Source organism: Alligator mississippiensis, chromosome 3 (assembly GCF_030867095.1).
Source record: "Alligator mississippiensis isolate rAllMis1 chromosome 3, rAllMis1, whole genome shotgun sequence".
Taxonomy (NCBI): Eukaryota; Metazoa; Chordata; order Crocodylia; family Alligatoridae; genus Alligator; species Alligator mississippiensis.
The window spans coordinates 103,085,568-103,229,746 of NC_081826.1; the positions used below are offsets into that span (position 1 = coordinate 103,085,568).

The 144,179-nt window shown below is 43.3% G+C and overlaps 1 protein-coding gene and 1 long non-coding RNA gene across 2 annotated transcripts; one reads left to right on the forward strand and one right to left on the reverse strand.

The window, feature by feature from the left end:
- Positions 1-27,707: 27,707 nt before the first annotated feature.
- TMX3 (thioredoxin related transmembrane protein 3) lies at positions 27,708-93,572 on the reverse strand. The gene is made up of 17 exons (XM_014606746.3): positions 93,564-93,572; positions 93,246-93,375; positions 93,069-93,123; positions 87,270-87,309; positions 83,494-83,617; positions 75,758-75,803; positions 73,935-74,015; positions 68,226-68,325; positions 66,010-66,087; positions 61,367-61,433; positions 43,429-43,527; positions 41,018-41,075; positions 39,886-39,939; positions 36,495-36,551; positions 34,834-34,963; positions 33,815-33,883; positions 27,708-32,975 (listed from the first exon to the last, which is right to left on the reverse strand). The coding sequence occupies exons 1-17, from the start codon at positions 93,570-93,572 to the stop codon at positions 32,709-32,711; spliced, it is 1,464 nt and encodes a 487-aa protein (XP_014462232.2). The 3' UTR covers positions 27,708-32,708.
- A 35-nt stretch (positions 93,573-93,607) lies between these two features.
- Positions 93,608-119,461, forward strand: LOC132249351 (uncharacterized). The gene is made up of 3 exons (XR_009460782.1): positions 93,608-93,699; positions 102,175-102,218; positions 119,293-119,461. It is a non-coding gene; the product is annotated as an uncharacterized LOC132249351 (long non-coding RNA).
- Positions 119,462-144,179: the final 24,718 nt, after the last annotated feature.

Consider the following 144,179-nt stretch of genomic DNA (forward strand, 5'->3'; position numbering starts at 1 on the left):
GGTCAGCAACCTATGTCACGCATGCCAAAGGTGGCACACAAGACAATTTTAATTGGCACACATGCGCGCATGTGTACCTCCCACCCCCAGGTGGGAAAGTGCTGCCTCCTGGCCCTGGCCCAAATGGGCACAGCACCGGCCCTGGCCCTAGGCTTGGCAGCACCAGCCGCGGCCCCCTCCCCACTCTGGCCCCAGCTCCAGTGGGCACAGTGCTGGCCCCGGCCACCACCCAGGCCCTGACTTCAGCAGATGCAGTGGTGGCCGCAGTTGCCTCCCTGCCCTGGACCCAGTTTCCTCCCCACCCTGGCTGCCAAATATGAGCCAGACATTGGAAAACTCAGCAAGGAAAAGCAAGGGCAAGGATCACACTATACTGGTAAAATCTACATTTTAATTTAATTTTAAATGAAGCTTCTTAAGCATTTTAAAAACTTATTTACTTTACATACAACAATAGTTTACTAACATGCAGTGCATCCTGCTATGTACCCCCCATCCTCATTTTGTTTTTCTGTCATGCTGGCACTCTGGCACCTTTCAAGGTGGACACTGTTTTTTTTGGCACTCTGTCCAAAAAACATTGCCTATCCGGGTCCATACTACTGATTCTCAACCAGTGTTGCAGTATCCTGGGGTGCCACCAGATCCTTTGAAGGATGCTGCAAGGTGTGAGGAGATAATAAGCAGATAAGCTAAGCAGGTAAATGCAAGTTTAGGCTTATCCCTGCCTGACCAATCCCATACCCAGTGGCCATCCCCTCTTCAGAGAGATAAGCACTGTAATATATCAATTATTTTTTTGAAATTGGGTGCCACTCAGTTCACAAGTAATAGAGGGGTGCCTCAAGCCCAAAGGGGTTGAGGATCACTAGTCTACAAGGCACAAATCTACCATGCCAAGAAAGGTACATTATCTATGTAACTATTTAAGCACGAGTCGCAGAAAAACACAATTAGTGACTGCTTGGAGGAGGAAAAGGAAAAAAAACACCCATCCCGTCTTTTAGCCTATTTGCCTAGTGCAGTTATTTTCTACCTTGTTAGACTCAAGACACCCCTCCATAACTTCTGTGAATTGAGCAGCACCCTATTTTGAAAAGTATTTAATTATTTTCAGTGCTTATTTCCTTACATAGAAGGCAGGAAGTGGTAGCAGGGAGAGCCTGAGCATACCCCCACACTTCATGCAACATGCTTCAAAAGATATCCTGGCACCTCAGGGTGCCTCAACACCCTGGTTGAGAATCACTGGCCTAGTTACAGAACTTGCCCCAAAAGAGACCCCTTAGGTCTATGCACCCCTCACAGCCAAAGGGGGTTTGAAGCAATACGATTTAAATAACAGCATATGAAATATCATGACATGTTATGCAAGACTAAAATTACAATGTGACAAGATATGATGCAGGTTTTAGCAATGACTTAGAATTTATATCAGTGCTTAGATACAATAAATAGGTAAAGAAGTCACTTAATGCATTGTTTGAATCAGCTGCAATAACCAGAGACTTAAAAGAAAACTTGTTATACTTGATGTGCAAAACTAGGTAATTATAGGCCTATTCCTACTTAGCTGGTTTTAAAGAAGTAATGAACACTTTATAAAAACCTCATACACAGAAAGAGACTCGGTACCTCAAAGGGCATATCTAGTTAACGTTTGTCATTTGATGTTATCAAATTAACCTTGCAAAACAGGTTAGAAAGTTTGGATGAAATTCCACGGTTTTCATGGTGATAACAATGGAGTTTCTCATTTATTTGAGTCAAGGACTATAGGTTTAATTTCCAAGGAAAACCTGAATCTCAGAATTGCAAATCATTATGAAAATACCACTGAAATAATTTTCCTCAGTGTCCAATGTCACATCATGACACAAAGTACAAATTGTGCTTATGTGCAATAGTATAGATGCACATAACATTATTCTGCCATTGACTATATACAGCTATTTGCCATATGCTTATTCATATATGCTTCTGTTCCAAATAATTCTATTCTGGTAAGTTTTTTTTGATGCCTGCTTAACAATTGTTTTCATGGTTTAAAAGATCAGAAGTGTGGATAAAAATAAACTAAATGTGTAAAATTGTTCTAATACTTCTTATCAAATTTTTGTGATAACTTCATGGGACCAAACTGTATGCTTAAATTGAAGTTCCTTATTTTGTTTTTAACACACAACTGCAAAACAGAGTCATCAATCATATTCATTGTTTTGGAGCCATTTATAATCTCTACTGAAAATTAAATAATATCCTCCTGTGTTTTATCACTCATTGATATAAATTTAACCTGCTCATATACCCTCTGATTATCCTCTGAATAACCTCTATTTAATTCTGTATTCACCTGCTGCATTGACCTTTGAAAATATCTCTTGGTGACAGCCCATCAAAAATGGATAAATTATAAATATTTAGATCTTGCTGGGATATTAATCATTCTACTTTTCAAAACACGTAGTTGGAGCTCATTCGAAAACTTCCAGGAATAATGAGAATCATGATGGCTAGCTGGAATATGATGGCACCCCCCTCTCCCTCCCCACCCAAAAAAGCTCTTATCAGACTTTTTCTTTTCACATTAAAAAAAAAAAAAGATACCTAAAACAGACTAAACAATCTAGAATTTAATTGCAATAAGGAATACCACTTCTGATTAATTTCTACAGACATAATTCTCTGATGTTGAAACATCAACCCTTATTTAGCTTTATATTACTTTGGCCCAAATTCTCATTAGTATTAAGGCACAATTACACCACGCAGTGCTCGAGTAACAAAACCATGATGTAAACAATAATCTATCTATTTATATTTAAAAATAGAGAAAGCTGTCAGATATGCCAGTTTTAAAAAAAAAAAGTGTAGAAATAAGTCTTTTGACTTAAAGTGAATATTGCCTCACTGATCTCTTGAATACTCATCACTACTGTGTCTGATTTCTTATGCAGAAACTAACTTCAAAATAATATAGAAGGACAAAACTTGAAATAGTAAGGATAATATTGCAGTGTCCCATCAAAACCTTGATTGAAGCATTAGGGCAAATAATGAAGTAATAAGACTCCTCCACAAGCACAGGTAACAGTAAGGGGAAATTTTAAAAATGGAGAAATTACTGCAGAGATTTTCATGTTATGTGATTACTTTTCTACCACTTCTTATAGAAAACTCATACCCAGCTCATGGCCAGACTGTAAAAGTATCTAACGGTACACTATATAAATATGACACTATTGTATAAAGGATAAGCATTGAAGTGTGATGTCTGAATGGCATTCAACCACCTGAACAGTTTGGATTGCTGACTTCCTTGACATGTGACCTTCTTTTCTTATAATGGCCCTTTAGCTGAAGTCCATCCTCTGAATGATATATGGTTGTACTGATTTCTGTGAAAAGAAAATCCAAGAATAATGCTAGACAAAATAGGGACAAAATATCACAATGCCCCATTTTTCAGAAGAACTACAGCATTAAATAGGTAGATTTAATTGCAACTAAATATTTAATAGAAAGAGAGCGTGTTCAACACAAGTCAAATAAATACTGTGTTTGACAGATTACATGACATGTTTGCTTAAAGTACAAATTTGTTAAGGTAAAAATGCATGTGGTGCTAAACTCTGCTGTAAAACTATAATCACATTAAAACAACAAAAGAGATTTAAGATGCAATTCATTTTGGGCCTTGTTTCATGTTAATTCTGGGCAGCTCCTGGAGCTCTTACCCCTGGATTGTCTGTATCTTAGTTCCTTTAAGTGGCTTAAAGCACTCCTTGTGCAGCTCAAAATTGCACCACTGCAGGGCAGGATTATCTCTTGATCCATATAACACAGCTCCTGTTCCATTAAGGTGTGGCCCTCAACACATGTCCCCCAATACATGTGCCACTCAAGTTGAAGGTGCAACTGCAAACTAGTATGAAGCAGATCAACATTTTGTGGCTCACAGTGCAAGGCTTTTTGTCCATCTCATTCTGTTCTGTATAGAAGCAGCAAGGTTAGGGAGTGCTTCAGTGGGTAAGAACAATACATGTGGGGGGGAGTGCAAAACAAACAGCTGCATGTTTACATAAAGCTGCATGTTTCTCTAAAACCATAGTTAGAAATTCTTGGAAAATATAATTAATGCTGTTCATTCCACGAAAGTGTATGATCTTCTGTATTCTGTTAGCTTCCTAGCAAAACCCTAGGGTGCAGCCAGCAAATCAATAGCCAACAGCAAAGTGGCCAGGAACATACTTTGCTAGAGGAACTTCAGAGTTTGGCCTAGGCCTAGAATTCTCCAAAGATCCATAGGAAACATTTTAGTCCTATCTCCTTCCTGCACACCCTCAAATTAGGTCAACAATCATATAGAAATAGCTGAAATGATTTTAACTGTTATTAGAACCCCACATGTGTGTTTTTGTAGATATGGTCTACATTTTTAGAAGCCAAGATGAAAGGGTATTTACTCATGTCTCTCCATTAAATTCATTTTATAACAAATAATTTAGCTCTTCTGGGCAACTCTGGATTGACAGTCCTGAAGCTCTCCATTTATCTACAAAATAAGCAGTGATAACAGAAGTATATATTTTTTCACAGTGGTCCCAATCCAAAAAAGCAAATGCCAATTCTATTTTTACTACTGACCTAAAGTTAAACAAATATCAAGTGTAAAAACATTAAAAACAATCAATTCTGAGGTACCAGTTCTGAGGAAAAGGTCAATCAGTGTTCAAGATATTCAATCTTGGATTTTCTGCTGAGGCTGCCAGCAAAGTATTGGCTGTAGTGATGAGATTTTCTGTAGATACATATCCAGCATAACCCAACCGAGTACCAAAATGATTTCAGAGAAAATAAACAAAACAAAACAAAAAAAATGCCAATAGAAATGGACAAGAACAGCAAAAATGATGAAAGATGATGCCTAAGATTAGATGTAATATGAAACTAAACCTTACTTGGTTTTGGAAACCCCCCAGGTCTTCAATTAATTGCAACTAAATACTAATTTTCTTTAAGTTATTGGTAAGCTGAACTGATTTTGAACAAGCGAACTAATGGAGAAAGTTTCAATATTTCTAGATGCCAAGGCTTTTCACTCTAAACTGCAGCCATCCAAGAGAAATGAGGGAGAATGATCAAATTTCATATTAATTGGATATTTTTATCACTGCAATCTATATTGGCATGTATGTTGTATGATAATATTATTGCAGATTTCTTAATAGACAACAAAAGAATTGTTGATCTGAAAATACTTTGTAAAAGTAGCTACATAAACTAATTACATCTGAACAAGTGAGTCACAAATATAGGTCCTAATTTTCCTTTAAAATATCTAAATATCTCCTTTTACAACAATATAACACCAAAGTTTTTGATAAAAAAAAATAATGACCCCTGATGTACACCGCTTTTTTTTGTAAGCGGTAAAGATATCTTAGAGTGTTGCCTTTGATCGCACCAAATGCATAGATAGAGTTAGACAAGCTTCTGAATGAAAGACATTCTTTATCAGGTCTCTTTTTTTGCTTCTTGGTATAGGTACTGAGAACCCACCTTTCCTTCACATATATTTGCTCAAAAATAATTTTAAAATCATATGGATTCATTATTTTCAAATTGTAGAAATTCTAAATCTACTTTTTGAATTATGGTGGCCAAATGCAATTGGTCAGACAAGCCAAATAGTGTTACACAATTTCTGTTACTAACCTGTCTAGAGTAGAGCAAGAAAACAGGCCAAGTATAAAACTTGAGGTTCTTTGCTCAATATATTGGAGTTTATGCAAAGACTTCAGCACATAATGTCAATAATACTAGTAGTCCTCTGCTCAAAAGTTTAGGTTGAAAACTTCATTATGTTTTTCGGTCCATTTCATTATTGTCAATGCCCCCAAATTACTGCCCCATTGAGGCCCTTTATTCCAGTCACTACCATTTCCTGAGCTGGCTCAGTCCCCAATTTCCTTCAGTCCTTGAACTCTTCAGAGTCGTGGTGTGCTCTCACATTCCTGAAATCCCTGCCAGTCTTAAGCACAGGGCTCCACACAATCTCAGTTGATTTCAGACTGCTCATGCCTTTCTTTTTACATTTTTTTTGGAAACTGGACTGCATCCTGCTTGATTAGTCAAGGGACTTCAGGTGACAGGAGTCTACTTCCTCAACTTTTATCATTAATCTTGTCTTTGTGTGAGCATTGTAGAAGACACACCATATGCATACAATACCTTCAAATATATTTTGATAGTCTTGTGGAACAATAGAGAATTATACTATGAATTAAATAAAAGAGAACTGCATTGTATTAGGTACATTGTACAAGAAAGAAACCATCTGCAGTATTGCAATTCTTTTTCTGTCAGTAAAATAAATCTACGTTTTCTTTATTTTTTCACTCAGTTGTTGAGTTATATTCATGTATGTGTGTGTGCATTACATATTAGAGAATATTAGTTTATTTCATGGGAGAAAAAGGTCAAATGAAAAACAATTTTGAGACCTTCACAAAGAGGGATACAGACAGTGGATGAACATTTTTCATTTTCTTTTTTTTTTTTCAACTTTCAGCAACTTCGTTTTTATCAGACAATTTAAGGAAAGGGTAGATATAAACCCTTTAAATGAATATTAATAGCTTTTCAGTTTCACACTTTCATGCATCAAAGGCAATATTAAGGAAGCATAGTTAGCACAGCTGTTTAATAACAAATTTATGTTTTTATTCATGTGATCTAGACATAAAATTTCCCATTATTATTATTAAGAAATTATTTTAAAGATTTAGCCCCTGTGTCTCATCAGCCTTCTCAATCATAAACACTGTTTAGTTGATTCTATATTTATACATTTCACATTTCAAAAAACTTAACGCTTCCTTTATGGCTGATGAGTAGTATCTAAAAAAATTAGAACCTAAATAGATTAACTGTCATCAAGGGTTTATTCTTGTAACTTACTTAGTAATAGGGCAATGGTGCTAAGCACTGGCAGTTAACAATGATTTCTTTGGTGAATAGTGAGTGCTTTGCATATCCTAGGAGGCTTTAGCATCTGCAAGGATTGAGACCCAAGAAGAAGTTACCTGCAATCCTGAATTTATTAGATCTCATTTTTATTCTGCAAATACTATTTAAGTTAGCTTGATATTAGAGGCTATTTGGATTTGAACAAGGCTCCCTCGGGGTTAAAGAAAATGCCTCAGTAGATTGTTACATTACTTTTTATTCTCCAAGAACCAGAGTTTAAATATTCAAAATTAACCATAAATTGGCTAAATTGATGAGACAACAGTCTAGGACTGGTTTTGTACATCAAGACTGAGATTTATTGTGGGACCTCTGTGGTAAAGCTTGCACAGGAACTACTCTTTTGGCCAGTTTGAAACAGTTGATCTCATCTCTCTTCCTAACAGACAAGCACCTAGGACACCAAAGCCCTTACCAGAACTGAACATGTCAGTATAAAATGCAAAGCCTGAATAAAACAAAGCCCAAATTACTTTTCTCATTCCTTAATATCTTGGGGGAGTGCCTGCAACGTGAGTGGTGCCTCCAGATGGTGTCCCTCAGGAAGCAGGCAAAAAAGCTACAGGAAAAGGTGGCAAGTCTCCGAAGCATCCTCTGCCATGACGATTTCATTGATTTGATGCTGGAAGAGATCTCTAGGACTGTGGAGGAAGGATTGTCATAGGCAGTGCTAGACATGAAAGAGGATATAGACTCCCAGGAAGGTGGAAACTAGAGGCTTGTGACCTCTGGCAGCAAGCAGAAATCTTCATCTCCACCTGCAGCAGTTTGCCTGGTGAACGGATCTGGAGCCCTAGCAACAAAGGTGGAGGAGCATATTCCTTTGGAGGGGGCAGCCAGGCCAGGCATCCCCAAGGTTGGAAAGATTGAGACTACTGCCACCAAGCAGTGATGGGTGTTTGTAGTTACAAAACTCCTTTCTGCATCCATTTGCCAGATTGACCTGTTGTTTCAGAAGTTCTGCTGCTTGCCTAGAGCCCAGATGTGAGATGTCATGGAAAGATTATCAAGACTCATCCAACCCTGACTACTACCCTATGCTGTTCATCCATGTGAACACTAATGATACTACCAGGGGAGACCCTGAGCAGTTCAAAAGTGACTACAGGGTTCTGGGTGCAAGGGTGAAGAGGACAAAGGCGCAGGTGATATTCTTCTCAATCCTGCCTGTCAAGAAGACGGCCCAGGCAGTGGACACATCCTGCAGATTAATGCATGGTTGTGCAGATGGTGCCACCATCAGGGCTTTAGCTTCTTCGACCAGAGGGTGTTGTTCCAAGAAGAAAGATTGCTAGGACGAGATGAGATCCACCTGACAAAGAAAGGCAAGAGCATCTTTGCAGATAGGCTTGCTAACTTAATCAGGAGGGCTTTAAACTTGGTTTGCCAGGGGATGGACACTAAAACCCTGAGGTAAGTGGGGAAGTGGGTGACTTGGAGGATGTGTAAGCAGGAGCAGGCAACAGGGAAGTTGTTCATTCTTCCTGAATAACCAGGGCAATCAACTAGTTACCTCAGGAGTCTGTACCCAAATGCACAGAGCCTGCAAAACAAACAGGAAGTCCTTGCATAGGCACAGAACTATGATGTGATTGGAACAAAAGAGACTTGGTGTGATAGCTTAAAGGACTGAAGCATTGTCATGGGCGGGTCTAAATTGTTCAGGAAGGAAAGGCAGGGGAGAAGAGAAGGAGAACTTGCACTCTATGTAAAATAGCTGTATGATTGCTCAGAGTTCCAGTATGAAACTGGAGATAGACCTGTTGAAAGTCTAACTGGTTTGGGATCAGAGGGGAGAGTTACAAGGGTGATGTCACGGTAGGTGCCATACACTACAAGACCAGGAATATGAGGTGAATGAGGCTTTCTTCAAACAGCTAGCACAACTTTCCTGATCACAGGACCTGGTTTTCTTGGGAGACTTCAATCACCTTGACATCTGCTGGAAGAGCAATACAGCAGTGCACAGGCAATCTAGAAAGTTTTTCGAGAGTTTGGGGGACAACTTCCTGGTGCAAGTATTGGAGAGGCCAAGTAGGAGCCATGCTTTTCTTAATCTGCTGGTCACAAACAGGAAAGAATTGGTGGGGAATGGAGTCGTGAATGGCAACTTGGGCCACAGTGACCACTTGGTGATTGAGTTTGGGATCCCGAGGGAAGGAAGGAAGGAGAAAAGCCGAGTACAGACCATGGACTTCTGAAAAGCAGACTTTGACTCACAAAGGGAACGGATTGGCAAGATCCCCTGGGAAGCCAGTCTGAGAGGGGAAAGGAGTCCAGGACAGCTGGCAGTCCTTTAAAGAAACCTTACTGAGGGCACAGGAATGAACCATCCCAATGGACAGGAAGACTAGCAAGCATAGCAGAAGACCAGCTTGGCTTAGCAGGAAACTCTTCAGTGAGCTAAAATACAAAAAACAAGCTTACAAGAAGTGGAAAGTTGGAAAAACAAGTAGGAAGGAGTATAAGGGCATTGCTTGGGCATGCAGGGATGAAATCAGGAAGGTCAAAACACAATTGGAGTTGCAGCTAGCAAGGGACATGAAGGGTATCAAGAAGGGTTTCTAGAAGTAGGCCAACAATAAGAGAAAGAACAGGGAAAGTGTGGGTCCTTTACTAAATGGGGGAGGAAACCTAGCGACAGAGGATGCAGAAAAGGCTGAAGTATGCCCAGACTACTGTTTCTGGTAGCATATTTTCAGAAGGAAATGAGCAGCCAACAGTAGAAAGAACAGGCTACGGATTATATAGAAGAGCTGGACAGGTACAGGTCCATGGGGCCAGATGAGATGCATGCAGGAGTGCTGAGGGAGTTGGCTGATGTGACTGCAGGGCCTCTGGCTATCACCTGATTGCCTTCTATGATGAGAGGACTGACTCTGTGGATGTGGAAAGAGCACTTGATGCAATATACCTTGACTTTAGCAAGGCTTTTGATAGTCTCCTACAACATCTTCACAAGTAAACTAAGGAAGTACAAGTTGGATGAATGGTCTGTAAAGCAGATAGAAAACTGGTTGGGTCATAGGGCTTAGAGGGTAGTAGTCAATGGCTCGATATCTAGTTGGCAGCCAGAATCAAGTTGAGTGCCCCAGGGGTCAGCTTGGGGCTGGTTTTGCTAAATATTTTCCTTGATGACTTGGAAGATGGGATGTGGTACACGCTCAGCAAGCTTGCAGATGATAAAGCTTGGGGGGGGGGGGGCAGAGTAGTGGATATGCTGGAGGGTAGGGTTCGGATTCAGAGAGACCTTGACAAATTGGGGGATTGGACCAAAAGAAATCTCATGAGGTTCAATAAAGACAAGTGCAAAGTCCTGCACTTAGGGTGTAACAATCCCACACACTGCTACAGGCTGGGGACTGAGTCACTAAGCAGCAGGTCTGCAGAAAAGGACCCGGGGGTTACAGAGAAAAATAAGCTAGATAAGCTAACAGTGTTACCTTGTTTTGAAGATGGCTAATGGCATACTGGGCTGCATTAGTAGGAGTGTTGCCAGGAGATTGAAGGAAGCAATTTCCCCACTCTATTCAGCACTGGTGAGGTCACATCTAGAGTACTGTGTCCAGTTTTGGGTCCTCCACTACAGAAAGGATGTAGACAAGCTGGATAGAATCCAGCAAGGGGCAACAAAAACGATTTGCGGGCTGGGGCACCTTACTTCTGAGGAGAGGCTGAAGGAAACAGTCTTATTTAGTCTGGCAAAGAGAAGACTGAAGGGGGATTTAATAATAACCTTCAATTATCTGAAGGAGGGGTACCAAAAAGGATGGAGCTAGACTGTTGTCAGTGGTGGCAGATGACAGAACATGGAACAATGGTCTCAAGTTACAGCAAGGGAAGTTTAGGTTAGATATTAGGAAAAACTCTCTCTCTAGGTAGGTGGTAAAGCACTGGAACATGTTACCCAGAGTGGAGGTAGACTCTCCATTCTTGGAGATTTTCAAAACCAAGCCAGAGAAAAACTTAGGTGAGATGATATAGCTGGAGACAGTCCTACTTTGAGCAGGGGGTTGGACTAGATCAGTGGTCACCGAACCAGTGGATCTCAATCCACTGGTAGATTTTGGAGCCTCTTGGAGTTGATCTGAGGCCGTGGTCGGGGGCTGAGTGCCTGTGTACATGCAAGTGTGTGCCCCAGCCCAGCAGGTCAGTCCATGGGGGAGGGAAGGGTGGGGGCTAAATCAAGGCCCCCATGGTGAGGGAACAGTGCCACAGAGGCAGGAGCAGGGGTAAGTTGAGTAGGGCCCCAGCCAGGCAGCGTGCGTCCCCAAATAATTTTTTCTCCCTCTGCCTTGACCTGCTCTCTCCCCCTTCCCTCCCCACAGACTTACCTGCTGGCTGGGGGCGGGGAATAGGCAGCAGTGCACAGTAGATCTTAGGTTGCTTTTAAATGCCAAAGGTGATCTCCTACCTTAAAAAGGAGACTGCTGGACTAGATGATCACCTGAGGTCCTTTCCAACCCTAATTTTCTATGATTCTATGTTGTGTCTCATAAACATGGGCATGCTTGCTGTTCCTGTTCTGTGGACAATACAGACTTTCAAGGTTGCCACAATCAGAAGAAAATTAGGATAGCACCATTCATATGTAGACAATTCACAGCAAGCAGAGCGGAACAAAAGTGTGGTTCTACAACTGAAGTGCTTTGAATAGAATGTATTAAGATACTAACACACTGTCAGTGATGCAGCATAGGTCACTTTTACTTGATTTTATTCTTCACCAGACATGCTGATTTAAGGTTGCTGCTTGTTGACATTACACAAACACTTTTTGCAGTTTAGGTACAAACAAAACATTGCCATTAAACCACAGCATGTGATGTTTTTTATTATGAAAGTTAACCAACTTGCTGATTATTTGAACAGGATTTCTCATATGCTATATATTTTTGTAATTCTATTAACATTAGTTCTCAAAGAATGGTGGGGAAGATTTTAAGTTGACAATTAGACAGCAACACAGCATTCTAGGAGAGCACTGGAAAGTAGTAAGAGGATTCACTGATTGGTTAAGAGGAGTTTGGCCTAGGGAAGGAATAGACAAGCTGCTTGTTGCATGTAACCATTATATTCCTGCACACAGTTGATTCAATCAGTATTCTTTCCCTTGCCATTCCAAAAAAATGACTTATTTCCAGATCTCATTTACACTTGATGTCCTAGATTTGCATTCAAAACTGTAGAAAAGCAAGACTGGGAGTGGGAAGGATCACCCTGAAGAATAAATGCTTTTCTATTCTGAAAAATATAAGCTTTACATTCATGTTCTAATTAACTAGATAGTAACTGCTGATCTAAAGAGTGAATATCTGATCAACATGAGGGTATATGATAAGTGTGTGTGTACAGTATTTTAATCATAGATATTAATAATTAGCGAGAGAGAAAAAAATCTAATTTGCTGGAATGTGTTTATCGTCTAAAGTCAGGACAAAATTAATCAGCAATTGCTTATCTGTATGGTCTGCATTGAAGGGAGGTCTTAATGAAGTCCTCATTAACTGGAGCATATTCTAAAAAGGCAAATTTATCATTCCTCTGTAAACTCAGGTTTTCTAAATGTGGAAGACTAAAATATGACAACCCCCCAGAGCAAAGCTCAAAGAAAAATCATTTCATGTAGTGCATAGAAATATTTGAATACCATAGCAGATCATTTAAGTGACCTTGAATATCCTTTTCCCCTCTTAATAAGAAAGAATCTCATCAGTTTCACTGCAGCTGTCCAAAGTAATAAATACACCTATGTAAGATATAGTTTGGAGGTGTCAGGATATTGGGTCACTAAAAAAACAGCATCATTAACAAATGAAGCCTGACACATACGGCAGACTGCAGCTGGATACAGAAAATTTGGGAATAGATGTTCTTTCATGATAATCATATATTTTCTATATAGTTTAGAACTAAGATGATTACTTCTGATCAACAACAATGCATGTAAACTGACATTGTATCCCTACAATTCATTTTGGTGGACATAGTGTGTTAGAAACTGCCACCCAAGATGGATCCTACTGTCCTAAGGTAGTGAGCACCAGCTACTTCAGAAAAGTGTGCAAAAAACCCATCCCAGATTTTTGGTTTCTACTTATATTACAATTAGGTTCATGGTAAGGTTCAAGTAATAATGGTATAATAATTTATGGTCATATTTGTACTTGAACATTTTTTCACCTTAGAAAAAAAACAACCGAAATTTACAGAAGGAATATGACAATCTGCATGATGACCAGTTTAAAAGTTTATAACCCAACAACTCTTAATTGCCACTTACCTGGGAGTGAATAAACTGTATTAGGTCTCACAGAATGGTCTATTATTCAATTATTTAATTATAGTGGCAGTTGTATTGATATTTCAAGGCATTCTGTTTTGAGACAGCTTCCTTAGAGGGGTTCCCAGATTAGCTATTTGAGAGACATTTTGAAACAGAAGTTTAAAATCTATACTTATGAAATCTTTGGCTTCATCAGGTAGCATCTGATGAAATAAGCTGCTGCTTATGAAAGCTGTCTAATTTAGTCAGTCTATAACCATGGTTCTCAGCCAGGGTGCCATAGCAAGTGTGCTATGGGGTGCCACACAACGTTAGCACCATCCAATGTACAAGCTGATTCACACGATAAACCAAGAGATTTCAAAAAGTGCCAAAAACATTCTGACTTGGACTTTCCAAGTTCTCTGCAACAGAAGAATAGGTCTATTATTTTTGGTAGTTAAAAAAAAAAGTGAAAAGACTGAAGTGACTTGCCTAAAGCCGCACAATAAGCCGCATAAAAGTCAGAAGCAACAAGCTAAAAATAGGAGTCTTGTTAAAGCAAACAATCTGCTTTAACCACTAGTTTCTGTTGCCTTTAGAAGAATATACAAATGGTATTTGATTGACAGCTTTCTGTGTTAAACATGAAGATTCTGCCATCAGACAGAACCTTTGATGTCAGAAGGAGCTATACGTGCCCGAGGACTCATTTTATTCTTTTTAAGAAAGGTGAATAGAAATGTCAGAAAGCACATTTCCCTCATACTGACTGTTGTGTTTTCATTTTAGATATTCCCCAACTGTTTCACAGGTAATGCAAGGAAGAGTTTGTTAGTATTAGACTCGCACATAAATGGATTTCCAAAGAAAAAAATCTATGAAGATGCATGGGAAGAAGTCCCACTTGATTTTCTAGGAAAAGGAATTAGGAGAAAAAGTCCACTACTGAGACAGGATGCGCATTAAATCTATTAGCAAGACAAGGAATATTTATGACCATTCTTTTGGACAATGAGTCAAGGAGACTTACTCAGTTGATTTATAAATGTAACTTCCACATACACTTTGATCTTATTTCTTTACAAGGAATAATATTAACCTGTTAACAAGAAATATAAAAAGCTGGTGCAAAATCTAAAGAACAGAGAAAGAATGATGTGTTAAAGACAATGGAAAGGAGAAAAGCAATATAGAAAAGTGAAAGATGGGAAAAGCAACAAGAACTGTGAAGAACATAGGACTATAAGTAATAAAGATGAGAATCTTAGTTATGGGAAAGGACATCAAGAACTTACGGAAAGACTAAATTTGCAAAACTGCTAAACATCGAAAGGAAGAGAAACAGATTTTCTAGGAAAAGAGTGGAACCAGAATGAGGAGAAAAAAAAAAATGGCTATAGGAGAACTGAATTCTGCTGGAGTGAGCAATGCACTAGAAATCTTTCTTACTGAAAGAGGTAGGAGAGAAAATGAATAAGTAGACTTGCAGATTGCTAAAGAAAGTTTGGTATGAAGACAGAATCTGATTGGGACTGGGACCAGAAAAAATAAAAACAAAAAACCAAAAAGGATTAAATGGCGGTGTGCTAAGATGTGGAAATAAAGGAGACAAAGTTTTATAGAGCATACGGCATAAGGATTTGAGAGGACTGTGGGTAACTAACTAAAAGAAAGAGCAAACATTTGAAACCTAGTTTGGATTTGTATATGGTGTGGGACCAACACATGAGATGAGACTGATGGAACAAAGGCTCCTAAAGAGGAATAAGAAATGCTGTCATGTATTTATCAGATTAGAGAAAGTATTGGCTAGAAACATGCATTACGTTTGTGCCAAAATAAAAACTTTTCTCCTGGCACAAAAAGAGACCGTACAGCCATTTGAAACATTTTTTGTGGAAGGGAGCTAGGTCTTCTGCAAGAAGTTAGATTGGATTCTCACCAGAAAGATCTCCCTCCTCCCAATCTTACTTAAATGACTGAACACTTTTCTCAGGTATGCAGGATACAACGTCCCATAGGTCTCTACTCCCTCCCCAAGAGGGAAGGAGGGAGAGACCATGTGCACTGGCTCCTATAGCCCACCCAGAGGTGAGCCATCTTGGAGCCCTGCAGGGAACCAGCCCTGGAAAATTCCCCATCTCTGGCCAGTCAGTTGAGAATTCTTACAAGTAGAAATTAACACTCATCTGTGGCTATTGGCTAGGTTCCTAGAAGATATACCAGTGCTTGCATCCAAAAGAAATATTGGGGGGAAAAATTGTGAGTACAAGAAACATGTAGAGACCATCATACTAGTCAGAATGCCTAGGGAATGACACAAGAGTTTGACGTCAAGGTTGAGTTCTCTCAAGCTTCTGCACTAAGCTCAGTCCTTTTCATTTTACCAGTAGATGTGCTGAGCAGAGACATGGACAGGCTTAACAGCTACTAGATAATTTAATAGCAGCAGAGATAGTAGACTTGCAGAAAAGAAGAACAGGTAGGTAGAAAGACTTGGAAAAAGATGATCTAAAAATAAATACCAGAAAATCAGAAATAATGGTGAGTTGCAGAAGAAGATGGGAAAGCATGGTGGTGAAGGATCCATAAGTCAGGTAGAGACATTGAAACACCTGGTATTTATATAAAATGAGGAAGGAAACTGAAACAGAAGTAAGAGTAAGGGTTAAAGTGGGAAGGAAGGGGAAATAATTCAAGAATTATATATATTAAAAAGGTGCCAGGGAACTTGAAAGTAAAGAGCTATCTGACAGCAGTATGGCTCTTATGATAGCACCTCTTATCCTTGGAACCTTTTTCCGGATTTGTTTTGCAACAATTGACAACACTCACCATTTGTCCCACATGAAAACATTTTCTCCTCTGGTAGGCTGCAAACAGATGTTGCCCTCATGAAATGGCCACGTAGGTAATGAGGAAGAATGATGAAAGCACACTTAAGAAAACTGTAGCTTCTACAGTGGACATTGGATGTCTTGGAGGGAAATAAACAACTATGTGATAACATAAGGTAATGTTGAACAACAAGGAAGGTGCTCAAGCTGTCAGGCTGAGATGGCTAGGGAATGTCCCACAAAATGGAAGAAGGGAATAGGAGTAAGAAGACTGATGACAATGAAAACAGAAAAAGTAAAACAGGAAGGTCAAGATAAAAATGGAAGGATGCAGGCTGGAATGACCTGAGGATCAGAACAAAAAAATGTCACCAACAAGGAGGCAATCCTCCAGGTGAATGAGCCCAAAAAGGTTGAATAGGACAGGGATGGTATCACTAGTATTAGAGTCCAGTTTATTTATCTGACTTACCTGGTACTCATACAGTTAAGTAATGACATCAGAAGCAGAAAATCTTGAGATGGTGTATGTATTCAAGAAAAGTGCTCCCTTTTTCAAGATCCCACTTTCACTTTTATGTTGCAAACCTTATTCTCAATTAAACCAATGACATATTTACAGGCTGGAGTGGCACTTTATCTTTGAAGACTTGTGAATTTAACTGAGGAGTATATCCTAGCAGTTTACAACCACCAGTCACACAGTTTAAAAAAAAATCTGCGTCTTATTTATTAGAAATATCTTTGTCATGCATAAGTAGTTGTTTAACTGTTACAAAATCTGACTCTTCATAGTACTGGATGCATGTTTGTTTTTTTTCTGTAGAGGATCTACCAATATAATGCCTTGTGCAAAGTTAATAGGGCTCAAACAATATACATGCAAAATTCTCAAATTATGGTCTACTGCACACTGTTTGGCAAGTCAGGGAAAACTCTGGTCCTAATATGCTAGCTCTTTTGCAGCAGCTGTTAAGCTGTATTAAAGCTCAATACTTTTCAAAACTCAATACTTTTCCCACACGTGGAGTCATCATAGTTGTGACTAGGATAGTGTAAATGGAAGACAGGTCAACCAACAGAAAAAAAAAAATCACTGTACTTTATCTCTGTATAATATTCTGTAGATATCTCTGTAATAATGATGAAAAAGTGTCTTGAAGCATGAAGCGAGTATATAGACATCCACCTGCACTGGAGCATCAAATTCCTCCTCATCTTGTGCACCACCTAGAGGTAAACAAACCCAGTTGGATGTAGGTTACTTCTTTGTTTACAAGAATAAAGAAAAAATCATCTCAGGTGAAAAACTAGAAGTCTTGCATGTAGATTACCCTACCATTCACATGTCTGATAACTATTGTGCCAGCAGGTTTATAATCCACTTGATGAGGCTGACACCATTATGGCCCACTGAAAGAATACCATGCTTCTCCATTGTACTTGACTTGGGATGCTCACTGGGAGCTAATACAAAACATGGTTCTGCTCATATGCACTGACAACTTTCCTCTTGATGATCACTTATAAGCATAAGCAGCAGCATGCTTTGAAGTATAAAAATACAAACTTACTATACACAGGGTAAAAATAGATCTACATTTAAGAATATTTTATGATGTACTTGTTATTACTACACCGATGATACCATATTTACTTTAATATAAGACAAGCTTTCCCCCCTCTTCCTCCAATCAGCATGGTGGTGGTGGTGGGGGGGGGTCTCTTGGTTTTACACTCACGTATGAAGGAGTGGGGACCAGGTGGCTGCTACAACTTCCACTCTGGCTCTGAGCCTGAGTCATGGCCACAGTCAGACCCACAGCAGCCTCCTGCCCCTACTCTCTCCTTCCACTTCTGCTCTGCAACTTCTGCCCTGCTTTCTCACCCCTTCCACCTACCCTTTACTGTCAGGTTCAGCTAAGCTCTGGCTGGGGCTGGGGTCTCTTCCAGGCACAAGTCACATGGAAACTCCTTCCTTTGCCTGGCTAAATCAGCAGTGGAGGGGCAGGAAGGCTGCAGGGGGGGGGGGAGGCATGGGAAGTAGCAGCTGTGGAGACAACCTCCAATACTTAGATTCTTAGACTTAGAAAATTATACATGATTTTTCACATATAGAATCTAAGTATTGGGGGGTTGCCTTAAATTCAGCATCAGCTTATATCCAAGTAAATATGAAATTATTTTTTTAAAAGCGCGTATTGACGTGATCTCAGAGGCTGAGCCACTTCACAAGCAGTTCAAAATATAAGAGTTAAAAAGAAGAAACTGTGTCAAATATCAGACCAAAGGGGGCACTCATTTTTGCAATGTTTTGTTCCCGTAAAAAAAAAAACTGAACAGAAAACCTTCAACTTCTCCCTTAGGATCAGCCAAAGGAAAAAAGAAATTACACTGTTCTTGCAATGATATGTGCTACAATCTGTTGTATTTCAAATGCAAATGAATGGTGCATTCTGGTCTCTTTTAAGTGAAATATGGAGTACAAAGGCCACACTGAAGGGAAAAACTTTCTAAGAGATCAAGAATCGTTTTTTTATACACACTACCCTCTGCCATTTGGTCAGGGAAATATACACCATCCTTTTACAGATGGGGAAAAAGTGGGAAGTACTAAGCAGCCTCTGTGCTTGTTGAGGAAGAAGAGGATTTTTCTTTTCTTTCTTTCTTTTTTGAACTAATCAAATGTTTCACCAAATGGAAGAGTTCAGTAGTAATGCAAAGTTACCTTAATTCTGACCAAAGGCTTCTCTTTCCTAACTCCTTCAAAGTCTTTCTGTTGGTTCTTTTGGGACCAATGGATTGCTACCAACATTTTTTAGAAAACACCAGGCACATTTATCATCAAATTGTAAATAGCTGTGGGTGGATGAAGGGGCAGGAGAAAAGTACAAGCTGCAAACCAGCTACCATGGCCCTGAGGAGCACCATGGCAGAACTGTTGCTATAAATCACATACCCAGACTATTCCATGACCTCAACACCTGTCAGCATGCTTCCTGAAGCTCTTCCATCCTATTCAAAGCTTTTACCTGACAGGAATCAGGTGGCAATCAATCCATCATTGCCCAGCTGTGTCCTATATGCTGGCTCCGAGCCCTCACACACTTGTCCGCAGCAGTAATAGGTGTGCAAGCTCAGGACTGAGCACACCCATTCACCCTGTGCTCCCTGATATGTTCCAAAAATGTCGTTTGCCAGTGAAGCCATTCTGGGTTTGTCCCAGAGGGTGCTCTGAGGCATGCTGGAGGGCTGACAACTGGAGACAAGCCCAGAGCAATTCACGGGCTCTTTTTCTGGGTTTGTAGTTTGCCTGCAGATACTCATGGGTGGGACATAGGCAGGGCATTCTCAGTCCTGTCCTTGCTGGGACCTACTGTTGCTGCAGCACAGATGAGCCCTGGAAGGGCAGACCAGCTATTAAACTTGTATTTAGGTTTCTTCAAACTAGTAATCCATTCTATTGCAAAATAAATGCTAAGTGCTCTAGAACTGAATTATTCTGATTTTAATTCACAAGAAATCCGTATGTTGAAAGAAACATTTAGGATGCAGTACTTTTCTTGAACAAGTGGTATGACTATATACAAGTCCCTAAACTATTGCTACCCTAGGAATTAGCAAAACCTTCTTGTATTATTATAGAATGAGCTAAAGAACATTGAATTGGGCTCCTCAAAACATCCCTGCCATAGAAATCCAGAAGGAAGGGCATAATTCAGGCCTTCATTCATTACCCCCTTCCCCACCCCACCCCCCCAATTTAAGTAAACTTGTAGTTCACAATGATTTCTAGTTTAACTTGACACCATTAGTCATACTGGCCACAGAATTTCACTGATAGATTCATAGATGTTAGGGTTGGAAGGGACCTCAATAGATCATTGAGTCCAATCCCCTGCATAGGCAGGAAAGAGTGCTGGGTTTAGATGACCCCAGCTAGATGCCCATCTAACCTCCTCTTGAAGACCCCCGGGGTAGGGGAGATCACCACCTCCCTTGGGAGCCCGTTCCAGACTTTGGCCACTCTAACTGTGAAGAAGTTCTTCCTAATGTCTAGTCTAAATCTGCTGTCTGCTAGCTTATGGCCATTATTTCTTGTAACCCCCAGGGGCGCCTTGGTGAGAAAAGCCTCACCAATTCCCTTCTGTGCCCCCATGATGAACTTATAGGCAGCCACAAGGTCACCTCTCAACCTTCTCTTGTGGAGGCTGAAGAGGTCCAGGTGCCCTAGTCTCTCGTCATAGGGCTTGGCCTGCAAGCCCTTAACCATAGGAGTGGCCCTTCTCTGGACCCTCTCCAGGTTATCCACATCCCTCTTGAAGTGCGGCACCCAAAATTGCACACAGTATTCCAACTGCGGTCTGACCAGTGCCCGATAGAGGGGAAGTATCACCTCCTTGGTGCTGATGCACGATAAAGTGCCATTGGCTTTTCTGATGGCTTCGTCACACTGCAGAATCATGTTCATCTTGGAGTCCACTAGGACTCCGAGATCCCTTTCCGCTTCCGTGCCACCCAGAAGGTCATTTCCTAGGCAGTAGGAAAGCTGAAATTTTTCCTCCCTAGGTGCAGCACTTTGCATTTCTCCTTGTTGAATTGCATTCTGTTGTTTTCTGCCCATATGTCCAACCTGTCCAGGTCTGCTTGTAGTTGTTCCCTGCCCTCCAGTGTGTCCACTTCTCCCCAGTTTTGTGTCATCTGCAAACTTGGACAGAGTACACTTCACTCCCTCATCCAAGTCGCTGATGAAGACATTGAAGAGTATCAGTCCAAGGACCGAGCCCTGCGGGACCCCACTGCCCACACCCTTCCAGGTCGATACCGACCCATCCACTACGACTGTCTGGGTATGACCCTCTAGCCAATTCGCCACCCACCGGACCGTGTAGTCATCCAAGTCACAGCCTCTTAACTTGTTCACCAGTATGGTGTGGGATACAGTATCGAAGGCCTTCCTGAAGTCTAAGTAAACGACGTCAACCCCTACTCCTGCGTCCAGGTTTTCATAGATGTTAGACATTAGGGTCAGAAAGGACCTCAATAGATCAGAGTCCAACCCCCTGCATAGGCAGGAAAGAGTGCTGGGTTTAGATGACCCCAGCTAGATGCCTATCTAACCTCCTCTTGAAGACCCCCAGGGTAGGGGAGAGCACCACCTCCCTTGGGAGCCTGTTCCAGACCTTGGCCACTCGAACTGTGAAGAAGTCCTTCCTAATGTCTTGTCTAAATCTGCTCTCTGCTAGCTTGTGGCCATTGTTTCTTGTAACCCCCGGGGGCGCCTTGGTGAATAAATCCTCACCAATTCCCTTCTGTGCCCCCGTGATGAACTTATAGGCAGCCACAAGGCCGCCTCTCAACCTTCTCTTGCGGAGGCTGAAAAGGTCCAGTTTCTCTAGTCTCTCCTCGTAGGGCTTGGTCTGCAGGCCCTTAACCATACGAGTGGCCCTTTTCTGGACCCTCTCCAGGTTATCCGCATCCCTCTTGAATTGCGACGCCCAGAATTGCATGTAGTACTCCAAATGCAGTCTGACCAGCGCCCGATAAGAGGGGAAGTATCACCTCCTTGGATCTATTCGTCATGCATCTTCTGATGCACGATAAAGTGCCATTGGCTTTTCTGATGGCTTCGTCACACTGCCGACTCATGTTCATCTTGGAGTCCACTAGGACTCCAAGGTCCCTTTCCACTTCCGTGCCACCCAGCAGGTCATTCCCTAGGCTGTAGGTGTGCCGGACATTTTTCCTCCCTAGGTGCAGCACTTTGCATTTCTCCTTGTTGAACTGCATTCTGTTGTTTTCTGCCCACTTGTCCAACCTGTCCAGGTCTGCTTGCAGCTGTTCCCTGCCCTCTGGCGTGTCCACCACTCCCCATAGCTTTGTGTCATCTGCAAACTTGGACAGAGTACATTTCACTCCCTCGACCAAGTCGCCGATGAAGACATTAAAGAGTACTGGACCGAGGACCGAGCCCTGCGGGACCCCACTGCCCACACCCTTCCAGGTCGAAACCGCCCCATCCACCACGACTCTCTGGGTGTGACCCTCTAGCCAATTCGCCACCCACCGGACTGCGTAGTCATCCAAGTCACAGCTTCTTAACTTGTTCACCAGTATGGTGTGGGATACCGTATCGAAGGCCTTCCTGAAGTCTAAGTACACGACATCCACCCCTCCTCCTGTGTCCAGGTGTTTCGTAACCTGGTCATAAAAAGAGACCAGATTAGTCAGGCACGATCTGCCTGCTACGAACCCGTGCTGGTTTCCCCTCAGCATAATTTGACCTACCGGGCTCTCGCAAATGTGAGCCTTGATAATTTTTTCAAAGATTTTGCCGAAGATGGAGGTGAGACTGACTGGCCTATAGTTGCCCGGGTCCTCCTTCCTCCCCTTCTTGAAAATGGGGACCACATTGGCCCTTTTCCAGTCCTCCGGGACTTAGCCCGTGCGCCACGAGCGTTCAAATATTCCCGCCAGTGGCTCTGCGATGATGTCGGCCAGTGCCTTCAGCACCCTCAGATGGAGCTCATCCGGGCCTGCCAACTTAAAGGCATCCAGCTCTTCCAAGTGACTCTGCACCATCTCAGGGTCTACGCATGGTAGTCTGGCGCCTTGCTGCTGCCTCTCTACAACCCCAGTGTGAGATTTGTCGTGCCCCTCGCTTAGGGACACTGAGGCAAAGAACTCGTTGAGGAGTTTAGCCTTGTCCCCCCTGTCCATCACCAATTGTTTCTGCCCATTTAGCAGTGGTCCTATTCCTCCCTGGGCCTTCCTTTTACTCCCTATATATCTAAAAAACAATTTCTTGTTGTCCTTTACTTGGGATGCCATCCTCAGTTCCATGGTAGCTTTGGCCTGTCTAACTGCCTCCCTACAAGCGCGAGCAGAGGAGGTATACTCCTCTTTGGTAATCTCTTCCCGTTTTCACTTTTTATATGCCCCCCTTTTTGCCCTTAGGCTGCTGTGGATTTCTCTGGTCAGCCAAGGAAGCCTCTTGGCCCCTTTCCCCCTTTTTCCCCGCACCGGGCTCATCTCTCTCTGTGCCCGAAGGATCATTTCCTTAATGCACAGCCACCCTTCCTGGGCTCCCATCTCTTCAAAACTCTTACTCTACAGTGCGTCCTTGACTAAATGCCTGAGTTCTTTGAAATCAGCTTTCCTAAAGTCTAGCACTTTCACCCTACTAGTTACCTTACCCACTCGACGTCTTATGATGAATTCTATTATTTGGTGATCACTGTCCTCCAGGTGACCACTGATCTGTAGGTCCCCTACCATGTCATCCCCCGTTGCCAATACCAGATCCAGTAAGGCATTCCCCCTTGTGGGACCACGTACCTCCTGCATCAGATGGAGGTCCTGTACACAGGATAGGAACCTGCGTGAACGGTGGGACTTTGCTATCTGCGTCTCCCAGCAGATGTCTGGGTAGTTTAGGTCCCCCATGACTACCGCCTCCCTAGTTTTTATGGTCTCCGAGAGCTGCCTCAGGAGCCCCAAATCTAGTTCTTCCCCTTGGTGTGGGGGTCTGTAGCAGACCCCTGCCACCAAATCCCCTTCTCCTTGACCTCCATGTAACCTAACCCACAATCCTTCTACTTTCTCCTCCTCCAATTGTTTTGATAAGGGTCGATGTATATCGCTCATTGACATAGAGCGCAACCCCTCCCCCTCTCTATCCTTTCTGTACAGCTTATAATCCTCAATGTGTACCGCCCAGTCGTGGAAAGAATTCCACCAGGTTTCTGTTAGCCCTACTAAGTCATATGTGTTTTCTGCAAGCAGGAATGTTAGTTCATCCTGCTTGCTTCCTATGTTCCTAGCATTAGTGTATAGACACTTGAGCCCTGTGACTGGTGCCTTTGTTGCCCCTGGTTCTGATGCCCAAAAGGCCCCTTATTGCTTACCTGCTTATTGCTTACATGTGGTGTACTGCTGGCCGCCCCATGGATTGCAGGTTCCCGATGTTCTCCTTCTTCAGGCTGGGCTGTCCTTGTGGGTGCCACATGGTTTGGTGGTCCACAGCTTCCCCCACCCTCATCACCCCCTCCCCCCCAACGAGCCTAGTTTAAAGCCTGCCGGAGGAGATCCGCCAACCTAGAACACACGCTTACCTTTGGGGGACAGGTGAAGCCCCTCCCAACTGAGCACGTCTCTCATCGTGATGCGCGGGTCATTGTCAAGGAAGCCGAAGCCTGCCTCGAGACACTACTGCCGAAGCCGCTAGTTGGTCTCTCTAATTCACTTCTCGTGTCATCTTCCACGTCCACTCACTGGTAGGACAGAAGAGAATACCACCTGTGCACCTTTGTCCCTTAGCACGCCGCCCAGAGCACGGTAGTCCGTCATCAGGTGATCGGGGCTTCTCCTGGCCGCATCATTAGTACCCACATGGACTAGGACCATGGGGTAATAATCGGTGGACTGAATCATGGCCTGGATCATTCCCGTCACATCCCGAATCTTTGCTCCGGGCAGGCAGTAGACCTCTCATGTTGAGGGGTCCTGGCAACAAATGAGTCCTTCCGTACCTCTCAGGATGGAGTCGCCTATGACGATAGTGCAGACAGAGGTGCAGTTCCCAGCTGTAACTCAGAATGATTTTTGCAAAGCGCTCCGAGTTACCTTATTTCAGACCAAATAGAAGTTCGCTGTTGCTTCCCGGGGGGAGGGGAATCTAGCTGCTGGCCAGGAGCCTGCAGCCAAGTTTCCATAACAGCCAGGACTCTCTGCCAGTGCTCACTGTTTGGGGGGGGTGGGGGGAAGGCAGCAGAGGGAGCTCATTCTTGGGGCTACCCAGGTGGTGCTGAAGGGTTGGGTGGGTGAATTGGAGCCCCCCCCCCACCTCAGGGTGAGGAGGCCCTCTAATACATTGACCCCACCCTCCAGGGGGGCTGAACCCCCTGCCCTGGCAAGGTTGAACTCCCTCCACTCCCTTCCCCCTCTTGCCATTCTTGAAACAATGACAGGCTGGTTGCTCTACAGACAACTTGTAGAAGATGCTATGTTTGGAAGCATCTTTATTTAATGCCTCATGCAACCATGGGTCAGACTTTCACCCTTTTGGCCATTTTTGAAGCAGTCTGCAGCTGTGCACTTGTATTTACTTACAACTATAAACTGATTTCTGTGGCTAGATCAGGTAAAAAAAAATGTCAATTCTGCCTGCACCCTGAGTGGTTCTTTTAGTCAGCTTGTAACTTTGAGTTGAGCTAGACCACAGGATGGCACCTATAGCCCATGGGCCAGGTTCAGTCCTCTAAGCAATGCTATCTAGCCTGCAGAGCCAGGGATATGAGTGGCAATTCAGCAGTATGTTTGGGAAAGGCAGAGGAAGGGGGACACGTTAACTGGCAGGTTGCAAGCATGTCAGCAGTAGAAAATTGGCAGCAAGGGCAGCCAGGCCTATTGCAGTGGCCCACCTTTTGACAGCCTCTGAGCTAGAGTTTCTCAGAAAGGCAGTGAAAACTTGATACAACTTCAGATGATAGGAAATTCTTGGCATTCATATGTTAATTGTTCCAGTGGTTAAATGGCACAGCTATTGATCTGCTTTAAAGGAAAAAAGTACACATGCTTTTCTGTGCTTCCACCTCCAAAATGATCAAATTTGACTAAATCACTACAGTTGATGAAATTTCATTTTGAAATCAGTCAGGAATAAAATGCTTTAAAAAAATTAGGAAATACTCTTTTGTTCCTTTGGAACTTAAAGTTTTATTTTCATTTGTACATTATTTTGTTTTGGTGTTTAATTTCAAATGCACTGAAATGCAGTATTTCAATCTTCTTCCCCTGAATCTCTAATTTTCTATCAAGTTGGTCAGCTGGGAGAGTGAAAGAATCTCTTCCTAAAGCAAATCACATTCCAGATAAATTTACCAACTCTGTGGAACCCAGTCTTTTGCAAAAAGGAAGATAGCCTTCAGTGTTACTCAAGTCTATAAATTGATCCTTCCAAACCTGGCTGTGACTAGAGCAGAATCTTTTGCTGTTCTTTTTGTACAGTGAAATGTCGTGGTCTGTCTTTGCTCCCTGTAGTTCCTAGTGTGCTATTTTCCTTATATTACACAATGCATAATTAAACTATGAAATTCCTGACAAGATACTATGGAGCAATACTCTATAAGAATGAGAAACATTGCTGTGTCACCCATAAGTAGGCTCCTGTTATGCATGCTGGCATTTGGGTTTTTATCAAACAGAGATTTGATTCAACTTAAACAACAGATTTGTATGAAGAGGTCCTCCAAGGATTATAGCGACTCAACAAGGGAGGTAGTTGCCACTTAACTATTGGAAGGCTGGCATATTCCAAGCCATCACACAGACACAGTTGTGCTCAGGAAAACAGAGACAAATGCGATCATATTTGCATTATGGTAAAGTCTATGAGCAAACATTAAAGACCAGGTTCCCTCTGTGCTTAAATCATTTCTCCTCCTATTCTAGAGCTAAGTGGGGAGCTGCTGGGTTATTTAGATTAAGAAAGTAATGGGGAAAGCCTTGAGGGGACTTCCCAGAATCTGAGAGCAACTTTAGTTCACTGTTCCTCATCTTGGCCATGCCCTTTCTTTGACTCTCCAACAGAGCCAATAGGCTAATTCTGTCAAGTGGGGAGTACTTCTAGGGCTGGGGTTGTCAACTGGGGTTACGTATATTTGGAATGGTCCTAGGGGGTATGCGCAGAAAGGCGGAGACAGAGCACCACTACCCACCACACCACACCACTGCCTCCCAGGAGCAGGGCAGAGGTACCCCTCTGCTGGCTGCACAGGTGCAGCTCGCATGCAGTGGCCACCTCCCCCATTGTCCAGCCACCATCACCAGAAAGAATAGTTTTTAAAAAAGGTTGAAAAGTCCTGTTCTAGGGTATTGACATCTACTTCTTCTGTGCAGTCTGGAATTAGTTGAGAATCTAGAATGGAATCTGCAAAAGATTTGTCCACTAGGTTTGCCATTTGTGTTTATCTCATTTTACTAACAATGACATGAACTGCAGACCACAGAAAACAAATCTGCTCAGAGTCAATGAAAAGTTGGTGAAAAATAGTACTTCTTACAAGTACTGTAGGATGGGAGTATTAATCATTTGGGTAAAAAGGAACCAGGAAGATCTGATAAGAGGAACATTTAAAGAATACAGCATAGGATGGCAGAATATGAATAGAACTGACCACTGGCAGTAAAATGCACTAAATACGATTCTGAGTTACAAGTATATATGTGATAATAGTATTCTGCAAATCAAACATCAGGGAAGCTTTGTTTCAGGAAGTAAGTTATGGAAAGATTTATTTGAAAGCCAGTTCTGCTCCTGAATGGCAAAATACCCATCTCTTTTGATGGCACTGAAATTAAATCAAAATTAAAATGTTTTTTCTTTTTAAATACTGAACTACCTCTAAAGCAATCCTAATTATTATAATTATATTTAATAATTCAATATATTATATTATTGACAATAAATGCAAAAAATCTCATGGGAAAGTATTCAGATTGGTGTCATCCTTCACAACAAAACAAAAAAGTTCCAACTGTAGGTGGTAGGTATTACAAAACCCCAAAGATTCACTTAATAACTGGTTTAATGACTTACTGTAGTATTTTTGCCGAAAATATAATACATATCAGCCACCCTCAGAATTGCATACATTAAAATGTTAACCATGTTGATGAGCACAGTACATAAATGTTTGTTCGCAACAGGTCATAATAAAACTTTACTACCCAAAGAGTCATAAAACGGAAAGGGACCTCCTATAGGACTGTCCAAATGATAGTCCTCTGCTATCAGACACAGCCACATCATGCAAGGTAGGACATTTCTTCCCTAAACTCAATTCCTTTGGAAGCGTGTTTCAAAACCTTTCTGCTGATAGTTATTCCCATTTATGAAATAATTCAGGACACGTTACATTAAAAAAGGAATAATTAATACAGTAATCATTTGAAAAAAAATAAGGATTTCACTCATCCATAAAACAATACAGACAAGCTATCATGCTTTTTGTATACTAGTGTGTAAAGCCAGTATTGTCAAGTGGCATATGAACAGCGTAATTTAAAGATGGGCAATTTACAGGGAGAATGCTACGTACATTTCACCCAGAAATCCACTAGAACAGGTAGCTGAAAAATAGAAACTTTTTTTGGACTCGAGGGTGTTACTTAAATAATCAGGAAAAAAGGTCTTTCAGAGGACACAGGTAAAACCAACAAGCTTTTCTTTGGAATACAGCATGTTAAAAAGATAAGAACTGTGTGCATTACTTAGTATAAAAATGGGTCAATTTTGTGTTTCACATATAGATAGCAGCCCTTTTATTGGTTTCATATTTTTTATGGAGCAAGCATCCCTGTGTGGCTAATGTCTATTATGACATCCTTAAACAAGTATAAGAAATTCTGTATGTATAACCATTATCATTAAAGAAATACAAATAAATACAACGTTTACATTCCTTCACAGTAAAAAAGAAGTTTCACAAGAGGAGATCATAAGAATCACTTCAGTTTCTAGTGATTAAAAAATAAAATAGTTTTGATGAAATGCTTATTTATAGATTGCAGTTCTCATTTCAGAAACTGCATTTGTAAATACAAATCATACTGATGAAGGGAAAAAGGAGCTAGGCAAAGTGTTAAATGATAAATATCTTCAAAATTACGGGGTAAGCTGGGGTCAGACTGGATGAACCCAGCATTTTTGGCAAGTACACTAAATACACATTATAAAGCACATTTTAGGTTTATAATTAGGATTGTTCTAGGAAATGCTGCATCTTTCAAAATATTGTGTCAAACCAATGCAATACAGCATGACTGAAGAATGAAAGCACAAAGGCTGGTCAATGTTTTTATTGTAGAAAAACAAAGGTTTACACTTGACACCAAAAAAGCTGCATTATTTCATGAATTCAAGTTAGCAGGGTTGCTTTCAGAAGCCTTTAGAGAGCACAACCAAGATAAAATAGAAAGCCATCTCCATCTCAGTGTTCTATATTCATCACAATCAAAACTAAATCCTTTGATTTACACCACAAGTCTGTCTGAATTTCCCACGTCTCAATCTATAAGGGAATATTTGGTAAAAGATTACCTGAGCTATTTCTCATCCTGGGCACAAAAAAATACGAGAAACATGTGATGAGAAAAGCAATGCACTTAAAACTTGGATTTTCATAGCTTAGAGGGCTTTTGGTTGACTTGACAATGTCCCTGACAGATGTGTCTTCCTCAGTTCTCAATGGTCAAATGATAAAAAATCTGCCAGTGTACTTCCACAACAGGTGTTCATGAGCCCTGTACCACAGCATACATTTTCAGGCCCACTTCTCTTTAGAAGACTTCGCAACAAGATGTTTGGCTACTCTTTGTAGCTATAGAAACATAATGACAAAATAAAACAATAAAACCTCACATTGAGCAATAGTGGTTAAAACTGAATTCTTTGCAACAATACACTGGGAAGAAAAGGATTTAAAAAAAACAAACAAACTACTGTATTTACCTGAATCCAAGACAAGTCCACCCCATTCAACATGGCGGGGGAGAGGAGGGTGAAGGAAGAGCCCGTCATCTTGGATTTGGGTATATGGCAGTGGGGTGGTGGTGGGGAGAGAAGGGAAGGAAAGAGGGGGCTAGGTTTGGCAACTGCTGTGGCTCCAATTACAGGCCCAAACCTGGGTTGGGGCCAGAGTTGGAGCTGCAGCAGCCACCTGCATTAGTCACCTCTGTCTCCTCCCCACCCTGGCCAGTTAATTTAAGTTGTGTCTTCATCCTTGTTCTAGCCTGGGGCATGGAACACATGGTAGTTCTAGCCCATGCCAAGTCATGCTGCAGCAGTGGTGGGGGCAGCCGCTCTGGTGTCTTGGGGCCACAGGGGCCAGAGATGTAGGTATCATGGGGTGGAGGGGTTGATGGGGAGTAAATCTGGTCGCTTGTCTTCTCTATTAGTTGCTCCCCACTACACTTTCCCTGCTTTAGCAGTGGAGGGGGCAGGGGAGCAAGTTTCAAGATGACCCCTAGTAATTAGATTCTATACATGGAAATTATAGAATATGTATGTTTTCCACGTACATAATCTAATTATTGGGGGTTGTCTTAAATTCAAAGTCACCTTGGATTTAAGTAAGATAGTTAAAAAATGACAGAGCAACTAATGAAGCCCCAGTAGCCATCTTCATTTTAGATCTACAAAACTTCTCAGACTGAGGAACAGCTAGGGAAAAAGGTAGATAAATATATTAAATTAAAAAATCTATCTGTAATTGAAACCTCATAGAAAAAAGGCAGAATTACAGATTATGCAGAAAGTATCCTAACTGCTCAGAGTTTCACATTTTGATTACTGGCACCAAGCTGAGCCAAAAATCAAAGCTACTGTGAGTTTAAAAATCTTGGAAGTAAGTGGAGCATTTTCTAATAACATAACAGCACCTAAGCCATGTTTTAAATAACTTCAAAACAAAATACAAAATAATCTCTACGCATCTTATTCTTCAAATACATGCCAATTAAAATTACATGAATTGGAAATTCTTCTACAATTTAAAACAGTAAAAAAAGTAAAATAAAAAGCAAAGAACCGCCCCTTCCCCCCCCCCCCCCAAATATAAATGACGAGATAATACACTGAGGTGGAGAGGAGAGGGGTGTAAGAAAAAAAGAAAAGGTCATACCATGATACCAGGTATTTGTGCTATTATTCATTCAAACTCCCCTTTTCTACAGGCAGATAACCATTGCAAGCAGAGACAGTATGAGAGTCTTTCCTAATGAAAGTGATAGTGCTAGAGTCTAGATTTGATTCTGAGCTTTCGGAAAACAGTTTTCTAACCTTCATCATGTACTTGGATTCAAACATTTCATTACGAACTCCTTGAAGTCAAACAGCTACTTTGCTGCACTCTGCACTGTAGCTGCTGTAAAACACGGCTAGACTATGTAAGCCGAAGAATCAAAACACCTTTTTTTTTTTAAACAGGGAAGAGGCAATACCTACCTTGAGTCATATATACTGGAAGGTTAATTCCAACAAAAAATCTCTTCTACTTAAGCTTATCCATATTTATAAATCAGGAATATTTCACTTGGTGCTACAGCATGTATATATATTTAGAGTGATTAAGCTGCCTTATATAGAGGACATTAATATCTGTATTACACATCCTTAAAAAGAAAAAAAAATCAAAACTAGAAAGAACTCATGGCTGACTGTACAACTGAATATTGTGCACCCTCAGTATTGAGGAGCATAAGTTTAGTTGCTATGGTAATCTCCATGATATCAATGCAACCAAAGTCTGTTTTGTGGCTTATCCCATGAGATTTCAACTCTGGAGAGAACTTGGTCCATTACACTGTCATGGAGTTTTATGAGAAACAACTTTTATGATTAAATAACTAATGAAAATGTATTACACTGACAAATATCCCTCTTTCTATGAATGTTAACAAAGCTGTACTCCATTAACATCTCCTCAACTATAATGTGTAGTCATAAACTCTCAAATGCAAATACCAATAACATCAACCATCTGATCTAAAACCACATTCAAACAAATTTGTTTTTCATGTTAAGAATATAGCAATATGCACTTAAGATTATTGTGGACAGACTTATATCCTTCAAACATGCTTTTGCAAAGTATTTGGTAAAAGCCTGTTATTAATGGTCTGTGCAAGAATGGCAGATATTTGAAGATGCTTGTATTTATTCTTCCATAAAGGAGCCACATTCAGTTTCTTCTGCAATCAGAAATTTAGATAACAACTTGCTCTAAAAAAGGTAAATGTTTAAGTTGTTAAAAAAGAAATCAGAACTATTTTCCACTTTAAAAAAAGAAAAAAACCCTTTATAATATAGCTTTCAAATAAATTTTAGTTGTTTAAATTTTACTTTTTAAAGACTTACTATTTAACAAAGAACTGTTAAGTTCTGCATTAAATAGAAATTCTGGAGAAAAATGCCAGTAACTGTATTGCACATAATAGAAAGCAATTCTGTAATTCATAACAAATTAGTAGTAAAATAAATGCATTTCTTTAAAACAGTTTAGGTACTGCACACTAAGTGCCTTTAGAGAAAGCTCCAAACCATTCTTGAGTTTGCAGAAATATAAAGCTTGAAGAATTACAGAGTTCATTATAATCTTTCCTGAGAATTTTTACTTCGGTTCATATGAAAAAAAGCCTGCTTCATGTTGGCCACTTCATTAATAGTTCATGATGTGTGCAAGGACCGGAAGATAAGAACATTTTTTTTACCTGATTGCTGTCTGTAAACAAATAGGTTAGAATATTAACCTTCAGAGAAAAAGAGAGAGAGATAGAGTACATGTACATTTCTCCATTTTAACTGCTTTTAGGTAAGATGTAAAAAGATGAAGAGAGATTTCAATCCTGCCCTCTGCCTTGCCCACAATGGGTAAGATTTGAATACATGCAAGTCAAATCTAGCATAATACAGACAAAAGTCCTCTTCTGTGACAATCATCATCAAATGACTAATTTCAATAAATAAGTCTCTATTTGGAAATTCTACAGAATTCTTTAAACTAGGAACATTAGTCTTTTTTCTTATCCAAAACATTTTTCTGTTTCTGCTCTCCATCTGAAAGTTCTGCAGATGTATCTTTGTTTTCCTCCTCTTGCTCTTCCTCACTGCCTTCATCTGTGAGTTCCCTGTCTCCAGTTTCTTTTTTAGTTGCCACAGTCTCCTCTGTCCCTCCATCTGTGTCCGCTGTACAGATTCCATAACACATGATGCTGATGACACCCAGTGGCAAACCAAAGAGAAAGCAGCCCAGAAGTGGTGAACTCTTGAATACAGACTGTTGGTACATAATTTGAAGTCAATAGCAATTCTGTAAAATGCAAGATAATTTATAGCACTTCTCAAATTTCACTTACGATTCATTTAAAAACCCAAGGAGACTTGCTCCTTTCTCATGAAAAGAAAAAAAGTTAGAATCATTAGGCAAATTTTGTTTTAAATGGACAAGTATCTTGAATCTTGAGGTAAAACTGCTTCATTAAGAAGACAAAAATGCATTCGTATTATTCTAGACTTTACAGTTAAATAAAGGATAAATTATTTTTGAAGAATATCAGACAATAAATAAAATTTCCATAAAACTTAAGTGTAAGTTTCTTGTTCAAGAAGTCACAAGTGGTGAAATGAACTTACAAAAGCCTCTTCCAAGGAAAATTCTGATTTGTAACAAAAATGCTGTTTTAATCTTTACCATGTATATAATTCTCCTCCAATTATATCCTTCCTAAAACAATTAAACAGTATCATTTTTCAATGTAGGCCGGCGCAGTAATTCCAGTAAACTCTAGAAGAATCAAACAAAGTTTTCTGAATTCTGTATAACCTCCATTAACTTGACATCATTTTCATTGATGGGGAGAAAGAAAAAAAAAATGTTCGACACTAAAATATTCAACAGAACAGGAGTGATGAAAAAAAAATACTTTTCAAAGCAATTTACAAGGTTCTGTTGTCTGAAGGTATCTCTAAATGGATCCAACAAGCCAGAAATATTATGAAGTTACATATATACTAAGTGAAAAGTGTCTGATTGTCTTGAAAAGGACCATAATGGTTTACACTTGGCAGACAAAGGTACTTACTTTATACTACAATTATACACACTGTTTTACTTACTACTACAGTAGATTTGGCATCATATATTATTCTCTTGATTCGCTGCAGAATCCCATCACCACCTTGTACCTGAAATTTTAAGTAGAAAAAAGGTATTAAAACAGTCAATGCTGTTCAGTTATATAAGTTCACTTTATCTTTCATTCTTCTCTCTAGTTCATAACACCTTAAATCTCCAGAAAGGTTATAACTTGCTTTCTATGCAAAGAGAAAAACTTCAGAGTTGAATATTTATTTCCCTGATGATACCTATTATTTTGAAATTTCTACCAAAAAGATGTTTCAAGCATTTTCTGAAAGAGCTCACGAGGCATTCATCCTTCTCTCATAATATTATTTTGCTTTAATTTATCCGTGTCAACTGCCCTCTGCCATGTATAATTCAAACCCACATTCATATGGGATAACAACAGGGACAGGCTGACTTTAAGAACTGAAAATTTCAAAGCAAGGTTATAAGAATTTCTGATCCCTCAACTCTTTCTAAATTATGTCTACCATCCAAGTTCCCAGAAGAGAAGTACAGAGAAGGGGAGAGAGAATATATCTGTACTGACAACTTTGAGAAGTAGTGGAGGTATGGCAAGGCCTCAGATGACTGAAAAAGTGCAAAGTACCCATCTTTAAAAAAGGTAAGGAGGAGGATCTGAACTACAGATCAGTCAGCCTGTCCTGAATACCTGGAAAGATGATGCAGCAGGGCTTTTGACACTCTCAACATTCTCATTAACAAGATATGGAAATACAGACTAGAAAAAAAACCCTCTAAGGTGGATACATAACTGGTTGGAGCAACATATTCAACATATTCATACATATATTCATACAACATATTCAACAAAAAAATGCTGGTTAGGTTCAAAACAGGCTGACCAGAAATTGCTACACGCTATTCATGTTATAATCACTAAACTGCATTTATTTCTTTGACATTAGATGTCAGTCCAACCATGCTCAGTGGCAGTTCAGGAACACAAACAGCTGTAAAACAATATTTCCAATTCATGCTGAAAACTTACTTCTGCTGTACCATCCAAGATATCATTAATGAACTGGACCATGTCTTCAATGCTCTCAATAGGTCTGTCTGGCAGAAAATACTGTTGGTTGGAAGTGTTCAATACAACAACAGTAGGGATTGTCAATTCACTGAAAATTGAAGTCAAACAGATTAGAAATCTAAAGAAACCATACAAGTTGCAAGATTTTCTATGGCATAGCAGGATGAACAGTATTAGAAGAGGATTCTACTAAAGAACACAGTAAAAACATGGAAAATGAAATGTATATTTTCTATTATTGAAATATGTTATCAGTTAAGGTAATCAGTTAAGGGGAAAATATGGTATCTGTAAAAAATGTTTCGTTGTCTTTAATTAGTTTACTTCTTAGCATCAAGATTTTGATGAAGTCAGTGAAGATCATTCTATTCTCCACAACTTCTCATCGTAACATCCTAGAATTAGTCAGTTAAATAATGACTAGAGCTTTCAAAATGCTGTGTTCAACATGACCTTTTACCCTTGGTACTTGTATCACTTCAAATATTTTGCTATGCTGAGCATAATTATAACAGAAGCTCAATGCATTAATGACCCATAGCCATAGGTCTACCCATAAGATTTAATTGGCTCAGTGAGCAGAAGCAGCATTTAACTACTTAGATCAGGGCTGTCCAACTTCTAAGCCCCGGGGAGCCACAACAGCAAAGGCTGCACGCCATGTGGGTTGCATCAGGTGAGCCACAGACCACTGGGCCTCTTGGATGCTTCCCTAGGAATTCTCAACTGGGACCTTGCCAGGCTAAAGTGTCTCATTAATTATGCTATGTTTTTTTATGCATGTTTCTCCAGTGTGTTTTTACTTAAAGAAAAGTGTCTCCAATCATATTCAGCTTTGTTTTAAACACACTATAATAAATTTGCATTTTTTTTCCAACTGGGGTGCCACAAAATTCAGAAACAGTTATGGGGGAGGGCCTTGTGCTTAAAAGGGTTGAGAAACACTACACTGCCTTTCACTACAGTCTACTTTTATTCTATTCACTTTTTGGCTTTCAGCTGCTGCCATCTGGTGGAAAGCAGATGCTACTAAAAATTAAGCAAAACATGCATAAAACATAGAACATGTTTTAAGTACCAAAGTAGAGACACATTTTGTTATGGAAAAATGTGTGCAGAGACTGGCCTAAGTATTAACCGTAATATTGGTACCTTTTTCAGGGCTATTCACTCTGAACCTTAACTGTGAAAGTGAGGTTCGTGATTAGGAATGACTTATTATTGGAGTTATTAAAAATTTTTGTGGAAGTAACTAGTAGAAGCCGAGACAGAAACCCTAAATCCTAATCTTTAAATATGAATTAAGATGCCTGTTTTTAGTCTGAAATCACTTGCATTTGGGAACTTTATCCCAGCTATATAGTTAGTCTAATGGAAGACATCTCCCTAAGAAATCCTTGCCTCTTGCATAATTTCTGGACCATGGCAGCTACAAAAATCACTTTTATGCTACCACAGAAGAGGAGTCCACATTCAGAGTCAGAAGCTGGTGAGGGGATGGTGGAGAGGAGGGAAATGTCAATTTTTAAGCAGAGCAGATGAGCCATTATTTTCAAACCAGAAGCATAATTAGCGACAAGCTAAGACAAAGGAGAACATTTAAAAAAGAATTTACTTACTCCATTAGTAAACTATTTATGTAGTCATTTCCATCCATATGGCCAAATTGGAAGTCCCTATTAAACATACAGGAAAACAAGTCAACAATGCATACTAAACGAAAACTGAGGATTGTAGGTTGCATTATTCTAAAACAGTGTTTCATAGTAGCTAGGGTCAGGAGGGACCTGAACAGATCATCTAGCCTGACCCCCTGCCACAGGCAGGAATGAATGTTGGCTTCACAAGACCCCAGGCAGGTGATCGTCCAACCTCCTCTTGAATTTGCCCAAGGTAGGGGCGAGGACCACTTCCCTGGGAAGTTAGTTCCAGATTTTGGCCACCCTAACTGTAAAATATTGCCTTCTGATCTCTAACTTAAACCTATTCTCCATCAGCTTATTACCATTGTTCCTCATCACCCCAGGTGGTGCTGGGGAGAAAAGGGCTCTACCTATTTGCTGTTGATCTCCCCTCATGAGTTTGTAGGCAGCCACCAGGACCCCCCTCAGCCTCCTCTTGCTGAGGCTGAACAGGTTAAGGTCTATCAGTCTCTCCTCGTAGGGCTTGTCCTGCTGCCCTCTCACCAAGCGGGTGGCCCTCCTCTGAACCCTCTCCAGGCTGGCCACATCCCTTTTGAAGTGCGGCGCCCAGTACTGGATGCAGTACTCCAACTGCGGCCTGACCAAAGTCGCATAGAGGGGTAGTATCACCTCTCTGGATTGGCTTGAGATGCATCTTTGGATGCATGACAAGGTATGGCTGGCCTTGCTGGCTGTGGTCTGGCACTGAGGGCTCACGTTCATCTTGGAGTCAATAATGACTCCAAGATCCCTTTCTGCTTCTGTGCTTTCAAGAAGGGAACTCCCCAGCCTGTATGTTTCCTGTGGATTCCTTCTCCCAAGGTGCAGCACCCTGCATTTATCTATGTTGAATCCCATCCTATTCTCATCTGCCCACTTTTGTAGTCTGTCTAAATCTAGTTGCAGCCTCTCTCTCCCTTTAAATGTGTCCACCTCGCCCCACATCTTAGTGTCATCAGCAAACTTGGACAGCGTGCTTTCCACCCCTTGGTCCAAGTTGCTGATGAAGATGTTAAACAGTGTGGGCCAGTGTTGTTCCTACAATGTTTCTAGAATAAATATTACAAAAGTTATGGCATTCTGAACCACCTCAGTTCTTGATCGCTTTAGTTTCCAGTCTTTTCTACGAAGTTAACTAAATTCAATACATTCTGGGCTAAATGAATTCAGTACATTCCAAACTTGAAAGCTAAAGCTGTTATACAATTGAATTCATTTGCCCCAACAACTTTAACCCTGAATGTAGAGTTTTGCTACTCTTATAAAGGTACAGGCTTGTGACACTTAGTCATGGCATCTTCTGTTTCTTACCTAAGTGGATCCGCTATGATGGGATGCATCTTGCCACAACGCATCTGTTTACTGGGTGAAACATGTTGACCCTTGTCCCAAACAGACATTGCTAGGGGACTCCTGTCTCTCTCTCTGCCCCATGCCTCCTTGACATGTCCCTTCCTTTGAAGCATGAGTCAGCATAGATCCCAGCATGGAGGTTTGGGCCAGTGCAGAAGCTGATCCCCAGCACCCGGGCCTCTGTGTTGGGAGTCCTGGGTCAGTGTGGGCGCCAGTGCAGAGCACAGGACTGATCTGATCCATTTTTTCAGGTGAAGCACAGGTTGTCACAGGACCCAAGCTCCCACACCTGGGACCATGCTGATCCATGCCTCTGGGTGACACATGGGTTGTTGCAGGACCCCGCGCAGGTCCCAGAATGGAAGCATAGGGTGCTAGCAATTCTCTGGTTTCTGTACTGCCCTGTGCCTTCTGGGGACGTGGCCACAAGCAAAGAACCCTGGGGTTTCCCAGGTTAAAAGAGATGCGTCGGGGAGATCCCAGGGGTGTTTCCAGAAGTAAGAAAACTGCAGCTTTCCCCACTTATTCAGAAGAGCCCTGAAATTTTCTGGAGCACATCTCTAAGTGATGAAAGCCAGAAAGGCTCTCCAGGAGCTTGAGGGGGCTCAATTCTGTCCTGGGTAGATAGGGCTGGGCCCCTCAACCCTCTGGAGCACCTGCCCAGAGAATCTGTTCCAAGAAAACAGACATCTGCCAGAATAAAATGGCACAATCCATTACTAACTTTGTTCCCGCCACAAGATTTTGGGCATTTGACAGACATTTACTGGCTTTGCCTTTGTGCCACCATAACATTTTTTTATGGCAGCATAAAAGGCAAGGAAAAGGCGACGTGTTTCCACCCTTAAACATTGCAATGTAGCAGCTGCTTTGTTGGTCTGGAGCAACAGCTCTCCCTACCCCTGTGAAACTGTTCAAAGTGAACTTTTGTTGATGTCCTGAGATTGTATCTATTCTAAACTACCCTTCCAACAAGACCATCACTGTTCAGTAGCAGGTTACAACCCTTGCTATCCAACCAGGATTGACTTAAACCGCAAAAAAGTATGATGTTATCAGTACGGGTTGCCCTTCCCTTCCAAACTGAGATCATGCAGGTAATCATTACATTTTTTTTTCCACTTTCTTCGAATGCTTACTTGGTAACATCTCTTTATGAAAATGTATGAAAAAGAATTGGGCTAAAAAAGTTACTAGTGAGAAAACTGCAAAGGCAGCAGCCTTCACATCTGTATAATAGCATAGTTTACTCAAAGAGAAGTTAAATTACAAATTTACAAAATAGAGCATTTACCTTTTGGGCCTTTTTTTGTCTGATGTACTTTTTTACATTATTAACCTGGCTTAAAATATTTATAGTTTACCAATAGAAGGGCAGGGGAAACTAAATGCAAGTGAATATGTACATTTTGCATACTAGGGTAAAGCTGACCAGTTGGTAGCATGTAGCAGTTCTGGATACGAAACTTCAGGGAAGTAGTAACAGTAGCAGCAATTAATAACAATTTCAGCTTATTGACAACAGGATGTCACCCAATTTTGGCAAGGATTCATTATGTTAAATGGTCATAATCATTATCAGTTGCAATAATTTTTAATGTTGTATAATTTGAACTCTTGAGATAAGGACAGAGTGGTTAACCACCCATTAACTTAACATTTCCCAACCAGGTGGTGACAAAAAGCAAGCCAAGGGAGTCATGAAATACTGAAAGTTTTATTACAATCTAAAGCTAAAATGATCTTGATCTCCCAGACACTTTAAGATTAAGATTTCTCAATTAACCTCTTGAAATATACCAACAAATGAATTATATATGCTCAATCACTATTCCCATAAATACATGTTTACTTTTACTTTTGTAATAAGTCAAATTTAGGTCAGTACTCTTGATGGATTGAGAAATCCAGCATTAAGAGTTAAGGACACGCAGGGAAAAGAATTAAAGCTCTGCATAATTTCACATATACCCACCTATGAAAATGGTCTCTATATTCTTTAGCAACTTCTTGAATAATGGACTTTAGCCTGTTAAGGAAAACAAAATAATATTTAAAAAAGAGCCCACAAAAAACAACCACTGGCAGTCAACTCTGGATTTCCAAAGTTCAAACAACATTTGGCCTGTTGTATAAATAGCAAATGCTATCTAGTCAGCAGCAAAACAGTGAACTTCCCCTTGTCACTACAGAAACATGCACTTTCATCACAAACTGAACACTGTTGAGGCAACCCCTAACATCAAACCTTGCAAACTATTTCTAATTCTCCAATAACTAGTAAGTACATGGTAAGCCAAGAAGAAGTCCCAACACATGATACTGCAAATTAATAAATAAAGCAGTAATAATTTTATTTATTCACCTATTTAAAAAAAAATGTCAGGACTGCACACAGGACTTTGTGCCCTCAATTATAGTTACAAAATTCTTACCTAGCTAGAAATGGGCTGCAAAAAGTTTGAAGTCAGCATGTGATAGACACAGACAGACACCTCTGACCAGGGATAACTGTGAACTAGTTCTCAATCAATTTGAAACGTCCTTAGAAAAATTAAAATTGTTATATCTGTCCATACACCAGGTATATAAATTAACCCTTTTAAACTGCCTGTGTACATACTTCTATAACTGGAATCATAACTAAAAACAAACAAAACAAACAAACATAGCCCAAGATTACCAGCAAACAAAGTGAAAAAAAACATTCATAATGCAGTTGGAAGTATTTTACATAACATTTCTGCAGCAATATACTATTATCCTTTACTCCCCAACCCCTCTTCTTTTTATTCTAGTTTAGTCTTTTATAGCACTTTCCATTAAAGTCTATGCAATGAGTAATGTAAGGGATAGAGGACCGCTCACTGAATAAAGTCAGAAGGATAAGGACGTCTTAATTTAACAATCTAAGAAAAATACTCACAGATCACTGGTTTTTCATTAACCTCTCACTTTTTTTCTGAACAGTTAAAAAAGCTTCAATAAGAATATAAATGTTCCTTCCAATAAAAAAGTGTAGAATTAAATCCAGCTTTATATTTTATGCTAAGTGCACAGTTTCTCCCCCTCTCCCAAGCACACAATGACTCTCGGTAATACCGTACCTTGTATGTTCAACTGAGGAGTTTTTATCGTCAATAACTGCAATAGCCACAAGTTTTCCTAAAACAAGGAATAATATTTACATTCATCATATCATTTTGTAGGGCAAGAGAAGATCAAACATTACTGTGTTTTGCGGCACATCTTTTAACTCTTAGATCACAGAGCTGGTTTTTTTCCCCCCTTGATAACAAGGCCTAATTTGGGGGCACCAAGAAAAAAAAATGTTCAAGATTTCCGAAAGAAACTATGCTGATAGAAGGGACATTTTTTCTTTTAATCTATTGACAACATATTAAAATAGGGAATAAATTAGTGTGGCTATGTGAAAAAGTAGGGAAATAATGGTTTAAATTTCTTCCAGACTCTCTCTCCTCATACCACCACAAAAAGTTAGTAGACATGGTATCACAATTTACCATCTATTTTAATCATTCAAATGATTGTCGGAATTTATTTACCACTGTTTTGGTTTGATTTGTTTAATTAAAACTTGAGAGTATTATCTTTAAAACTTACATGAAGAAATGTAAGAATTTTATTTGAATTCTTGGCTGTGCCACCAGGTCAGAAAAAATAGCTTCTTAGTTCGCAGTCCATTGTCAGAAGAGCTTCATTTTCAAATAACCCTGTGCACAGATTTATTGAACAATCATGTAGAATATAACTGAGACCAAATATTGGAACATAATGGTCTTGGCTTTTAGCTCGTAGCAGATTTGTGGCACCTTGGGATGGTTTATATTACCCACTGTGCTAGGTAAACTACAGGAAGTCCCCCAAGTCGCTTGCTGATTTGTTCTTCCCTTTGTTAGGAAAGGTAGAATTTTTCCCCACACTGTAACTGGGAAGCTTGGCCAACTGATGTCAAGATGTGCTGCTTTACACCTTCCTGAACCTGTGGCTCTACTTCCCCACCAAATGTGGTTGCAACTCAGCAGGCTGGGAGGAATCATAAGATACCAAAGGCTGATGAGGTCAGTATTTTCAGCAAATATTGCAGGAATACAAGGGGCAGGAAGTAGAAAGTACAACTCTGCCATGCCTCCAACATGCACTTAGAGACAATTTTCTATGTAGGTGGATGAAGAACTAAAATGAGAGAGGCTTTGTCCCAATTCCCTTCAATACTTCCACCTCAGAGGCATTTGTTTTAGTTCTGTCAAGGCTCTAAAGTGTTATGTAATAAAGATGGATTAAGACATTCACACTTCTCTCAACTGCTTTCAATGTTTCCAGAGAAACAAATCTCTTTAAAAGGCCATATACTGAATGAGTAAAGGCACTGGAAACAACTTCTGGTATGGGTTTTTAAATGTATTGGTAAATTACAATATTTTGTTTCAAGTCCACAAAATTAAGAAAATAAACACTGCTATAATAAAAAGACTGCTTATACTGATGATAGACATTTTCCTATAGCTATCTCAGAACTTTTACATATAGGAACCGCAACTCCACAAATTTAGAAATCATGAGAACAAAATTTTTTAAATGTTTATAAAGGCGCAATAGGTCTTTGTTGTAGTGTATAAAGAGGCCTACCTTTTCAGGTCAATATTGACTGAGTGTATAAAATGCAAAAATACTGAAGTTTTCTTTACAGGGAGGTAGGGGAGAGAATCATCAAGAAAGCTTCTTGGGGGAGAGAGAGTGGCGGGGAAAAGAAATCTCTTCCAGGCTTCTTACATTGGGCATCCACACACTACTTGCTCTTGCAAATCTACCCCTTTAGATCCAAACAAAACACATTCCACCTCATAAACTTACATTTGTATCACTCAGATACAGAAAAGATTAAATCTCTGCAACAAACTTTGCTTGCCAATTTTTTTTGACATGCTAATCCCTATCCATTCCGATTTGAAAGCGTCACGTGTATATCCAGTAAATCTCATGCCTCTCAAAAATTTGATAACAATATTTGCATCCATCAAAAACTCAGATCAAGGCTCGCTAAATCCTGTCATAAAAACATACATTTTCACAAAACTCAAGGAATAAATTGTAACAGTAATCTCCAATCCAGAGAAGCTGCTCACTTTCCAGAGCAGATCAATGTAAGGGACACTGTCTGCTGGAGCTATTAGTAGAGGCTTCATCCAAAGCCTACTGAAGTAAATACTGATCTTCCCATCCATTTCTATCAATTTCAGTCCCAAATGTGGGAAGTTTGCTTAAGATAAGGAGCACCAGACCCAAAATTTATTTCAGAAGTAAAAAAGGTACGTAGTTTTACAATAAGAGTATTGAGACCCACACAAGTTTTTCAACAAAAAGGCAGAAGACAGTAAGAAGCCTAAACTCAGAAATTATTTTGGAGATTTAAATGTCTTTTTAGCAGATTTAAATTGTGGCTAATGTTAGAATTCAACTAAATATTGTAAATAGTTCAAAGATGAGAGCTTCTTACCTGTATCTCCAAGTTCATATAGAGTAAATCCATCTACATTAAGATACCCTTGAAATCTCTCTCTGTTTATCCAAGATGACAGATCACCATCCTCATACTCTACAAAAAAAGTGTAAAGAGTGAAGAAAAATGTTGAATATTAACAACAACAAAACAGTAAGAAAACTGCTAAACATGAAAAAATGGTGTTAGGAGCAGACAGGCAGTGTCTAAATTTATATCTTACCTGTTAATTCCAGAGATGTTGCTTAAAAATCCAAATAAAAATGAGTGTGGCAAATCAATCCATTCCTAAAATAGTCAGGATTAGCATGCCTGGTAGCATTTTCTTCAAAAAACTACAAATGAAGGGTGAAAAAGGAAACAGCATAGAGGGGATGTATGAAGAGGGGAACAGGAGGGCGAGGCACTCTGAAGCAAATTGCTGGTGCCCCCACCCTTTGCCTCACATCCTGCTTGTCATTCCATCATTATGTTACTGATGTTCTAGCTCTGATCCCCACTTATTTATTTTGCTCTTAATTCAAGAGCAATACGCTTTCAGAGTTTATTTACCTGATCAATAAACCAAGACTGCTTCTGGAAATTCCCAAGCTTTTTCTTTGGCCTCTAATCCTGCCTGCAACAAATTTCTTTTTGCTCCAACTAGCAGATTGGTGTCCCAGCAGTAACGTGCTCAAAGTGCAAAGCTCTAATTGGAAAGTCCAACTTCTACTGCTAAGAATTTATTGCTTTTGAATATACCTGTTCAAATATTTGTCATGTGCTTAAATGAGCAGATATCTTGATATATTAAAAACAGTCCATTTTTGAGGTAACTAAGCATTCCTTGCTCATCCACAACATCCAAGAATCTCTTTAAAATGTGAAACATACAGCCTTCCTTCTTTTTCTTTCAGTTTAAAATGCATCTTGAAAAGTTTAACAAAACATTCAATAGCTTAATCATAATTTGATCACAGCAAACCAGAGAAAGTTCACGGCCAAGGGACTAATAGGCATTTGTACATATGCTTGTGCCACAGTGCCAGGCACTTTTAAAAGTGCCCGGCACTGCGTTGCATACAATTGTATAAAAGTAGTGAAACGTGTGCCAGCACTAAGAAAATGTTGGCAGCATGCTTTTGAACTAAAACACATTGAAGGAATTTTAGTTCAAAAGCATGCTGCCGCCATCCTCAGTGTTGACGCATATTTATCGCTTATACAACTGCATGTGATGCACCACCGTGTGCATCAGCTCACGTGTGGAGCAGACTTGATTGAGTCTGCTCCAATGTGCTGGATCTCTAGCGCATCACAGCTCAAAAATGCATGTGTATAAATGCCCTAAGTTCCTAGCTGCTTCTGAGAATGAGCTGCTATCTTTTTCAAGAGAGAGTTTAAAAGGTTATGAACACTAATGACAGTTTAAGAACAACAGGTAAACATTAGCCATTATGTTGTTATCCATTTCCTGAACCTCAAGAAGTGATAACCTAGGAGATCAAATATTGCTACCATCTCCAACAAGTCAATATCAATTTTAAATTTTGGGGGAGTATGCAGTTTCTAGGCTACAATACTCAACTGGGTGTTGAAGGCCTCTGCTTTAGTCCCAGCTGAGTCAGACTTGTTGCATGACTGGCTAACTCACTTTAGTATCTTATAAATATTTCTTACCCACCATTTGTTTGTCACATCCACTTATATTGCAATCAAGTTGCAGAAGAGACAGGATTCGCATTGTTCTCATTAGCTAGGGACATAAGTTAGACAAACCAGTTTACGTGATCAGAAACTGGTTTAAGTCTGTAACAAAACGTAAGCTCAGTGCATATAAACCTGGTTGAATGTAGCATCAGACTCAACTGATTTAGGTCAAAAAGGTTTATGAAACTTCTGACCCAGACCCCTCCCTGGTTCAAGTTAAATCACAGTCCCCCAGCATCCCAGAATGCTCTGCAGCCCTGGGCTGGGCTGTGCTGTCTGCTGGAGCAGAGCAGGGTTGGCCCTGCTCCTCTGCTCTCTAGCCAGAGCAGTGAGGGCTGGCTGACAAGGGGATGGGGGTGGGAAACCTGGCTGGGGACAGTAGCTAGGTCTGCTGGAGAAGGGGCAGCCCCTGTCAGGCTACTCCCTGCTACATGCTGGAGTAGAAGGGGGTGGGAGCAAGGGAAAAACAGCCTGAGAGGGACTACCAGCAGACTTCATCCCCTCCCACCTCTGGCAGAGATGGAGGCAGGCAAGCAGTTGTTAAGGAGAGAGAAGAAGAGGTATAATTCTCCTCAGCTCCCCTAGGCCATGGGGGAGGGGAAGAGGCTGGGGAACTGGTTCTCTGCCACTTGTGAGCACAGGGTCAAATCCTGCAGGACCAGACTGAGAGGGAGGAGGTGTTGGCAAAGACCTGGCAATCATCATGTGTGTGCTGGAGATGGAGCTAAGGGAACAGGAGAGGGTCACAGACAGTTTAGGCTAGTGTGACCAAAGAAAGCAGAGAACTGCATTTACATTATAAAGCAGAACCTGTACAAGGTGGGAGACTGGAATACCTAAGCAGAGACAAAAGACACTGGATGCATGAGAGTCCTACTGTAGCAACCCCCCCAGTTTTTCTTCTTTTTTATTTTATTTTAAAATGCATTCCCTCCCCTTCCCCAACCATTTCTGACTTTTTTCTCCCTCTCTATTCCCTATAGACAAGTATAAGTGAGCTCAAACTTAGGGTAAGCTTTGAACATTTTTATTTTGCTAGCAAGTTTTTGGTTTTGGATATCCACTGTTTTATATTGTATAATTATTAGGTGTGTATTAATTTTTACTGTTGTATATTGTATTATTGTCATTTTCATATTGATTTTTATTGTTTCAAATGGATATTGTATGGTTTAGGCCTGTGTTTTTAAGTGAACCAAAGTCATGTCAAGTTTCCATTTTATATGTCAAGCCTCCATCTTCTGTCCTCTACCTGGGCATCCCATGCTGATTCATTGTACCCCTCCCATGTAAATTGGTTCCCTGATGAATGAGAATGATTGAGAATGATTGAAATACAATGGTAGCAGGCCTCTACTGAATGGCTTGTAACAACTAGGCCATCACCTCGCATTGATTCACCCAGGAATCACGGACCTCACCCAGGAACAGAGACAAGACCAGCATTTGAAAAACAAAAGACCCTACAGAACCAGCAACTCTATCATTGTACCCCACCATTACAGACACCCACAACTGCACATCCCTGCATGGAGCACACATGCTCAGTACATCAGGGGCTGACCCTTGCCTGGGCATGCCTCCTGTCACTAGGGTCTCACACGGTCTGCCCCTGTAAAAAGGGGCAGTGAAGAGACCCAGTGGGAATGCCATTTCCATCCGGACCAGACCAGCTTCACGTCACCTATCCACCCCAGAGGCCCTGCAGGCGACCCCCTCTGGACAACACCGAGCTGAAGTGATGAGTACCCTTGAAACTTTTATATGTTTTTTTATACTTTGGGAACAGCTTTGTATGTTTAGAAAAAGTATTTTATCTAACCAAGGGCATAGAGTAGGTTGTTTAGGCTGGGGGAGATCGCTTGTTGCCTAGTTGCTTAATTGCTGGCCTTGCTAGAAGGAAAGGCCATATCAGCGAGGTCCCTGGTGGAGTTGGAAAGGGGGGTTACTGGCTGAGCTTGCTGAATAACAGGTGCCACATCAACAAATTACACTGTCACGAAGACAAGTTCCAGCTGGCTAGGGAGTGGTCTGTAGCTAGGGTGAAGTGCGCACGGACCAAAAGGGGCAACCTATAGTAACTGCATAGTGTGTAAGGCTAGAAGAGGCTATATAAGGCTAATGCCCACTTGGGTGGGTGTGCTTGCTTTGCGAACGGTTGCCAAGCACCGCTTTCTGCGCAGAAATAAAGATTAAGTTGGATCCTTCACTCCTGTGTGTTTATTGGCACAAGCGCACCGGGCACGAACTCACTGTCCTTTGGGGACAACAATTTCTGGCGACCCAGATGGGACCTAGTTAACTGCTTTGCCCGGTCCACGTCTTCAGCTCTGGCAACAACTGTGGACAGCGCGAGGGCCAGGCGCCACTGACCTTATTCGTCGGAGGTCTGACCGTCTCCTGGGTGCCTGACGGAGTTGTGGAGGGGCACAACGGCGCAGCGCTTGAAGGACCAACTTAATCGGGCGGGGCAAGGGAGGTCTCAATGGACTGGCGAGTACTTCTTTTAATATTTTGATCAGGATTGGGAAAGAGATGGCTTTAAAAGTTCCGACCGTGTAGACGCCCTAGGCGAGTGAGATCGGGTGGTAGTCCCATGAACTCCCTTTAATCAGTTTGGTACCGAGGCTGAGCAGCGGTTGCCGTCTGGTAGTTAGATAATGGGAAGTAACCAGTCTAAGATTCCGCCCTGCAGTCCCCTAGGATGCATTTTGAAAAATTGGCCAAAGTTTGGAAGCAACCCTATGACGAAAAACCAGATGATTCAGTATTGCAATATATGTTGGCCACAGTACCAACTAGTGGATGGCGCAGCCTGGCCGGAGAATGGGTCTTTGGATTATAACACAATCTTGCAGTTGTTTTGTAGGCGCCAAGGGAAGCGGGATGAGATGCTTTATGTAGAGGCGTATATGACTTTGTATGGGGATGGGGCTACGCAGAAGTTGTGTGGGATATTTAGGGGAAGCGGGGCAATGGCTTTACAGGGGGTCACCACGGCATGTCCGGAGGAGCCGGGGGAGGAAGATGTGCAGTTGCTAATTGCTCCCATGGCTCCCCAATCTTATCCTGTGAGCCCTGCATCACCACAAGGGACATCCGCTGCACCTGAAACAGCTCGTCAGGGACTCCAAGCTGGCTCATCCAGTCCGTCGTCCCCCACCTCCCCTGACAGCCCTGGGGTGCCGTCCCCGGCGGATGCGGGTGGTAGCAATCTGGAGGTACAAGGGACTGTAGAAGATGGGGCATTTAGCCCTGTGGCGAGTCGCTTATGATCAGGGGCCCAACCAGTAGTTCAGGCCCCTTTGCACCAAGCAGTGGGTCCTGAGGGTAGACCAGTTTTTGTCCATGTGCCATTCAGCACAGCAGACTTGATAAACTGGAAACAGTCCATGGGCCAGTACCGCCAGAATCCGGAAGCAATGGCACAGTTGCTTTCTACCATTTTCCCCACCCACCAACCAAACTGGATAGATATTCAGGCCTTATTGGCCGCTCTTCTGACTCCAGAAGAAAAGAGGTTGGTCTTAGAGAAAGCGCGTACAATAGCACAGCAGCGTCACCCAGCCGGTGATGTAGATGAACTTTGCCCTAAGGAAAATCAATACTGGGATCCCAACACCCGGGGGGGCCGGCAGGAGTTAGCGCTGTATCGGGAGTTTGTGCTGGCTGCTCTTCGGGAGGCTATCCCCAAGCAGAAAAATTTGTCTAAATTGTACGAAGTGCGGCAGGGTCTGGAGGAGGATCCGTCCAGTTTTTATGGGAGGTTTACCGTCCTGGACCTGAAAGACGCCTTCTTTTGCATCCCACTTGAAAGAGACAGCCAAGAGATTTTTGCATTTGAATGGGAGGACCCGAATACTAGGAGAAAAACCCAATTGTGCTGGACAGTTTTGCCTCAGGGTTTTAAGAACAGTCCCACTATTTTCAGCACTGCCTTAAGTACCGATCTTCAGCAGTGGGACAGAAGAATGTCAGGAACCCTGTTACAGTATGTGGATGATCTGTGGATTGCAGCAAAAACGAAGGGAAGAGTGCCACCTACTGACTGTAAGTTTTTGGAACTTCCTGGGACAAGTGGGATACCAGGTGTCTCGGAAAAAGGCCCAGATAGAGCAAGAGAGAGTGCAGTACCTAGGATTTGACATCTCGCAAGGCCAGAGGATGTTGGGCCCTGAGAGAAAAGAGGCCATCTGCCGGATAGCAGTCCCAAAAACCAAGGGATGGTTGCGAGGCTTTTTGGGGATGGCAGGGTTCTGCCGGATCTGGATCCCCAATTTTGGACTAATAGCCAAAGCTCTTTATGAGACCGCTGCTGGTAGCGAGGGAGATTTGCAATGGACGGCAGAATGCTGAAAGAGCTTTGACACTATGAAACAGGCCATCATGACGGCACCGGCCCTGGGCCTACCCGACCTGAGTAAACCATTTCAGCTTTACGTTCATGAACGCCAAGGAGTAGCGTCAGGAGTGCTGACCCAGTACTTAGGTAGCTGGAAAAGAGCAGTGGCCTACTTCTCCAAACAATTGGATCCTACTAGTTTGGGATGGCCGGCCTGCCTGCGAGCAGTGGCAGCTACAGCTATGCTGGTAAAGGAATCTAAGAAACTTACTTTAGGACAGCCAATGACTGTGTATACCCCACATTCAGTGCTGGCAGTGATGGATGCAAAAGGGGGAACCTGGCTTTCCCCTGGACGAATGGCTAAATACCAGGCGGCTCTCCTGGATCAAGGAGACATCCAGTTGCAGACCTCTAGTACACTGAACCCAGCTACACTAATGCCACTGGAACAGGACGAAGGATTACAGCATGATTGCATCAAAACCATTGAGAGTGTGTATGCTAGCCGGCCAGACCTTAGGGATGTTATAATCCCTAATGCAGACCTTGAGTTCTATACAGACGGAAGCAACTTCATGGACAATGGAACCTGAAAGGCGGGATACGCCGTGGTTACATCATGGGATACCATGGAAGCAAAAGCCTTGCCTCCAAATACCTCTGCAAAGAGAGCTGAGCTTATTGCGCTGACCCGAGCTCTCCATTTGGCAAAAGGAAAGACAGCCACTATATACACGGATTCGAAGTACGCTTTTGGAGTCCTACACGCCCACGGAGCTATATGGAAAGAGAGAGGACTCTTAACGGCAAGCAAAAGCCCAGTAAAGCATGGAACAGAAATCCTGAAACTACTTGAAGCCGTGATGGAACCAGCAGAGGTAGCTGTGGTGCACTGTAAGGCCCACCAAAAGGGAGATGGTGATGTTATAAGAGGAAATCGATGAGCAGATGCTGTGGCAAAGAAGGCAGCTAGAGAACAAGTTCAGGAGGCTCAAATGTTGGCATTGATGCCTCAGGTAGTGTTGCCTGAGGAACCTCCCAAATATACTGAAAAAGAAAACCAACTAGCAGAGAAATTGGGAAGTAAGGAACAACAAGATGGATGGTGGGTCTTGCCTGAAGGACAGGTCCTGATGCCGAAATTGATTCTTAGCAAAATGCCCCAAGAGTACCACCAGAGTACCCACATGGGAGCTGACGCCATGACCCAAGGTCTCCAAAGAATTGTAGTGGGACCTAAGATGAGGAAAACAGCAGAACAAATAGTGCGAAGATGCCCTGTCTGTTGTGCCAACAATCCTAAGATTTCCCCCAAACCTCCACCAGGAGCAGGAAGGCAAGGACTATTAGCAGGAGAATGTTGGCAGATAGATTTCTCTGAAGTTCCCAGGAAGGGACACTACAAATACCTGTTAGTGCTCGTGGACACATTGACTGGATGGACTGTGGCCTTCCCATGCCGAACCAACAAAGCAAAAGAAGTGGTCCGAGTGATGTTAAAAGAAATGATTCCACGATTCGGAATCCAGGAGGGATTAGCCTCGGACCGAGGGCCACACTTTGTGTCAGAAGTAATCCAGGCAGTTTCCCGGGCTCTGGGGATACAATGGGACCTTCACACAGCATGGAGACCGCAGTCAAGTGGACAGGTGGAACGAATGAATCAGACTCTGAAAAGACAGCTGGCTAAACTTTGCCAGGAGACTCAGTTGAAATGGCCTGAAGCTCTGCCTCTTGCCTTGCTTAGAGTGCGCATAGCCCCTAGAGCTAAATTGGGAGTTAGTCCATTTGAATTAATGTATGGCAAGCCATATCCTAAGAATCCAGTGGTGATGCATGGGAGTCAAATGCATGTAAAAGGGGAAGGCTGGGCAAAAGATTATTTGTATTCTTTGTCTGCTGTAGTGTCTTCTCTCCACAGGTATGTCCAGGAGCGACTTCCACTCCCCTTAGATATACCAGTCCATAAGTTCCAGATCGCAGACGAGGTGCTGGTCCGAACGTGGAAAGACGAGCCGCTTCAGCCTCGGTGGAAGGGACCGTATCCTATGATTCTCACCACACACGCTGCAGTAAAGGTTCAGGGGGTAAAACCGTGGATACAAAACACTCGGGTGAAGGCCACACCAGAAGCACTACCTGCGGGAGAAGTTGCTGAGAGTGTCGCACCGGAAGCCGACACAAAAACGGACACTGTTGGACAGCAGAGCCAGTAGAAGGACTTAAATTTCTGTTTAAACATCAACCATGTGGAAAGTAGTTCTTTGCATAGGAGGAACATCGGTGAGGATATTTTCATGTCATGCCTTATAGGGGTGCCCACTCCATTGAAAGCACTCTGGAATCAGACTTGGTTTGCATCTGGGGGAATAGGAGTTCCAATCAATTACACTAACTACCCCATGTGGGGAACCATTACCACAGAAAGAAACGCCAGTACCTTTGAAATAGATTTGTTGACAGTCACCTCCCCTGGTAACACCAGCTGTGCCAATTTTGTGAACTGTACCAAAGCTTGTAAAAGCCTAACCAAAGAAACGAAAATTTTCAATTGCTCAGACGTGACTAATGTATCTTGCAACTACGGTCATGTTGTATTACCCCGGGGGTGGTTCCTTCTTTGTGGGAAGACTGCCTATTCATATATCCCAGCCAATGCCACAGAAGGCCCTTGTGCTCTGGGCCGGTTGACTGTCTGGCTACCAGGTATGCCTACGACCTCTAGTAAACGTCACCGGAGAGGTTTGAATGTACTAGATGAATCCTGTGATAGTGACGTAGACCTCCCAAGTAAGGCCGAGGTAGTGTCCTTAGCAGTTTCCATAGTAGGGGTGGCAGGCCTAGCAGTGGACGCCGAGAGGCAGCTTAGTAAGGTGGCCTGTGCCCTGGCAAAGGGCCTAAATACAACTTCACAGGCCCTAGCTGCCCTCAATACTGAAATGAAAGAACTAAGAAGAGCTACTCTGCAAAATAGAGCAGCCATAGATTACCTGTTGCTGAGGCATAACCACAGATGTGAACAGTTCGAGGGAATGTGTTGTTTCAATTTGACAGATAATTCCGAGTTGATAGAGTCAAAAGTGCAGAACTTGAAAGAAGTTCTGTCCCACATCAAGCAAGAGGAAGGGTTCGATTTCTCTTGGCTTACTTCTTGGCTTCCTAATTTTTTCTGGCTTAAACAATTTTTCCTGTTAGCTGTAGCAAGTATATGTGTTTTCTTGATGATCTGTTGTGGAGTACAATGTGTACTTATGTGTTGTGATATATTCAAGAGATCAGTTCCTTCCTCTGTTAATCGTGTGATGTTTGTAAAATCATCAGTTACATATCTGATCCAAAAGAATCGGGAGGGAGCCAGGAAATTCCTGACAATGAAAAAGATGGTTGAGGACTATGGTCCTATTCCATAGGGCCATAGCCTCGAAGGGGGGATTTGATGAGTACCCTTGAAACTTTTATATGTTTTTTTATACTTTGGGAACAGCTTTGTATGTTTTGAAAAAGTATTTTATCTAACCAAGGGCATAGAGTAGGTTGTTTAGGCTGGGGGAGATCGCTTGTTGCCTAGTTGCTTAATTGCTGGCCTTGCTAGAAGGAAAGGCCATATCAGCGAGGTCCCTGGTGGAGTTGGAAAGGGGGGTTACTGGCTGAGCTTGCTGAATAACAGGTGCCACATCAGCAAATTACACTGTCACGAAGACAAGTTCCAGCTGGCTAGGGAGTGGTCTGTAGCTAGGGTGAAGTGCGCACGGACCAAAAGGGGCAACCTATAGTAACTGCATAGCGTGTAAAGCTAGAAGAGGCTATATAAGGCTAATGCCCACTTGGGTGGGTGTGCTTGCTTTGTGAACGATTGCCAAGCACCGCTTTCTGCGCAGAAATAAAGATTAAGTTGGATCCTTCACCCCTGTGTGTTTATCGGCACAAGCGCACCGGGCACGAACTCACTGTCCTTTGGGGACAACAGAAGGAGACTCCAACTGACCATCAAGGATGAACTTCAAGCCTGGGATAGGTAGATATTGCCTGCATACCTCCTCCTCCAATTTGGACTCTCTCTTTCTCTCTCCTCCTGGACTTCAGCCCCTGCACCAAGCCTCTCTAACTCCTGCTGCCAGAGTGTGTGTCTGTGTGTGTGTCTACACCAATTTGGCACTGCGTCACCATCTCCCTGTTCAATAAAACCACTGTCATTTGCAACCCCGAGTTGGGTTATGTTTTACTGAATCCCAGTCCCTTCCTTATCTTAAATTCCAGCCTCATTCTTTCCTTCTCTCAGTTCCAGCCCCCACCCCTCTCCACTAGTTTCCTGATCTCCTCTCAATTCTTACTGTCGCTTTTTCTGTGATTTTCTGCTGTCCGTCTCTCTGGTTTCAGGCTTCCCCCCACCTGCAGCTTCTCAGACTTCTCTAGCTGCCCCAGAACCATCCTCTGGCTCCCTCACACCCAGAGCCCCTCTTTAATACCCACACTTTCCCTTAGTCCCATTTTTCTCTCTCCCCATCTACCTTTTCAGCTTCCCCATAGCTCTGGCTCCAGAACCAGCCTCTGTGCCCGCATGCTTCCCTGTTCTGCAGGCTTTGGGTGTTGTCTTTTAATTAATTAAGATCAATTAACCTAAAGTTACCCCCAAGCCTCAGTTCTTCAGCCCAGGCCCCTGAAGTCTACTGGTTCTAATCCTGGTCCTGGTAACTTTAACTCCTTACACTTTTACTTTCTTACCTTAACCTTTCCCCAGGCATCCCAAGTACACCAAGCATATACGTACATACACATCACAACACCCAACTTAGGAACTCACCTGTGTGTTTGTGTAGGTGGGTGGTATGTGTGTGAATTAGTGAATACACATAGATATCATTGTGCGTGTGTGGTATACATGAATTAGTAATCCACGTATGTGTATTGGATGTGCAGGTGTTGGTAACCGATCCCGTCTAAATTTGGTGTGTGTGTAGCATGTATGGGCTTAAACTGGTGATAGGTGTGCATGAACCTAGACTAAGTATTTTGAATGTGTGTGTATCTGAGCTGCTAGTGTGAGTGTGTATGCCTAGCAGGGGTGTACGCACCTAGTGAGTGTAGGTGTGCTGAACTGTTTTCTTATGTGTGCATGTGCAATTGTACACCACACCCTCCTGTCTAACAGCGCAATATTGAGATCCTGAGCGTTGGTCTGACCCCTCAGGGCAAGACTGCCAAAGGTGCTATAAGTGACAAGCATAATGTCAAGGCACCCAAAGGTATGAAGGGGGTGCAAGTGCATGTGTAAAAACCCAAGTTGCTAAGAGGCCTGTGGGATCTCCACTCCAACACCTAAGACCACCTGCTGATTCCCCAAGGACTTCCTCAATACCTGGCTGTAAGGAGATGCTCTGCCCTCAGGATTACATAAGACTTATGCAAGACTTTCTCTTGTCTTTTTGGTTTATTAAATTCCATCTTAAGTTAGACAAAGTTGTGTGTGCTCTCACTGTGTTTTACTGGGATGTATCTTAGCTTAGGCAAAGGCTTTCTGTTCTGTCATGTGCTTGAGGTTGCACAGTGCTGTGTTCAATACATGCTCACGTCAGAGGAAGGACTATTCTTGTTCAAGCTTTTATGAATTCAGTGCCACTATCTTTTTCTCCTCCCACCATCTCCTCAGTCTAGCAGGGGCTGCCCTCCCCACCCTGTCAGGTCATGGAGTGTTGGGGGTGGGGGACATATGCTTGGCAGGGCACTGCCCCCCACCCAGGCAGACCTGGGCTGGGGTCCCATGTGGGCCAGGGAGGGGATTCAAACCCCCACCCTCCAGCATACTAGTCCCAGGCTAGGTCCTGGCCACAGCCCCTCCACTCTACCAGGGAGGGGAGAAAAGCCTTGGAGATTCAGTCCCTTCCCTTTGGCAGTGGCTGGTAGGCTGGGAGGCACGCTCTACTACCCCCCCCCCCCCCCGGCTTCTGGCCTGAGCCACTGCAGACATGTGGCTGCATTTCCTGAATCAAAAGTAAAGGTCTGTTCACTTGCTTCTCAGCTTAATATCAGAAGCTTAGACTAACCTGCAAAGACTTGAATACATTCAGCCTCAGGCTTTTTGATTGTCAGCACTTAGCTATCTTTGCTGACATTTATGGGATAAATCCTATTTTGCCTTTACATGCCTAGAACAGCCCTGGAACTGCAATTTTTGCAGTTAATGCACTTAGGTACATATTGCTCTTAATTTTCATGCTGAAATTGTCTTCTAGTTGCACAGATACCTGCAAGGACCCAAATCACTCAAGAACATGCTCAATAAATTATAGCCATGGAAAAACCACATCAGAAGAAAAGGGAATTAATTACAGAAAGAACCCTCACAGGTTATTTTAACAGCCTAATGCAGGGGTTGGCAACATTTCTGGGGAAGTGCCAAAAACATCTGCAACTTCGACTTGTAAGATGTTGGTGTGCCAGGGACAGACAGTGGGGGAGCTGTGAGAAGTCTGATCCTTGTTGAGGCAATACAGCCCCAACCCCTTCTCTGCTATCCACCCACAGGCTTTTGTGCTAAGCAACATGCCTTTGTGTGTCACACTAGCACTCATGCTGGGGGCTACCTACCCCTGGCTTAGTGGCTAGGGCACTTGCACAGGGAAAGGGAGACTGGCTTATAGGCTCCTAACCAAGCAGGGCAGGGAGGGGTTGCTCCTCATCTCCCTCAGTGAGCCAGTTAATGAGACAATCACTGACAGCTGGCAAGAGCCATTTTTTTTTTGCGATTCTAGACCAGAGGCCAACAATGTTTTCTGACGGTATGTCAGAATGACTCAGCTTAGGTCTGAGACAGGCTGGCACTAGGAGTCAGCAACTTCTCCCTACCATCTTGCCTCAGCAAAGCCTCCCACTGCTGAAGCACCCCTATTCCTGGCCAGATCCAATGGGCTATAAGGTGCCAATCCCTGTTCTAGACCTTTGCTACAAGAGTAAATAATACAGTAGAGGTTTAATTTTAATTAAATGGGATAAAAACAAGAGTTTTTATTTATAGATCTCTGCATCCTATGAAATTATTTTTAGAATAAACTATACTTTAATCTAGTTGAGTTGAAAGGACCTCTTCTTCAGGGATATTTTTGTTTTTCTATCTTATTTTATTATCCTGCGGGCTGGTACTGGGTGCACACTGCCTGCAGAATGTGGACCAGACCCAGCACCGCAGTAACACAAGGTGTTGAGTGTGAAGGTTTTGGTGTTCTCTTCAGTTTACAGTTTAAGTTTGGTTCAACAGTTTTAGTCAATCCAGGCTATGAATCTTAGAGATAATGGTGAACGTTTCACCTGTCTAGGGTGTGATAATTTTGGGTACTCAACCTTCCTGGGAATGCAGATGCCCAGTGGCATGAAAGTCTAGTAAGCATGCTCCACAGAATAAGCATTTGGTGTGAACATGTGTCAAACACCTCGAGGTAACTATAAAGTTGACTGAGCAGAAAATGTATGATTGACAGGAATGAATGGATCCTGACTGGTTTTAATACATGAGGTAATGATTGCCTTTAAGAAGGCAACTATCTCTGGTGTGGAAGTAAACCACCAGAGGGACTGGTTATGCCCTTGACCCAGCCTCAAGGTTGTGGACCTAGCAGACCCTCAGAAAAAAAACAAAAACCCAAGAGATTTCACCACTTCACTGAAGTCTTACTGTTGTGTAAGGGAACCTACTCCCTAATCTAGCAGAAGGAGCTAGTTGATTCCCAAAATGTTAGTGTGGAAGTAAGTGTGAAAACACACTTGCCAGAGTGGTATTGAGCAACTCTATCTGTCTGATGTATGTGCATGTGACATTAAACTTCATTTGGGTGGCAGTTGTATTATCAGTCACTTACTGAGTGAGCAAGGATTGTAATGCACTAGGGCTGCTAGGCAACCACCACCATGACTTGTCACTGGGCCTCTCTGAAGGAGTAGCTTGCTCAGGAAATGTTACTTGTGGTTGGAAATTTAGTAATATGTCCCCTTGGTTCTTTAATTGTTTAAACTTTCCTAACCACTCGACTGTCTACAGCTGATTGTGGTATTGCTTGCTCTTCACTTTTGGTAACTTTTGGTGTTGACTTTATCTTGTCTTTGTCCATCAGTATGAAATACCCTCACAGTAAGCCCACTGGATGGCAAGCTTTGGTTAGCATTCATTCACCGAGCCAGAGTTACTGGGTCCAGATTCAGCTTAATCCCAAAGCATACCTTTCGTAAAGGGGAAAGGTTTTATTGAGTGGAGCCCACCCATTATAAATTTAATCTGTTATAAAGATACGCTAATTATCACATTTGGCTTAATTAGCATAGTTATTGGGTGTATCGTTTCTCCCACCAAAGGGGTTGGTCCAGGGCACCAGCCTGCACCCTGGATCCCTTATGCCATGTACAGAACATGGGGCCTGTCCTGCCTGTATGCCCCACACCAGTCCCAGGGACCACATGCACAGCAAGCCCCAGGGACACCATGTGCTGCCTGTTGCATGTGGGGCTAGACCAGCTGCATTCAACACATGGGGAACAGTACAGGACACATGGTCCACACAGCACCCTGACAGACATGGAGCTAACCCTGAATGCTGGTCAGCAGGGCAATGCATGCAGCAAGTACCCCATACCGCCTCTGTGCCGCATGCAGCACGCATGACCAAGTTGATCCCCATGGGCAGCATGTATTGGCCTTGGGGATCATTGTGCATGGGGAACGTGCTGTGTGTGGTGCAGTCTAGGCTCTGATGCTGAACACAACACAGGAGATCCAGGCATGGACTGCATGCAGCATTACAGACGGACCCCAAAACTGCCTGCTGCATGCATAGAGCCAGGTCTAGTCCTTACATGCAAGCAGTGCAAGGACCCAGTTCAGTAATCCATAGTTTGGATCACATGGGTCCACAGGCTGGATCTGGCCTGTGGGCCATGTTTGACACCACTGATTTAATAGTGAAGGGAACACACATTCCCTAGCATTTCTCATTTTTAGGTACTTTGTCAATAGCCATTGGAGATAACTGGGGGGGGGGGGAATAACTACCCCCCAGGAATACTGCTTCTAAAATAATCCAGTTATTCTACGAATAATATTCCATCTAAAAGCAAGTTTACCACATGAAAGTAAAGATACTATAATTAGTTAAAGATGTGTATTGCCTAAGGGTTAGTTTTAGAAGTAGTATTTGCAGCCACACAATTATGCATTGTTTTCTGGCACTTTTTCTACACTAATAGAAAGATGGTATCATCCTCCTAAAATGTTACATTTGATTTCTGTTCTGGCAGCAAGCAACAGTTGCTTTACTTGAAAGGTTTCAGTTTTGGTTTCCATTCTCAAAACATCGTGCTGGGGAAATCCCAAGAGCAGACTATAAAACAGTTTACCTGAGTAAACTGCTTCACTTTGCATCTAAGCATAAGAAAAGCTTCCACAGAGCCCTTTTATGCAATAGAATCATGTCTCCATTCAGTCAACTACTAATGCTGGGGTAAGTGCATCTTCGAATTTGTTCTTTATCAGTATTTCAATATTAGACTTTTTTTTCCTCTTTTTTTACTTATGATTAAAGAGTAGGGGAAAGTGTGATAGTTTTGAGATTAAGTGACTAATTGTTAAATAAAATCTTAACATTTCAACTTCAAGTGGCAAGTTCAATGTTTTTAGTTCATACAGAATGCATTTTCTTAGTTTAGTTCTGACAAAACTTCAGCACCAGTAAGAAAAATGTCAAATTGTGTGTGTGTGTACCCATATATATGTTTTTATATTTTTAAATATAAATTAATGGTGTGCCTTGGATGAAAGCTGGTGGCATGGAGTTAACTATAGCAGTTGGTTGGTTTCCTGTACCATGTGGTGGTGATATGGCCATTGTGAACTTTCATAGCGGTGTCTATGAAATAAATTTGCTTGGTGGAGTATTCCTGAGTCAGTTTAATGAAACGGTAGAAGTGTTAAAGTCCTGGTGGAATTTCTAGATAGGGATTCCTGATAGATAGATTTTTTTTTTCATTCATAGCCATTTTTTTGTTTGTTTGTAGGGTAATTTCTCAACTGAAATACGGAGAAAAAATCATCATAACTACTACATTCAAGCCATCACATCAACTAATGGAAATCCAGGTCAAGAGTGAAGACCAAAAATTGATAGAAACTTTAAAGACAATTCACTTCAGCCTTCCTTGTGGCATCCAACAAAGGGAAACTGTAGTCATGGATAGAAAAGTGGTATCTTATATGTTCTTCATTAACAGAAAGATGAAAGGAACTATACGGATATATACCAACTTAACCAAGAACGTTTTCCTACAAATAAACAAACATGCTACACACTTACGCCGCTGAAACTAAGACTCAAACTTTTTTGTTTTTAAACCAACAACTTGGCTGTCAAATGATAAAAAATGAGAATGATATTTTGCAAAGTGTCATGAAAAAGTGGAATGAAAATGTAGGACATCTAATTATGTTAAATAACTTGAAAGTTTCTAAAATACTCAGCATTTATATAACACTTTAAATGTTCAAAGGGCTATATTAAAATTCAGTCATAACTTATATGGTATAAGTTATTTAAAAAGTTAACCAAAATCACTTTTACAGATGTGGTATCTTACTTTTTTGAAATAGAGATAAATTGCACGTCTCCAACATAACTATCTCAGATTTTGAGACTCCCTATACCTACAGATGAACAGCAGTGCCATGGGAACACACATGAACCCTCCTCAACCATATGCCAATATATTTGTGACAGACATCAAAGTCTGCTTCCTCTGCAGCTGCCCTCTCATCCCCTTGGTACATTTAAAAGCACATAGAGAAGGCCATCATATGTATACGTGGGAAGGATTTTCTCAGTAGAAATCTCCACCAGGACTTTAACAACTTCTACCCACCCTTCCATTAAACTGACTCTGGAATATTTCACTAAGTAGATTTATTTCTTGGACACCACAATGGCCACATCACCACCACACCGTACAGGAAACAAACCAACTGCTAGTTACCTCCATGCTACCAGCTTTCATTCTAAGCACTTCACTAGTTCCATCATTTACTGACAATCTGTGTTACAACTGCATGTACTCTGATCCCACCAACAGAATTCACACCTTAAGTATCTGAAGCAGGGATTCCTATGCTTAAAATATAAACCCAGCACCATAGCTACTCAGATTAGAGCCTGACTCAGACTCAACTAACCATCTGTGATACCAACCTTAAGACATGGGCAACAGAATCCCTAGGTTGTCACCTACAGTCCCCAGCGCCAACCCCTCCTGGGAAACGACAACCATCTCAAAGCAACTCTTGGGACAAGCCTAGTTTGGCTTACAGGCAGCCCCTGCCAACCTCAAGCAACATCTCTCCAGATTACCTAACTTCTATTCTCACCAAGCCACGAGCCCTTGCAACAGTCTAAGATGCCAGCTCTGCTCCTTCAACAACAGACCACATCCTCACTGGAACAAGTAACATTGATTTTAAAACATTTGAGGTTCATTCACTTGCTTGCCAACCAATTTCATATATACCATGAACTACTTACAGTGCCCCTCTGTTCTGCTGTCTATATTGGAAAGAAGGGGAAAGTCCATTTGTAGCATGACAAAGTAGCTCATGAAAGCTCATGCTTCTCTGAATGACTGCTCTCTTTACTCTGTTTACAGAATTATTTTGGTCCAGTAGAAAATAAAGAATTAAAAACAAAACAAAACAAAAAAACTTAACTGATGCATTTAACTGGTTTAGTTTATTCATATTCCTCCTCAAACTCTCTCAAAAGAGAATTTATCCATTATATACTAGCAATCTTTTGAGGTTTCTCCCTCACACACGCCTCAACTTCCCCATAAAGACCTTGAATTGTCACCTGTAAGTAAAGGATAAACACTTGTACTTACCATCATATACAAAATAAATTCCATCTTTGAAGACCACAACAGCAGGCAGTTCAGGCAGTGTCACATACTGAAAGAGTGAAGTATTCTTTAAGTTCCCATGAATGATGAAGAATATTTTTGCATTTTTCCACCTGAGGCTAACTTTAACTAAGCATTAAGACTCATATCGTTTCCAACAAATTAGACAAAACAAAGGTATTGTTTTTACAATGTAGAAGATCAAACATCTACTCTTCCTAACAGCTTTTAACCATTTTGTCCTTTTCTGTTCAAAAGGACTGAAGTTTGATCACAAGGTCAAGTATGCAGCAGAAAAAAAAAAAAACCAGAAAAGAAAATTAATATTAACCCTCAGTTTCTTTATTTATATTGTTAAATACATAGAATGTAGGGAGGAAGAGGAAGGAGGTTAAAGGCTAAGATATTTAAAATTTAGGACTAAATTTAGACTTTTAAATATACAGCTAAATTTTCAAAAGCATCATGCCTCAATGACTCCAACTGATATGATGAAAACTGATAGCTTTTATTATTGCTGGAATAAAGAAATGTAAGTCACATGTGCATAAATTTAATTTGAGGTATTTAAGAAAAAGCACTTACAAAACCATAGTCCAAGTCACTTGGGCCCCTGGCAGACACTACAATTATCATGCGATTAACACATTAATTGTGCAATAAACTGTAACTTGTCACAGTTTCAACCAGTTTATGACACCATAAAATTGCAAACCAGTTGTAACATAAATCATTTTTGTGCCTGGTTTATATAGTACTCTCATCTGAATGTGCAGCATGTTAAGCCTCATGGCTGCAGACCTTGGTTTTTAGAAGTCCTGGGCTGCAGTCTACAGAGATCTGAGGGGCCAGCATGCTTGTTTTCAGTGTTGCCCTGCAGGCAAAGCTACAGAGCAAGTGTTTTAAACTACCCTAGAATTCTTAACAGACTTGCTCTGCAGCTATATGTGGGCTTCACAGTATGGCTTTAGAAAGTCCCAGCATGTGATGTGATCTGACAAAAATACGTGGCAGGACACATGATCATTGGGATCTGAGATAAAATTAGTCGGATCCCAATCATGTGACTAAATTAACATCTACCAGCAACCTTAAGAGTTGTCACAAGACAATGGAATAACCAATAACCCAACAAAGTCTCTAGCCTCTAGCACACACCTACTTTACATAAAGAAAAGAAAATGTACTACTTGGATGTTTTGCCTAGCATTTTTTCTTTACAATCAATTTTATTATAACTCCGTTCTCTTATAACTCAAAACCCTATTATACCAGAGTATTCACCCTTCATTTCCCACTCAGAATCATAGGGACCACAATAACCTCTGGTAGGGGGGGAAATCAACTACAGACAAAGCTTTGTTATCTGGCATGAGTGGAGTAAGGGGGTGCCGGTTATCTAAAAATTCTGGTTATCTGAGAGTTAAACCTATCAAGGAAGATGGGAGCACAGTGCGGCCACCCCTGCCGGGAAGAGCCCAGTGCTGCTCCAGCTCCAGCCTGCAGCCACAGCCCGCCCTGCACCTGTGTGATCCCTTTCCCCTCCCCCCACCCCTTCCTCTGCAGGTGTTCCTGCCTGGGGGGGGGGGAAGCGTGTGCCCTGCTTCCAGGGGACAGCCTGTCCCCACAATTTTTTTTCTCCCTGTGCCTATGGGGATATCAAAAGGCTCCCAGAAGCTCTTCTATTGGCAATGTCACCAACTAATGTAAACAACAGAAATACTTGATGTGCATGCTGGATAAACTCGGTAAAGATTCCAGTTGCTAAAGAGAGGATTTGTATTGGGGGATATTGGAAATTCTGGTTAAGAGTACTCCAGTTAGTAAAATGCTGGTTGTTGCAGAGCACCAAGGTGCCCTACTCCTAAAGAGGAGAAACTGCTAGAGAAAAAGCCCTAGCAGGGAATAAGGAGCCCACCTGCAGGTTGCCAGGGCAACCGGAGGCAGCAAACGACCCACACCTGCCAACAGTCAGCTGGCTGTAAGGGGCAAGGCCTAGCTCTTATAAAGCCCAGGAGCTAAGGCCAGGGCAATCTCCTACCAGCAATCAGAGAGAGAGAGAGGAGTTCCTGGGGCAATGATGCAAGGAGAAGCCTGACTGCAGGTACAGCTCAAGCCCGGTAAAGGATGCCAGCTCTAGGATGTCTGAGCCATGTGATTTAGCCAGGTGGCTTTAAGTTCTGTTGTAGCCTAGGGGCCTCTGTTTTGCTTTGTTGTTGTTTATTACCGGTGGTTTGGGTGAGGCTATTAGGGGTTGGAGGCGGCCTCATAGGGGACCCACAGTAGCGTGGGGACCCCAGCACCAGTAAGGGTGTGGCGTACGGGTTGCATAAACCCTAGCCCCAGGAGGGGCAGTGCTGAGAAGGCCTCGGAGAAGGGGGCAGCAGTGCTGAGAAGGGGGTGAACGTATATGTGACAGAAGGACGTCTATTCCAGCTGCGAGGCTTGGGGCGTGGTATAAGGGGTGGTTGGAGCCACGCATAGCCTGTAAGGCTAGGGTGCCTGGGAAGCACCCATCATACAGTGGGACCCACGAGGGGTCCAGGAGTCCATGGGGACAGAAGTCGCACCGAACCATGTCCAAGAAGATGTAAGGCAGCCTCCCAAACTTATTTAAACAGCAAAGACGTGGTGGGTGAGAATTAGAGGGTTCCCTTGGGCCGACTTGGCACGGAGAGAGGGGGCCTTAAGGAGATCACAGCCCTCCTGTAGGACCCTGCTGTGACACTAGTTAACAGAGCTTTTACTATACTGAGTTACAGTTCTTTCTTCAAGCAGTATCAGAATACATGTAGGTAACTGCCAAGTAGTACCCTTATTAAGCTGCATAAGATTGTAACACAAACTCTTCTGAATTGGTCTGGTCCAGCTGCCATATGAAGAGCACAGTATTTAACAACTGGCACTGGATTATACCTCATTATTTTTCTCCTCTCAGAAACTGGTTCATTTCTGCACTCTGGAGCAGAATGATTTGAAGTTTAGGAGAATCTCAGCCAATTGGCCAGAAGTACACAAAATAATCCACCTGGAAAAACTCTTGAATTATATTGATATATTTGTTTTTAAATAACATGATATGGATCCTTACTTATGAGTTCAGCTCCTTAAAAAGATTCTGAGCTTCAGGAAAAAGTCAGCGTCTGGATCCAAAGTTATGGTCAGTGCAATAGCTGGACTTGCTGACAGTATCTGTTTCATCCATTATTATTTGTAGGGCCATTTTCACTACCAACTAGCCTTTCTTAATGTCCTTTAGGTCCTTTCTTTTTGTGCGATAGCTTTTTGACAAACATCACTGTTTTGGCCCTTATTAGAAACTCACAATCAGTTAGGAGATCCTGACAGTTAATCACTCGCTTTAAATGATACTGAAGAGCAGGACCATCACCAAATAAGGCAAACAAAGCCTTTTGCATTCCTGAGACTGTTTTTGACCGAATGCTATTTTTCTTGCACAGTTAAATCTAATAGAGAGCTGGGCTACTGCACTGACCATTATTTTGGATCTAGATGCTGACTTTTTCTGAAGCTCAGAATCTTTTTAAGGGGATGAACTCATAAGTAAGGATCCATACATGGGTACAACTACAGCAACATGCAAATATACATAGAGAATAGTGCCTTTGGGGCTCCTCCTTAGTAACCAGTTCCTGGGCTAAAGTTGTGTTTAAGGTCATTCTTTCCATCTTTTCCAGGGAATTCCACCCCCACTTCACCTAACTAGGTATGGGGAAAGGTAGGGATGAAAAAATCTTATCTACAAGTGACTGATTCTTACATAAAGAATCAGTGCATTTATAATTCTCACCATATTTTTAATTTCTTAAATTTGTCAAAAATCAATAGCCATTAGTGCAGATTAAGCAAACAATAGTCTGAAAATAAAAAACAATAAGTCACTTAATAAAATAAATTCGGCATAAAATGACATTAAGATGGTTATGTTTAGAGAAGCTGGAGAATAGTTTCAGGCTCAGCTCAATTTTAGATCTTCAAATTAGCTGAGATAAGTTAGAAGAGCATGAGAACAGAATTAAGAGGGGCTCCTGAAACACTATTTTATTTAGGTACCCCATAAATCTTCTCTGACAAAGACATTTGCTCATGACAAGGGAATAATGAAAGAAAACAATTGAATTCTTCCATGAATTTTATGTATGATAAATTGAATAATTTGATAAAAGTCTTCACCTTTTACTAAATGACAGCAATTTTGGTACTGCTAGCAAAAGATGGGGTTTTCAGTTACATGGAGAGTAGCTGCCCAACTTCAAAGTACCTAGGGCTCACACCAGCAGAGGTTGCATAGGCTGCACTGTCAAGCCACAGGCCACCAGCTGGGCAGAATATTGACTAACTAAATCAAATTCCACCCATACATTTTCTCCTAGGTGCTTTAAGTGGATATGCATCAATTCATTAGTATGGATCTGCCAATAGATTATTTGCAAATAATGTGCCATAAAAAACAGTCATATAACAGGAACATCACTATTAGCGAATCATCATCAACTTGTCCTAATATTGTTTAAAGGAAGAAATAGAACAGAAATGCTATTGTTCTGCTAAATACCATTTATAATTAGAGAAAGCTAACATTTGAAAAAGCAAAAATAGTTTACCTCAGGTAGCACATCTTCTGAAGCAGAAAAAAAGTATGTGTAAACAATTAGTTCCGAAGCAACCTCAATGTACTTTTCCTGCAAAAAATAAACAGAAAAGCTTCTTTAAAAAAAATCTTAAAACTTGATATACTAAAAGGAAGTTTCACATCACAAAAACACAGCAGAATATGCTATTAACAACAACTAAGTGAAATTCTAGAATAGAAAGAGGGTCCATCTGCTCTACTGCTGCACATCTGGATACTTTTTTTTTTTTAAACTGGTGACAATAAATATATAAATAAATCTCTGGGCCAATATCGTTCTGCACTGGGAGCTTATGGTAGCATTTTTCCACTAAAGCTGGGGGGGGGGGGATGGGATAGAAGGCAAAGCAACTAGATTTTGCAATTAAAAGTTTATATTCATTTGGTAGGAGCAAGTACAGACATCACATTGCTAATAGGAGAATCATCATTTTTCCAGTAGAAGTGACAAACATACAAGCTTTCACTCAAATTTGTCCTAGGAGAACATGCCCCCTTCCAAGAGAGAGACCTCCTGCAAGATCTTGCTTGTAAGGCAAACTCTCTTGCAAGACTGCACACTTGTACATTCCCCATCAGGACAGTAAAGAAGTGGGGGAATGCGCCTTGTCCTCTCTCAGACCAGGGACTGCCTGGTTGGGGAAACAGGCAGGCAGCTTTGCTGTTCCAGTCCACAGAGAGACTGGAGTAGCAGGGCAAAGCCTCCTACTGCTCTGCTGATTGTGGATGCTGCTCATTCTGCTTGGCTCCCAGCCACTGGAAGCTGAGGGGAGGAACTCCCTACCCACTACTCATACTGGGGTCCCTTGTCAGAGTAGTTGGGCACTCCATAGCAAAGCCCCCTGTCATTTCCCAGATCTTGATATCCTGGGACTACGGAAACACACAATCTTTTCCCACAGCTCCACTACCTACAAAGACCAGGAATGCAGCAGCAACTGTTCTCCATGTTTTTCCCAAACCAGTATCACCATGGGGTACTGAGAGTGCAGAGAGGAGACAACTGCAAGCTGAATGGCTGTACATTCCCTGTCCTGGAAACATTTCTACCATCAGAAATTTTTGAGCAATTTCCACCAGTAGAAGTGAATGTCTGTTTGTGGCCTAGGTCAGGGGGCTAACCTTTTTTTTTTGAAAGTGTGCCACAAATTAGCCCCATATTCTCCTTGGGTGCCACCTTTCCTCTGCCAGATTTGCTGCTCCACTTTCTGCTCCAGCTTGTGCTCCCTATTTACTTTAATGCTCTGCTTTCTGCTCCCTGCCCTATCTGCTATGGTACTGCCTGTCCCCTCCCCAATCTGCCACATGCAACACAGAATCTACCTGTGCCACTTATGGCACTCACACTGCAAGTCAACCACTTCTGGCCTACATAAATTTAAAGCTGTAGGACAGGAGGTGTTTAAATTTTAAATATATTTGTCTACTTTGAGAATTATGCAAGACATACTAACTTAACTTTAAAAATGGACATTTTTAGTTTTAAAATGATGCTGCAAAAGTACCTAGGCAACAGAAAAAAGATATCATTTTGACATTGCCAATACAAATTTTAAAAATGTTGATACCACTAGACCTGCACTAGTCCCAACTAAAATCAACTACAAGAGAAATGAAGCGGGTGTTCAGATCCCAGTTAGTACTGGCATTTTTGGTAGAAGCCACTAAAACACACAGAACATTTGACACCTTCACATATTCTTCAGGGGTAGGGGAGGCAGTGCTTTAATGAGAGCAGCTCTGAGAGCTGTCCCATGTATCGGTGTTCACAGGCTTAAAAACGGTGGCAGGGTGCTCGAACTAAAGCTCGTTCAGTGAGCTTTAGTTGAAGTGTCCCCTGCCATTTGTAAGAATGAGAATGCTGATACACGAGATGCAGGAGGCTGCTGGAGCATGGCAACTACCAAGGTAAGTGACCAACTACATGCTCTAGCAGACTCAATGGAATTCCAGTGAATCGGAACAGCATCCGTGCTCATGTATAGACACCCATTGTTTTGTAATGACGCCATTAAAAGTGCTCTAAAGTTAGTACATATTTATCAGCTTACATTTCATTTTCTTAAGGTGGCAGGATAGCTGCACAGTTTTAAAAGCGATATGCAAGTCACTTGAGACTACCTTTGTGAAGAGCAAAAAAAAAAAAAAAAAAAAAAAAAAAATTTAACTTAATTTTAAGTTTCAAACCTTTAAAGGAGATTCCCCACCAACGTACACAAAAAGTACCCGATGTCTCCTTTGCACATGCTCAAACATCAGCTGGCTAGGGAGTGGCCGGATAAGAGGTCTTAAAAAAAGAAGTGTAGGGGGACAGAGGGAGGGGAAAGGAGAATAGGTCAGTTAAGAGCAACACATTCCAGTTTTCCAAAATTAGAGAAATCAAAACATCATCTAATTTTCATGTAATAACTTTACAATTCTGACTCAGAAGTTCTGTACTTTACAACTATTACACAATACAGTGTGTTACAGTGTAAATCAAGGCATCAGTTATAGTTGCATCTTAGTTTAAAATACTACTAGCAACAATATCCTGAAAAGCTCTCTCTCTAAGATATTGGAGACTGTGGATATGACAACTAAGGACTATAGCTTTAGTAAATCACCTTACTTCAGAGATTATTAGTCCTGCTTTTAGTTACTCAACCAGTAACAAGATTTCAAGATGTATAACATGCACATTTTTAGCCACAAACATCTGAGCTCAAACATGTTTCCTTAGTAGTAACTGTATGGTGCACAGTCAGAGTACAGCTGATACCAGTATGGCACATGCCTATCCTTCCTCATATTACACACTGAGGGCAGAAAGGATGGCTCATACTTCTGTCTCCAGTTTCTTTTTCACCTTAGAATCCCAGAATATCAGGGACTCGAGAGAAAACAGAAGTTAAGACATAGATGACTCCAAATCAGCCATATTACTGAAGCCCAAGCATCTAACAAACATCAGTCTCAGAGGTCTTATGCAAACAAACAACACGACTATTTCAGCAAATATAGCATCTGTCATGGAAGTTTCCACAACAATGTAGTGCTTAGTGCCTCTGTAATAAGCTAATGCCCGATTCCAAGGTAAGTTTTCAAGTATACTTTGTCTAGGTAACAAACAATATAAGAGAGCTCTGCCACCAACATCTGGATCTTACTTATTCTCCTTGACAAGATGGTAGCAACTGGAAAGTCAGTATTTCGACAAAGTCAACACACACTACTCAGCCTCTGATTGTGCTAGGGAGCGCCACAGTGAAAACAGGTACTGCCAACTCACTCCTGCTCCATATGCACCAAATGCCACAAACAGTGCTGTGACCTAGTGGACATGAATAGGTCTGACTGGGTACCAACAGGCCTACTCTACCAACATGCGGTATCAAATATGCATGCTATGGGGACAGTATGTGTAAAACTTTGTGGAGTATCTTCTTATAGGTCTTGGAGTATTAGGAGGGGCCTGGGGCTCTTAAACGCCTTCCAAGAGTGTTCTTCAAATTAGAAGAGCCTTCACCAAGCTAAGGTCACTAACTGCAGGATGTGCAGAATCCTGCTGCACTTTCTGAAGCATCTGTGGAATTAAAGTTTTAGGCACAGTGGCATACAGGACATTTTCAAGACCGTGGCATGAAAAAACATCAGACTACTAGGTGAGACTAGGCAATAAAGAGTCCAATGTGACACTCATGAATTCTAGTAGTTGAACAGTTTATTAAGTTTACTCCTACCTATCTGAAATATCAAACCTGATGGTGACCTAAAAGTAATGAAGATTTGAAGGAGCTTCCCATAACCAGTCACCTGAGAGAGGGTAATAACTGACACATTTTTCCTCCCAAGCATCCAACAAAGTAGGATGTTGCCAACAAAATCTCATTTCTCTCTGAACCAGACAGTCTTTAAAGGTTGCTGCTCTGTCCTACCTTCTATATGGTTAACCACCTACATGAGTTCCCATCTTACTCTCGCAAGATAAGTGACCATTATCACAAGAACCCTGCAGTTTTGAAGCTGTTAAGACAACAAAGAGGACCTTGCATTGGTTAAGGCCCTGGCCCATGTCAAATAAGAGTACTTTCTGCAGATGATCCTGATGGCAATACAGAAGTAAATGTGTTGAAAATAGAACAACGCATGTGTGTATTATAGTGGATGAAGTCTTGAACTTAAAAAAATATATATAAAAGCACTTTTATTTACAAGCTCAAGTTCAAAATGAGATGCTGCCCTGTTCCCTAAAACCATTTCCTCCAATGCCTCTACAATGTAAACAGGAAGGAAACATCTCATGAGAAAAAGAGCCCCTGAAGAAAAAGGGAAGGATAGGCAAGTTGAACTAACTTGCCTGCTCAGCTTTGATGATATTTAGAATCTACCTGATCCAGGTTCATATTGCTTGAAAACAAGGCAAATGGCTACTGAAAGGAAGAAAGGGGCTGATAGAGGCTGGGCAGGTTCTTGATTGTAAAAAACAAAAACACAAGATTTTGTCTGATCACTAAAGAGACTGAAAAGAAAACAGTTTTACAGAACCAGTCTGCTCTTTGATGGCTCTTGAGGTCGATATATGAATGGCAAGGTAAGAAGAGCAAAAAAAGGTTAATAAGAATGTCTCTGCTCAAAACAGGGATGATATTTTTGCTTTCATTTGGGGGTACACATACACCATACTAGTAGGGCCTAATAAATCAGCCACCCTAAGCAGCAGTCAAGCACAAGGGTACTACGTCTTCATTAACAAATCCAGCCTTGTCCTTCAAGGAGGAGCAAAACCATTTTTCTTTTATTTGTCACATCACCAATAGGAGAGGGGATGTAAAAGTACTCCGTTTCTCTGGAAGAGACCTAATGTTGCTTGTCCAACTTCCAATCACTTGGGGTAGAAATGGCAGGTGTCTACTAGACACTATTGATCATAACCAGAATAGTGTCACATAGAGATGTCCTAGACAATGCTTACTGACCACCTCCAGGGAAATACAATGCTACTGGCTTAGGAGCAGGGACCTGGGTTTTCCATTTGCTGTGGAAAACCATGGATTTTCTCCTTTAAAGGAGATTTCTTATGCTGTTGAGCCACCAAGCTGTTTGGAACCAAGACTCACTGACAGAACACATGGTGCTCTGGCCTATGTTGCACTTATGCTAGTATTATACAGGTATAAAATTATTCATAGCTCAATCATGTCACTATTTCTAACATCTGCCAACAGCTGTGAAGAGGTGCTACAGCTGCCAGTGCCATGGAAGTGGAAAAGAAACAGATCCACTCCGAACATGCCAACATATTATATGGGCACCTGCCTTTCTGGGTCCCACTGAAGTAAATGTTAAGGAAGCCATAATACCAGAGTATTGTTGCCAGGGTACTACTGAACTTCAACAGGATCTCAATACTGCTTGCCCCTTGTGTTGTGAGATTCAAGAGACACTAAAATATAGTTCCTTGTGAAGCTATCTGCGCTCCACAGAAGTAATCTTTTCTGGCAAAACAAGAAGTACATGGCATCTTCTCAAGGATGATGTAATGTTAGAGATCCATCACCACAAAGTATCTTGTGCTCAGAGATTGATTCTGTGGGCTTGCACACAATAGATTGTTAATCTGACCGTGTACCCACCTCTATTTCCAGAGGGAAACATTTACAAATGAATCACAGAATATGAAATTCTCTCAGGCTACAGAGACTCTTGAATTGTCTGCTTTGTGCACAGAACCACTGGCAAGATGGCTAAAGTCTGAGATGTCATGATGACAGGCAAGAGAGAAAGTCTTAGAGTGTGAAACAAGAAGTTTCACGAGCTTCCGGTCAGCTGAAAAATAAGAGGGCGGCGGGGCTGGAACATGCTATGAAGAGAGGTCACAAGAAAAAAAAAAGTGAGTGCACCAAGACGTTAAAGGAAAAGACTACAGCAAAAAATTTGGAAGGTTGCAAGTTAAGGTAGATTTAGTGCGCAGAACAGCAATATCAAGTCAAGGCTGTTAAAAAAGGCTCATGAGCATGCTGCCCTTTACACCCTTTGCTGAGAAGCATGTTACACAAACAGGTGCAGAACACACAAACACTATACAAATACTTTTAATTGTTGGATAGACTAGAGGCCCTGGGCCCTGTGACACTGCCTTAAGGCTTAAGCAAAAAGTTAGCTCAGCTTCTAGGAGGCCCTTCAGCTCCCACCCCTGCCTTCTCCTTAGTTTAACAAAGTCTCTGCTTCTAACCAAGTTTCCCCTTCCCCATTCATTCCTAGAAAAAAGTACTAGGCTCAGTTAGGTTGCCAAAAATAACTAGGAAGGAGTTTCAAGGCCCCTGAAGATCATTTTCTGGTATACGGCACCTTATTTATCTTCCAGGAGACACAGAAGTACAAAGGACAATAATGGGACAATTGGTATACATACGTTAGCAGCAAAAATGGCTACATCTGCAGGGGTTTCTGAATAGTAACCGATTTTCTTATGCAATCAGTGGGATGTGACTTTTTTATTCAATATAGAGATCTAAAAATGCAATTGTCCTATCACACTTCAGATGTGAAACCCCTGCACACTTCCCTTCTGCCAACCAGTTGACAGTGATGTAATCAGATTAAACAGCTGTACTTATTAGAGAAAAGACAGCAAGTATTATGTGCAGGAAGTCAGTAATGAAGGCAAGTCATACAGGCCTGGGGCCTAGCCAGCCCAGCTATTCACAACACTAACACACTGAAAATGCATACAAGGTCATGAACTGAAACTGTAGGTCACTATAGAATCAAAATACACTTCTACTAGCACATCTAATGTGCACTCTGTAATGATATTGGTATCTTACATAGTTTAACTGCCATCACCGCTATTGCTACATTGCCTGGCCAGGGCTGGAGCTACCCAGCGTGCGAGACCAGAGCCACAACAGATGGCAAATGATGGGGTAGAGGAGGACTCTGACCCTAGGCTGGGACCAGTCAGAGCTGCAAAAGCCCCATGCCTCCCACTTTGCTTTGTATTTGAAACAGAGACAAGCTGCCCTCTCTCCCTGTCATCCCCCACTGAATGGGAGGGGAAGACCTAGTCCTACATTTGAGTATCTAAAATATGAACAAGAAGATAGCCAGAAGCCATCTATAATTATTGCTTGTCTGGCAATGAAACAAGCAAACATCTACTTCACTGTGCTACAGGGTATAGCAACCCCCCCCCCCCCCCCCCCCAAATTGGTACCAGCCCCAAAGAGGACACAGTATAGGAAAGTGGAACCCCAATGAAGGAAGGAGACTTCTCAAAAGATCTACCAATGCAGAAGCCCTTGCAAGGCAAATACAATACAAAAAAATCAGAAGCAGGACAGAAGGGAAAAAAGTTAAGGAAACAAAGCTTTTAACATAGGTTAAAACAAACTCCAATTTTAGTTTCATCGTAATGGAAAAGGATTGAGGAGAATATATAAAATCATCATTAAAAACTAATATCAATGATTGATACTGATAAATGGATAGTCATTAGAACCCTAGAACTGTGTTCTAAATGTGTCCTCTACTGCCTAGTTAAGGTTGGAAAGGCATACAAGAGAAGTTACTACAATCATTAGTGATGAATATATTCCTTTCCTGAACACCTAACTCTACTCTATTTAGCTGGGGTGTTATATATTTCTGGCTTTAACTCAATTATTGTTTTTATGTGCAACTTACCTTAAAATATTCCTTCCAATTTTACTTAAAATCATAATAAAAGCACTTGAATTATACCCAAGATAACTCTTGTTAAGTGAAAGAATGCAAAACAAAGTTTTAAATACAAGTATCAAATATATTTTTCTATACTGAAAGCTACCTTTGGCTCTCACTTCCAATTAAATGGGGAAGATAACCCAAATAAAACTAAGTTATGGGCATGCTAACAGAAATATAAATACTTACCCTGCTACTCTGTTGGCAAACTCAATTATATCATCTTTTGTCCTAGGTCCTCTATAGTTGTATGCCAGGTCACCTTTTAAACTGGTGAGAACACAGAAAGAGAGAGAGAGAAAAATACACTTAATAGCCATTCATTGCACTTCTCTGGCCTATAACCTAAATTTGTCTGTTTATATGAAATCAAAATATTTCAATATATTAAATCATCAGTAAATGCTGATGAAGTTCAATTTTGCAACTAATTAGCCATTACAAGCCATCTTTACTCAGCAAAACAAGGAGCTCAATGGCTCCACTATAATACAATTATTGTGAGAAAATTCAAAGTTTATTAACCTCCTACTGAATAAATTAACATTGCTTTACTGCTAATTTCTATAGTACATGTTTGTTTGCCAATCACTGAATTTTAGAAATATAAAGATGTTTAGAAAACGTGCTTATGGCTTGACAGGCAAAACACACAAAACCTCAGCATTTATGCCTCAAAAGGGATCAGCCATTATCAAGAGTGCCTATGTTATCTTTCTACTACTTGAAAAAAAAGAAAAGCAAAACAAAAAGACAAAAAAAAAAAGTGGAAAATAGTATTCTGCTGTGATTGCCTGCAATAGCAGCAACCTGATAACCTGCAAAAGTAGCTAAATCTGCATATGCAGTTACCTTTGCATCTGTATTTGTTCAATACAGAATATTATTGTGTGCAACTGACAGGAAGTATAAGCTTACTTCATTTCCTTACAAGAAGAAAAAAAAAAGGGGGGGGGGAGGGGGGAGTACTGGCTGTGATCTAAAGTGTTAATATTTCCTTTTGCGGGGAGGAGGGGAAAGAACACATATGGTTAAGCTACGTTATCAATTTGGTGACATTAAGACCAAATTTCCTAAACGTGCATGTCATTTTGAAATATGTCTTTACTTCCAGCCAGTAACATGCTATGTAACCCTGTGAAATGTAACTGAAAAAAATCCAAATAATATTTTGTTATAATTAATCATCTTCCAGTAAGTCTAATACAATCTGTTTATCATTAGAGTAAACATGGCTTCTCCCCTTAACATACCATTTTATAACTCTTGACCTTGTACTAAAATTTATTAAAAGGAAGTTTGTTCATATAAAAGCCCCGCCTGTCTTTTCCTTAAACTACATACTAATCCCAAAGAGTTAAAGTTACTAGAACTGAAAGATTAAGAAAAAAAAAAAAATCATTGCCCCACTCAGCTATCGAAGGACAATCTCTGTTCACTCACTCCTGCTTTATGTAGGCAAGCTCAGCAACGATGTAGCAGAGACAGTTTAGATTGGTTCTGAGCAGCAATCTGAGGTATGCATGCCCAAAACTAACTGCTGAGGTTGCAGACACACAGAGAAGAAATAAGTGGGTAGATTGTCACATTGGCTGAGTGACATTTTTCAAGAAATGCACAATAAGTGTGGCTCAAGTCTCTAAGCTACCAGTGGACATCCAGATGAAGTTTTAGTACCTAAAACCATTTCCTTTGATTATTCAAACTGACTGGATTTCAAGTTCATGATGGTCTCCTTTAAGTTTAAATATCTTCACCAAATGGATCAAAATGATGTTTAATACTCAATGTGTTTATGCTGTCTTGGTTAAAACCTGACTAGTGAGAATCTTAAAATTCTGAGTATACCTCATTTTTCAAATCAATTATGCATTTTAGTAATATAACTTGCAAATTATGCCTCAAAAAACTGTAATTTGTTTGCCCAGCATTATAAAGGGGTCAGTAATCAAATTTTTTCTGCCCCTTCCCTCTACATACTTACAAATATAAAATAGGAAAGGTCAACTTACAGCTTAATTGTTGGATAGCCTCGAACTCCAAATTCAGATGCAATACCTGAAAGACATTTAGTTACAACTAAAAGCAAATCAGGTCTTTTGCTTTTATGTAGATAAGACTTGTACAATAAATCTTGTTTACTTTCAGCTTATGAAAATCATTTACTTGCATGAAAATCAGTTAACAGGGATTAAAAAAGATAATATTATTTGTTATATTAATTAAGACAAACTTATCTGATACCATGTCAACAAATACACTCTGCCATTATAAAAGTGCAAGCTGTCAGTCAGCAAATACTAAATGCTGAGAAACCTTCCAAAAGCATTAGAAAAGAGATGGAAAAAAAAGGCTAAGTACTGTGGGTATACTGTACTACATTAAGATGTTTAAACAGCAGGCCCTGAACTTGAGCTATATGTCAGTAAACCATTGTACCCAGATTTTATCTGGGTTTTGGCCCAACCAAACCCAGACATAGTGATAACACTACAGAATAAAACAAAAAATGCTGCAAAAAACAACAGAGCCATACCAGCATGCAGCTGAACTGGAAAAAGAATATTAATCATCTGTCACACCCAAAAAAGCACCCCAAGCTATAGCTCAGCACCAAATCAGTAATGAAAGGTAGATTTGTATGCATCTATGTATTAAATTATACAGTCCCTTATTGCAGAAGTGTCAAATTAATATTCGTCTGTTTCTTTAACTAATTTAAGCAGATGTCAGATGGACAGGTTCAAATGCACTGCACTTCTGATAAATACAATTAGGTTATTGTCTCGTTGGATAACAGAGACATGAAGCTGGTATAGCTATCAGAAATGTCAAATAAAGTAGATAAGCACTGAACAGGAAACATTCGAGGAAGAATTCTCAGAATTGGGTTTCAGGCTGGATTCTTCAAGTTTCCAGCAATACTTACTAGCAACAAGTCAAGTAAGACAACAGATTTTTTTTTTTTTTTTTTTAATGCATTAAATGATGTTTCCAGAGTTCAGAGACATCAATATCAGGGAATTTTAAATGCAAGACTGGAAGTAACAATCATCATCTGGATAAAAATCATGAGAATGTGGCAGGGGTTTGGTCATGTACCAAAACAGCACACACTAATAGCATAGTGTGAAGTGGTACACTATTTCCTCAAATATATGAAGTGACCTGAGTACTCAGTAAGTTAGTGCCAGAAAAGCAGACCAATTTTTCACTTCAAGAGTGTTTAAAAAAAAACTGCTAGCCTACATACATGGATACAGGAAAGCAAGCATTTGTTAAAAGAAGATCAGTTTAGAGAGAGTGTAAAAGGTCATTAAAAAGCTCATATTTAAAAGACTCTAGCAAGAAAAAAATGCCTCTAGGTTTGGGCTGAAAGACACATTTAGTTCAGGAGTTAAGTATCACAAGAAACAAAAAGGGACATATTACATTGAGGGCTTGAAGATCTAACACAAAGGCGGTGACTGGGCAAGGCTGTAACATACATCCCCAAGAGGAAACTTTGCATCAAGGAGTCCTGGACTGGTACAAACAGAAAGACTCACTACAGAAGGAGGAGGAAGGAAACATGTAGGTCATGAGGAAGGTAGCCACAGAAGGCAACTCAGGAATTTCATGGACAGCAATACCTGAAAGACCTAAATTTGCTAACATTGCCCTTTCAATTAAAAAAAAAAAAAAACCAACAAAACTCTATGGAAGACAAGACTTGGGTATTAGCAAAACAGGCCAGTTTGTTTATTCGTCAGGGAAGACAAAATGTTCCACTAGAAGCCTAGTTATCCAAAGAGCAACATATGTAATCATAGAAATAGTGTACTAAATGTCAAATGACAAATAAATCAGAGAGCAAACTTTCAGAAGCCTGAAAAGATTTGGAAAAAAAAGTATAATGAGCACTGGCACACAGATATGGGAGTAATGCTAGCATCATGATCTTCCTCCTTTGTGAAACAAAGCCATGAAAATCCACAACAACATTGATAAGATCATCTCTTGTCTGTGAAACATGCCCTAAGTTTAATTAAAAATTCCTTATGTTAGCAGTTCTACACAAAGAAAGCTAACAAAGTCAACATAGCAAGACAATGACAGGCACATGCTACCAGTGCAAGAACTTCTGTGTCAGGCATAGGCATTACCCAGAGAGAGAGAGAGAAGAGAAACATCACATGAAGTCATGAACAAAAGCATCACACAAAACATTACAGAAAAAATCCAAATCCAACAGAATAACACTCCAACAGAACAACACTCCAACAGAACTGACCATCACAACACCGAAATATGTGGTAGAAACCAATGGGTGACCTATGTACCTAGGAGTGCAGAGAAGGAAAACAAAAACAAAACAAAAAAAAAAAATGACATAAGCCAATTGTCTCAACGTTCTCAGCTGATTTATAAGCCAGTTGTGGAGAAAACAACATCATGAAACTTGCAACAAATCCATAAATGCAGTTTATAACCTTAGAGAATTAACTTATCTTCTCTTGAGATGGGACATTTGAAATACTGCCTCTCACAAGCCCCAGTTTTCCCAATCATACTTGCCAGTCATAGAAAGAATAAAAGGAACATTCTACAAGAACAAACTCATGCCAAATAGAGGGCTGGAATAAGTGACATTAGAAAATTATGAAGAACATATTAATCTTGCAGACAAAAGATTTCGACCTGGTTGGGCTAACAGAAACCTGGTGGGATCCTACCCATGATTGGGCAGTGGGCATTGAGGGCTACAGGCTATACATGCAAGATAGATTAGGAAAAAAAAAGTGGGGAGCGTTGCTCTATATGTTAAGAAACGATGACGTCAGAAGAAGGGCAGATCAAAGTCCTATGGGTCAGATTACAAGGGGGTAGAGGTGAAAGGGACTTGGTAGTGAGGGTCTACTAGAGACCCCCACAACAGAAGGAAGAGTTAGACCTAGAATTCTTGAGACAGCTCTCAAAGACAGTACGCTCAAAGGACCTGCTAGTTATGGGTGACCTAAATTACCCGGACATTTGCTGGGAGTACCAATCAGCCAGGTCTTCCTGTTTACGTAAATTCTTAACCTGCATACAGGACCTGCACCTAACACAGAAGGTATGCTTTCACACTAGGGGAAATGCCTTAACTGACTTGGTGCTGACCACAGAGGAGGACTTGGTGGGGGATCTGCAGGTACAGGGTAACCTAGGAGATGACGACTACCTGTTGACAGGATTCACTATCCAGCAAAAGGTGGGAAATATAACTAGTGGGCAGAAGTGCTAGACTTCTGGAAGGCCAACCTCAACGAGCGCAGGAGATTAGTTAGAGTGGGACATCAGGAGGAAATTCTTTATGGTGAGGGTTGCCAAAACATGGAATGGGCTTCCATGGGAGGTGGTGCTTTCCCCTACCTTAGAAGTGTTTAAAAGGAGATTAGACAAGCACCTGGCTAGGTGTCACTTGTCCCCAGTGCTCTTTCCTGCCCAGAGCAGGGGGTCAGACTTGATGATCTAATAGGTCTCTTCTGATCCTAGAAAACTATGAAATCTTCCCTTTCTTCCCCCAAGTTCAACATCTGAGTGTCCTACACCAGAGGTTCCCAACCATCAGGCCACTCAGACCCCTGTTCATCCACCTGAGCGAGCAGCTTCTACTGCCAGTAGCAATGTGTGGGGCAGCCCCAGGAGGGAGGCAGCCAGCTCCTTGCACCCCATCCCACTCCCACACCGGTCCACAGGTTGGGAACCACTGTCCTACACGGACTCTCCAAAACAGATGAACACTACTGTACTGGCTGTAAAAAAGTCCTTCCCCCCCATGAAGAGATCCTGCACATTATTCCTAGCAAAACTCTGGTCAGTAGCTATATTTGGACTGGGGTGAATCCACTGAATTAAAGCCCAGCTTTAACAAGGGAAACTGGAAAGAACAGCAAACAGCATCTCCAGTTCTACACAGTGTTAAACATGTGTACCCTTTTAACAGGATTTACTTCTTACAACCTTAAGTCATCTGCCTTTAACAGGCCAACACCTTGCCAACATTTAGTATTCTAAAAAAAAGTATATAACAAGTACCAGCTAATGCACCTGGAGAAAAATAACTTCAGCTATACAGGTAATCCAGGTTGTAGTCATATTGTTTTAGAGGAAAAAGCAATCAGGACTCATAGTAGAGATGATATCTTTTATTAGACCAACAGGATTTTTGCAAAAAAAATCTTTAATTGCAAATTTTCAGGCACAAACACCCTGCATCAGGCATTGGACATAAGATTGCAGAAGTCTGTAAAACCTGAGAGACTGCTCCTGCCTTAGTTGCAAGGTAATTTGCATCATCACAGAACCTCACATAGAGCTGAGAGACTCCATACCAGCTATGAATTCAGTGTCCAAAGGAATTTTCCATGTATTGGCTTCTCTATGAAATATGAACTTTCATTTCTACCCAGAAGAACTTTTACGATCTTTTCTCCAATGCCCGATGTTTGTGCCCGAAAGCTTGCAATTAAAGAATTTTTTTTGCAAAAATCTTGGTGGTCTAATAAAAGCTCTCTCTACTACGACTCCTGATCATTTTCTCAACTATACATGCACATTGATAGGTTCCAAATTAGTTGTTACGACTTGGGAAAGAAACCTTGGAATCACTCTACATAGTTCTTTAAAAACATCAGCTCAATATGCAGCAGCAACCAAAACAACCAGTAAAATATTGTGCATCATTAAGAAGGGAATTGAAAACAACACAGAGAACACCATCACTTCACTATACAAATCCAGGGCGTGCCCACATCTTGAATACTGTGTACAGTACAGTACAGTTCTCATCCCCACATCTCAAAAAGGATGTAGCATAATTAGAAAAGGTATAGAGAATGGAAGCCAACATGATCACTTTCCATACCAGGAAAGAATAAAGAAGCTAGGACTCTTCAAGGTTTGCAAAGGAAAGTCTGAGATTAGATATGATAAAGTTCTATAAAATCATGAAAGGTGAGAACCAAGTGAACAGGGAACTGTTGTTCACCAAGCGCCAGAATATTGGAGGAGAATAAGGAGGCACCTGCTGAAATCAGTCAGCAGCAGGTTTAAAACTAACAAGTATTTTTTAAGCATCATGCGGAATTTACTGCCACAGGTGATGGAGGCAGAATGCACATCCAGGGTCAAAAAGGGATTGGCTATATCCATAAACTATAGATCTATTAATGGCTATGGAACAGAATGGTTGGAAATGTTTACTCTGACATCTCTAACGCAATAAAATGGTGGATGCCAGGAAGGATACTGAATGGGAGATGAATCACTCTAGAGATACCTGGTTCAATGCTCTCCCTGTATAGTATCCATTTCTGTCAGAGACGGGAAACTGCGCTATATGGAATATTGGTCTGACTTAGAACGGCACATCCACAAAAGTCAAAGCTTGCATAAGGACATAAGTTTTTGTTAAGTGTGTTACAAGACTTCTAATTGAAATTGTATGTGCAAATAATGAACCCCAAAAGTCCACTTAATATCTATATAAAACAAATAGTAGTTATTATACAATCCTGCACAAGCCATATGGAAACTGAAGTGCTGTTGAGAAGAGAAAGTTATAGGAAGCATGATGTGGTACAGTATTTCAAAGAAAAACAAAAAGAACACAGTACATTTTTATGGAAGAACACGTAAGGTTGTGTACACATTTTTAATGCTGATAATGTCATTTTTGCCAAGAACAAGGCAAGTTAGAAGTGTAATCACATAAGAGTGTAAGCCCACGTGCAGAGCAGCAGTGTCTCCAAAATGGATCACCCTATCGCAAAGCCTTGTTTACCCAACACAACCTTACTTGTGTGGCTGTTAGCTGTAGCAGAGGACAAAATTATTTGTAGTCCTTTGTCAAGAGAAACCCTGTGCTTGGAGTGATGATGTTCAGATATTCAGTGATGCAAAGCACAAGGTTAGCAGCTCTCTAGAACACCACACACAAGGGGCAGATTCAGAGGGTATGTAGCAGAATAGTCACATCCCTCTCTGGTTGTGACATATGTGAGCTCTCAGTATGGGATCTGGCTAGAGTACGTGCTTTCACTGTTGCTCATCCCCTGTCACTGAATTAAGCAAGGAGGAAAAGATGGGAAGGATGAAAAGCAGCAGTGCTTAGCCCCTTGCTTCCAGAGCCATATTGAAGTACAGGTTCCAGCCAGACCCCGCCCCAGTCAGCTGGTGAGCTCAGAGCTCACTGCTATCATGAAGCTTCAAGAGGAACCCACGCTAACCAGGCAGCAAAGTCAAATCTCACTGTTCATGCACAGAACTGGGGGGGAAGCAAGACAGACAGGGGAACTTCACCCTCCTGCCCCATTCTTGGATCCAAAACTGCAACATATTGATACTTGCTTTGGGGTAACCTCAACTAGGTCTCTCCATTTCTTACCCTGCACCCCTCAATTTCAGTGTCATTTGCAAGTGTCACACATTAAAAATAATAAATAAAAATGTAAAAGTGATGTATTAGAATCTTCAGACTAAGGGGTTTTTTTTGTCTGCTTTCTTTATTGTGAGCCTTCAGAGATCATTTTTTCCTAAAGTTTCTTTTCAAGAGTGAGGAGCTAGTAACAATTTCCCCCCATCACCAATGAAAGCTGGATTCTCCCATGATCAGAGATTTACACATAAGGATCTACATTAACATAAACATTAAAAGACCAAGAAAAGTAGCATCATTACCACTGTACTTGTTTTTGTTCTAGTCAGTTCACAGTTGAATGGATTTTGTGCTAAACAAAGGTATACATTTTAAAAAAATAATGATGCTTATAGAATATAAATTTAAAAAGATACTTAGTCTATTTAAAATATTACAGATATCCTGTTTACCTGAATCCAAGATGATGTCAATTTTAAGATAACCTCCCAATAATTAGATACTATTCATGGACTATTATGACAAAATTTATTACAACAAAGTTTTCATCAATATACAGAATACAAATATGCGAGGGGAGGGAAGGAAGGGCATCTTAAAATGTGTCCCAACACTGGCTGTGGTGGGGGAGGAAATTAGCAGAATGGGCAAATAGCAGGGAAGCAGCAGCATTGAGTCTCCCCCTATATTTCATTTGAGAAAATAAAGTAAGTTTTCTTAAAGATTAATGAGAACCCTGCTCTCCCATGAGGCAATGGATTTTCCCTTGGCATGGGTACATCTGCTGGCCAACTGGCAATCTGAAAACAACTTACAACACCAGAAGTGTGAACACACCTTCCTGGCAACCAGCAAAATAAGCAATTTAAAACAGTACCAGTTGTGCTTCAGGGCAGACTCTAAAGCAGAGTAAGTCACTTACAAAGATAATAGAACAGAACCCCCCCCCCCCCCCCCCAATTGTGGCAGGGTCCTAAAAATCGAGCCTGTATGTTCAACAAGTGAGAAAGATGTTATTGATATACAAGTAGGAATGAATAACATGGAGAAGAGTGAATGTATAGCTGCCTTTTAAAAATAAAGAACATATCACAAATTCTCTCTTCTGCCCGTGTTAATTACATAAGATTTCTGTGGAAGGGTTAAACATAGGAGCGAGTCAAAAATCACTAATAGCGGAACATAAATTAACAAACATAGCTATACATTTCTAAGTCAAACTCCTCAAGTATATACATATTTTCCCCCACATAACCCTTTTCTACTTTTCAGCCTTCTAGTCACTGTATTTTCAAAGCCAAAAGTCTGATAATACCACAAAACCCCACCTATACCTGCCATACTTACTAGAATAGGAAGTTGCATCCATCTTTCCAACTTTTACTGGAGATCCCATGTTTTTCATCTCTATGCCAACCTCATTCCACACAGGCTCCAATTTCTTACAATGGCCACACCAAGGTGCATAAAACTGAGAATCAGTCAGAAATACTGCATTAATAAGACTAATGACGTTGTTGTATGAACATGTTTAACTCTCAATACATGCACTTTGCCAAATCTTATTTTCCAGAGAAATAATTCTCTCTGCCCTAGAACCAAAAACATTCCACTCTAGGTCTGAATAAGTAACATTTTAAGATTGATTTTCATAGTAAAGGCATGGTTTAAAATGGGTATATCCCACTATGCATTAATATATGAATTTCTGTCGTATTAAGCCTTCTTTCTTACCTTTTAAACAGAGGCCTAGAAGCATTATTATTATTATTTCAGTGTGCTGTTCCCTTCCAGATTTATACAGTCTGCTTTTGTCCTTGAAACAGAAGTGGACGTGGGAGGGGACAGTGTTGTCTGAAAGATCTGGAGACATGCAGCAAAAGCTTTATCTGGCACCCATGGGAAATGGTGGGGTGCCACATAACAAAATATACTGGTTAACCGAGAGGCCCAAACAGGTGTCTTTGCCTGTTCGGGTTGCTGCCCCTTCTACCGCATCGCCGCCCCTCCTGCAGGCCCCAAGGGACAGGGAGGTGGGCCCCACGCAGGCTGCTATGCCCCAGGCCATTGGGGCTTGGCAAAACCGGAAGTGCCACGGTGGGCACTTCTGGTTTTGCTTTTACCTTACAAGCCGGCATGCTGGTTAATAGAGCATGCCGGCTCATATAGTGCCAGTTAAGGCAGCTTTTACTGTACATAAGATTTTGATTTTATCTGCAATTGCAGAGACTATGGATAGCTTACCATAAGCCATCCACGGTATGTGTGCACATGCAGGCACAGTGCTCGGGAGGAGGGACCAGTGAAGAAAAACAGGTCCTTAAGCCACTATGGATTTTATATTTTCAAATTCATACATTGTAAGGCCAGAAGGGACCTTGGAAGATTTTCCGGTTCAGCCCCCTGCACCAAGCAGAAAAGATAACGGGGTCAGGTGACACCAGCAAGGCGACTGTCTAGTTTCCTCTTGAAGATTTCCAGGGTAGGTGATTGCACCACCTCTGGAGGGAGCTTATTTCAGTCTGGACACCCTAACTGTGAAGAAGTTTTTCCTAATGTTGAGTCTAAATTGATCTTCCAGGAGTTTGTGGCCATTACTCCTAGTTTTCCCCAAGGGTGTCCTGGTGAACAGTTGCTCACCGAGTCCTTGATGTACTCCCCTAGTATAGTGGTTAGCTGCTACCAGGTCCCCTCTCAGCCTTCTTTTCCTCAGTTCTGAAGAGTCTCAGATCCCCCAGCCTTTCCTCATATGGCTTGCCATGTAAGACTCTGATCATATGGGTGGCTCTTCTTTGGACTCTCCCAAGCTTGTCCATGTCCTTGATAAAGTGTGGTGCCCAGAACTGGACACAGTACTCCAGCTGCAGTCTCACCAGTGTCGAGCAGAACGGAAGAATCACGTCCTTGGTTTTGCTGGAGATGCACAGATAGATGCATGCCAGAGTATTATTTGCCCTACTGGCTACAGCATCACACTGCCAGCTCATTCATACTGTGGTCTATTATTACCCCCAGGTTCCTTTCATTCATGGTGCTAGCTAGTTTGGTGCCGCCAAGCCTGACTGTGTTGGGAGGGGGGGTTGTTACTCATCCTGAGGTGGAGCACTTTACATTTTTCAATATTGAACTTCATCAGATTTTGATCCACCCAACTTGCTAGCCTGTCTAGGTCCATCTGTATCCTATCTTCAAGCATGACCACGCTTCCCCGTAACTTGGTGTCATTTGCAAGCTTGGCCAGTGAGATCTTCACCCCCACATCAAAATAATTAACAAAAAGACATTGAAAAGTACTGGACCAAGCACTGACCCCTGCGGGACACCGCTACCTGCTTCTTGTCAGGATGACACAGATCCGTTCACTATGACTCTCTGGGTCCTATCCTGCAGCCAGTTTCTTGCCCACCTCATTGTCTTGGAGTTAAGCCCACAATCTTCCAATTTTCTTGTGAGGACATTGTGGGATACTAGATCAAAAGCCTTTTGAAAGTCTAGGTATACAATGGCAACCTACTTTCTTGTGTCCAGGTGGGGAGTTACTTGGTCATAGAAGGAGATGAAGTTGGTAAGGCAAGACCTGCCTGTGACGAAGTCATGCTAGCTGTCATTCATAATCTTACCTTCTGCAAGCTTATCGCAGATAGACTCCTTGATGAACTTTTCTAGGATTTTCCCTAGGATGGAAGTTAGGCTGGTTGGCTGATAGTTATCCGGGTCCTCCCTCCTGCCCTTCTTGTGGATGGGCACAATGTTGGCCCTCTTCCAGTCTTCAGGAACTTCTCCAGAGTGCCATGAGTTGTGGAAGAATTTTGCCAGGGGTTCTGCAATGACTTTGGCAAGCTCCTTTAGCTCTCTCAGATGAAGATCATCCAGTTCTGCTGATTTTTATATATCTAATTTTTTAAAATTGGCCATACACCAATTCTACGGCAATAGTAAGAAGGTGATTATTCCTACCATGCTTATCCTATACTCTACCTGGCATTGTTCTCCCCTTGGTCTGGTGAAAGACTGAGGCAAAGTAGTCATTCAAGAGTTCAGCTTTTTCCTGGGTGCTGGTAACCAGCTTTCCTGAGTTGTTGAGCAATGGCCCCACACTCCCATTTGTTTTCCTCCTGTTTCCTATGTACCTAAAGAAGGATTTCTTGTTGTCCTTGATTCATGTTGCTAATCTAAGTTTGGTCAGTACTTTTGCTTTTCTTATCTGTTCCCTGCAAATGTGGGCCATCGCGGAATAGTCCTGGAATGAGGAAGGCACTGAATATTGAATAGAAGCATCTTGTAACCCCATATTCACATTTTTATATTGGAAAGAGCTTGGGGACTTGCTGCCGTCCCCCTCCATGCCCAAGACTCCTATACTCCGTGAAAAGGATGGCTCAATTCCTATTAATTTAATGGGGTAGGATTAGTACACAAAGGAACAGAAACCCCAGCTAAAGGAAATGGGAGTTTGTTCTGTTATAATTTACTGATTTACTAATTCTGAAAATACAACATGTAATTCATTACTTCTCTCATATATTAATAAATCTGTGCTACTTGGGAAATGACCATTTACCTCACTCCAACCCTGAATGTAGTTTTATCACATACTACAACAAGCTCCATTTATTGACCTAGTCTCTGATTTATACCATATGGAACATAATGAATCCTTTCAAATTTACTTCATGGTAAAACAAAAGTACCTGAACAATTAATTTAATATAAACAGCCAACAACGTAAGAATGAAAATGTAAAACAAATACAAGTACAGAGCAGAGTCTTAGATCCACTGATGTGGACAGACCATCTCTTGAATACCAGTATCAAAAAGATAGTTGGCTTTTTATTCCTAAAGAAAATTTTTGCAACACCAAAATGAATAAATACAGAACAAAGCTTGTCTTTTTAAATAGTTGCTGCTAATTCCTGGATCATCTTGCACTAATGCAGACACATTGCTTATCCATCCTATCAATAGATTTAAGTATGTCATCTTTTTCCCACTGTACATAGAAGCCATCTACATAATGTGGTAAAGCTGCTTAGTCATTGAGACTATGCTCTGCTTTACTTTCAAACCAAGCTATTGAAAAGCAATGAAGTGCGAGTCTCAATATTTCTCTCTCATACTTACATCTACAAGCCAAATGTCATCTTTACGGTTTTCCTTAAACCTGGAAAGGGAAAGGAAACAGTTTATTTGTGTATGGACACATAACAAACAAACATTCAATATTTGTTTCGGAAGGAAGGGAAGACAGACGGGCAGAGTTTAAAGAGAGTCAGAAATAGCAAAGAAAGCAAGTGAACAAGTGGCACCTATTAGATTACCTCCTTTAAAAAAGTTAACAAAAATTGTATAAGAATTAATTTCAGGGTAGCAAGCGGCAAAGTAAATCTGCAACCCCCTTTTCCCCACTTTTATCCTAATCAAAGGTATGCCTATGTATGGGTGGCACCTTATATCCACTCTTATGTCTGTTACTATAAATGCTATCATTAGTCTAACACAAACCTAAAAACTATCAGTTCAAGTTATGCTGCAACTAGGCAACTATATTCTTAGCAAAGGTAACTGTATACAAAGATATACAAACACTAAATTCAAACTCAATTAACCTGCTGACATAATTAAAATCAGCGATGGAGGAAATAACTGACTTAATGGGAAACTAGGCACGCATTCCCCCCCTCCCCCAATTCACTTACTTTTCAAAGAAAGTAACAGCAGAGAAAAAGTTTAAGATACATTAGTATCTTTGCTCAGACATTAAAAAGTCCACATATGATTGTCTAGATCAAAAGCCGCTGAGCTGGAACACAACTGGGTACAACTGCAAATCCATTTTTAGGATCTCAGATGTCTTGTGTACTCTATCTATCTATCTATCTATACACATAATGAAGTCCTTAAATACTTCTTGAAACCAAAGAAGGGGGGAATTGTCTACGTATTTATCAGCTTATTTTTGTTAGTGCAATCATATCATAATTAGTATTAATTGTGGAAACATTGTTTTGGGAAACATTAGTTCAATTTATAAAACCTTGTTAAACTTAACAGCACTGCCTATATCCAAATGTAATGTAGATGCATTTTACATAGAAGGTTATCTAATGCTGGCTGGCAATATTCTTGCTGTGACAGTCCAAGCTTCTCTTGTGGAGAAATTATTACATGTACCGAATGGTGCAAGAGGCGGTGGTGTGTGTTACTTGGTCCATGTTATACAAGTGCCATAAATATCAATATCTGATAGTTCATATCAGACAGTCAGTGTGATCCCTTTCGACCTTTAAATGTAATGGGTATAAATGATCTACTGGACCACCATATGACTGGTTGCTAGAAACTTGGAACCCAACTAGTGGAAAAAAAAAAAGGCAGAAATTAACTTTGTTTATCAAATATAAATCAGGATTTTGTTGCTTTTCTTAATTCTTGTAAACAAACAACAAGTGTCACATGGAAGTTAAAACAGGGTTTTTATATCAGATGTATATGGAGACAGAGACAAAGTTATGCAAAGATTTGGAGTTTATGAGGGACCCTCAATTAGTGGAGTACATGCAAAGTAGATATCAACTTCAAACAGGACAATGGTAATGGTAAATATTTGAAAAGGTACATACCGCTTAAAGGAATTCCTGCTTTTATCTACCAATACTCCCTTTGCTGAGAGAGATTAATTTTACTAAACGTTTGAACTGTAGGGCTAAAGAAAGAACTAGTTACATTCTATAATCCCTTGTGTATCTTCAGAGAGAGAGTCAGCTAACTCCCAATTACACTCTTAATCATTAGAGATGATGCAAGAAGCAGAAAACAACTACTTGATTTGCAGCTCCCAGGTTGCATTTAAGTTTAGAATGTTATCTGTAGCTTTTAAGATGAGCATCGGGGGGGGGGGAGAGAAAAATCACCCCCTCTCGCCTCCAAATTATCTATGGATGTTTTTCAACATGACTGACAGCCATGAAGCAACAACAACAACAACAACAACAACAAACCTCCCACTATACCTTACCAAGAACATTAAGGCACATTTTCAAAGTGCCCAGTGTAGTTCTCCAAATAAGAAACAGGAAACAACAGGCCAGAGAAACCAAAGAAATGGACAAGAACAAGATGCAATGCAGCAGGTAAGTTTTAATTTCCCATTTGAACCTTTGATGTTTTTCCCCCAAATAATTTACCTTTACATAATTAATCGAATAACATGCTCACAAGGCAAGAGGGACTTTTCAAAAACTGTGTTGGTAACAAATTATTTATGAAACATACCTTGAGTTATTAAAGGGAATGTTTTCATTAGTTCAATTATTTTTATACCTTTTTTGCTTTTACATATTTCTCTCAGGTTAATAAAAGCCAAACCATGCTCTAACATTCTTAACGCCACAGAAATCAAAGAGAATTTTAAAAGAAAGTAATTTTTTGTAAAAATTGAACAAAATTAAGCTTGTTATATAACGCTTAACTTTTACACCAAATTTAGAACAGCATCATTTTTACTTAAATAGACTAGAATGAAGTTTAAGCAGCTTTGACTTTAAGAAGTCCTACTCCTAATTTTTAATTATTTAATGATTTTGTACAAGCTCTTGGGGGGGGGGGGGGAAGCAAAATGAATGCTACAGTTATGTACTAAAGCAGCAGTGCTCAACCTATCTTGTCTGCAGCCACTTTAGTACTAACTAGATAAGGGTAGGATGGAAGCAGGAAAGAAAGAATAGTGGCACACCTTGCCCAAATTGGCATAGCAAGACAGTGACATGGGTAGACATAGAAACTAGGTCTGGGAAATGCCACTGGTCCCCTGCTGCCACAGATAAGATCCTGCCACTACTCCCCTGCCACCAGATTTCTGGACCTGTGGGGATCTAGCTGATGGGCTAGAGATGGAGCACCACTGTGTGAAATTAGATGTGAATGAAATATGATGACAAGGTTCCTTGGGTGAATTTGATATATTTTATTAGACCAACCCAAATGGTTGTCTGAGGTTGGAAGGTCGTAAGGTGTTGGTGTTGTTCCTCTGATGGTTGTTTTGTGGCTGGGGAGCTTGTTCTTAGAGTAATTTGTTCCATTTCTTCTTTTTATGTAGGATGAATGCTGTAGAAAGTTTTTCATAGTCTCTTTGTATCCACTGTATATTTTCAGGAAACATGCATGGATTTCTATCTAATAAAAGATATCAAATTCACCCAAGGAACCTTGTCTGCCTGTGTCCTTAGACCAACACGGCTACAACCCAAACCCCTGCAATGAAATATGATAACATTTTTACAAATTTCTGCTGAAATTCTGGATATTTTAAATCCATAATCATGCAAGATGAACTAAGAAGTCCTGCCTACAGACTACTGACTTTCTAATACTAGTATTTTCTGTCTTTTACCCCTCAACACCAAGCCATCATTAAATATTGATATGCAGTTATGTGCTCATATATACAAGAAGAATACATACATTTTTTTCCTGTACCTAATAGAGTCAATTATGAAGAATTTGCATAAAGTTAGCACTTCAGTAATACCTAGTAAACCAAATTTGATCTCCAGAAAAAGAATTCACAGTCACGTATTGTAATAATACATTTTCTGGACCTTCAAATACTAGTGACATTAAGTAATATCTTAAATTATGATGCCATGAGACATATTACAATAGCCAAAGACAGTGATTCTTAAACAGGGTGCCATGAAATCCTTCTAAGCCAGCCACATAATATTAGCACTATTACATGTACAAATACCTCCATCTGATTCCCAAGATAAACCCAAAAATTTCAAATAGGAATCCACAGGGTCAAAACATTCTGTTGACCTTTATCAGTTTTATGCGACAGAAGAATTGTACTAGTATTTATCCCCAGTCAAAAAACAAGCAAACGCTAAGAAAGAACTGGTTTCTTCTGAGGGGTGTCCTGAGAGCAAAGAGGCTGAGAATCATTCGTCTATGGTGAGCCAGTGGGCTTAATTCTAGCAGCTTCAGAGTAGCAAGCTCTATAGGCTGAATGCTACAGATACTAAAGATAGGTAATAAAGAGGATTCAATTTTAAGGAGGATGATGGGTATTGCTAAAATAGATTCACAGAATACTTTCTACAGGGGCTGGTTTGTTTCTGGGTGCCTTCCTTTAAAACAAACAAACAAACAAACAGCTAAGAGTTAGGGTGGTTGGAGCAGGGATGTGAACAGTGAAACAGCTGAACCCCCTTTCTGACTGCATGGTAGGAGCAGCAGCTAGGGATTTTTTTTAATCGCATCCCCAAACATACTCAGGAGGCACACTCCCTTCTCTCCCATGTTCCCCTGTATTGCCTGCTGCTGCCCCTACTGTCCCAGGGACAAGAGATGCTGCTGGCCAACTCCAGCTGGGCTGTTTAGGGTCCAGGCTCAGCCCAGGACAGCAACAGCAAGTTTTATCCCCCTGCCTTGGCCCACTATACGTTTCCCACCAGCTTGGGAGGAGATGCAGGGAGGGGGAACCCACCTGCCCCTTGGTGCCACAGCTGCAGGCTGAGGCCAGCCCCTCCCTTCCCCCTGCAGCCTGGATGGAACAGCCGTGCAGCAGAAGCAGCAAGAGGTAGGGAAGGGGAGAGGAAGTGCCTCAGCAAAGGGAGGAATTGTTACCTGCTTTGGGAACCCGAGAGTCCCCGACTGCTGTTCCCATGATGTTGTCTCCTTGCCCCGGTCAGGGAGAAGGGTGGGAACAGTGGGCACAATCACCCCTGCAGCACTGGTTATGGCTTCCACACCCCACTTGGGAAATCCTGCATCTGCTTCTGGTTGCAAACATGGAGATCTACTTTCTATCTGTACCTATGCCACTGTCTTGCTATACAACTTTGTTCCTTCTCATCTAGTTAGTCCTCAAGAGGGTGCAGACAAGAGCTGTAACAGGTTATTGTGATGCCTACCTTGCAGGATAGGACTTCTACAAACAGCATAACTCCACTGGACCCATGCTACCACTTGCTGCTGGATTTTTAAATGCAGGAGATGAGATAGAAGAAACATCAGCAATACTCCCTGTCATGGGCAGGAGGACGGCTGCTGTATGTTTCCTTTTTGACACCCAACCAGGTCAAGTAACAAGCCACAAAACAATTTGTGCATCATGTGCATCAGTGGCGCAGCGCGCCTCTGCACTGAGAAAATGGTAGCGGTGCACTCTGAACTAAAACAGGTTTGATGTGCTTTAGTTCAAAGCATACCATTGCTATTTTTTCAGTGTGACGATTGCTGTGCTGCCGATACACACGATGTGTGGGCACTTTTAAATTAGCACGGCTCGCTAATTAAAGCACCCAGCTCCACATCATCAGTAACGTGTAAAAATGCCCAAAGACTCTGCCTTCATGAACCCAAGCCCTGCACCCCCTGTTCCAACATCCCAATGCAGCATTGCCAGGTGTACAATAAATTATTGTATTTGCATGATAATTTCACGCCTTGTACAAGTTACATCAAAAGTGTTCAGAACATACGACCTTTTGGGCAGTTCATTGATGCAGCAGATGTGAAACCCGAGTCGCTCTCAGAGAGCCTTAACCAACTTTTGGGCTTGCCGTCAGCGCATCCTCATGACTGTTTGCCTCGAAATAAAGAAAGGCTTCCACTTGGATGACCCGGGTCTCACTCACTCACCAGCGAGTTGTAGCCAGCAATATGAAGTAAATAAGATGACTCATTTATATGCTCATTCACAATTTTCCCCCCCAGCGTATTGCTTTGCACCAAATGAGATAGTTTCGCGCTTCCACAACGATCCTGTCATAGTTAAGACCTGACAACGTTGTCCCGATGTCCGCAGGATGATGCCTCGGCTGCGAGGCGGAAGAGGCGCCCCCGCCTTGGCCCCCCGCAAGAAGCGGACCCCACCCACCCCCGGGAAGCAGCGCGGTCGGGCTTGAAGGTACTCACGAGTCGTCCAGCTCTAAGACGGCCGCCGCTTCCGAGGCCAGGACCAGCGCAGACACTGTCGGGGAGACGGAGGGATCAGGTCAGGCCCGGCGGAGCCCACCCCCCCCGGCAGGGCCCGGAGCCGAGCGACGCTGCCTACCACCCCCAGCTTCCCCCGGGAGCCCTGTGCCCGGTTACCTGCCGCCCAGAGGAGCCGCCGGCCCGCCGCTGCCATGTTGCCAGGAGCCTCCCGCCGCCCGGCCGGAAGGGGAAGCGGCACGTGGCGACACCGCCAAGCATACGCATGCGCATGGAAAGCAAGCAGGTGCTATTGCCGCTCTTCATTCAAGGCCAAAACGGGCGGGTGGTGGCGCCTGCAGGCCCCGCCCCCCCATCCCCAGTGGCCCAATGGGAGCAAGCGGCGGCGCCGGGCAAGGGCGAGACGGCACGCCCCCGCCGTTCGGTGGACGTTGGCGGCAACTGTTACGTGCGCGCCCAGTGAAAGAGGGGCGGGGCCTGGAGCATTTCAGCGGCTCTGTGCTCTGGGGGGCGGGGTCTATTTGGTGGTTTGGGCGCGTCGCGGGACACAGGCAGGCTTCTGTTCTTCTCGCAGTAGCCAGGCTGTCAGCACTCCTGCTGGTGAAGGCAGCTGGTAATCCTCTGGCCCTGTGTGCTTGCGTGGGGGAGGGGAAGGGAGAGGCAAAGAGTAGCTGTGGTTAGGTGCTGCCCCCCGGGGCAGTTGGGGGAGGCAGATTCTGCTTCAGGGGGATGCAAAGGCAGAGCTGGCAGCTGTATGGGAAAGGCAGGATGGGCCAGTATCCAGGCTTCAAGGTGACTTGGCAGGGTCTGCAAAAAAACAAAACAAAACACACCCATCACAGTGCCCTAATAGGATCAGAGACATGCTGCCCCCATTATGATTTTTAAATCTTAAAAGAGGGGCTCTTATCTTTTAATGGGGTGCTCACCCCTTCCCCCCCAGTTCCTCTCTAATTGAAATCCTGCTGGTTTTTCCTTCCGTGACTACGAGAGGTGAGGCTTTCTTCGGGTGGTCTCTTGCACTGCGTCTACTGTGTGGCTGGTGACAGAGCATGACAAGCTTTCTTGAAGGCAGGGCTCTTCTTCGGGCCTTCAGGTCCATTTCAGGCTGGAGCCCTTTGAGGTCCAGACCTTGTTCAGAAGCTTAACTATTGCAACTAGGCAGGTGGTGCAATAAAAGCTGTCACGCAAAGAAAGCCTCATGTTTAACGGGTGTAGGTTGTTTAACATAATTTCCTAGGTCAGTGATGCTCAGCCTTTTTGGCTGCCAGGCCACGTGGGCAGTGCCTGTTCTGTTCATGGGCCAGATCTAACTGGTGATCCCAAATTGGCACCTGGGATGGCCACAGCAGGACCCAAGCCTAGTCCTGATCCAGTATGGGGTTGGGGGAGGTATCATCTGGCCCCTGTCTATCTGTACTGGAGAGGGAACTACAGGACTTTGGATTTGGGAACGTGACAGCAGGGGAGTGTGTCCATATTAATTGCCACTTTTCCCCTGTTGCCAAATTACTGGACCTGCAGGGAGCCCTGTGGGCCAGAAACTGTGGCTCCTCAAGCCACATCTGGCCTGTGGGCTGGAGGCTGAGCACTCCTGCCCTAAACAACTATGGCTGCAACATTATGCTAACAGTACCTTTTACATCTGAACAGCAGGGCCAGTGCAAAGAAGCATAGGTCCACCAGGCAGTGTCCAGCACTGATAGGGGAGCGCAAGTAGATTCAGAACCTACCATATGACACTTGGCCATCCTTCACTCACTAGCAACCTGTTTATCAGGGTGTGATACTGTGGCAAGACTGCCTCAAGCTATTCACCAGCAACTTGAATTCACCATCACTTCACCATCCTGAGATTCCTTTCTTCTTCATGTACAGACAACCCTTCCAAGCCTGGCATGAGAGGCCCTATAGCAACCGTTCTGCTAAGAGGTGCCACAACACAGGTTCTATCGCCATAGGAAAATTACCCAGTGTGTAGGCTGTGGCACATATGCACACCTGTTGCATTAGGATCCTCTAACAACCTTAAAGTGAGACAGGAGAGCTAGCTTAGGCTCTGTCCCCTTCAGGTAAAACCCACCATGCTCTCCAAGGGCTACAACTTGAATTTGTATCTTGTTCTGCTTTAGAGTTATCAGAGAGCTGTAAATGTAGGAGCCTTACTGTGCGCATGTGCCACAGCCAGTCCTGTGGCTATGCAGCAGGTACAGAGGGCAGGTTTACTTGGATGCAGCAGTGCCCATTTGAGAAGTACTGAGGTAAGGTGAGGCAGCACCACCAGTAGTTCTTTATTGGGGCTGCTACCATCTTAAAAAAATGGTGGAGGGATGTCTTGACTACAAAAAAAAAGTTGAGAACCATTACAGAAGTGGCGACACGTAGGGAGTGGATAGGGGTGCACATACACTCCCAGACAGGCTGCGCTTGCTGCTTAGGTGACAGGTGGGGAGGGGGGCAGGTGGGAGTGCCAGTGCACCCCCTGTGAGGGCCAGCCAGGGAGTGGGAGCGCAGTGGGCGCTTTGCCATCAGCCACAGGGGGACACCTCCCCCCCCCCCCCATTGGTAAGCTCAGCCACGGGGGATGTCCCCACAGTTGGTGAGATTGGACGCTGGGTGACCCATCCCCCCCAGTCACTGACTGGTTGCTGGGGGAGGCATGTGCCCCCACACTAAGGTGGCACCACTCACCCATGCTCTACAGGTTAGATCCTAGCAGCAAACTTCTTTCTAGCTGCTTCCCTGTATCTTTTGACTCAGTTCCTAATTATCAGACCTCTTAACTAATTACTGCCCCCCACCTCGCACATTGAGTATTTTTCTTTTAAAATCCAACATATCAGATGGAACACAGAAGGCTAATTGAACAACTGACAATTGGCCAACTGCAAGGCTCCTAGATCTTAAGGAGGGCAGCCTGCCTTGATACAAACCTAAAAAGATTACTAGGTTCTGAAAATTTGGCTGGCCTTGCACAATAAGGTCAAAACTTGAAGGCCTCAATTTTTCAGCAGATCTTAGAAATTAAGAGTGGCTTATTTTCAAACAATACATCTTTCTCTAGTTTTTGGTTTGAGCTAAATATGATGCAATGTTCCATATACCAGACACTTTATTTTATAATTTTAGATACTTCTTATATTTTACAGACATGAAAAACCAATTAAGATGTATTAAGTAATGATTGTATGGTAGGATCCATGATAATTTTTTTATTAAATATGTAGAACCTTTTCTGGTCCTACATTTCCATTTTTTGTATATTGCAGTTGGCTATATATTACTATCCATGCTTGGGCTAATAAGAACTGACATCAGTTTTGATTCTAAACTGGCCACTGTCTAGACTGAGACAATGGAAAGAATTTACCTCATCAATCCCTTACTGCAAGATTCTGCACAGAAGCGGCTAGGAATGGCTAAATTGTTATTGAATTAACCTGTTCCTTGTCCCTTTAGGCATACAAGATTCAGTTCACTTTAAATCATTTTAAAAGTGGAAACAACATTTTTATATAGCCCAAGTATATATTTGATCAAAGAACTATTTGCATATCTCTGAAACAACAGAAATCAAATTCCTCTAGCTTTAAAGTTACTGTTGTGATTTTGCTATTTATTGCTTTTTAAAAACAAAATTCTGCACTTGTAGTACTCTGTTGCAAAAGCTAAATTCACTATTTTGAAATCAAAGTTCTTACTTCTGTCTAATTGACAGCCAATTGTGCTACCCCCTCCAATATATTTTCTCTAAGATGCTTACATTTAAGTAGTGCTAACATTTGCTCACATTGTGATAAATGGAAAGATATAGGCTCTGTTTGTGAGAACAAACAAACAACACGGTAGGCAAGGCGCAATTGAAGAGCATGGAACGTGAAAGCAAAACAACCCCACAAACAAACAAACAACACACACACACACACTGTCACATAGGTAGTCTTAATTTAATTAAGAGAAGAGGAAAAGGCTGTATACTTGACTTTGCAAACCTGATATTAGGATGGCTGACGGAACTGTTTTTTGGTAAAGTTACCCAAATACTTCAGTGTAGCTAGGATAGTCCCAGCTTCAAGAAAATGCCCTTTGTTTTTTAGAGCAATTTAAAAAATCATGATTTGTTGAAGAAAAAAAAAATTACATTTCAGCTATAAATGTAGCTGAAGCAGTCAAGCAATTTCAGAGTCAACGCCATACACATCTCACTGGCTTTATCCCCACCCCCAAACAGAAATGACATAAATGCATTAGTGCACTGATGTGCCTGTTTGTAAGAGTAGATGTTCTTGTTGAAATGCCTATAAATTTTGGTTGCTTTATTTATTGGGGTTCAATGAAAGGAGAGGAATGGTAGGGAGGACTGTAGGAATAGTGGCAGGAATTGTGTAGATGGAAACCAGAAGAAGCAGTAATAGGGAGGGAGGGTAGAATAGGGTCAGAAGCTTAATGCAGAGAGTGTAAGGCAGAGCACCTGAAGGGTTACAGCAAGAATTAATGGTCAAAATTAAGGAGAAGCAACAGCAAATGAAAATTGAAAAATTGAATTTAAGTTTCAGACGTGACTAAATGTATATACAGGAATCAGAAGTGACTAAATGTATATACAGGAATCCATGAAGTCTCCTGCCACAAAGAGTGGTAGGTAGAACTGAGACTGCTGCTCAGTAGAGATACTGAGACCTTTTGAGCCTGGTGGAGAGGAGGAGGAAGCATGATACACATTATGAAATCAGCATACCCTGCTCCCTGGGTGTCATTGATGCTGCTTTAGAGAGTAAGTTCTGATGGCTTGTCTAGCTGTTCACCCCTGCTCCCAGCTCAGAATCCACATGCTTCCTGAACTGCTCAAGTCTTCCTCTTACCCCAGGTGTCTCTACTTGACCCACCTTTCATGCCTTTGTATATTATTAGTAAAGGCAAGACACAGGCACTTTCTGGGAAAGTACAGTACCATTCCAGGTTTACAAGACTCCTTTGGGTCTCCTGCCACAAAGAACACACAGTTGACTTTCCTTTATGAGTTGTCTTCTAGGACTTGTTACCTGTCCTTGCTGGACTCCTTTCCAACAGCTCCTTTCTCAGCCAGGTTTTTCCCCAGTTCAGCCCCTTCTACTCAAACTTAAGAAATTCCTGCGTAGGATAGGATCTTCAGAACAGACCTAGCTTTCCTTACAGCCTGCTTGGACTTAGTTTTCCCCAAACCTCTTACAGTCAGTTACCTGAGCATGTCTTTTTTTAGCAAAACCTCCAAGCTCCTCTTCTTTTTGCTGCTCAGGCCCTTCCCTTGTATCCCTCTAAAGCAATGATTCTCTACCAGGATGTTGACAGACCTTTTTAAGTGTAGCCTAGTATTAGATATGCAAGTACCTACATAATTCACAAGATAAACCTAGGGATTTTAAACAGTTGCAAAAACATTTCTGGCCTGATGCATTCTTTCTGAGTTTTTCTCCCCAACAAAAAATCACTGTGGTTTTTCTGTAGTCAAGAAATAAGTGAAAGTTCAGAGCTGAAATTTACCTTAAGTATGAAAAAGTTGAGATCTACTGTCTAAAGTGTAGGACCTCCCAGCCTTACCTGGTATCTCTCATAAAGGACCCTTCCCCCTTTTCCTTGCAATGGGGACTAAGTGGGGATCTGCTACACCTGGGCATGGGTGACTGGTGGCTCCTGAGTCTGGGGGGGCACCTGCAGACACTGCCGGCGGTGTCGGTAGCAGGGATGGAGCTGGTGAGCACCCACAGATATGGCTGGTGGCGGGGACAGCTCTGTCGGGGGGGCAGGGGTGGGGTACATGCTCTCCCCAGTGTTCTCCCTACCAGTTGCCTATGCACTTGAAGATTTTTCAGATTCTTATGCTGCAACAGATTATAGCTCTAATAAACTAGACAGAGCACAGCTCCTATTTCCAGCGACCTTCAGGTGTTTTGTTTTTTGTACGCGTGGTCTGTGCCTTCAACAGGGAACAGTCTTCCCCCTGGAGAAAGCCGAGGTGTAAGGTATTTAGGTAATGAAGGTATGTCTTTCTGGTAGCTTAAAACTCCTAGAGGAGACAGCAGAAAGTTAGTAAATGGTGGGAGGGTAATTTGTAAGTAGCAGGCAATCTTTGAGAAAAGTAAGTAAGGCTATTGTGGGGATGACAAGGCTGGTATGCTGGGGGTCAGAACCAAAGGATTCCTTTTCTAGTAGTTGGAGCCAAGTAGAGGAGGTGGGTATATTAGTTTTTGTTGTTTCTTATTCAAAGACTGTGCTTTTATTTGGAAGAGCTAGTTGAGGAGCTCTTCAGGGAACAAAGTCTGTCTACAGAAACCCACAGGCTTGGAAAACCCACTTAATCTTCTGTTTTATTGTGTTTTTTACTAGAAGTTTGAAAACTGGGGTTTTTAGCATAGGGCATAATATAAGCCATGTAGATTTTTCTCTAACTGGTTCACTTCCTGTGACAACACTTTATGAATTGCACTTACCTAGGGTTTTCTGATGCTTATCAGTAACACCAAGTCAAAACTTGCTTGCTCACTTTGTATGTAAACCACATTATATCTGAATGAATGTGAAGTAACACTGGATAATTTAAGGAAAATGTATCTAACACAGCCATTTTGATACAAATTTGCAAGCTAAGCATTAGATTCCCCAACAGTTCATCTGAATGCAAATGCTCCAATAGCATAACTTTACTGCTGTTGTAGTCTGTGCAGTAGAATTACTGTATTTTTTTGTTACAGCAGAAATAAACCCTTCCCATTTAACATAGTATGTGAGAATCTCTAACCATTCCAACCGAGCTTCTTCTGAGTATCAGTTAAATATTGCATGCACAAGATAAGCTTTTTAAAGACTATTAAATGTGTCCTTACATATTATGTTATGCAGCGCTCAGGGTTTGTTTTGAGATGTTACAGATAATTAAAATAGACTGGAAAGTCTACTCAGAGTAGCTTAAATAGACATGCCAGGCATGTCTACACGAGATGCTTAAAGCTCATTGAACTAATTCTACTGCACATTAGTGCAGCTGGCAAAAACTGCTAATGTGCAGTTGATCTAGTCCAGGGGTGTCCAACCTTTTTTAATGTGGGGCCGGATCACAAACTTTATCACCCAGTGGGCTGGCGAGCCATATTCAAAGACGTCAGAGGAAGTGGTATCATATCAGGAAGTGATGTCACGTGATCTTTGACACCAATGAGGTTGCAGGGGTTGACATGGTGCTGGTTGATATGGCATGCATGCCCAGGTTGACCTGGTGTTGCAGGAGCTGCTTGGCTATAGCTGGGTTGACCTGGTGCTCAAGAAGCCACAGGGCCAGGCCGGGGTTAACCTGGGGCCTGCCAGGCCTGCCAGTGCCATGCCCGGGTTGACATGGTGCTGCAGGACCCGCCTGGGCAGAACCAGGTTGCACCGGCCAGGAGAAGCAGCATGCAGCTGAAGCCGGCTTCCCATGTGCTGCTGGGGATGGGAGGAGGCCGGCCAGCAGAAGCGGTGTAGTAAAAAGACGTTAGCCCCCATAATTTTGCAGTAATGCTTGAGCAACAACCGTATGATAGAAGTGTCTTATGACCATCTTATGACCCTTTTGTGTAAAGATCAGGAGGTCTAACGTCCAAGCTGTGGTCTGTGGTTCTTACTGCTTGCCTTGCATTTTGAAATCATCTCTGTCCAGTGCCTCAAGGTTACATTAAGATAGGAAGTTACTAAAGTTTAACTAACTTTGTTGAAATTGCTCTTTTCTTCTGAACATGCTGCAATTCTACCTTTGAGTGCGCACGTACTAACCCTGATAAGTCACATTAACCAATAACTAGTTAAGTACAGCCTACAAGATAAGATGTCACAATTAGGAACTGGTACTGCAGCCAATAAACTTCTAATTTGTCAAGACTCTGTTGAATGTAAGCCATAAAAATGTAATTCCAGGCCAGACTCATCGTCGGCCCTGATTTGAGCTCTCTGCTCCCCGGCCGAACTGTTTGCAGACAATAAACCTAAATGGACCCAGCCTGTATGTGTGACTCTCTCCTTGAGGGTAATTGAACAAGCCTCCAGGGGAACGAAACTAGCCGTTTTGGCAACAGCGGTCAACCCATCTGGTGCAGGCTCGTCCCATCCCAAGTGGCACATGGCTCCACCTCCGCTTCTGCTGGCCGGTGCAGACCCAGCTGGGCTTCTCCCGTCCCCAGCAGCACGTGAGAAGCGGCCCCCTTGGGACCTCGCGTGTGGGCAGCTGGGCCTGGGGGGAGACTAGCCGGGGGAGCAGGCGCCGCCTTGCTGTGGGGCAGGGCAGCGGGGCTGGCTTGAAGCGAGCAGGTGAGGAGGCAGACGCGGGCTGGCAGTGCCAGCGGCCGCTGCTTGGCCTCCCGCGTGGGGCCGCTCGTGCAGGGGTAAGCAGCTCCCCTCTCCTCGCTGCTGGCTGGGGCCCATGGGCCGGCCCTGCCCACCTCGCCAAGGCCCTCGGCGCCGCAGCTCCTTGCTCCACCGCCACCACCTCAGGCCAGATAAAATGGCTTGGCGGCTGCATGGCGGCCCGTGGGCCATATTTTGGACAAGGCTGATCTAGTCCAATGAATATTATGCATCACACAAAGCGTTCATCTGTACTGCTGTGCAATAGTGCTGATTACGGTACATTGAGTTAGTACTTGTTCTTACAGGTACTAAACATATTGTGCTGTAATTATGTCACATTAATGAATGTGTAGATGTGCCCATTGACAAGCAATAGCACAGGAACAGACTGAAAGCCTAGGAGGAGGAATAAAGAAATGAGCAAGAAAAAAGGCATCTTAGGGAGACAGAAACAGGTGGAGAATATTGTAGTGAGCAAAAACAATGAAGGTTATTGTTTTAGGGGTGAATTGTGTGAGATAGGAAGGCAATCCAGCATCATGGCAATAAAAAAACTAGGACAGAAATGAGAGAGATGATTCAGAAAATTATATAAAAAGGAAGTCATTAGAACATGTTTTGGAGTTGATTATGTGAGAAATAAGTAAGCAATGAAGAACAGGAGAGGAGCAGCCAGAAAAGATGTAAAATTAGGACTTGTTTTCATTTATTCATTTCTATTTTATTTAATTTTTGACAGAAACTAGGAGCTGCAAAAAAGCTGTAGAGTCCAGTTAAAGCCCAGTAAGTTTTGGTTTTATTGTTTTGTTTTATATTGAATGATAAAAGAAAATGAAGTTGGTTGTGCTTTGTGAGAGAAGGGGTACTGAGAAGGGAATATCTCAGTTTCCAGTATTTCAAATGCACATGGTATTTTCTTTGAAAACCTGTCTTCAGCTTTTTGGGGGGCATTGGGTGTGGGAGGGGAGAGAAACCTCTTTCATTGTTGCTATATACTACTGTTAAAGAATGTGAAACCAAACAGACCTCAGTATCACCACATTTTTGTGTACATTATTCCATGAAACAGAAACATGGAACATGAAACAAAAAGGTATGATTTAGGCAAGTTGATTCAACATCAACTTTGAATTTTAAAGGATGTATTAATCATATTGCTGTTTTCTAATATCCATTTTCTTTTCAAAGAAAACTATAATTGATTATTATGGTAATTATTATAAAGGAGATATTAATGGAAATATTATTTAAGTGGTTTCAGAGAGTGAAATGTATCCAAAATGGTTCTTAAAGCTGTATTAAAAGATTTAGAGAGACCTACCTGGAAAAACAGTTAACTGGTTGCATGCATAATTAATTAATGCATGCTTAAATCCAATATTAAGCAAAATCTTTGATTGTTTCCTTGGTTGACCACTGCTAGAATAAGAAAAGTAAAAGGAATAAGAGGTATGTATTTGGGATAAAAGTCAAGCTTTTTATGCAGTTTTATCTTCCACTTGGCTGGGGTGGTCCCTTTGAGCCCTATTTTCATACGTTTCCTATGATCTTCCAGTGAAACATTACTCAGTCTACACTGTGTCTCTAGTGGGTTATGGAATAGAGAAGATCCCACACAACTTACTGATTCATTTGATGCACTGGCTGGGGAAATTTTTAGCTACTTGCACGATTTCACAATGATTGCACACTTAATTCATACAACACAATTTTATTTTAAAATTCTTTGCTATGCATATAACACTGCTTTGCTTTAAGAAATACCACAAACATTAAGAACACAGTAACTACATATATTAGAAACAATGCTCCAAATGCACTTCCTTCCCAAACAATGCTATAAGAATTAGTATTACAAAAACAAATACAATTACAACTCAAAGTTAATTTTGAATCAATACTATTATTTTTCATAATATACTTACAATCCTAGAATTCCGAGAAACCATATCCCCAGGTATACCTTCATTCTTTAGTTATGGTTTTAGGGTTGGTCTCAGCAGTGACAGGAACAAGTCCCCTTCAGGTGCTCCTAGGCTTCAGCGTGAACTAAGAGATTCATGTTCACAGAGATCGTGGTTCAGGTGATCAGTCTGATCTGGCCTACACTTGCAATTCTTCCTTTGATGTTCTGCAAGTGAGGTTACCTCCAAATTGGGACAGTAGGTTACAGTTTTTATTGAGTGAGTTGCCGTCTTGGCCCCTCCTACCCAAAACTATCACTACTCCCAAATTTGGGCTCGGATCTTTCTTAACAGATTCTTTTGCTTGGTAATCAGTTTCTTTCGGGAAATTCCACACCACTGCAGTGACCTTTCTTTCCAACCTCTTTTCGAAGGCTCCTAGGGTTTGATCTCTCGGGATGTTTGCTTAAGGGTCATTTTTAGGTTAACCTTTTTAAAGGCCTCTAGAGATAAAATTCAAGAGTTAAGATTTTGAGCAAAGCCCGAACCTTCCGCACGTAGGCCAAAACAATGGCCTAGATAAGAAGATGAATCTTGTCTTTTTCTAAACTGGCTAATGGGCAACTATTACAAACATTCAAACTATTACATTCAATATGACACACTGCAAACATTTTGAATTGATGTTTCTGTTACTATATCAAAGTAGGTCTCCGTTATGGTAATATAATTTAAACCATTTTGATATTTAAGTGAAGAAGCAATTACCACGTGAATTTCCAATAGCAGTTTAATATTCCATGAAAATAATTAAAAACCAAAATAAAACAAAGTTTCAAATTCCTTGCCAGTAGTTTGGCAAATTTTTGTTTTTGCTGTTGATGTCTCAGTGATAACATGCAGCAGAAGCAGTTGCTTCCTGCAGCTTGTATGGCTTTTTGGCCTTCTTCCTTGCTTTAAAGAAAGGAAATAGTACAACATGAGAATATAGTGCTTGTTTAATATGATGAGATTTATATTTTTACAAGAAATAAGTATCCTACAGGGCTTGGCTGGATTTAAATATTATTACTGTCATGCTTTCGTTGGCTTCCCACTTTCATGTATGGCCCTGGCAGCCTCTGAACTTTTCAAAATTAAGTTTGTTAGTGCACATGCCACAGGTGATACCAGAGAGAGAATTCTTAGAATATCTTTGAAGTGGAAACCTTATTCTGTTTTATGTACATTGGGTTTTTTCTTTTCTTTTTTTTTTTTTTTTTTGAGATAATCCTTTCATTTCAAGGTGTCGCAGGGCACCTTAGGGCCTGCTCCTAAGAGTGGAGAAACTGCCAGGGAGAGAGCCCTGGCAGAACTAAGTGAGCACAGCTGTGGGTTGCTGGAGCAACTAAGGGGAGCCAGCTGCCTGTAGGGGGCAGGGCCTGGCCCTTATAAAGCTCAGGGCTGAGGCTAGGCTGGCAGTTCTCTGCCAGCAGCCGGAGAGGCAGGAGCTCCCTCAGCCAAGAGATGGGAAGGAGCTTAAGTCGCAAGTGCAGCTCATGATAGCCTTGGAGGCTTGAGCTATGATGAGGAGTTATGGCCAGGCGGCTTGCATTTGTGTTACAGCCTAAGGGCTTGTGGTTTTGCTTTGTGTTTGTATTATTACACCCGGAGGCTTGGGTGAGGCTGTAGGGGTTGGAGGAGGCCTCAATCACAGGGACCCCAGAGAGTGTGGAATGCCCTAGCGCCAAGAGGGCGCATTATTTTCATAGCGCCAGGGAAGGCGCAGCTCGCACGCCACTGCGCGAGCAGCTGGCGGCGAGGAGCGCAGCCAGTAGGTCACGGGTGCAACCCGTAGGTTGCAGACAGGGACCTAGAGCCCGGATTGCGTGTGGGGGAACATAGCCCCTGTATAGCGCCAGCAAAGGCGCAGCTCGCACGCCACTGCCCGAGCAGCTGGCGGCGAGGAGGGCGGCCAGTGGGTCGCGGGCGCAACCCGTAGGTTGCGGACGGGGACCGAGACCCCGGATTGCGTGTGGGGGAACATAGCCCCCGGCCCCAGGAAAGGGGCGGTATTACTGAGGAGCCCAGTGTGGGCGCGGCGAGCCCCAGAGAGGGGGAACGCCATTGTATTTTATTGAGCAGCCCAGTGGGGGCGCGGTGAGCCCCCAGAGAGGGGGAACGCCCTTGTGTATTATTGAGTAGCCCAGTGTGGGCGCGGCGAGCCCCAGAGAGGGGGAACGCCTTTGTACATTATTGAGTAGCCCAGTGTGGGCGCGGCGAGCCCCAGAGAGGGGGAACGCCTTTGTACATTATTGAGTAGCCCAGTGTGGGCGCGGCGAGCCCCAGAGAGGGGGAACGCCTTTGTACATTATTGAGTAGCCCAGTGTGGGCGCGGCGAGCCCCAGGAAGAGGGGGAACGCCCTTGTACGTTATTGAATAGCCCAGTGTGGGCGCGGCGAGCCCCAGGAAGAGGGGGAACGCCCTTGTACGTTATTGAATAGCCCAGTGTGGGCGCGGCGAGCCCCAGAGAGGGGGAACGCCCTTGTACGTTATTGAGTAGCCCAGTGCGGGCGCGGCGAGCCCCAGAGAGGGGGAACGCCATTGGGTTTTCTTGAGTAGCCCAGTGTGGGCGCACGGGCATAGCGAGCCCGGCCGCAGGCTAGTGCGGCAATCCCCCTCAGACCAAGGCAGGGCGCTGCGGTTGCCCCTGAGAAGACAGGGAGTAGCAGCGCAGTGAGCCAGAGTCAGGGAGGGTATCCGTGCGGTTGGCCCATAGGACCGGAGGCCCGCTAGAGAGTCCCGGAGCGGAACCACACCGGCAGGGGAGGCCCAGAGTGGGCTAGACGGGAGTCCCAGCAAGAGGCTGGGCACGAGAGAGAGAGCCCAGAGTGGGCCACATGAGAGAGGAGGCCCGCCAAGTGGGCGTATAGACCAAACAACATCTATTACATCTGCGAGGCTTGGGGCGTGGTATCGGGGAGGTAGGAGCCACGCATAGCCCATAAGGCTGGGGCGCTTAGGTAGCGCCATTGTACGGGGAGACCCACGAGGGGTCCAGGAGCTGACAGGCCCGAGGAAACACAAGGCAGCCTCCCTATTACATATTACATCAAGACGTGGCGGGCGAGAATGGAGGGTGCCCTCGGGCCGGAGTAGCGCGGTGAGAGGGCCTCAAGGAGATCACGGCCCTCCGCGAGGACCCCGCCGTGACACAAGGTTTAATACAATTTCAACTCCTATTTCAAATATATCCAAACACATTTACTTTGTGTATAAAAAGGCCTTTAGCTTTAAAATAATTTCTAAAATGTCCGTCATTCTATAAGAGAGTCTTTAGCTTTAATAGTCCTTTAAAATGTATTAAGTCTTCCTCTGAACACTGTTTGGAGAGATTCATAGATGTTAGGGTCGGAAGGGACCTCAATAGATCATCGAGTCCGACCCCCTGCATAGGCAGGAAAGAGTGCTGGGTCTAGATGACCCCAGCTAGATGCATATCCAACCTCCTCTTGAAGACCCCCAGGGTAGGGGAGAGCACCACCTCCCTTGGGAGCCTGTTCCAGACCTTGGCCACTCTAACTGTGAAGAAGTTCTTCCTAATGTCCAGTCTAAATCTGCTCTCTGCTAGCTTGTGGCCAGATGATTGAGATCATTGTGAGTTTGGTTGGGAAATTCCTTAAGGACTGCCGAGACTGAGAGGTCTGCAGGCTCTGTGGAGCCTGCTGGTTCTCGGGTGTCCTCCTCCTGGTCCTGGGGTTTAGCGGGCTTCTTAGGTACTGTCTGAACCCCCCAGTCTGCTAAGACCCCGGACTTTGGCTGTGATTGGGAGAGCTCTGCAGCCCCTTGGGATGGGAGCGAGGGTTGTGTTCCCTCACAAGATGTCAGGGCAGAGCTGGAACCCTGGGGGGTTTTCACGTGGTCTCCAACAAGATCAGACTGTTGGTCTGGGGACCCCACCCTGGTCCCCTCTGGTGTGGGACCACTGGGCAGGCTAGTAACGGGATTTGGAAATTCGCTTTGAAGATTGGGTCTGAGAGATTGGAGACAGGTGGTGTTCTGTTCTTTGATAGATTTTCAGTGTGCGCTCATTCTGGTGCACAGTTGTTGCTTGGTGTCTCAACGTATTTTCCATCAGGGCACTTGATTGGGAGGGTGGGAGCAGGTATAGAGTTTACACTAGGGTGTAGCCTAGAGTAGAGGCTATAACTCTTTGGAGTTGCGCAACTTTGCCCTGCCTTGGAGTGGTGTAACTTTGAGCTGCATAATGGGTTCTTGAAACTAGTTTCAGGTATTGTGTGGTCAGTCTAGGTGTTGAGCTCCAGGAACTGCCCAAAATTAGTAATGAAATAAGGCCCTGAGCATGTAATTAAAAATAATTATGCATTCTTTAAATTTACTTAAGGTGAGCTCCTAATAGTCTATCATCAATCATCATAATTGTTGTTTTTACAGAAAATTGAGGTTTATACCTAAGATTAAACATAGTTCTGCTTATATAGATTATCCTTTTTCCACTACAGCAATAGATTAACTGTATAAAACACTTCCATTTTGTTATAATTGCAACCATACTAGAGGATTTGTATCACTCTTTAAGTATACCAATCCCTTTACATTTAGACAAGTAAATGTAGAAATCTGAGGTGCCTTGAGATCCTTTGGAGGATGTGGTACTCTGAGGTGTGCCATCACGATTAACCCAGAGATTTCAAATATTTTAAAAAAATATTAATTCCTGTGCTGATCTGTTGTGATCTTTCTGTGGTCTTTGCAACAAAGAATTGTTTTATTTTTCCATACCCAAAAAAACAAAAGAAAGTTAGGACTTGGTATTTTCTGAGGTATGCCTTGAGTTAATAGCCTATTTCACATGAACTTCTAAACACAATTGGAAGCTAATGTAATTACTGTTAACTTGAGCTATATTCAAACTGGTTATAATATACAGGAAAAGCTCCGCTAACCGGCACCTTACAAGCCGGCATGCTGTATTAACCGGCATGCTGACTTGTAAGGTAAAGTGAAACTGGAAGTGCCCACCATGACACTTCCAGTGTCTCCGAGCCCACACGGCTGCGCTGCCAAGCCCCCATGGCTCAGAGGCATAACAGACTGCCTCCCTGTCCTGGGGGACCCGCAGGGCCTGCGGGAGGGGTGGCGATGCCGCAAGAGGGGCAGCAACATCCTGGACGCAGCAGGAGAAGCAGTGGCCCGAAAAGGGAAGGATGCCTGGTCCGGCCACTCAATTAACTGGCTTATTTTGTTATCTGGCATCTCCCATTCCTGGGGGATGCTGGATAACAGAGCTTTTTCTGTAGTAGTAAAGGTTTCTCTATGCAGTTAACAATTCTATCTGGTTCTTTACTCTCACTTCTTCCTCATTCAGACACTGAACTAGAGTCTCCAGCAAATAATATTGATCACAATCTAGTAATGTGGCTTCAGCACTGTTTTTGTGAGACTTTGGCTCATATTTGAGTTAACAGTATAAAAAGTTAATCTTCTAAGTGTTAGCTGTTTTGCATTAAGTATTCATTCCTTATATTAGAGAGACATCTTGTGGTCTCTGGGCTTATTTACAAAATGCTATTTTCCTTGTTCCTTCTATGTGTCCATTATGGAAAGTTTCTTTTACCATTGAAATATATCATTCGTGATGTATACTCTTCAAAGTAAGCTGTATAATTATATAATTTGAAACACATTCAAAATCTTTTGGTACAAACAAGCATATACTGAATATTGATATTGATAATATTGATAAATATTATCTTATTTTTGCTGATGAATTGATTTTTATTCTTTTCCTTCAAAAAAACCTCCAAACCTCCAAAACAAAAGGAAGGGCGTTGAGTATTTTTAAACCTGGCTAAACAAAGTGAATATTTTTGCCATTTTATTCAACATTTGTTGCTCATCACTTTTGTCATGGTCTTTGCATCACTAAAAACTGAAGTTTTTTTGTCACAATTTTGATAGACTTAAAATAACTTCTAGGAAAAAAACCTCCTAAAACTGGTTTTGTGCACATATCCAAAAGCACAGACTCTTAAATTTCAAGCAATAGCTTTAAGTTGCTGCAAAGTACATTTAGATTGGACATCAGAAAAATACATCTTCACTGGTAGAACAGTAAGGAAGTGGAATATACTGCCTAGGGAGGTTCTGGATTTCCTTTACTGAAGGTGTTCAGGTTGGATAAGTATTTGTTAAGGAAGATTTAAGAGTAACAATGCCGGGAGTGTGCTGGAAGAGCAACAATTAGAAGCCCAGGAGATCTCCCCTCATCTCTTGGACTAGGGGCAGACTTTGAAAAACCTGGTGTCTGAACTGATTCAGTCTTTGCAGGCTAATCTAACCTGCCTAGGTTGAACTGATTTTTTTAATAGCACAGACATTGCCTCTGGACTGAGTAAATGTGGGAGCATGCCTGCAGTTGCTCAGACCAGGTGAGTTAGAGCATGCCCTTGGCTGTAGGGAACCTGTGCTGGGGCGGGGGGGCATGGCCAGCCTGGGCACCAGTTTTGTCTAAACTGGTCATGGAGGTGTTTAATTCACCCTTCCCTGTCCCACCAGCAAGGACCCAAGCTGAGTCTGCTGGGTGCTTCCCCCCTCACTGCTGCAGTGGTGGGCCAGCATGGCCCCTGAAGCAGAGGGGGCAAGGAGGGGAGTTATTCCTCACTTTACCCCCACTGCCCTCAGGGGACCACAGCTGGGTCTGCCCACCCTGACTGTCACCACTGCCATTTGCTCCCTGCTTGGAGCAAGTGGTGGAATAAGCCCCCTACTGGCCCCTGTGCTGGATGCTGGAGGGAGGCGGAAAAACCCCTATCCCTGCCCCCTGCCTAAGGGGCCCTGCGAGCTGGCATCTGGCCACACCCCCACCTGGCTGCTGCAACAGTGAGGGGGCAGGGCCCTTTATGGGGGCAGGAGCCCTGTCATACTGTTGGGGAATGCGAGCCCCTTCCTGGTGGGGGGGCCCCACTGCGGGACGGGCAGAGCTGTGATGGACTGTGCGCAGCAGCATCAGGGATTGGAGGGAGCCATCTCTCCCTGCCGTGCTGTTACCACCAGGGTCTGTAGCAGCTTTCCCCACTCCACAATATGGCTCCCCTCCGGGAAGGGGCTCGCTTGGGCAAACCATACCAGGGGCTGATGCCCCCATCATGGTCTTTCCCCTATTGTCGCTCCAGCGGCCAGGCAGGGCTGGGGCCAGAGCCCGGCCAGCAGGGCCCCTTAGGCAGGGGACAGGGAGAGGGGCTAGTCCCTGCTCTGCCCCCGGGGCACCACAGCAGGGTCTGGCCAGCCTGGCCACTGCTGCTTGCTGTGTGCTCAGGGCAAGTGGTGGAATAAGCCCCCTTCTGCTACACTCCCTCTGGTAAAGGGGACTTGCCTCAGGCACAAAGCGAGTGGCGACTGGGGCAGGCAGACCCTGCTGTGGTGCCTCAGGGGCAGAGGGGGGAATAAACCCCTTCCCTGCCCCACCCCCACCTAAGGGGCCCTGCCAGCTGGGCTCTAGCTCTGACCCGCCCAGCTGCTGGAGTGGTGAGGGGGGAGTGACTGTGTTTGGGGCAGGAGCCCCTGTCATGGAATCCTCTTCCTAGTGGGGAGCCATGCTGTGGGGCAGGGAAAGCTGCAGCTGACCGCAATGGTGCTGGGAGGGGCTGTGGCCCCCTCTGAGCCCTGGTGCTTCGATGTGCAGTTGGCCAAAGCTCTGCCAGCCCTACAGTAGGCCCTCCCACCAGGAAGGGGCTCGTGCTCCCCAACAATATGATGCAGCTGCTGCACCCATCAAGGGCCCTGCCCCCTTGCTGCTCCAGCAGAGGCCTTAGGTGAGGTGCAGGGACAGGGTTATTCCTTTGCCATCTGGCTCAGGGAGTAGTAGGGGGATTATTCTGCCACTTGCATCAAGCAGGGAACATGTGGTGGTGGGCAGACCTGGCTGCCCTGAGGGTAGTGGGGGTAGAGGGAGAAATAGCACCTCGCCCTGCCCCCTCTGTTTCGGGGACCATGCTGGCCTGCTGCTGCAGGAGCAAGGGGAGAGCATCTGGCAGACCCTGCTCAGGTCTTTGCTAGTGGGACACGGAGGAGGGAATTAAACCCTTCGCAAGGTGGCGAAGGCCTGCAGCAAGGCAGCAGCCCTGGACTTCAGGAGGGAGGATTTAATTGAGGTAAGGAGAATAGTCGGGGAGACACTGAGGTCCCGGGGGGGGGGGTGGAGTTGGGTGTCTAAGAAGAGTGGTTGTTCCTAGTCTCTTTCTATGACCAGGTTACGATACGCCTGGACACAGGAGGAGGGGTGGATGTCGTATACTTAGACTTCAGGAAGGCCTTCGATACGGTATCCCACCCCATACTGGTGAACAAGTTAAGAGGCTGTGATGTGGATGACTGCACGGTCCGGTGGGTGACGAATTGGCTAGAGGGTCGCACCCAAAGAGTCGTGGTAGATGGGTCGGTCTCGACCTGGAAGGGTGTGGGCAGTGGGGTCCCGCAGGGCTCGGTCCTTGGACCGATACTCTTTAATGTCTTCATCAGCGACTTGGACGAGGGAGTGAAATGTACTCTGTCCAAGTTTGCAGACGACACAAAGCTATGGGGAGAAGTGGACACGCCGGAGGGCAGGGAACAGCTGCAGGCAGACCTGGATAGGTTGCACAAGTGGGCAGAAAACAACAGGATGCAGTTCAACAAGGAGAAATGCAAAGTGCTGCACCTAGGGAAGAAAAATGTCCAGCACACCTACAGCCTAGGGAATGACCTGCTGGGTGGCACAGAGGTGGAAAGGGATCTTGGAGTCCTAGTGGACTCCAAGATGAACATGAGCCGGCAGTGTGACGAAGCCATCAGAAAAGCCAATGGCACTTTATCGTGCATCAGCAGATGCATGACAAATAGGTCCAGGGAGTTGATACTTCCCCTCTGTAGGGTGTTGGTCAGACCGCAGTTGGAGTACTGCGTGCAATTCTGGGCGCCACACTTCAAGAAGGATGCGGATAACCTGGAGAGGGTACAGCGAAGGGCAACTCGTATGGTCAAGGGCCTGCAGACCAAGCCCTACGAGGAGAGACTAGAGAAACTGGACCTTTTCAGCCTCCACAAGAGAAGGTTGAGAGGCGACCTTGTGGCTGCCTATAAGTTCATCACGGGGGCACAGAAGGGAATTGGTGAGGATTTATTCACCAAGGCGTCCCCGGGGGTTACAAGAAACAATGGCCACAAGCTAGCAGAGAGCAGATTCAGATTGGACATTAGGAAGAACTTCTTGACAGTTCGAGTGGCCAAGGTCTGGAACGGGCTCCCAAGGGAGGTGGTGCTCTCCCCTACCCTGTGGGTCTTCAAGAGGAGGTTAGACGAGTATCTAGCTGGGGTCGTCTAGACCCAGCACTCTTTCCTGCTTATGCAGGGGGTCGGACTTGATGATCTATTGAGGTCCCTTCCGACCCTAACGTCTATGAATCTATGAGACGATCCTCCAAGCCCAAAGGGAGGTAATCCCTACATGGATCAAAGGTGGCAATATGGCGCAAAGGCCACCATGGCTCACCAAAATCATCTGGAAACGTCTCCAAGCTAAAAAGGAGGCGTACACCCATTGGAAGGGAGGGGCCATCACCAAGGAGGACTATACCTCTGTTGCTTGGGACTGTAGCAGGGCGGTCAGGAAGGCCAAGGCAGAGATGGAACTGGGACTAGCTACCCAGATCAAGGACAACAAGAAGTCCTTTTTTAAATACATAGAGGGTAAAAAAGAAGGTACCAGGGAACGTGGGGCCTCTGCAGGACACGCTAGGATATCTGGTCATCATATCAGACAGCAAAGCTAACCTATTGAACAATGTCTTTGCCTCTGTTTTTCTGAGTAGGGACCTGGTCATCCCCTGCAGTGAGACCCCTGTAGGCCCCATGGGAGGCACACCCAGGGCTAGGGTCAGTGAGGACCTGGTCAGGGAACTTCTGGAGGAACTGTACATACTTAAATCAGTAGGTTCTGACAATCTCCACCCCAGAGTGCTGAGGGAACTAGCAGAGGTTATTGTGGTACTTCTGGCACGGCTTTACGAGCACACATGGTGCTCTGGCAATGTGCCTGAACCTGTTCAGCCTTCACAAGGGAAGACTGAGGGGGGATCTAGTAGCTGTTTACAAACTAGTCAAGGGGGGACCAGCAGGCATTGGGAGAGTCCCTGTTCTCTCAAGCACTCCCAGGAGTGACAAGAAATAACGGTCACAAGCTAGCAGAGGGTAGATTCAGGCTAGATATCAGAAGGTGCTACTTCACTGTCAGGACGGCTAGGATCTGGAACCAACTTCCAGGAGAAGTGGTGCTGGCTCCTACCCTGGGAGTCTTTAAGAGGAGGCTGGATGAACACCTGGCCGGGGTCATTTGACCCCAGTACTCTTTCCTGCCATGGCAGGGGGTTGGACTTGATGATCTGCTCAGGTCCCTTCCGACCCTACCAACTATGAAACCCCTCTTTGGCCGGATGCCTATCGCTGCATAGCTGGGGAGCAGAGGGATGGGGCCAGCTTTGCTCCACTGGAACAGAGAGCCCAGCCCAGAGAGCATGCTGGGATGCTGGGAGATTCTAGTTTAGGTTAAACCAGGAAAAGGTCTGGGACAGACATTGCATAAACTGATTTGAGCTCAATCAGTTAAGTCTGATACTACATTCAACCAGGTTTATCTCAAACCGGTTTTGGCCATTTTGGCTAGGGACAAAAAGCCTGAGCCTGAATTGATTCACTCTTTGCAGGTTAGTTTAAGCTGTGCATCTTAAACTGATTAGTAACTAGAAGTATGTTCTCTTTTAAGTGAGGAAATGCAGGCATGTGACTGCAGTGGCTAAAGCCACAAGCTGGGGGGCACTAGAGCATGCCTGCTAGCCACTGCCAAAAGGGAAGAAAGAGAGATGCCCTCCAAAGCTCTCATCCCTCCCTGCTGGAGTGGAGGGGGTGTGTCCAGGCACCAGCCAGGACTTGCAGGACACAAAGGATTCCAGCCACCAGTTTGGGGGATTGGGGGCGGGGGGGAGGGAAGAGCTGCTGCCAGACTGAGGAGTGGGGATGGGGAAAAAAGTATTTTCTTTGAAGTAAGCATGTATTGAACACAGCAGTTTGCAAAGCATACAACAGGGAACTACCAAAAAATCTTTGCCTAAACTAAGATACAACCCAGTGAAACACAACATACACAACTTAGTCTAATTTAACATGTAAAACAGGAAGACAAGAGAAAGCCTGGCATAAGTGTTACTAATCCTGAGGGCAGAGTGTCTCCTTACAGCCAGGCATTCAGAAAAGCTTTGTTTAGGTTTTACAGGTTCTGCTTTATAATGTAAATGTAGCTTTCTGCATTCTTTGGTCTGCAGCTTTCAAGCAGAAACTGTCTGCATTTTCTCTTAACTCTATCTCCAGCACATATGTGTGATGATTGTCAGGTCTTTGCCAAGGCTTCCCATCTCTCTCTGGTCCTGTAGGTCTTAGCTCTGGACTCACAGGTGCAGGTCTTGGATCTGCACCCGGGACTACTTTGCCTCACCCACCACTCCAGGACTGCTGTGGAATTAATCCCCTCCCTGGCTGCAGGTAAGCTGGACAGAGAGAGGAATTAACTCTGTCTTTGCCTGGCTGCAGGAAAGCCATGGAGGTATGGCTGGGGCTGGCAAACCCCAGCTGTGGTCCACAGGGTTTGCCATCAGGGGGGAGAAGAGATGGAGGGAGGAATTGCTTTGGGGGCCATGGCAGGCCAAGGTCTGGCCATGCCACACCCCTGCACCAGCTAGAAAGCAGAAGGGAGGGGCCAGCCCAGCTCTCTGGAGCAGAGCCCAGCCCAGAGAGCATGGCAGGATGTTGGGGGTCTCTGATTTAATTTAAACCATTAAGGGGTCTGGGATAAATGTTGTTGCATAAACTGGTTTGAGCCAAATCAGTTAAGTCTGATACTACATTCAACCAGGTTTATCTCAAACTGGTTTTGACCATTTTCAAACTGGTTTATGTACACTGAATATCTGTTCTGTTACAGGTTTAAAACAGTTTCTGATCACTTAAACCAGTTTATGTGTAATGTTTGTCCCTAGACTTAGAGACCACAAGAAGAGCTTTTCAGCCAGAGCAGGTAGAAATTGGAGCAGACCATGTTCAGAAGTAGAAGAATGAAGCAGAGCTCCACAAAGACCTTGGTTATGAAAGAAGATTAAAGGATCTGGGATAAGTTTATGTCTGAGACAGGATGATAGAAAAGGGAATTCTGGCTTTCCAGGCAAGGTGTGTGACCAACACACCCCAAGTTATAGATCGCAGACTGCAGTGGAGAAGGTCTCCTTATCCCATGTTTCTGGACTTTGCTGGCTGACCCGTAGGGTCAGGAAGGATTTTTTTTTTTCCATCCTGTTGCTACAGGTATCAGGATTTTTGTTTTGTTGTTTTGTTTTGTGTTTTGTATTCAGTTATATTTTGTAACATTGTATTTTTTTAGACAGATAAATATTAAATGAACTCACCAAAGTCATGCAAAGTAAAAGAATTGGAACCAAAATATTCTTGTTTATAGTTGCATAGTTAAGGGACCAGATTTCAGAGTCAGACTTGCAAATCTAAGTCTTTTTGTACCTAAGTTTTTCTGCATATATCGTATTTGCCAATATGATTAATTGTAGGAACTCTGCAATTATACTGAGTTAAGATGTCTGCAACTAATAAGTTGATCTCAGAGAGGAGAGGGGCTAGTTTGGCAGACAAACCAGAATCTTGAATTTTATTCAGTATATGCAGCAATGAAAGCCAAGATGGAATATACCTACATAGTTGAATTCAGTCATGGGTGTCAAAATCACCCTGTGCAAATCTGGACTGCAGGGCTCCTTCATGGGCCAGACCCAGTCTGAAGCACAAGGTGGTGGTGATGGCTCCTGCAAGAATCGTGGTAGTTGTTGTGGGGATGATAGTGGCTGTGGCAGACAGCAGCAAAGGTGGCAATGACTGCAGTGGGATTTGTGTGGTAGAGCAAGCAGCCGTGGGACCAGTGGCCTCAGAGTGAAACGAGGCTTTGTTGGTGTAGCCCGTACTTGCCTTCCTGCCACTAATGGCCATGTCCACTGAGGCACAGGAACTGCAGATTCTGTGGCAGGTCATGCCCCATGCCACTTCTGGTAGCCTGCTGTTAGCTACCAGATTTAGGACTTCAATTCCTAATTTTGTATGATTGTATATATAACTCTATGCTTTTACCACTCTACCCTTCTAAAAAGTCAAGCTGGCAGGTTCTGTAGTAAGCCAAGCTTTCAAATTGCTATCAGTATTCCTTTTGCATAATGAGATTTTGGTTTAGAGAGTGAAATTATTGGGGTGACTAATAGGTGATGTAAAAGAACCGTCTAAGAAGACAAGAGACATTTCTGATCCCTGTTATTAACAGAAAACAATGCATATAGTAAAAAAAAAAAAGAAAACAAAGCAGAGTTCAGATGCAATTTGACTCTGAACCAAAGTATATGTGTTCTGGAATTATCTTTTATTTCATCACAATACTGTTGTTCTATATGTATGTCAAGGTCTAACTCAGATAATCTTGTTTATCAGATTTTCTCTGGAGGTATTAAAGGAACAATTCATTCTTTTTTTCTACTTTGTTCTCTTGTAGGCTACTTGGCACTCAAAAATTATCTACAGTTTTGCATTTCACCTAAATGTTTGCATTTCAGTAGCAGGGAATGCGATGCACTCTATTGTAAACTCCAATTAAAAATGTCATATTGAAATGTGTATGCAAGTCAGAAAAATCAAGGTTGGGGGGACAGTTCTAATCTTACTTATACTGATATAATTTTGCTGATTTAAATGTACTTAATGCATTGTAAATTTAAGGAGAATAAGGTCCTCTCTACACCTTACACCTCAGTTGTGATTAACAAGGTAATAATGCCTTTAATTGTGACCCAGCAACACGTTCAACCACTTAATTGTATGATAAAACAAACAATAAGTTATTCCACAAAAAAGGCATAATAACTTTGTAGCTTGTTCTAATCGTGCCATTAATCGAATATGTAACCAAGTGCTCCCCTGCGGCTGGGGACCCCACCAACCGAGGGTCTCCTCGCTACAGGGACACACCACCCACTGACAGCCCCACAGCTGACAAGGTTCACAATGGTGGCAGCAGTCAGCTGCAGGGCTTGCAGCAGGGAGAATGCTGCATCTCCTTCGAGCCTTGTGAGCTGCGAGGCCAAAGGGAGAACACTGTTGTGGTTGAGAACCTTGTGAGGTGTGGGGCTTGCAGCCATGGCAGTGCTCCATGTGATGTGGGCTGCAGGACTCGCAACAGGGTCAGCCTGGGAAATGCTGTTTCTGCTGCTGTGAGCCTTGCACTAGATGAGGCTCACAGTGATGTCTGTGTTCTCCCCACTGTAAGCCCTTCACTTTATGAGGCTTGTAATGGTGGAAGTGTTTCTGGTGCTGCCAGTACTACGAGCCATGCAGCACATGTCAGCTGCTGGGCTCACAGTGGGGAGCAGTGTAGGGGATGCTGCCTAAGCTGCAAGCCCCACCAAGTTCTGTCAGCTGCAGGGCTTGTAGCAGCAGGAGCCAGTGCAGTGGGGGCCCAGGATCATGATCTCAGGCTCTTCCTGCACTGGCAATAGGGTGCAATGGGTGCATGATCCAAAAGTTGTGGCTCCTGCCATGTACGTGTGGCATGGCAGGAGGCCCAGTTGTGTGGATCTCTCATTAGATCCTATTGCATCTTTATCTGCACATGTAGAAGGGCCCTAAAGCCCAGGTTTCTCACATCGTTCACCAGATCATACATAATACATACTTTTAAATAAATAATCAGTTGAAGTAGATGTTCTGGGTATATTTATGTTCATGTTGTTATAACTGTTGATTTATAGTAAATGTTAATGCATGTTTTGGATCTTAGCACCTGGGAGCACATTTGGTCATTTAATAGAAAAATGCTGTGTAGACCGTGTCTGAATTTGTGACCTGGAGTTAAAAGTCCATGTTTGTCATTGCTAATTAACCAAACCATCAAAACTCCTTAGACTTTTCTAAGCCAGGTACAGGTGTTCAAAAAGCCTGAGATGGAAGTGATTTAAGTTGCTTTATCCTAAGCACCCTAGGTTATACTGGTAGCAAACAGAATACACATTTGCCCTTTGATTGCTGGGGTACACAGGCTGTCCACGTTGGGGGAGACCAGCAGATTGGGGGCACTCCTGCATGCCTTCCAATGGGTTCCCCAGGTTGCCAGAGCCTGCTGAGTGTAGCAATGTTCATCTGACTGGTTAGGCCACCCTTGATTGGCTGTTGCCGAGCATGGCCGAGCCTATCTTTCCCATGGCCCCCACCTTCCTCAGCAGCGTCAGCCACAGGCATGACAACTGCTAGCATGCAGTGGAAGCAACCCTGCTTAGCTGTGCATGGCAGCCCAGTCCTGCTCCCTGGGGCAGTGCCCACTCACGGCAGCAAGGGTATCCCTAGATCTGCTTCTGCACACCCATCCAGGAATCCCAAGGTGTTTGCAAGCAGGCACAACCCCAGGGAGGAGTGGGCTGCCAGACACAACTGAAAGCATCCCCAACTTCCCCTAGCAGCATCAGCTGCTATGCTGACCAGGCTGTGAGAGCCTGGGGGCGGACCCAGCTAGGTGTTGGTACTGGATTTACTAACCACTCATGATACTTTGTTTTGGATGGGCATGACCTTTCTGAGACCAACCGTGACACCTCAGTTTGATAATAGGAGAATCTTATTAATACACAGTGGGCATGTCTACATGTGCCCTTGACTGCATATTTGGTACTGCGCAGTCTCAGTGACACAATTATTTTTAGATGCTACATCACCATAGATTGTCACTATGGTGATGTAGTATCTTTTGTAGACATGCCCACAGACAGTAAATAAGACCAATGCAAGCAAAGCAAGCAAAATGACTACATAGAGTTCTACGTATTTCCCAGTTCTAGGGTTTCACAAGGAGATGGTACATCTGGCCAGTACGCGAATACCACCTCATAGTTCTTGCTCAGATCAGGATGTCAGCAGCCTTGGAGGTTGGGGGACAATGCCCCAAATTGTTGTCCTGAAGATTCCTCCTTTTGTATTCTTTTTCTCCTGATGACTCTTCATTTCCAGGTACTGTCGATTTCCCTGTGGTTATTATGCTGTCCACATTCTGCCCTGTCAGCCTAATCTTTTGTTTCTTTAAACACATCATGTGTACACATCCTAATTTGGTTACTCCTGGTCTCCTAATTTGATCATTCCACCAAAACCGGGAATCCCAGGGTTTGCCATGTGACGTGATGCTAATTCTGCATGCTTCTATTTTATTATGGGTTTTAAGGGAACATTATGGTTATTCTGCATGTTTCTAATTTCCCAGGATGTATGTGCCTGTCTGTCTGCTAACTTTGGACTCTTGGATAGTGAAATGCTGAGAACATAAATCTCTGCCACAAACAGACTCTAGAAACCAATTAAGCCTTGCCATTTCCCTGGACTGTTATTCTAATGCAATATATCTTCCTACTAGCCAATTTCTAAATGTAATTTTCTAGCCATTACAGAGCCAGAGTAGTCAACCGCAGGCCAGCTGCTAGTGTACCTCCCTGTGAGGGAGGGTTAGGTGGAGACCACAGAGGCACCTGGGATGTCGGAGGGCAGTGCTCTAACTTGAGTCGGTAGGGGATCTGGTACAGAAGTTTGATAATTGATTTAGGTTAGACCAATCTAAATCTGATCCAGGTTCATCCTAGACCAGGTTTTGCCATGTTTAAACCAGTCTGTGCACTGAACTTTTGTTCTGTTCAAAGTATAGATTTGTTTATGATCATTTATACCAGTATAAAAGTCTAATGTCTGTACACAGCCCTAATCTTTCGTATATACTTGAGTAAATTTAAAATTCTGAATACCTGTACTTTGTTTCATATTTCTTCAAGCTCTGATTAAGAACAAAAATTAACTTTAAATTAAAATTCATTTCCATTTTAAAAAATGGAAATATTCCAATTTCTATTTAAAATACTGTTTTATTCATAGAATCATAGAAATGAAGGGCTGGAAGGGACCTCAAAAGATCAAGTTTAAGTAGAGAAGAAGCATCACTTCCTTAGCCCTGCTTGTGACGCATCGGCTAATGTATCCCAGTATGCTGTTAGCTGTGCTGACTACAGTGTCGTAGTGATGGCTCATGTTCATCCTGTGATCCCCCTTAACCCCGAGGTCCCTTTCAGCTATCCTGCTGTCCAGAACATCTCTTCCTAACCTGTATTCATGTCGCCGGTTACTTCTTCCCAGATGAAGCACTCTGGATTTATCCTTACTTAACTGCATCCAGTTTCCCTCTGCCCACATTTCCAGCTTGTCAAGGTCCACTTGGATCCTCATCCAATCCCCTAACATGACTGCTTTTTCCCATAACTTAGTATAATCTGCAAACTTGGCCAGTGTTTTCCATGTGCTCATCTAAATTGTTGATAAAGATATTGAACAGCACAGGGCCAAGAACAGAACCCTGTGGGACACCACTGGCTGCCTCCCTCCAAGGTGGATCCATCCACTAACACTCTTTGGGTTCAACCACTTAGTCAGTTTCATACCCACCTGGCTTTGGGTACTGCTAGCCTACAATTCTGTATTTTTTTTATAAGAGCATCATGGGAGACCATATTGAAGGTCTTTTAAAAATCCAAGTATCTGAGATCAACCACGTCTTCCACATCTATTACTTTATCATAGAAGGAGATGAGGTTTGTCAGACATGACCTGCCTGCAAAGAAACCATGTTGGCTGTCCCTCAGCATTCTGCCACTCTCACAAATGAACTTCTTGATAATTTTTTCCAAATTTTACCCAGTATTGAGGTCAAACTGACCAGCCTTTAGTTTCCTGGATCCACCCTCTCCCCCTTCTTAAAGCTTGGGACACATTGGCCCTTATCCAGTCTTCTGGGACCTCTCCTGAACACCATGAGTCTTCAAATGCCTTTGCCAATGGTCCTGCAATGACTCCAGGCAATTCCCTCAGCGCTCTTGGGTGTAGTCTGTCCAGTCCTGCTGACTTGAAGACATTCAGCCACTCTACTTGCTCCCTCACTAGTTCACTGCTGGCAATTCCTCCCCCCGTCCCCTCCCATATCTGTACAGTATCTGACCAGGTGGGCAACTACCATTTGTATGCAGGAACACCAATGCAAAGTATTCATTAAAGAGTTCAGATTTCTCCTGACTGTCTGTTATCAGCTGTCCCATTCCATTCTGCAAGGGCCCTGTGTTTCACTTAGTCTTCCTCCTGTTCCCTATATACCTAAAGAAGGACTTCTTATTGTCCTTGACTGTTCAGACTTTATAGAAAGGATGTGCAAATAATATTTTTAGTTACTGCTATTTATAAAGTCTGTTTCTGATTTTAAATTATGTATAACTTGGCATGTATTAAACACATTTGCCTATGATATCAAGTTGCTGTATTGGTAGGGGGGTATTTTTTAGGAAAAGTATTTACAGATACTTTAAATGATTTATGCAGCGTTACAGTGAAATTGCTGAATCTGTTTTTCTCAAAGCAATGATTTCCAGTGTGCTACAACACAATTTGAAACACCATGAGGATATTTTATAAAAAAAGAAATATACAAGGCTTGCGCTTTTGAAACTCCATGGAGCTATTTCATACAAGATTTGTATAACTTTATTAATTTTAATCTTATACTACCCTGATAGCTGTTGAAAATGTATAAATAATTTTGATTATGGCACCAATCACAAATTCAAGGCATTTTTTGGAGAGAGAGCAAATACAGGAAACTCTTCTACTTCTGTGGTCTCTACACTTTTGCTGTCTGTGATGTAAACTCTTACTTAGGCTGAAATACACTAGACATAAGACAGAGGAATGGGAAAACAAAAATAAATGTATTCTGAATTGCTTTCAAATAATGTAGATGATGGTATAAATAAAAACATATTAGAAAGTGTTACCACTTCACGTTCATTTAAATTAAATGATGTTATCTACTTTGGCCGATCAGTGGAAAAACAAAGGGCTGAAAGGATATTCAGACTAAACTGTCAATTAATCCTTAGGGCTTGATTCAAAATTTATTGAAATAAATGGAAAGACTCCTACCAACTTCAGTAGATTTTTAGATATGGAGAACTGAATGTGTATATTTGCTTTGTTTTGTTTTCATTAACAGTGTCAGCAGACTCGGAGCCAAAGAAACAATACCAGCTCTGGAGCTTGCATCACTCATATTCATCAAGCAATTTTCTTTAACTCAATGAAACTGTACCAGCTCTCTAATCAGAGTGTAGGTTTACATTATTGTTGTTCACCTAATAAGGGAATGGTTATGAAATGAACAACTTATTTACACAGCTCCCCGTGAACATGCACCAGAAGGAAAATTAAAGCTTGATATCTTACACTTTCTCATTACACCATATCATTTAAAAAATACATTTCTCACTGTCATTACTATTTGTTTGATTTTTATGCCACCATTTCCAACAAAAATCAGGGCTGCTTACGATAAGGGATACATGGGATCTGACCCCCAATTCCAACAATCATGTCTTCTGCCATGCTGCATGTGTATGGCAGAACACAATTTTGGGACTGGAGATCCTGGCAAGTTAATACATTTGGGACCAGAGCCAAGAAGCAGTTGATTGTTGAGACCTTTGTGTAGTGCCAGGGCAGGAGCTGACAATCAACTGATTGACGGTCCTCGTCCTTTGACAGCCCTGGTTCTTGAACTGGATCTGGGGCTATATGGCAAGGACTCGCAATCAGCTGGTTGTCAAAATGCTGCAGAGGGCAGCTCTGCTCTGGCTGTCAGTTGTGGGGATTTAGAGACTTAAAGTTTAAAATCTGCAGTGAGGAAATCCTTCAGTTACTCTGGTGGGATCCTCTTATCCCCTGTACCCAGAAGCCCAACTAGAGTTGCCCTGCTTGGCATTTAAAACCCCCGGTGTGGAAAGCCCTTCAGCTTCTTGGATAGGGTTGACAATCAGCTAAGTGTCAGTCCTTGGGTTGGTTCCAGATCCTTATGCGGTCCTGGCTCCAGGACAAACAATCAGCTAATTGTTGGCCCGAGTCATGTGTTAAGTTTAAGGCATCATTCAAACCAACCACAAAGAAATTCAGCATTCTATGTAGACAGACTAGGTTTTGGGTATATGTCATATTTTTTATTAGACCGGCTATGTATTTGGAAAAATTGTTCTTTATAAGCTTTCGGGCATACTTCTTCAGGCATAGGAATAGTGTGCTAATGTTTGTGTATTCTCCTGAATGGAAAAGGAGCTTAAGCCAATATGCAAAATGCAGGTCTGTGAAAATGCTAGCGTGTGGCAGGGAAGTTCAGAAGGGGACAGGAATTAGTAGGAGTAAATAGGTGCGAGACAGGTAGGTGGCAAGGGGGGGAATGTTAACCTGGTGGTAGAATGTAGCTGATAAAATATAGAGAGGTTACCTGGGGTTATCAGATGTCAGGCAGGTTATGATGTGCCATAAATTCAGTGTCTATATATAGTTCATGATTTGTATCCAGTAGATTTATGAAGTGAAGTTCATAAAGGACTGGAGCAGTGTCCTTGTTGGGTGAAAGCCTTTTTAAGATTGGTGAGGTGGCAATCCCACGTGTTCTCTTCAGTATAAATGCGGTGGTATCTGAGGGCTTGGCTGTATAGCACAGCTTTTTTGGTGTGTTTAGGGTGATTGCTGGTTCTGTGCAGATATATATGTATGTTCGTCTGTGGGTTTCTTGTATAACGTGGGCTGTATTTTATCATTCTGGATACTGATCATCGTGTCTAAAAAGGAGATGCTGGTGCTGGAGTAATCTAGAGAAAGCTGGATGGAGGGATGCTGATTGTTGAATTTCTGATGGAACTCAATCAGAGATTTTAGGTTTTCAGTCCAAATGAGGAAGATGTCATCCCACAGACCAACATACATATCTGCACAGAACCAGCAATCACCCTAAACACACCAAAAAAGCTATGATATACAGCCAAGCCCTCAGATATGATATACAGCCACCGCATTTGTACTGAAGAGAACACCTGGGATTGCCACCTCACCAATCTTAAAAAGGCTTTCACCCAACAAGGACACTCCTCCAGAGAGAGAGATCACACGTTTGAAAGAGCCACCCGGGTACCACGTGAAGAACTGCTGCAGTACAGAACCCCCCCTCTCTCCCCCCACAAATCGCACACCACTGGTTATGACATATCACCCCTCCCTTGAGCCTGCATGAAAAATCCTCAAACAATTGCAACCCATACTAGAAAGAGACCCTATTCTTAAAAAGATTTTCCCAGAGCCACCCATCCTAGCCTTCAAACAAGCACCGAACCTCGCTAACCTCATCACCATAAGCAAACTTCCTCAAGCCCAGAACACACCAAAAGGATCCAGACCGTGCCATGACAAGAAATGCAAAACCTGCCAACACATCTCCACCACCCCCACTATTATTACACCCCACAACCATACCCCACTATTCCCACAGGAATGCAGAGCCATCAGCATTCCTGGATCTTACAGCTGCACCTCCAGAAATGTAATATACCTTATCCAATGCACCAAATGCCCTGATGGAAAATATATAGGAGAGACCAAACAACAACTGCACACCAGAATGAACGCACACTGGAAATCTATCAAAGACAGAAATACCCAATTACCTGTGGGCACACATTTCTCACAAGAAAACCACTGTCTCTCCAATCTCTCAGTCCTGATCCTCAAAGCAAACTTACACAACACTTCCCAGAGATGAGGCTATGAGCTGCACTTCATCAACCTCCTGGATACTAAAAATCATGGACTAAATATAGACATTGGATTTATGACACATTATAATCTGCCTGACAACTGACTCCCCAGCCCAGCCTCTGGCTTCTTTACTTTTCATTCCATCCAGGAAGAGCACACACCAACTGCTGAAACTTCCTTAGCCTGACAAAGGGTTTTTGAACCTGAAAGCTTGCTTTAATAACTATTCTCCAACTATTTGGGTTGATCTAATAGAAGATATCAGATTCACCCAAGGAACCTTGTCTGCCTATGTACTTAGACCAACACGGCTACAACCTACACCCCTGCATATTGTACCTATTTATTCTGTGATTAATGTTGCAAGGCGCTCTTGGTGCCTGCCACTTTAAGGGCTGAGCCAAACAGCCATCAGGCGCTTGATTGCGGCAGCCATTTTGAGACACTGGCTGCCTATATAAACAGAGAAGATTGCTGTTGACAGGGCAGGCAGAAACATTGCCTGGTTGAACTGCTGAATGGAACGTCTGCAGGTAGGAGCAGGAGGCTCTTGGTCCTGGGCATGACTTAAAACTGCATCCTGCTGGGAGTGGGTGGTCTGGTGGGGCTCCCAGTGGTGCAGGAGCCCCCAGGAAATACCAGGCCAGTTACCACCTCGGTCGGTGGAAGGTGGCCTCAATAGCCCCTAGCTCCCACATCACTGTAGGTAGAAGTCAGGGCCAGGTATGGCTATGGCCACCTGAATCTCCACTGAGGAGAGAAGCCTTGTAGTCCCAGTGAGGGGGTAGATATGGAGCCCCAGTAGGGGGGTGGGGGTGGAAGTGGAGGCCCAGTGAAGGGGGGAAACCAGAGGGCTTGGGAGCTCTGTGTGTGTGTGTAGAGTTGCCCTGGGAATGGCCAGAACAAGCTTGGCCCAGGTTGGGTAACTGGCTGTCCACTACCCTAGTGAGGGTCACGGGAGGCCCAAAAGATGTTACATCTGCCACCCAAGGTGTGCAGTAGATAAAGCATATGGCCTAAGAGGGCTGCTCTGAGAGGGAGCAAGGCGGGATAAGTTGTCGATGCGTGAAAGACGGGGTGCAGCATGGGATGTCCTGAGAGGAGGGCAGTATGTGTGTGTGTATGAATGAGGCCTGATAATGAGAGCTAAGCTTGGTCTGGCTGTAGGTTGGGAGTGTTGTGTCACCTGGATGCCATCTGGAAGGCTTGGGCTGTGGTGTAGGGAAGGATCAGAGTAGCAGAGAGTGCCCCCGGCATCGGGGCAAGAACAGGCAGTCTCCTGTCTAATTAGAACCAATTATGAAACAACAAGGCATGGCAGGTGAGTGAGGCAGGTGGTTAGTGCAGGAACAGGTGGGTAGGCCAATGTCAGACTGGTCCCGAGAAAGCTCCCTGTTACAATTAACTTACGAACACATTAATTACAACATAAATGTAACATAGGGCATGGCCAACTGGTGCCTCCTGTATCTGGGGAGGCACCAGATGGCTGATGGGGTGGCAGTCCCCCATGGTCAATTGCTGACCAGGGGGTGCCGGATCCCCCAGCAGCCGATTGCCAAGCACAGAACCACTGGTTTCATGGCTGGCACTTCCAGGGGGTGCATGGCCAATCTCAGGGGGTACACGTGCACCCATGTGCACCCCCTATGTGTCGACAATGATGTAGGGTAAAAATTAAATTAAGTTTTTTGCTATACTCAGACTATACCTGCGCTGTTATTGCTGAATACTTAAAGTATTTTTCCTCCTCCTCTTATAAGTAATTCAGGACATGAAGATATTTCTTAAGGAACAAATGTGTCACTATTATTTTTGACACAATCAAAAACATTTGGCATTGAAAAAGAATATTGTTTTGAATGTGAAGAGGTCTCAATTCATCGCACTTATGTTGACACTCTTGCTTTTACTAGGGCCTTTTCAGAAAGAAGGTGAGTATTTCCCAAGGGTTTTTTTGTTGGTGAACTATTTCTAAATTACAGAACAGGAAACATCTGTAGAGATTGCTTCATGTAGAGCCTGAAGGATGTAACTTGATTGTAGGTGCAAATGTGATTATTGCTCCGATGTGATGAAAAACAGACATGATAATTAAAAAATAATGTTTCATTAACAGTTGCGGCACTGTGACCTTCTTTTCTGTGTGCTGAATCTCTAGGTTTGCTGCCTGTATTGTTCAGTTTTCATTTTGTGAGGCAGAGTTGATGCACATGCAGTGAGCTCTTTATTATGAAGAGTTTAGTTTTATTTTCCTTAATCTAAAATATAAGCCATAATTGCCTGCTTGTGACCAAGCTAAGGAGTGTCACCGTGAAAACATGCCCCATACACTTTCTCTTATGGCATATATGGACCAACTACCAAAAATAGCTAGGGTAGTTGCCATTTGGTGGTCATTTCTTTCAGTCTTTGTATGTTCTTAGGAGCATGTACCTAATGCTGTCCATTTGTCCATGGCATTACTTTTTAAAAACTTTAAAAAATATCCTTTCAACTTTTTTATGTAGATATAAGGCATTAGATTAAAAGTTTGATTACTCTGTATGGCTGGGAGGGAGGGGGAGGAGAGAAGAAAAGCATAGGACTCCACAGTATTTAAAAATTTGAGTAATTTTATTTAATAGCCAAGCACATTCTGGCAGGTAGACCTCTAGAGCAAAAATCTATTCTCAGTTTAAGAAGCATTATGTTCCTTCCTACTTCTTGTTTCTAGATGCCCCTTATCTAGATGTCCCATGGGATGCCCATGCCCGCTACGGGACAGGGAAGTCCGGATGAGGGTGATCCCCTGCCCTCCATTGATGCTGACTTCGTGAAGGAACATCTTGAGAAGCTGGATACCTTCAAGTCAGCCAGCCCTGACAATCTTCACCCCAGGGTACTCAAGAAGCTGGTGAGCATCATAGCCCAGGCTCTAGCGCGGATCTTTGAAAACTCTGGGCACTCTGGTGTAGTGCCCGAAGACTGGAAGAAGGCCAATGTGGTGTCTATCTTCAAGAAAGGGAGGAAAGTGGATCCGGCAAACTATAGGCCCATTAACCTGACCTCTATCCCGGGGAAGATCTTAGAAAAGTTTATTAAAGAGGCCATCCTTAATGGACTGGCCGACGCCAACATCGTAAGGGATAGCCAGCACGGGTTTGTTGCGGGTAGGTCTTGCTTGACCAATCTCATTTCCTTCTACAACCAGGTGACCTATCACCTGGACAAGGGAGAAGAGATTGATGTCATATATCTTGACTTCAAAAAAGCCTTTGACCTGGTTTCCCATAATCACCTCTTAGAGAAACTGGCCAATTGTTGCCTTTGTCCTCCATGATCCACTGGCTGGAAAACTGGCTCCGGGGTCAGACCCAGAGGGTAGTAATTGATGGAAGTCACTCATCGTGGTGTCCTGTGACCAGTGGTGTCCCCCAAGGCTCTGTCTTTGGACCCATACTGTTCAACATCTTCATTAATGATGTGGACACTGGAGTCAGAAGTGGACTGGCCAAGTTCGCTGATGACACCAAACTTTGGGGAAAAGCATCCACACCAGAAGACAGGCGGGTGATCCAGGCTGACCTGGACAGGCTCAGCAAGTGGGCGGACAAGAATCTGATGGTGTTCAACGCCGATAAATGCAAGGTTTTCCACCTTGGGAAGAAAAACCCGCAGCATCCTTATAGGCTCAGCAGTGCTATGCTGGCTAACACTATGCAGGAAAGAGACTTGGGGGTCATCATTGACCACAAGATGAACATGAGCCTGCAGTGCGATGCTGCGGCTAGTAAAGCGACCAAAATGCTGGCTTGCATCCATAGATGCTTCTCAAGCAAATCCCGGGACGTCATTCTCCGCTTGTACTCGGCCTTAGTGAGGCTGCAGCTGGAGTACTGCGTCTAGTTTTGGGCTCCACAATTCAAAAAGGATGTGGAGAAGCTTGAGAGAGTCCAGAGAAGAGCCACGCGCATGATCAGAGGTCAGGGAAGCAGACCCTACGATGACAGGCTGAGAGCCCTGGGGCTCTTTAGCCTGGAAAAGCGCAGGTTCAGGGGTGATCTGATGGCCACCTATAAGTTTATCAGGGGTGACCACCAGTATCTGGGGGAACGTTTGTTCACCAGAGCGCCCCAAGGGATGACGACTAGGTTGAATGGTCATAAACTACTACAAGACCGTTTTAGGCTGGACATAAGGAAGAATTTCTTTATTGTCCGAGCCCCAAGGTCTGGAACAGCCTGCCACCGGAGGTGGTTCAAGCGCCCACATTGAACACCTTCAAAAGCAAACTGGATGCTCATCTTGCTCATCTTGCTGGGATCCTATGACCCCAGCTGACTTCCTGCCCTTTGGGCAGGGGGCTGGACTCGATGATCTTCTGAGGTCCCTTCCAGCCCTAATGTCTATGAAATCTATGAAATCTTATCCTGAAGGGACAGAGCAGAAGTGAGGAATGCCAACTGCTCAATATTTTCCATACCTTGAGATCCTTTCATGAATGCTACAGCATGCCATACCTGTTACCACTATTAAGTATTAGTATTAGTTACTACTATTAAGTATTAGTATGGGGAATAAGCAGGCGGAACTCGCCCTCCAGATAGCTAGTACAAACTCAAATATAGTAGGGTGGGATTCATCCTGGTGGGATTCATCCCATGACTGGGTGGTTAACTTATAGGGGCTATAGACTATACAGGCGGGATAGAGTGGGTGAGGAAAGGTGGGGGTATGGCGCTCTATGTCAAAGAGCAATACACATCCTCAACTAGCAGGATGGGGTCAGAGGAGGGACAGGCTGAAGTGCTGTGGGTCAGAATACAGGGGGGTCATGGGGAAAGGGACTTAATGGTGGGGGTCTACTACAGACCTCCCAACCAAGGGGAAGAGCTGGACCATGAATTCTCGGGTCAGCTTGTGGAGGCACTTAAGGCGAGGGATGTAGTTGTCATGGGTAATCTAAATTACCCAGACATCTGCTGGAAGGAGCAGTCAGCCAGGTCAGAATGCTCATGAAGGTTCCTTGCTGAGATACAGGACCTCCACTTAACCCAGGAGGTGCACAGTCCCAGCAGGGGAAATGCCCTGCTGGACCTGGTCCTGGCCACAGGCGACGACCTGGTGAGGGGACTCCAGGTTCTTGACCACCTGGGCGACAGTGATCATTGCCTGCTGGAATTCACCATCCAGCACAGGGTGTCAAGGGCTTGCAGCAAGGCAGTAGCCCTTGACTTCAAGAGGGCCAACTTCAATGAGTTGAGGAGATTGGTAGGAGAGGCATTGGGGTCCAGTAGAGTAGGGGAACTGGGTGCCCAAGATGAGTGGTCGTTCCTTAAGAAGACGATACTCAGAGCCCAAGGGGTGACAATCCCAACGAGAATCAAAGGGGGAAAGAGTGCTCAAAAGTCCCCCTGGCTCACCAAGGGCATTCGGGAATGCCTGATTGCCAAAAAGGAGGCGTACACCCAGTGGAAGGGATGGGCTATCACCAAAGAAGAGTATACCTCCATCACTCGGGTCTGTAGGGGGACTGTTAGGAAAGCTAAGGCAGATACAGAACTAGGGCTAGCATGAAGGATCAAGGACAACAAAAAATCCTTTTTTAAATACACGGGGAGTATGAACAAGGTACGTGGTAATGTGGGGCCCCTGCAGGATATGCTAGGCAATCTGGTGGTTGCACCAGAAGAAAAAGCAAACCTTTTTAACAATTTCTTTGCCTCCATTTTTTTGTGCAGGGACTGGGGCTCCCCCACTGAGATTCAGGATGGACTCAGAAGAGACTCCACCAGGCCTAGGGTCAGGGAGGACCGAGTTAGAGAACTTCTGAAGGAGCTAGACATGTTCAAATCAGCAGGTCCAGATGCTCTCCACCCCGGGGTGTTGAGGGAATTGTAAGGGTTATCATGGGGCTCCTGGTATGGCTTTACAAATACTTGTGGTGCTCTGGCCAGGTACTGAAGTACTGGAAGAGGGCCAGTGTGGTCCCCATCTTCAAAAAAGGGAGAAGGGAAGACCTGGGCAACTATAGGCCCATTAGTCTTACTTCGATCCTGGGGAAGCTCTTTGAGAAGATTATCAAGGAGGACATCTGTAAAGGGCCAGCAACGGGAATGATGCTCAGGGGCAACCAGCATGGTTTCATTAGGGGCAGGTCCTGTCAGACCAACCTGATTGCCTTCTATGATTAGGTCCCAAAATCATTGGACGTAGGTGTCGCTGTGTTTACCTGAGGAGGTATACTAAGTTACGCTGGGCACGAGCAATGTCCCCAGTGTCCCTATAGATCCTCTAGCCCCTCCTGATTCTGCCTGCTCTTCCCTCGACCTGACTTAGATCATGTTCCTGGCATGGCTCCCAGTACCTCTAAACATCTGCACGGATGGGACCTGATATAGATCACACAGCTTAAAATAAACTGTGTGCTTGTAAATTGGGTCCTGGGAAAATCTGCATGTACCCTAGGAGCTGTGATGTCAGTGCCTTGACTTTTTCAAAGGGTACCTTGAGTCTAAAAAGGTTGAAAACCACTGATTATAGGCAAACAAATAGTCACAAACTAGTATTTATTCATGTAAATTATATCACAGGTACATGAATGCTCGTGTGCAAAATTGTCTGTACAAATGGATGCCAGGCAGAGGCCGCTTGGAAAATATTTCTCAAGCTATACTTTGCAGCCTGTGTGGAAAACAACCTTGTTGCCAGATGTTTTGCTGAAGTTCTGTGATATCCCCATAGGCAGCAACTTACTGAACCCAATCTTTAGCATCCCACTGATTTTTACAGAACTGTTTGTCCTCCTTTCAGGCTTTGAAGCTGTAAAACAAAGTAATGTTTTGTTGGCTTGTCAGCTGGTCTGTCAACATCTTGGGACTTTTAATTATAACACATTTACCACGGTTTGCTTAAACTGGCAGCAGCTGACTACAGACATATAGCCCCCTGAGCAGCAGAAGGAGCTAAAAAATAAGGGACTAATTGATTATCAGCTGCCATTTCCAGGGCACTGTTCTTCTTGTGGCCCCGTTCCTTTGTCCAGGTGATAAATTACTGTGAAATTGAAAATGTTGTATGAATTTCTACATAGGCATGAAAAAATTGTTTGCATTAAAAAATGAATTCCCAGCATTCTATTTGTATTTATATCCCTTCCAATTTCATTAGTTACTTTGGAGCTCTTTCTATTTTATATATCACATTTAATGTTTTTAAAGGATTCCAGCTCCCAGAAAACTTTTTATAACATAGCTGACAGGGGCTATGAGTCTGGACTCCTGAATTTCAGGAAATTTGTCATTTATTTCCTGTATGACCCTGGTTAAGTGGCTTGGCCTCTCTCTGGATATGTTACTTCATCTGCAAAAGAGCATAATATATTACAACATTATAGGGATGTTGTGAAGCTTAATGTTTGTAAAGCACACAGAGATCCTTGGATGAAAAGTATCATAATATAAATGCAAAATTGCATTATTCAGAACATTTCCTCAGAACAATAAACTAAGCATATAATTAAAACTGCACCCTGGGTATATTTATATTGGCTTTGAATTATAGTTAGACAAGCCAGAGCTACATATGAATCATAGTTATTTCCTGCATTGCAGCGAATAACAATATGAGATAAAGCCTTTAGAAGTAAAACTCCATTTTTTAAAGCTAAGGAATTTATTACCTGATGCAGAAGAGTGTTGGATGTTGGGGGAAAATTGAATATATTTGTGGCAGGGGTGAGGGAACCACTGAGCCACAGGGATCTGGGAGCAACAGTGAAAGCCTCATGCCACTGAGCTCACTGGCAGCACTGCTGAATGGTGAGCAGCAGGACCATGGTGGCAGGATCACCATGCCACCAGCAATGCCAGCAAACCTGCAGCATGCGAAGCCACAGGAAGGAGGCAGCAGGGGCAGAATGGCCGCGCTGGCAACAGCCCAGCCCCCTAAGACCCAGGAGCAGGATGGCGGCAGTCGTTTCACCACACTGCAAAGCTTACCAACAACCCAGCGGTGTCCCAAGCTGCAGCCAGCAGGAGCCCGGAGATTGGATGAAGAAAAAAACCTGGCACCAGCATAGATGTGCTTTGTAAGTGTGTGCTGGCACTGATTCACAGTGTGGGGCAGCGAGACACCGATAAAAGACCCGTGTGCTCATCCAACAACGGGACCAGAAGGAAGTCCCTGGCAGCTGTGGGCTGAGTGGAGCTCCAGAGGGTGATGGTAGGTGGCAACCCCTGTGTGGAGAGCTGCCCCCATGCACCAACTCGGCGGAGTCAATAGACGTACTAGAGGAGGAGACCTGGAAGCCCTACTGTGGAGAGAGCCAAGAGGACAATGATAGACCTACAAAACAGAATGAGAACGACGACTGGTAACAACACTGCATCCCGTACAACACCAAAGTACCAATGGGTTGGCACTGGGTAGGATGTAGAGAAGGTGGAGCCCCAAGATCCTCACGCTAATAAGTGACCTTAGCAAGCCACCACTGAACTGGGAGTAATAGCAATCCCCAAGGTTAAAATTTCCATCAAAGATGTGGCAGGTGAGAAGCTTTGTTGGGCTAGGTAACTGGTACTGGGACGAACTGTTGGTGCACAGGACCACGGTTGGCTTGGGGCGATTAGAAAAGCCTGAGCGGGGAGCTCTGGACAGGTATGGCAAGTTACAATATTGTAGGTAACTCCTGATAGAATTAAGTTACTTTAATCTCCCTTTACCACACCTTAGTGCAAACTTCTGCAGATTTCAGTGTATGTAAGATAGTGTCACAGTATTCCTTTCTTCAGTTGTAATAAGCATAGGCATTTTCATATATACAAGTTGATCAATAATACCCTTTACATCTTATAATAATGCCCTTCCGCATAATAAAGCTACTCATTTTGCAATAAGATAAGAAAAAACTCTGAGCAAGGATTTAAGAGATCTCTTCAATTTGCACTAGGGCTATGTGAAGCTTTGGGCGCTGATTCTATTCGGAGGAGATTCGGCCTGATTTGGCGGCCGAATCTCCGAATCCAAATCAAATCGGGGACCAATTAAAAGGTCCAAATTGATTCAAAGCTCTCTAAATCTATTTGGAAAAGATTCAGAGAGCTTTGGTGATTCGGGCAGTCCCCGCTGGCTGCAGCAGGGACCTGGACCAAGGCTCCATGCTGGTAAGTTGGGATGGTGAGGGGGGGCTGGAGAAGGGAGGAGGGGACCATGGGGGGACCCCCACCAAGCCCTATCCCCTGGCTGCTCCCCCAGTGCCCCCTGGCCCCTGCCCGCTGTCCCAACCCCCCCCTCCCCCCCGCATGGATGCTCTGCCCTACCCAGTCCCAGCTCTCAGTTGTTTAAAAAAAAAAAAAGCCTCCACTTACCGGCTGCTGCCAGGTGGGTGGGGTGATCCCTGTTGTCCCCCACTGCCCCACACCACATGGGGGCTCTGCCACAAGCTCCCTGCTCCCTCTCCCAGCCCCCTGCCATGGTTGCCCCACTTGCCCTAGATCCTGGCCCTTTAAAAGAAAAACAAAAAACCCCATACTCACCTGCTGCAGTGGCCTTGGGGCCTTGGGGGGCTTGTGGCAGAGCCCACCACACAGTGTGAGGAAGTGGGGGGCAGCAGGGATTACCCTCCCCCACCTGGCAGCAGCCAGTGAGTTCAGGGGTTTTTTTGTTTGTTTGTTTGTTTTTAAAGGGCCAGGAGCTGGGGTGGGTGGGGCAGCCATGGGGAGGGGGCTGGGAGAGCAGATGGGGGTCGGAGAGCTCGTGGCAGAGCCCCCCACGTGGTGTGGGGCAGTGGGGATCACCCCCTGCCTGGCAGCAGCCGGTGACTGCGGGCTTTTTTTTTTTTTCCCAAAGACCCGGCAGCTGAGGCGGGCAGGACTGGGAGAGCAGGCGGGGGATGAGGCCTATGTGATTTGGAGATTCAGCTGATTTGGTCTGAATCAGATTCGGCCAAATTGACTTGGGACAGTGATTCGAATCACTGAATCAAATCACTGTCTGCCAAATCAGCCAAATCTGAAGCGAATACTAGCTGCTTCGCATAGGTGTAATTTGAAGCTCTATCTGAAACTTTGCAATTTATAAATCACCTTATCTTTGTACCTCAGTTTTTTTCCATCTGTAAAGGAGCTGTAGAGGGGATAACAACAATAGCAACAACAAAGGTAGTTATCAAGGTGAAATCCGACCCCCATCTGCTCTCCACAGCCTTCTAAGGATATGCTTCCCTACAGTGCTAATTCAGATGATTGACACAATGTTGAGTACTGATGATAATGTCTAGCTTTTTAGCATTGGCAGCTTTCAGCCTGTCCAGACAGAAAACTGCCACTGCTGCAAAACCATTCCTGAGTTAATGCAACCTTATTGTTGTTTTACTTAGCCCTGTGAGTCACTAGATTGTTGACCAAAGCAATAAGTGAAGTCTCTGTGCTCTATCCAGGATGATAGACTGACGGGGATCCAGGAATTGAATTGTATCCAGATGTGCCTGGAGTGGTTAGGGACCACCCATTCAATGACTTCTACAAAAAGAGAAGGGGGGATAGCTGGCTGGAGAGTTGTAATGAAGAGATTTTTTTGTTGAGTAGAGGCCAGATAATTGCAGACTTAAGAAAGTCTGGCATGCTGCCCCAGCCCACAAAGGGAGGCACTGACAAACTTCTCCAGCAATGACCCCTATCTTCCTCAGATGGCTTTTGCAATCTAGGATGCATCTTAGTCCTGTTGACAAAAGGTCTCCCACTTACTCCGCACAAGTGCATCCTCTACATCAGTGGGTGACAGCAATTGAAACTGGTCCATATAAACCAGATCAGACAGAACCATGCCAACCCTGACCTCTGATGCTGCAGGAAATGTGATAGTCCCAAACCAGTACCCAATAGAGATGATTTAGTCTCCAAAGTAGGTGGCAAACTTGTCACAGCAAATCATAGAAGACAGTTTCCAGGTGGAGACATCTCAGATGAATCAGACCATTCACCACCTGGAAAAGGTCCACTGAATGGCTTTTTGCAGATACAATGGTAGTGAAAAAGAAAAACCTCTTCATCATAAAACTTCTTAAACACAAAAAGGAAGCTTATAAGAAGTAGAAGCTTGGACAGACAACTTGGGAGGAGTATAAGAATATTGATTGGGCTTGCAAGGATTAAGTCAGGAAGGCTATAGTGCAATTGGATGTGTAGCTAGCAAGGGACATAAAGGGTTTCTATAAGTATGTCAGCAACAAGAGAAAAGTCAGGGGATTTTGTGGGATCCTTACTGAATAAGGAAAGCAGCCTAGTGACAGATGATGAAGAAAAGACTGAAGTACCCAAGGCCTTTTATTACCTTGGTCTTCACAAGCAAGGTCAGCTCCCAGACTACTGCACTGAGCAGCTTGGTTTCAGGAGAAGGTGAGCAGCCCTCAGTGGTGACAGAACAGTTTAGGCACTATTTAGAAAATCTGGACATGTACAAGTCCATGGGGCCGGATGCAATGCACCAAGGGTGCAGAGGGAGTCGGCTGATGTAACTGCGGAGCCGCTGGCCATTATCTTTGAAAACTCAGGGTGATCGGGGGAGGTCCCAGACAATTGGAAGAGGGCAAATATAGTTAGTTAATGCCCATCTTTTAGAAAGGGAACAAGGAAGATCCAGGAAACTACAGACTAGTCAGCCTCACCTCAGTCCCTGGAAAAATTATGAAGCAGGTCCCCAAAGAATCCATTTCTAAGCATTTTCTTCTGTAGGAGAAGACAGTGATCAAGAACAGTTAGCATGGATTCACCAAGGGCAAGTCATGTCTGACCAACCTGATTGCCTTCTATGATGAGATAACTGAACTGGCTCTATCAATGACATACTGTGGGTGTCTGGCACCTGGAGGCCAATGCTTGCATTTAGGCCCCCCTCCCCCATCCTTCTCATAGCAATACTTAGTCATGTCACACAATGAGAACTCTGAAGGGCCTGGCCAGCGCCCCCAACCCCCAGCCAGTGCCTGGGGGCCATGGCCCTCTCCTGTCCATCCGTCCCCCCCGGTCAGTCTGCCACTGGGCTCTATGAATGCAGGGAAAGTAATGGATGTAATACAGAATTCTTGCAAGCAAGCTGAGGAAGTATGGGTTGGATGAATTGACTGTAAGGTGGCTAGAAAGCTAGCTGGATTGTTGGGTTCAATGGGTAGTAGTCAATGGCTCACTCTCTAGCTGGCAGCCAGTATCAAGTGGAGTGCCCCAGGGGTTGGTCCTTTGGCTGGTTTTGTTTAATATTTTCATTAACAATCTAGAAATGGGATGGATTGCACTCTCAGCAAGCAGGTGGATGACATCAAGCTGGGGGGTGTAGTAGATACACTGGAGGGTAGGGCTAGGATTCAGAGTGACCTAGACAAATTGGAGTATAGGACCAAAAGAAATCTCATGAGGTTCCACAAGGACATATGCAAAGTGCTACACTTAAATGGAAGAATCCCATGTACTATGACTGCAGAGTAGGAGTTTTGATGGGATGGGAGCCCAAGAAGGGTGGCTGTGTCTAAAGGAAACGATCCTTCGGGCACAAAGCAAGATGATCCCTGAGCAAGGCAAAAGAGGGAAAGGGGCCAGGAGGCTTCCATGGCTGACCAGAGAAATCCAGGGCAGCCTAAGGGCCAAAAGGGGAGCACATAAAAAGTGGAAACAGGGTGAGATCACTAAAGATGAATATACCTCCTCTGCTCGTGCTTGTAGGGAGGCAGTTAGGCGGGCCAAAGCTACCATGGAGCTGAGGATGGCAACCCAAGTAAAGGACAACAAGAAATTGTTTTTTAGATATATTGGGAGTAAAAGGAAGGCCCAGGGAGGAATAGGACCGCTGCTAAATGGGCAGAAACAATTGGTGACAGACAGGGGGGACAAGGCTGAACTCCTCAACGAGTTCTTTGCCTCAGTGTTCCTAAGCGAGGGGCATGACAAGTCTCTCACTGGGGTTGTAGAGAGACAGCAGCAAGGCACCAGACTTCCATACGTAGATCCTGAGGTGGTGCAGAGTCACTTGGAAGAACTGGATGCCTTTAAGTCGGCTGGCCCGGATGGGCTTCATCCGAGGATGCTGAAGGCACTGGCCGACATCATTGCAGAGCCACTGGCGGGAATATTCGAACGCTCGTGGCGCATGGGCCAAGTCCCAGAGGACTGGAAAAGGGCTAACGTGGTCCCCATTTTCAAAAAGGGGAGGAAGGAGGACCCGGGCAACTATAGGCCGGTCAGTCTCACCTCCATCCTTGGTAAAGTCTTTGAAAAAATTATCAAGGCTCACATTTGTGAGAGCCCGGCAGGGCAAATTATGCTGAGGGGAAACCAGCACGGGTTTGTGGCGGGCAGATCGTGCCTGACCAACCTAGTCTCTTTCTATGACCAGGTTACGAAACACCTGGACACAGGAGGAGGGGTGGATGTCGTATACTTAGACTTCAGGAAGGCCTTCGATACGGTATCCCACCCCATACTGGTGAACAAGTTAAGAGGCTGTGATGTGGATGACTGCACAGTCCGGTGGGTGGCGAATTGGCTAGAGGGTCACACCCAAAGAGTCGTGGTAGATGGGTCGGTCTCGACCTGGAAGGGTGTGGGCAGTGGGGTCCCGCAGGGTTCGGTCCTTGGACCGATACTCTTTAATGTCTTCATCAGCGACTTGGACGAGGGAGTGAAATGTACTCTGTCCAAGTTTGCAGATGACACAAAGCTATGGGGAGAAGTGGACACGCCGGAGGGCAGGGAACAGCTGCAGGCAGACCTGGATAGGTTGCACAAGTGGGCTGAAAACAACAGGATGCAGTTCAACAAGGAGAAATGCAAAGTGCTGCACCTAGGGAGGAAAAATGTCCAGCACACCTACAGCCTAGGGAATGACCTGCTGGGTGGCACAGAGGTGGAAAGGGATCTTGGAGTCCTAGTGGACTCCAAGATGAACATGAGCCGGCAGTGTGACGAAGCCATCAGAAAAGCCAATGGCACTTTATCGTGCATCAGCAGATGCATGACGAATAGGTCCAGGGAGGTGATACTTCCCCTCTATAGGGCGTTGGTCAGACCGCAGTTGGACTGCGTGCAATTCTGGGCGCCACACTTCAAGAAGGATGCGGATAACCTGGAGAGGGTCCAGAGAAGGGCCACTCGTATGGTCAAGGGCCTGCAGACCAAGCCCTACGAGGAGAGACTAGAGAAACTGGACCTTTTCAGCCTCCGCAAGAGAAGGTTGAGAGGCGACCTTGTGGCTGCCTATAAGTTCATCACGGGGGCACAGAAGGGAATTGGTGAGGATTTATTCACCAAGGCGCCCCCGGGGGTTACAAGAAACAATGGCCACAAGCTAGCAGAGAGCAGATTTAGACTGGACATTAGGAAGAACTTCTTGACATTTCGAGTAGCCAAGGTCTGGAAAGGGCTCCCAAGGGAGGTGGTGCTCTCCCCTACCCTGGGGGTCTTCAAGAGGAGGTTAGACGAGTATCTAGCTGGGGTCATCTAGACCCAGCACTCTTTCCTGCTTATGCAGGGGGTCGGACTTGATGATCTATTGAGGTCCCTTCCGACCCTAACATCTATGAATCTATGAATCTATGACAGCTTAGGGACTGACTGGCTAAGCAGTAGCTGTGCAGCAGAGGACCTAGGGGTAACAGTAGACAATAAGGCACAATACGTTGATAGTGTGTTCTTGCTGCCAAGAAGGCTAACAGCATACTGGGCTGCATTACTAGGAGCGTTGCTAGCAGATCAAGGGAAGTGATTGTTCCCCTCTGTTCAGCACTGCTGAGGACACATCTGGAGTTAGTGTCCAGTTTTCGGCCTCCTATTACAGAAAGGATGTGGACAAATTGGAGAGAGTCCGGTGGAGGGCAACAAAAATGGTCAGGGGGCTGGGGCACATGACTTATGAGAAGATGAGGGAATTGGGTTTATTTAGTCTACAGAAGAAAAGACTGAGGGAGGGCTTTGATAGCAGCCTTCAGCTATCTGAAGGGTGGTTCCAAAGAGGATGGAGCTAGACTGTTCTCAGTAGTCGCAGATGACAGAACAAGGAGCAATGGTCTCAAGTTGCAGCAATGGAAGTTTAAATTGGATATTGGAAAAAACATTCTGACTAGAGGGTGGTGAAGCACTGGAATAGTTTACCTAGAGAGGTGGTGGAATCTCAATCCTTGGAGGGCAGTAAGGCCTGGCTCAACAAAGCCCTGGCTAGAATGATCTAGTTGCAGATGGTACTGCTTTGAGCAGGGGGTTGGACTAGATGACCTCCCAAAGTCCTTTCCAACCCCCATTTTCCATGATTCTAATTCATTGCCACTATTGCTTCACCATAGTCCATTAAGTAGCATCTTATGTGGCAGATGTGCCATCCCTGATACCTGATAGAATAACATTGAAGTATTTCTACCTCACAGGCCCCAACAGAATTTTTAGCCACTTGAATTCCAGCCCTTTCTGGAGTATCAGAATCAAAGTCCAACATTAATGCAAACTGGAGGAGGAGGAAAAGGGGCAGGGGGGCAGGGCAGAACCTTCAGTCCCACTGGTCTTATCTTTTTACCTTGATTCTCAGGTAGACACCAACTGTAGCAAGTTCTTTATATAAGTAGCTCATTACACTTTACCTGCTTCCTTTATTAACCTTTCTGTAATTCACAGAGGGCAAGACAGGATGGCACCTTATTGACTAACTCATTGAGAAATGCATAAGCTCTTGTAGGTAACCTCTCTTGTAAACGACACCCTTTTTTGAATGCTTTAATTCTTTTACCTGATTAGGTTTATCTCTATCAATTACCCTTTACTTGGTTTGTAGCTACTTCTGATAACCCCTCTTAACTCCACAGGTATCATCTCTAACTTTTTAATGGTGTTGTCAGACAACACATAGACTGGTTTAAATGCAGTGTAAAACACAAATGTCCAGATGTACAAGCCAGATTAGAACTGTTTAAACCTCCTGAACCATTATAAAATGTAAATGGATAACCACATTTTATTTTTAACCTGTTTTCTGTGAGCCGGTTCAATGTTATGTGCAGGCTTTCTGTGATTAGTGCCTGATTGATCCTGCCAGCTTCCCATTACACTGTTTGCCCCCGTTCTCCCTCGCAACCCCCTTCAACAACTGGCTGCTTTGATATATTGCCATAACTTTAGTGCCCCAACCTCTATTGCTTGGACTTGATTTCATTGACTCTGGTGAGAAGCCCTGAGGCAGCTCTGCTTGGCTTTTCAAGAGCTGGTCAGTTTCCTTGTGATGATGGCAGTTAACTAGGTTTTTGTGCATCCCAAGTTTATTTGGGGTGGGAGGTAGCCAAGGGAAAATGCTGCCTGGACTCCTGTTTTTGGGTGCTCGGGGCTTACAATGCAGCTTCTTACTACCTTTAAGGATCTAGTCAATTCCCTTCCAGTGGAGTCCTTGGGTAGCCCCTTGGAGTCTCTACCCCAAATCATTCAGGGATGTGCCAAACCCCTGGTCAGTTTCCAGGAATTTAAGTAAACTTGTGATTTGGGAGAAAGTGCTCTTTAAAAGCTACAAAAGCTCTGGCAGGTTCAGAGTACCCAGTTTCCAGGAAACCTGGAGCAAGGGTCCAGGAAGCCTGCCCCACCCTACCAACACCTAGGTACTCTGAGTCAAGGTATCACCATGTAGATATCATTAAGGTTCAGACTGGGTCTTTACTGAACTCAGTAGACTGAATACTCACTACCGCCCTGTAATGGTGGTTCAAGAGCACTGCAATGCCTAAAATGTGGTGTTGGTTCTTAGAACCCTTTGTGTACAAGCACGCATCTCTGATTTGGGACAATTGTGAACCGGTTTCCAACCAAGGAGATTCTTGCAATGGTTCAAATGTTATGTCTGTTTGCACCCTAAGGCTGCATCCGCACAAGCATGGATTTTTTTTCCTCAGGGACAAGTAGCAGTGGCACACCTACAGGATGAGTAGCAAGTATGACAGAAGACCAGGTTGGCTTAGCAGCAAATTTTTCAATCAGCTAAAACAAACAAACAAACAAACAAAAAACAGTCTTAAAAGATGTGGAAATCTGGACAAATGACTAGGGTGGAGTATAAGAGTATTGCTCGGGCATGCAGGGATGAACTTGGGAAGGCCGAAGTGCAACTGGAGTTGCAGCTAGCAAGGGGTGTGAAAGGTAACAAGAAAGGTTTCTACAAATATGTCAGCAACAAGAGGAAGCTCAGGCAAAGTGTAGATCCACCAACCTAGTGACAAATGATGAGGAAACGGCTGAATTACTCGATGCCTTTTTTACCACAGTCTTCATAGCCAAAGTCAGTTACCAGACTACTGCACCTAGCAGCACAGTTTAGGGAGGAGGTGAGCAGCTAACAGTGACAAAAGAACATGTTAGGGATTATTTAGAAAAGTTAGATGTGCACAAGTCCTTGGGGCTGGATGAAATGCACCTGAGAGTGCTGAGGGAGTTGGCTGATATGATTGCAGAACTGCTGGTCATTATCTTTGAAAATTCTTGGTGAATGGGAGAGATTCTGGATGATTGGAAAAGTGAAATATAGTGTCCATCTTTAAGAAAGGGAATAAGGAGCATCCTGAAAACTACAGACCTGTCAGCCTCACCTTTAGTCCCTGGAAAAATCATGGAACCGGTCTTCAAGGAATCCATTTCTAAGCACTTGGAAGAGAAGGTGGTGATTAGGAACAGTCAGCATGTATTCACCAAGGGCAAGTCATGCCTGACCAAGCTGATTGTCTTCTATGATGAGATGACTGGCTCTGTGGATGTGGGGAGAGCCATGGTTGTGATATATCTTGTGACTTTAGCGAGGCTTTTGATACCATCTCACACAACATTCTCATAAGCAAGCTAAGGATGTATGAGTTGGATGAATGGACTTACAGTGATTAGAAAACTGGCTGGATTGTCAGGATCAAAGGGTAGTAATCAATAGCTTGATGTCTGGTTGGCAGCCAGTATCAAGTGGAGTTCTCAGGGGTTGGTACTGGGACTGTTTTTTTTTTTCAATATTTTCATCAGCGCCCTGGAAGATGGGATGAAGTGCACTGCCAGCAAGTTTGCAGGTGACACCAAGCTGGGGTGAATAGTAGATGGCAGGCCTAGGATTCAGAGTGACCTAGACAAATTGGAGTCTTGGACAAAAAGGAATCTCATGAGGTTCAATAAGGACAAGTGCAAAGTCCTGCACTTAGCACAAAACAATCCCATGCACTAGTACAAACTGGGGACTGATGGCTAAGCAGCAGTTTTGCAGAAACTGATGTTGGGGTCACAGTGGACAGTAAGCTGAATATGAGCCAACAGTGCCCTTTTTGAGAAGAAAGCTAACAGCATACTGGGCTGCATTACTAGGAGTGTTGCCAGCAGATCAAAGGAAGTGATTATTCCACTCTACTCAGCGCTGGTGAGGCCACATCTGGAGTACTGTGTCCATTTTTGGGCCTCCTATTACAGAAAGGATGTGAACAAATTGGAGAGAGTCCAGTGGAGGGCAACAAAAATGGCTAGGGGGCTGGGGCACATGACTTGTGAGGAGAGGCTGAGTGAACTGGGCTTATTTAATATGGCAAAGAGAAGACTGAGGGGGGATTTAATAGCAACCTTCAATTATCTGAAGGGTGGTTCCAAAAAGGATGGGGCTAGATTGTTCTCAGTGGTGCCCTGACAAAATAAGGAGCTGTGGTCTCTAGTTGCAGCAAGGGAGGTTTAGTTTGGATACTAGGGAAAATTCATTCTCACAAGGAGGGTAGTAAAGCACTGGAACAGTTTACCCAGAGAGGTTGTAGAATCTGCATCCTTAGAAGTTTTTAAGACCTGGGTGGACAAAGCCTTGGTTGGAATGATCTAGTTGGGGATGGTCCTTCTTTGGGCAGGGGTGGACTAGATGACCTCCTGTAGTCTCTTCCTACCCAAATTTTCTATGATTCTATTACAGGGGTGGGCAGTTATTTTGGCTAGAGGGCCACTTAATGATGCAGTGAGCTGTTGAGGGCTGCAAGGGTAACCCCGCCCCCCCCCCCGTGACAGTTGCCCTACCACCTGATTGCCATCTTGGGACTGGAAGTCCCACCCCT

Excerpts from the sequence above, each read along its gene's own strand:
- TMX3 (XM_014606746.3), bottom strand. Across the intron at positions 87,310-93,068 it reads GTCTTAGAGCTGGACGACTC|GTTTAAGGAAAACCGTAAAG; the intron begins GTGAGTACCTTC and ends TTCCCTTTCCAG. Across the intron at positions 74,016-75,757 it reads GGCTATCCAACAATTAAGCT|TTTAAAAGGTGACCTGGCAT; the intron begins GTAAGTTGACCT and ends TGTTCTCACCAG.